At 43.4% G+C, this 143,601-nt stretch overlaps 4 protein-coding genes and 1 non-coding gene across 10 annotated transcripts; 3 read left to right on the top strand and 2 right to left on the bottom strand.

Moving 5' to 3' along the window:
• Positions 1–40,950: 40,950 nt before the first annotated feature.
• Fbxo45 (F-box protein 45) lies at positions 40,951–57,392 on the bottom strand. The gene is made up of 3 exons (XM_085685435.2): positions 56,852–57,392; positions 49,595–49,951; positions 40,951–44,060 (listed from the first exon to the last, which is right to left on the bottom strand). Exons 1-3 carry the CDS (start codon positions 57,149–57,151, stop codon positions 43,875–43,877), a joined length of 843 nt encoding a protein of 280 aa, XP_085541561.1. The 5' UTR covers positions 57,152–57,392; the 3' UTR covers positions 40,951–43,874.
• On the bottom strand, positions 52,949–53,091 carry LOC125413259 (small nucleolar RNA SNORA79). The gene has a single exon (XR_007235917.1). It is a non-coding gene; the product is annotated as a small nucleolar RNA SNORA79 (small nucleolar RNA).
• Positions 57,393–57,450: 58 nt separating the features above from the next.
• Positions 57,451–66,733, top strand: Wdr53 (WD repeat domain 53). Of its 5 annotated transcripts, XM_085685434.2 has the most exons (6): positions 57,541–57,607; positions 57,784–57,854; positions 59,451–59,556; positions 60,161–60,223; positions 61,840–62,330; positions 66,103–66,733. In XM_085685434.2, exons 4-6 carry the CDS (start codon positions 60,169–60,171, stop codon positions 66,697–66,699), a joined length of 1,143 nt encoding a protein of 380 aa, XP_085541560.2. In that variant the 5' UTR covers positions 57,541–57,607; positions 57,784–57,854; positions 59,451–59,556; positions 60,161–60,168; the 3' UTR covers positions 66,700–66,733. The 5 variants fall into 5 exon arrangements, with proteins under 5 accessions (XP_048309969.3, XP_048309972.3, XP_085541560.2 ...); XM_048454015.3 differs by lacking the exons at positions 59,451–59,556; positions 60,161–60,223 and having other exon boundaries at positions 57,529–57,607; XM_048454016.3 differs by lacking the exon at positions 60,161–60,223 and having other exon boundaries at positions 57,577–57,854.
• A 22,305-nt stretch (positions 66,734–89,038) lies between these two features.
• On the top strand, positions 89,039–93,991 carry Smco1 (single-pass membrane protein with coiled-coil domains 1). The gene is made up of 3 exons (XM_085685437.2): positions 89,039–89,180; positions 92,691–92,840; positions 93,243–93,991. Exons 1-3 carry the CDS (start codon positions 89,131–89,133, stop codon positions 93,685–93,687), a joined length of 645 nt encoding a protein of 214 aa, XP_085541563.1. The 5' UTR covers positions 89,039–89,130; the 3' UTR covers positions 93,688–93,991.
• Positions 93,992–97,823: 3,832 nt separating this feature from the next.
• On the top strand, positions 97,824–121,297 carry Rnf168 (ring finger protein 168). Of its 2 annotated transcripts, none has more exons than XM_048454019.3 (6): positions 97,824–98,694; positions 105,031–105,107; positions 108,810–108,989; positions 112,194–112,315; positions 116,115–116,184; positions 118,971–121,297. In XM_048454019.3, the coding sequence occupies exons 1-6, from the start codon at positions 98,388–98,390 to the stop codon at positions 119,823–119,825; spliced, it is 1,611 nt and encodes a 536-aa protein (XP_048309976.3). In that variant the 5' UTR covers positions 97,824–98,387; the 3' UTR covers positions 119,826–121,297. The 2 variants fall into 2 exon arrangements, with proteins under 2 accessions (XP_048309976.3, XP_085541564.2); XM_085685438.2 differs by having other exon boundaries at positions 97,825–98,694; positions 118,887–121,297.
• The last annotated feature ends 22,304 nt before the right edge of the window (positions 121,298–143,601 follow it).

Here is a 143,601-nt window from a genome sequence, read left to right as displayed (position 1 = left end):
AGATCACCCTCTAAAATTATAAGCAATCCCCCAATTAAATGCTTTCTTTTCTAAAAGTTTCCTTGATCTTAGGTCTTAGTGTCTTTTTCACAGCAATCGAACAGCAACTAAGACGTAACCTGAGCACACCTCATGGCTCACCAACTGGGGCTTTGATGGTATCCACACTCCGGTTTGTCGTGGGCTCCCTTTCTGGGGTGAGTAGATGTGTGTGTTACATCTTCCCAGGAAGAGTCTTGCGTAATACTTGGTCCCCAGTCGGTGGTTGTGTGTGAAGGTTTAGGAGGCATGGCTTTGCTGGAGGAAGTGTGTTACTAGACGCAGACTTTGAGGCTTCCACCATCTCAAGCCATCCTCTGAGGTGTTTCTGCCATCATGGCTCTGCTCTGCCATCATAGACTCTAACCCTCTGAAACCATACCCCCGATTAAATGCCTTGGCCATGGTGTTTCCTCACAGTAGTAGAAAAATAACAAAACAAGTACCCTTTCTGTGTTTCTTTCTTTTTGTTTTGTTTCTGTTTCTGGTTTTGGTTTTTTTGTTTGTTTTGTTTTATTTTTTGTTTGTTTTGTTTTGTGTTTGTTTTTTCCAGACAGTGTTTCTCTCTGTGTAGCCCTGGCTATCCTGAAACTCACTCTATAGTAGTCCAGGCTGACCTCAAACTCAGAGATCTGCCTATCTTTGCCTCCATAGTGTTGGGATTAAAGGCATGTGCCACCATTGCCCAAATTTTTTCCTTTATGTATTTATTTTTTTTTAAAAAAAAATTCTATCTTGAAATTCACTCTGTAGACCAGGCTGGCCTCAAACTCAATAAGATCCACCTGCCTCTGTCTCTCAAATGCTGGGATTAAAAGTGTATGCCACCTTTAATCTATTTCTATTTCTTTTTTTTAAAAAAGAAGATTTATTATTTTATATATATAGTATTCTGCCAGCTCAGAGATGCCTCTGAGGCATCTCTCTAGCTCATATTTCTATTTCTTAAATTAAGCTTCCTAATAGCTTGTCACTTGTGGGCCACTCAGGGCCAGGAGATGCCTACAGTGGAGACTGAGAGGCTACAGACATCTAGATAGAAGCAAGTGGGACAAAGCGGGCCAGCTTCCTCCTCCTGCAGAGGGATCCGTGGGAAAGAGGAGTCAGCATGTACACCCAGCCATGGAGTGGCAAGAATTAGGCCTGGAAGGTCACCTTGGGCCCAGAGATTGTCCGTTTGCTTTACCTCTGGTATTTCCACCTGCCTTGGGTTCTCATCCCCTCATCACAGACAGGGCGACCTTCCTATCCTGGCCTTTCGGCTTGTCATCTGGCCTGGCCATGACATGCCTGGGGCATGCTCTACTTCTCCGGGCCCCCCCCCCCCCACATGACAGGGAGGGGATTTCCTTTGAGGCCTTAACTGGGAATTGTCCTCCTGCCCCACATCAGCTGGTTACTGCAGGAGACTCTTCGCTAGTTTCATTTCCCTCATTAGGAATGAAGTTTTTTTAAGAACCAAAAATCCAAACCACTGCCCACATTGGTACTTCATGGTACCAACCCTGGGAAAGCTGGAGGTTAGCGTAAAGACCCTTGAGCTTTAGAGGGTGAGGGCCACCAGTTACTACTGGGTCCTTCCCAGAATGTTGCTCCTCTTCAGTCACCTGGAGGATGAGGTTGGGCTCATCTCCTCGGCCACTAACTGCAGCATGCCACCTCTTCCTGTTTAAGGACATGCTGACAATATCAACAAATAACCAGACATCGAATGTTGTACAACGATAACAAGATGTGCTTGGAAGTCCCCTGTGAAGGCCAGAGCTTGGTGGGAAAGGGGGCAGCAAGGTGGGGCCTCACAGCTGACCACCATGATGGACAAGAATTGGGTGCTGGGGGCTTTGAGGGAGAAAGAAAGCATAAGTGTGGAAGACTGCAAACTAGCCCTTCTGGAATTTGGGTTAGACTGACAAGATTAAGAAAGCTTCAAATAAGGCCAAGGCCAAAAGGAGCAAAATATGGGAAAGAAGAGGCCTCTCTGTGTCTGTGTTCAGTGCTGGATTGGAATCGTTGTCATCTGCTAAGGTTCCACACATCCCTGGAGACCTTGAGCTCTGAAATGCTGGAGCTATGATTGGGTCGTGTTTATGTGCTTCCTTAGCCTAAGCACCTTGTAGGGCTGTGCAAATGTTTCCTAGCCAAATGAGAGTTCCTGTCATTTCCTCTGCAGTGTTCGGAGAGTTGAGGACTTGGGAAGTCATCCATTGGTAACTCAAGAGCACTTTTCCGTTTTAAAATATTTTGTACTTTTGTTTATTTTATGTGTATGAGTGTTTTGCCTACATGTAGCCCTGGCTGTCCTGGAGCTCACTCTGCAGACCAGGCTGGAGTCGAACTCACAGAGATCCACCTGTTTCTGCTTTCCAAGTGCTAGAATTAAAGGCGTGTGCCACCACCGCCCAGTTAAAATAAACATTTTTTAAAGAATTCTGCCTTGCGGTTTTCACCTTTTTTTCTTCCTAGGTTTAGAATGTTCTCGGGCCCCTGTGAGCTGTGGAATAATCTTTGTACACTATAAATATGTATATTTCTCATTGGTTAAGAGATGACTGGTCTATAGCTTGGCAGGAAGAGATTGGGTTGGAGAGCCACACTAGGAGGACTCTGGGAAGAAGAAGGGTAGAGTCTCAGGAGTCACCAGCCAGATGCAGAGGAAGCAGGACATGTGTAAAATGAGGTAACGAGCAATGAGCCTCCAGGAAGCAAGTGAAGGAATAGAAATGGGTTAGTTTACAATGTAATGTCTAGTTAGTAACAAGCCTAAGCATTTATAATTAATAATAAGTCTCTGTATGGCTATTTGGGATCTGGCTGGAGGGACAGAAAAGTCAGCCTACACCTGTGACCATACACCTGAACAGCTCACATCTTAAATGCCTCTTGGGTGTCATATCTCCATAGAGGGAATCTCTGATCACACCCCTTAAATACCCCAACCCTCTGTCACTGTCTTTCCCCCAACCTTGCCTTCCTTTCCTTCACCATATCTTTCCTTACGTCACTGCACAATACTTTATTATCTATATTTGCTTACTCATTATATTTTGCTAACTAATTTCTCTCAGTCACCTCCTAGATGCTGTGCCGCTAAGGAAAACAGCACCTGTAAGCCGACTGCTCTACCCCAAGGCTGACGACAGAGCCTGGCACATGCCAGGGGCTCGTGAGTTCCTGTGGGCGGGTAATCATCCACGGAAGTTTCCAGAGAGCCAGAAGTCGGGAGCCAAGCTACAGTTGAACATGCTGCTCAATTCGGAAAGTGGCGTGTTGGGGTGAAAACAGGGAAGGACAATCGCTCTTTAAAGGACCTGAGTTTGGTTCCCAGCATCCATATCAGGTGGCTCAAAACTGCCTTTAACTCCAGCTCCAGGAGATCCAGTGCCCTCTTCTGGCCTCTGCAGCAAATATACTCACATAATTCATGTATGTGCACGCGCGCATGTGCGCACGCACACCCACCCACCCACCACATTTACTTAGAAATAATAAAATAGATCTTTTGTTTTGTTTTCTGAGACAGGGTTTCTCTGTGTATCTTTGGCTGTCCTGGAACTCAATCTGTAGACCAGGCTGTCCTTGAACTCACAGAGATTTGTCTGCCTCTGCTTCCTGAGTGCTGGGATTAAAGGTGTGCACCACCACATCTAGTTTAATAAAAATAAATCTTTAAAAGTGAGATATTATTACATAAATATATACAAATATATATATAAATGTCATATATAAATTACCCCACCATGCACTCATTTCCCTGGCAAAACAGATCAGTGGAAGATGAACAGAAATGGGACCTAGTGTCCAAAAAAAAAAAAGGGGGGGTTTAGTTTTGACAAAATGAAAACTCATCTGCATATGGTGATATAATCAGGCAGGGAAGAGAAACCTCAAAGTCCTGCTGAGCATCGAGAAAGACACACCCGGAAAAACACAGGTGCAGGCTGGGGGCGACAGCTCGGCTGCTAGAGATGCACGTGGCCAAGCTGACAATCTGAGTTTGACCCTGAGAATCCACGTGGTGGAGAACCAACTCCCACGAGTTAGCCTCCAACTCTCACCCGAGCGTCCCACTCATTCACACTGAACAAACGAAGGTGGCGAGAGAGACAGGTGTCCCGTGGGGTCTCTCAGTCTGGACTGGTTTATGGCAACATTAGGAACCCAGACCAACTAGATTTTTAGTAATATTGACTGTGGTTTTTTTATTAAAAGTTTGGTGGGGCTGGAGCAATGACGTGGTGGTTAAGAGCACTTACTGCTCTCGCAGATTTCGTTAGTTCAGGTCTCAGCACCCTCGTGGCTGCTCATAACTGTTCATAACTCCAGTTTCAGGGGATTTGACACCTCCTTCTGACCTCCATGGGCAACAGGCACACATGTGGTGCACATACATATATACATGCAGACAGAACATTCATACACATGAAAAGCAAAATTGTAAAAATTATTTTCTGAGCCTGGCAGCGGTGGGCACATGTCTTTAATCACAGCACTTGGGAGGCAGAGCCAGGTAGATCTTTGAGTTTGAGGCCAGTCTGGTCTACAGCCAAGACTACACAGAGAAAGTGTCTTGAAACCCAAAATACATATAGATTTTTTTTATCTGACTGCTAAAGAAAGGCAAAAATAAGCTACTGTTATCATTACATAAAGCTTGCCTTTCAAGCTTTCCCTATGTGTTATTATATAAAATTATATATAGTAATATCATATATGTATCATTTATATCATTCTGGATGCTCCTTGTAAATTTGCATTGTCCATAACGGCCCAGTCCTTTGTGTGACACTTTAGCACAGGTCCAACCCCTCCTTCTAAGACTGCCTAAGGTCACAGTTTCTTATCATTTAGACCTGTGACACCATTGATTACAAACTTTCTCCATCTAGGACCACGATGCCAAATCAATCCAGTGATATTTTTGTCAGCAAAGTGTGAAGTTCCCAACGTCTGGGTTATTAGACAAAGTGAACAAAAAGCTTTCTGCACCTTCAGGCTATGAAACCAAAACGACCTTTGGTTTTCAGAGCTTGAAGAGTTCAGAATCCGACCCAACATGGTGACCCAGAGAAGGGAATACTCACGAGGCTGAGGGAACAAAAAGGGAGGTGAATTCCTAGAACCGAGAGGGATGCGGGCCTGGGGGTGGGTGGTGGGTCAGCTGTAGCTTCCGGAGCTGTGAGGAAATGCACAGGCTAAGAGGAAGTTCTTGGCAGCCCAGAAGAGCCCTGGCAGTGGGGCAAGGTGCAACTGCCACAGAGGCCCCCCAGCTCAAGTTCACATCTCAGCCTGCTCTCACCAGAAGCCATACACTCCTGGACAGGACCCCACAGAAGAGCCCCTGCGGAGCTCCCTGAGGAGGAAAGCCTGGCACTGCTGCCTGGTGATGGTGGCCCTGGGCAGCACAGTGAGCAGGCTCTTCCTGCTCAAGTGTGGTTTACTGTGGAGTGCTAGCAGATTCTCCCTCAGCCGGGGGAGGTGGAGGCAGAGGCCCAGAGAGAGCACATTGCCCTGTGGTGAACCAGGGGTGATTGACTAAAGCCCCTTTCAGCTGAAGTGCAGGGTGAATGGAAGGAACTGAGACTTCTGAGTGATGCAAGGCATGCTGGGAAATGTGGGTTTTAATTGGCAGTTGGGCAGTTTAGCCACAAGCGGGGAGCTGGGTGGGGTCGGTAGAGGAGAGGGGCCACTGGGGCGGAAACGGGGAAGCTTTTTTCTTTCTCACACCAACAAACCAGAGAAAGATGAACCCCAGAAACATTTACCAGCTTAGCTCTGAGCTCAGAAGCTAAATTCAGACCCCTCAACCACTTTTCCACTCCACACTTCACACAGTGTTTATAAAAGCATGCTGATCAGAGAGATACGATTCCCACTGCCGTCCTGAAGACGGGTGCTCAGATGCCTCTGCCTGCTCCCCGAGGCTCCCCACTCCACCCCACCCGTCCTCCAGATCCTCTCTCCTTCCCAAGCTCCCCTGTTGCTCTCCTGGCCATAGTCTTTTCTGTCAGCCCTTCCCATTGCTTCCTTGAGGATTCCACAAAGGCCTCCTCCCCATACTTGCCCCAAGTGTAGTGACTGTTTCAACTCTACTTGCATAAAACGTCCCCGAATTCTCCCAGAACTCAGATTTCTGACAACCGCAGTTGCCTAAATTCTAGCAGAGAATTCTCAAAACGAGATGCCTCGTGTTTGGGAGAAGCTGAGTGGTCCTTCCCACGTTCAGCTTCTCTAAAGCTGTGGTTCTCAATCTCTGGGTCTTGACCCCTTTGCGAGTTGCATGACTCACAGGAGTCACATATCAGATATCTTGTGTATCAGATATTTATATAACAATCCATAACAGTAGCAAAATACAGTTATGAAGTGGCAACGGAACAATTTTATGGTTCCACAGCATGAGAAACTGTGTTAAAGGGTCATAGCATTAGGAAGGCTGAGAATCACTGCCCTAGAGCCATAACGTCTATTTAGAATTGTGGGGACAAGGGTCAGTAGCAGAGAAAAAGGACAGGCAGAAATGTGATGATGTCGTCTTCTATCTGCTTTTATTATTTTTAATTGTGTACGGGGAGGGATTCTGTGCATTCGATTGCAATGCCTACAGAAGCTGGAAGCATTGGGTCCCAGCTTCTAGGAGGTTGTGGGCTGTTGGACACGGGTACTGGAGTCAGCGCTGACCTTCTGGAAGAATGGGACAGACTCTTTAACCATCGAGCAGTCTCTGCAGCCCATCAGCCTGCTTTCTCGTTCCTGATAGCATCACGTCCCAAAGTCAGTTCTCCCCGAGGGCCTTTGCATCACGATGAACTTCAAGAGATACTCCTCAAAAGACAGTTCCTCAGAAAAGGCAAACAAAAAATTGGAAGACATCAACAAATCTCTTAAAGAAAACCAAGAAAAAACAATCAAACATAGGAAAGAAACTATTCAAGACTTGAAAACTGAAATAGAGACAATAAAGAAAACACAAGCCAAGGGAATTATAGAAATAGAAATCACAAGAAAACGATCAGGAACCACAAATGCAAGCATAAACAGCAGAATACAAGAGATGGAAGAAAGAATCTTAAAAAAAATAATAAAAGACAGTTCCTCTAGATACAACATCATCACCCACATAGGGAATTCCTCGACTGGAGGTCTAGCTCGGTGATTGCCTACCATGTGCACCAGAACCAGACTTCAGTGTTCACAGACAATGGGAAGGAGGGAGGGACAGAGGGACGGAGGGACGAAGGGAGGGAGGGAAGGAAGGAGGTAGGAAGAGAGGGAGGGAGGGAGAGAAAGAGAGGAGAGCAATCATGGGCAAAGGTCTGAACACATATTTTCTCAGAGATCTACCAATGGCCAATACATACGGAAAAGATGTTCACATCCACCAGAGAAACACAAATCAAGGCACGTCTTGATATCTACTGAGGTGGGTAGAATGGAAAACTCACAATATCGACAAGACATGGAGAGATCGGGTCCTGACGCTGCTGGTGGGAATGTGTGAAGGCACAGAAGCTTTAGGAAACAGCCTAAGACTTACCAGTGCTTGCTGATTCCGTTCCTGGGCGACCAAAATATATGCACGTTCACTGCGACATTCATGAAAATGGAAACAAGTGGCCATCGCTGATCAGTGATGGAATATGAGACAATCAGAGGATTGACTCCAAGGCGTCAGCATCCCTGGCAGCTCTGCTTCCTTATATAAAATGGTGCTGCAGTGGGTAGCATAGTAGAAGGAAAGAACTGACTCACACAAGCTGCCCTCTGACCTCTGTACATCCATCATGGCAAGCAGACCCACACAACTCACATAGACAACAAATAAATGTAATTTTGAAATTTTAAATGGTGTCATATTTGCAAATAACCTATGAACATTCTCTCATCTACTTGGGTTTTTTAAATTACATTTATTATTTATGTGTGTATACACATGTGTTTGTGCGTGTTTGTAGGTTGGAAGACAACTTGCAAAGTCAGTTATCTCCTACTGTTTGGGTCCTGGGGATCAGGCTCAGGTTATGTGGCTTGATAGCAAACACCTTTACCCACTGAGCCAACTCACCAACCCCTCCCATGCACTTAAATCATTCCCCTAATACTTCTACCTTACCTAAAATACCGTGAGTGTTTAAATGGTTGTTATACATATGTTACTTATGGATATGATAAGAAAGAATCTAACCTTCCTCAGTAGATCTTTAGTTTATATTTTATTTATTTTTAGGTCAGTATGCAACATGACAGGCATCATAATGGCATTTTCATGCATATGTACCATTATACTTTGTCAGGCATGATTTCTTTCTTATTTTGCTTTGTTTTAGATACTGTGGCCCAGGCTGGCCTCACATGCGTGCAACTGAGCATGACCTCGAGGTTCTTGTCCTTTCACCTGCACCTCCCACGTGCCAGGATGATGGGCATGTGCCCGTGCTGATAAAGACACAGGGAAAGAGGAACATTTACACACGGCTGGTCGGAGTGTAAACTGGTGCAGCCACCATGGAAGTCAGTGTGGAGGTTCCTCAAAAAAGCTAAAAATAGAACTACCAGCCTTCCCACTCCCCAGATGTGCCACTTCTGGGTATACACCCGAAGGAATCTGAGTCTGCATACCCCATCCGTGTTTCCTACTGCTAGTAACATTAGCTAAGATCTCGGATCAGCTCGAGATGAGAAGAGTCTGTAAGTGACATACGCACAATGGAAGTCAGTTGAGCAACAAAGAAAGAAATTATAACATTTACAAGAAATGGATGGAAGGGAAGATCATTATGTTAAGCGAAATAATTCCTACTCAGAAAGACAAATATCACATGTTCACTCATGTGTGGACTCTTTATTTAAGTGTGTGTGTGTGCATGTGTGTCCATGTGTGTGTGTGTGCATGTGTAGCTTAAAATCATAAAAGGGACTTTGGTGGGGGATGAACTCTAAAGGAGGGGCGGGGACAAGAAAGTGCGATAGAAAAAGTGATGTGAAAGCAGAAGGGACATTGGGGAGGAGGACAGAGACTTGCAGGAGGGGGTGAATAAGAACAAAGTACAATTACACACACACACATGTCATAGTGACACCCGTTACTTTGTATAGTATCTAAAATTTTTAATCAGTTTTTTTGGCTGTGTGTTTGTGCTTTTATTTTATTTGTGTGTGTGTGTGTGTGTGTGTGTGTGTGTGTGAGAGAGAGAGAGAGAGAGAGAGAGAGAGAGAGAGAAAGAGAGAGAGAGAGAGATAGTATGTATGCCGTAGTGTGAGTGTGGAGGTCAGAGGACTACTATGTGACATTTGTTCTCTCCTTCCAAGTTTACATGGGTTCCAGGGATCAAACTCAGGTCATCAGGATTGTACAGTCACTGTTTTGGCCCAGTGAGCCATCTCCTTGGCTTTGTAACTGTTTGTAAAAACAATAAAAATAGTATTTTCTATCCATGAGTGGTTGAAACAGTGGATGTGGACTCTAAACACACAGGGCCAATTGTGTGTCCATTTAATGGGATAACAGCTTACCATTAAAAGGATACAGTGAAAGTTGATGAGGTGGTTCAGTGGGTAAGAATGCTTGCTATGCGGGCATGAGGTATCCCTGGCACCCAGGTAAAAGCCGGGCACTATGAAGCACAGCAGTCATTCCAATGCTAGAGGGGTGGATATAGAAGGTGCCTGGCTCACTGGCCCGTCTGGCTAAATTGGTGAGCTCCAGGTTTAAGGAGAGACCATTTGGTCATCTCAGAACATAAAGTGGAGAGCCTCTGAGGAAGACACTAACCCTCAACTCCCACCCTCTACACACATGCACGTGCGCCATGCACACAAACACATAGAAGGCGTGCCATGCTGGCTACACACTGCAAATGGGCAAATTTAAACCCTTTAGGAAAAGGAGGCAATGACAAAGGATTGCTTATTTTCTCATTCCGTTTTGTGTATGAAAAGTCCAGACGCAGTGAACAGAAACAGAAAGCTCTGTGCGCAACTAGATTTAGCTTGGCGAACACAGGAGTAACTGCTGCTGGTCACGGGGTTTCCTCGTGGGTTGGTGGAAATGCTCTCGAGTAGTGATGGTTTCACCACTCAGTGATTATGCTAAGAAGAACGTTGCCTCAGATGTCTTAAATCTGACTTCTGTTATATGTGAGTTACAGTTCATTAAAACATTAAAAGTCACCAAACATATCTAAGCAGGAATCAAGAAGAGAATCCCCACCTACCCCGTCTTGATTATAAGACATGTAAAAAAAATTTTTGTCTAAAGATTTTAAAGATTATTTATTTTTATTTCACGTATGTTTGTGTTTTACCTGCATGGATGTCTGTGTAAAAGTGTCAGGTCCGCTGGAACTAGAATTGCAGACATTTGTTAGTGGCCATGTGGATGCTGAGAATTGAACCCAGGTTTTTTTGAAAGAGTATTAGTGATGAGGGCTTCCAACCAGCTGCTCCGTGGGCGGGATGACTAGGTTGTGCTCAGAGCTGCCCGCCTCTTCCTGAAGCTGCCTGTTTCCTCATCTGCATCCCTAGCCTTCGCCCCGGTGTCTACCATGGTCCTTCCAATAAACTCTGGTCCCGCTGTTGTTGCCGATCGTCTTCCACTGCTTGGGATGAGGAGCCCTGACTCGTAGGGAACAGCTAAATTCACATCCAAAGATGGTTGGTTCAGAAGAGAGATGGGAAAAAGGCAATAGTGGGATCTGGAAGTCAAAATAAACTTCCTCCTCAAGTAACCAGGAGGTAGTGATAGCTACTGGTCTCCCAGGAGCAAACTCCTTTGCCCGTGGTTCTGCAGGTGCCCTGGGACCCCTGAGGAAACCAGGCTGTAGTCTAGTTAGTTTGTCCATGGCTCTGCGGGTGCCCTGGGACCCCTGAGGAAACCAGGCTGTAGTCCATTTAGCAAACATTGAAAATGACAGTCAGCTTGCTCCAGAGGAAACCAAGTCGCTTGAGAGGATGGGAGTGTTCCCCTCTCTTCTGCTATGCTGAGGTGTTTCCTGGGGGATACGTTAGGGCAAGTAAGGCCTGGAAACACCTAGAAGTTCAGTGTTACCCCAGACTGAATAATAGAGGAAGAACTGACATATTCAAAGCATGCCCAACATGTAAGCAGAAATTTCAGTAGACAATCAACGCATTTACAAGGGATGTGGTCTCAGCGCAGACTCAAAAATAATGAACAGAATCAATCCGTAATGGATTATGAGACAGGCGCATTTGTAGTCTGGGTTACAATTACCACTGAAGCCATTTTGAAATTACAATTCTGTATCATTGTAACTCTGAACATGATCATTGGAGTTATTAATAAGAAAACAGTATTGAGTTTATGATGGTTTGCTGATTCAATTTGATAACAGTAAATTTCAGACTACTTTAGTAAATTTTTTTTAACCTAAATGCATCAATTACATGGAGCATTTGGAGATAATTCATGGAAATTTTGTTGGGGGGACCAACAGTTTGCATAGACTGGATGGCTCCCTGCAGAACCGCCTGGCTCTGTCCCTCTGTGTGCCTCTCTGTGCTTCAGTCCACATTTATAAAGCGTTTGATAGTAGAACATACTTCACAGCACTGTTAAGAAAATGAAATGTTGCCCCTGTCAAACCTCATAACTCAGTGGCCATTAGCTGTTTGTATCGTGACGACTGGGGTTTTGGTTGCTTGGCCTGAAGTTCAGTGTACTCTTGAATTGCAACAGAAGCAGAAGCTCACATGTGCACACGAGTGCACGCACGTGCACACACACAAACATAATTTAAAAATAAAGACATTGATGGGTAGTGGAGGCACATGCATTTAATCCCAGCACTCAGGAGGCAAAGGCAGGTGGATCTCTGAGTTCTAGGCTAGCCTGGTCTACAGGGTGAGTTTCAGGACAGCTAGGATACACAAAGAAACAACCTGTCTCTGAAAACCAAAACCAAAAAAACAAAGAAATGTAATGGAGTGGCATTGCACAAACACCTCCATTTGTGGAGGAAAATACTCCACCTTTTAGAGGAGGAGCCACAAGCACAGGCCATTTTCTTTGGAACTCACCACTAATTTAGTCCCCAGAGGTATGTGGAGTATGGGGACCTCCCACGGGGGCCGGGAGGAACTTGGTGTGAACTGTCACGATGAGGATTTCTGGAGGTTGACTGCGGAACTCCTGTGAGAAGCAGTGCGGAGCCCGGGTCACAAGAATTGAAAGCCAAGGGCGCTGAGGAATGGTGATACAGGCCTGTGGTGTCCGCTCTTGGGAGGCAGAGGGACGATTCTGCACTGAAGCTGGGCCACAGTTCTCTGAGCCCAAAACTGGAGCAGTGCAGGCAGTCTGCCCACCACCACGGCAGAGCATCTGTTTGCTGCTCAAGGCTGCCGGCTGCCGGAGCCTTCCTTTCCAGTAGAGAAACTGGCTGGCACGTGAGGGCGCATGGCTCCCGGGTGTTTACAGAGAGAGTATGTTGATTATTTTTTGAGTTATTGTTTAAAAGTTAATTAAAAGCAGTTTCTAAACAACCACACACACACACACAAAAGCTTTGACACTTTGTAAAAGACAAGAAATGTTGGGTCAAAATGAAGCTTGATAAAAGGGAGGAGGAAGAGAAGGAGGAGGATGAAGAAGGGAGAAGAAGAAGGATGATGAGGAAGAAAGAAAGCCAAGAATGGGAGGAGAAATACCAGAAAGGAGGTATCAGAGCTTCCGGGAGGATTAATAGAAACCCCTCCACCTCCCATAGCAAAAGTAGCCAAGGCAGAGAAGTGCCTACGGCTGGCCTTGGCACATTCAAGCTGCTGCGAGTCTACTGTGGAGGCCGCCAGGGCTGTGCTCACAGATAAGCACTAGGGAGACGAGGGATGTTCAACACGCAGGGCTGTCTCTTCGAAGGCGGAGATGTATACTTTCTTCCCAGAAGGCTGGGAACCGATGTAGTCAGTCGCCTGTGCTGTCTGTAGGGCCAGGCCACACCTGACTTCCTCCTCAGATCTTTGAGCACTGTTTCTCAGTCATCAGAACCCATCTGCATGGAAGATGCCACACGGGCTTTGAAAAGAGTTTCAATCCAATGCCATCTTCAGCTTTGTTGTACACATGCGACTGAGTTAATTAAAATCTTTTTCCAAACCGTGCTGTACTACTAAGTAAACTGCCTGGGGTCAGCCTCTGGAAGTCTGAACCAACACCAACTTTTGAGTCGTGTTGAGCCGTATTTCCTTCTTGCCTTGTGAGGATGACACTCTACTGTACCTGGTGTCTGCAGAGAACCTCCTCTCCCCCTCCCCCGATGCCCATAGTCTATCCAGACTCTAACAGGTACTCAACACAGGAGCCTGGGTTTGGTCTCTGGAGTCAGAGCTCCACCGTTCGCCATGGATGAACTAGAGCAAGGTGCTTGGCTTCCGGTTGCCCACACATCCTGTGGGAAAGGATTAATGCTGACTGACAACTTCATCTTCCAGAGAGCCAGAGGAAGTATTAAGGGGAACTGGCACTCTGAACCTAATTTTGGCCAGAAGCAGGAATTGGGCGGCAGAGTGGAAGCGCTGGGGAGCCCTGGGAGAGAGCAGAAAGGGTGTGACAGATGCCTTTGCTTTGACAAAGCAGGCAGAGAAGACCGAAAGTTCAAGCTATCTTTGGCTACATGGTGTGCCCGAACTGCGGTATGAGCTTCTGCCTCAGAAAACAGAGACCATTAAATTAGGAGACAGAGAGAAGACTTAACAGTTGAGAGCATTTTCTGTTCTCGCAGAGAACCTGGGTTCAGTTCCCAGCACCCACATGGTAGCTCACAACATCTGTACCGTCGGGAAATCCATCGCTCTGTTCTGTGTCTGCAGGTACCTGCATGCATGGGGTCCACACATGTGGACTTTGGCACACACAGACACACATAAAATAAATAAATCTCTTTACAAATTAAAGGGATAGAGTACTGCTTGAGAAAACACCACAGTAGGAGAGAGCTGAAGCTTTTCCTAACTTTGCTGGGGTGGGGTGGAGGCAGGTGCCAGACTACTAGCGACCCAACCCAGGGCCCTGCACAGCCTAAGCAGTGGCCCACCGCTGAGCTATACCCGGTCCCTGTGATGGCTAAAGAGAATTCCTGCAACCTGTGAGAGTTCAAGTGCAGTCTCCGTTTCTCTGACTGTGGGAGAAAGTGAAGCCAAGTTGGACAAGGGAGAGCAACCACAGAGGAAGGGGAGGGGAGGGGGCGAACTAGTCCCCTGGGAAAGTGAAAGTCACACAGGAAAGAGGCCTGCGAGGGGCTTTGTCAGGCAAGAAAGGGACCGGCTGCTTGTGGTCGGTGCTGTCCTGTTGGCGCTGACAGAAAGCAGAACTCCGCAAGACGCGTGTTTTGCTTCCATTTTCTCTGTCAAAGGGAAGGAATGTTCTGAGGACTGAGTTTCCCAGAGGAAGACCCAACCCAGGTTTGAAAAAAGAGGCTGTAACACATCGCTGTGGGGTCACTGTATGGAGTCCAGAGAACTGACCAAGAAAATCACTGTTTGGGGTGGGAGGCAGGGGTATGTGATCCTCGGGCATTGTCGAAGGAGCAGACAGGGGTCTGGAGGCAGACACTGTAATTTTCAAAACTGGAGGAAACTCAATTCCAGGAACCATAAGCCTTGTGTTTATGCAGCCCAGAACTAAATGGAAAAATTAATGAAGCCATATCACTGCTTGTCTGACACAGCCTCCTCCTGGTCAGCGGAGGGGACTGGACATTTCGATTCCTGTCACTCTGCCCTCCCTCAAGAAGGGTCTTGATCCCTCTCTGTCTTGGAGACAGAGCCTTGTTGCGTAGCCCAGGCTACCCTTGAGCTCAATCAACATATTACAGCTCCTACCTCCCAAGTACTGTGAGGACAGGCCCCAGTATCACTGACATTTCGGATGAATTATGCCAGCATTAATTATTTATATCAGAACCGTATTTCCTGGAACAAGCTCCCTTTTAAGAAAATTTAATCTCTCATTGTCTTTCAATAACACTCGAGATCTTTCTTTCTTACTTGCTTGCTTTCACAGGGTCTCACTATGTAGCCCTGGCTAGCCTGGAACTTACTATGTAGCTAGATGGAGCTAGCCCCAGCTCACCTCCAGGTGCTGGGGTTAAAGGTCTGCCATCCACCTCCGGCCATTATTCACATCCTCACTCATCTTTTTGTTTTTAGTCCAGTGAAATCTTTTCCATCGGAAACAATTGTTCCTCCCCGACACGGTGGCTCACAGCCATGCGTACCTCCAGTTCCAAGAGATCTGAGGCCCTCTTCTGACCTCCTGGGGCACCAGGCATGCATGTGGCACACATACATACATGCAGGCAAAACACCCGTACAAATAAAATAAATAAAGCTCAAAGTCAGCTTTTTTAGTCTCTACACTGGGCATGGTGATGGTCTACAACTTCTGTGTGGGTGTTCAGGAAGTAAAGCAGAAGGCAGGAACTCAAAATCAGCTGGGGCACCATAGCGAGTTCGAAGCCAACCTGAGCTATATAATGAGGTTTTGTCTTAAAAAGCCAAGGGCCAGAGATGGAGCTTGTCTAGCATGTGCAAAGGCCTGAGATTCACCCGTGAGCACCACTAAAAAAAAATCCAGTGCGTGTCCAGATTCAAGGTGTGATCTCCAGACTAATAGTCTCTCCTGTGGTCAGGTGTGAACGTTATCCTTCTGACGAGGCCTGCGCAGACCCCATGTGTGTCAGGTGTGAACGTTATCCATCTACAAAGCCTGCTCAGGCACATGTGTGTCAGGTGTGAACGTTATCCATCTGAAGAGGCTGCTCAGGCCCCATGTGTGTCAGGTGTGAACGTTATCTATCTGATGAAGGCTGCTCAGGCACCCGTGTCCCACATGACTCTTCCTCCTCAGCCCCCATGTCTCCATCACTTTGTTCTCCTCAGACACTACCTGACGTGCCTATAGTTTTCCTGCAGCTCAGCAACCGCAATCCCCCGCAACTTTCCAATGTGGACACAGAATACGTACTATGGCATATTCTGTTGTTGCATTATAGAGCGCAGTACAGGAAACTGGGCAATCTAAGGGGGGGGGGGTCCTGAAGAAAACTTTGTATCGGTTTCCAAAAGGAACCGATACAAAGATGTCATAGGGGGCTGGAGAGATGGCTCAGTGGTCAAGAGCATTGCCTGCTCTTCCAGAGGTCCTGAGTTCAATTCCCGGCAACCACATGGTGGCTCACAACCATCTGTAATGAGGTCTGGTGCCCCCTTCTGGCCTGCAGGCATACACACAGACAGAATATTGTATACATAATAATTAAATAAATAAATATATTTTTTTTAAAAAAAAAGATGTCATAGGAATTCAGGGAGCCGGGATGAGCCTGAAAGAACTGGCCACGTCCTTAGGTATGAAGGAACACAGTTCTGACTAGAACACAGAAGGCGAGAATCTACAGGTGACTCACAGCTCCTCCAGGTGTCCTGCCAAGTGCTGGTCTAGAGCCTCAGCCACCCTGAGGTGACCTCACGGAAGAAGCCGGGGCAGCAGGTCCTCACCTCTCATCTCTTGCCAGGGCTCCCTGTTCGGGGTCTCAGCAGAAAACCAAAGAACACAGATAATCAAGCAGGTCAGAGAAGCTGCGAGGGGCTTGGTAAGGCAAGAAAGGACCGGCTGCTTGTGGTCAGTACAGGGTGGGTACAGAGGAAAAGCCAGGGGCACGCTGCAGATGTGGCCCCGGCCGCAGGGGTGAGTCACATTCTCTGCTTCATCTCTGCCCTGCTTCCCTGAACTCCGCCTACAATGTCATGGCAACAGTAACATCTTCCTACAGTATATTCTTCTTTATTCCAATTTTTCTGAGTTTGGATGTTTTTCCTGATTGCATGTCTGTGCCTGGTGCCCAAGGAGGCCAGATGTTCTGGATCTGCTGGAACTGGAAATACAGATGGTTGTAAACTACCAAGTGCGTGCTGGGAACTGAACCCAGGTCCTCTGGAAGAACAGCTGTGCTCTTAACTGCCGAGCCATCTCTCCAGCCCCTATACAAAAGATTCTTTTACTCTTTATTTACTTTTTTTTTTTTTCGAGACTGGGTTTCTCTGCATAACCACCTTGGCTTGGCTGTCCTGGAACTCACTCTGTAGACTAGACTGGCCTCAAACTTACAGCTGAGAGCCACCGTGTGGGCACTGGCCCTGAACCTGGGTCCTCTGGGAAAAGATCCAGTGCTCTTAACTGCTGAGTCAGCTCTTGAGTCCACACATGCTGTGTATCTTTTCCCACAATTTAAAAGCAGTTCAAAGCTGAAAGGAACTTGAAGGATCTTTTTGTTCAAATCTGTTTTACTAAGAAAAAAGCTCCGTCCATGAGTGTTACTCCATTCCTAATCCTGAGTAGAGGAGAGACCAGGAGTAGAGGGGGAGCCTCCGTCTCGTCCAGCACTGTTATGATAACTGAGTATGTCACTCTGAAGTGGGCCACGGTGCCAGGTGTGTGGTCAGGCACTATTCTGGATATTTTTGTGAAATGTATATGCATGCGATTAACATTTAAACCTGTGGACTCTGAGCAAAGTGGATTGATATTCACCCCAGGCCTGCACAGGACAGGACTGGCCTCCTAGTAGCGAGAGGAAATGAGCCCCCCCCACTCCTTAACATCCCACACGGAAGACATTCCACACGGAAGACATCCCACATGGGAGACATCCCACACGGAATATATTCCACGCCAGAGACATTCCACATGGGAGACATCCCACACGGAAGACAGATATTCCATACAGAGACAGACATCGTACACGGAAGACATCCTACACAGAAGAGCCCTTAAATGCTAGATCACACTCTGACTTTGGACAAAACAGTAGCAGAGAAGATTTTGAGGACAGCTGTAGACGTTTGAGTATAGATAAAGCATCAGTGATAGAAAATTATCATTAATCTTGTACTTACACTTTTATGTTCGCGTGATACGACAACCCTATGCTTTACACGCATATGCTGGGATATTTAAGAGAGGATTGGTTTATCGCCACGCCTTTACATGGACTTAGAGTTTCAACATAAAGAAAGAAAATGAACGCAGCGTGGTGGCACACACCAGTTACTCCCAGCACTCTGGAGGCTGAGATGGGAGGATCTGATTGGGAGTTCCAGCCCACCTGGGCTACATGGTCGATTCCGGGTCAGCCTGAGCCACACCAGGAGCCGATCATAAACCCACGGCATCAAGGTGAGAGTGAACTTGTTTGTCTCATAGGATGCCTGGCACATGTGAACTCACACGGGCAAGTGGCAGGGCAGTTAGGGTTGTGCCAAGGTTAAACTGCCACTCAGGCCCCGAGGAGGAAGGCCATCACCGCTTTGTTCCCGTTTCCTTCCTGCTTAGCCCCCCTTTCTGACTCCCTTTTGGGTTTGTAAGTTTCTGAGAAACTCCTGCCTTCTAGGGGTGTCCCCAGGGGTGAGCTAGAAACAAAGGTCCCCAGGGCTGTCCACCCATACCGCTAGAGGCAGACTGCCTGGCAGCAGAAGGTCAAATATCGTTGATCTTCTGGGGAAGTGGCAAAATCCCGCCTCTGGGAATGCCAGCTGCAGTGAAGTGTGGTCAGGAGGGAACTGGAGCTAGGAGTAGGTCTTGGATCCCTGGACGCAAAAAGGAAGAGGGCCACTGACCCAGCTGGGCCCAGGGCTAATTCTGTGCTTTCTGGTTTCCCTGAGGGGCCCTGGCTTCTTGACCGGTTTCCTTCAGTGTTTGATTTCACTTGATAAGGATGTGGGGGCAGGGAGGAAGCCCCCACCAGGCACCGCAGGGAACAGCAATGGCCCTGATACAGAAGCAGGTGCTCCATGTTAATGCTTCCTCTCCCTGCCCACGCCACTGACAGCAGGGAGATTTAACAGGAGAGAAATTACAAGCCTAATTAAAGCAAGGGTTGTTTTGGACTCTGCACATGCTGCCTGTAAATCGGACAAAGAACCCTGGCCAGCATATTTCCGAGTTCCAGAGAGGAAAGAACAATGCAGTCAGGTCAACAAATGGGACCCTAGGGCCACTTGGTGCCAGACAGGATATAAAGATGAATAGCCTTTCTTCTTACCCTCACAACACTCCCAGGCATCAATTGCATCAGAAAGCTAAACATCAAATAATAAAGAACAGCTCACTAAAATGTGCTTCATCCTGCGCTGCCAGGGACAACGTGGAATTTACCTGGCAAGTGCAAGCAGAGAGACTCTATCCCATATCCGTCTTAGCCACCATGGGTGTTTTAGATGCAGCCTCAGAAATTCTCTAAAGCCTATGTCCCTTTTGGTCCAGTCAAGCCAGATCCAGTTTTAAAGGTAGGTCTCCCTATTAGTCTGCCGTGGCCCCAATAAAACAAAGAGCTAGAAGTGGATAAATCCCTACAAACAATCCTACCCTGTCTGCCCCGTCTTGTCTTTTAGTAGGACCCTCCAACAAGCAAGGATCCAATTTTCCTAACATCTCATTTCATGGCTTAGTTCAGTGTACCTGTGAATCAAGAGCCAGGGTGCTCTTAAAGAGACCCAGAGTAAAGGAGTATTTTAAAGATCCAGAGAGACGACTCTGTGCTTAAAAGCACTTGGTTGGAAATCATAAGGATGGGAGTTCAGACTTCATAAGGATGGGAGTTCAGACCTCAGGACCCACGTCACACACCTGGTGACCATCTCCCAAATGCCTGTGACTCTGGCTCCTAGGGCCCAACACACTCTCTGGCGTTTGTACCTCACATACATGCAGGGACTCTAGCTGGTCCGAGCATGGGAAACATGGCTGTGTCATGCCTTGCCCTTCTCCCTCATTCCCTCTTCCTTGCTAAAAACCATTAGATTACATTCCTATAGTTGGCCACCAAGGGCTATTCTCTTATTTGGCCATTTCTGCCTCCTGAGGCTGACTATCGTGGTCCAGCTACCAGAGTATTGAAGTCCAGCAATCAAAAGCCCCCCTTTGACTGCTCTAATTAACATGCCCAGTTAAAATCAAACACCTCATCCTAACACAGGGTTTCCCCACATATCATATAAAGCGTCATTTTCCAGCTGGGTGGTGGTGGCACATGACTTTAATCCCAGCGCTCAGGAAGCAGAGGCAGGTGGATCTCTGAGTTCAAGGTCAGCCTGGTCTACAGGACAGGCTCCAAAGCTACAGAGAAACCCTGTCTCAGGAAAAAAAAAAATGCCATTTTCCTATTGTCCATGTCTACATCTGTCTCCTTTCTATCCAGAAGTAGTTCTTTATCGCTGCCTGTCCCCACCCCCACACCCTCCACCCTGAGATAAATACTCCTTCCCCTCTCCTTTGTTCCCTTCTCTTCTCCCTCATCCTCCATCTCCTGTCCCTGCCCTCTGTCCCTCTGGGACAGATAAATCTCCTTTGTGCTGAGAACTTGGTCTTGGAGTGTCCAGCTCTGATACCATTCCCTTTCAATATGCATGTGTACATACATTCATGAAGACACGCACAATATGTGACCCTTTTAGAAAATGCTTTGAGGCCCTCCATTATATGGGACACCTTCTCCCATCACTGCCTTCCTCTAGCACGTCAATCAGGTGGTTGTGGAATGTGTCATTACCACCCAGTCACAGACCAGACAGTGGAGCTTCAGAAAGGACAAGCGACCTGCCTGAAGTCCTGCGGGTAAAGTCAGGCGTGTGACTGATGACTTAGGCAGGCGAGAGACAATGCTCTCCACGCTGCCTCCACTGTGCCGTCGCGGTGGAGAGGTTATTTAGGTTGTGCCAGCGGGTTTTGGAGAAAGACAGAAGGGCCTGGGCTCAGATTGTCTGGGAATCTTCTCAGAACTCTTCATGATCACTATATTTTGATCCCCAGACATGTATGTCCTGATCCCAGGCACCTTCCTTGTGGCATCCATGTGTGTGCAAAGGTGCAGGCCTGACTGCAGGCAGAGCCCAGGCCCTGCCCTGTCAACAGAAGAGCCAGCAAATGAGGAAGGAGCACAGACTTGAGAAACTGAGGAGCCCTTGCCTTCCGGGTGATCGTAATCTTGGAGGTGAATGCAATGGGTCAGGGCAATCAGTCTTCTAGTTTCATGCTGTGTCCCTGAGTTCCACAGGTACTGGAAGGTCACACGGATGAACCCACAGTCCTGACAGTGAGAGGAAAATGGGGGAAATGTCAGGAACGCAAGATGTCATGGTTAGTCTTGTCAACTTGACAGAACCTAGAATTCTCCTGGGAAATGGGCCTCTGGGCATGACTCTGAGGAACTGTCTTGATTGAGTTCATGGAAATAGGAGTCCTGCCCCCCTCCCCCCACCCCGGGGGGCAGCATCATTCCCCAGAAAGGGAATCCTGGGCTGTATCTATTGGAGAAAGAGAGTGGTGGATCCCCAGCAAGTGCGCCATCCCTGTTTCTTCCTCCTGACTGTGGATAGAAGTGACCACTGCTTCCTGACTCTTGAGGGTTGGAAATCTGTGCTGTGAACCCCTCTCCCTGAAGAGGCTTTGCCAGGTCATCTTATCTCAGGAGGAAAAGAAACTACTAGAGAAGGGAAGAGGAGCAGCCAGGGAGAAACTAGAACTTTTCCTGCTGAAGCAGATGATGATGTATTAGGTAAAAACCAAGGAACAAAAAGCCGGGTCTTAAAAGGTTTGATCCAGGGCTCCTCCTTCCAGAAGACTCCTCAGCTTTGCAGAAAGCATGTGGGCAGGACCCGCCACAGGGTGTGGGTTTGACTGGGAAGTGGAATTGAGGAACATTTGCCTCCAGCAAGCTCCTCCCTGCGGGTTAGCCCCGGCACCCCAACCTACCCCATCGCCAGGTGTGTTGCTGCTGCCCCCTGCTGGATGAACCCTGTCGGACCCCCTTTGGGGGGCTGCCGCCTTCCACATTCAGGCAGGAACTGTGGGAGGCAGGCAGTAAAATAGTCTTTAAATGTAGCCAGAGACCAACGTTAATCTGTACTGGCAAAGTCTAGAACCTCTGGCTAGTAGTCAAGATACAAGCTTATGAAGGGGACAGTAAATGAGAATTGGAGGCAGGGAGCAACCTGAGGTGGAAGGCTTAAGGCTTAAAGGCCTCAACTGCCTGCCTGTCTCTTGCCTTGGGTACGTCGTCGCAAGGATACTCCGCTCCCCAAATGCAGTGTTATGCTTCGCCAGGAAGGTTTGCAAAGACTACATGGCTAAGAAAATGGCGTCCAGGTCCTTCAGCAATGCTTTCTTTTCTCCTATTCTAGAGACTCCAGACAGTCCCCACCTCCTGTGCTAGCCTTGCTTCCCACGCTTCCTCCTGGCGCAGGCTGTGCTCCTTAATGGAACTCTTTGCAGTGCCCATGCGCTCCCTCCTCTCTTCCCACTGTCGCTCTAGTGACTGTGTTCTCTCCCATCCACACCCCAACACTTGCATTAACAGCATTATGTCTGTATGTATGTAGTATGTCTGTATGTATGTAGTATGTATATGAAACAAAACTAAACAAAAATGAAAAAAGAACAGAAAAATATATAGCAAGATATATGCATTGAGACAGTTTCACTGTGTAGCTCTGGCTGTCCTGGAACTCACTCTAGACCAGACTGGCCTTGAAGTCACAGAGATCCCCCTGCCTCTGCCTCCTGAGTGCGAGGATTAAAAAAGCACACACCACTATTCCTGGTCAGAACAGGTAAATTTTTTGTTGTTTTGTTTGTTTTCATTTTGGAGCGTGTTTGCGTGTTCTTGGATTGGTTGGTTTGGTTTTTCGAGACAGGGTTTCTCTATAGACAGACTGGCCTCCAACTCACAGAGATCCACCTGCTTCTGCCTCCCAAGTGCTGGGTTTAAAGGTGTGCCCCTTCTACCTGGCTTGGTTTTTGTTTGTTTGTTTGTTTTATTATTCTCATGATGGTAATAATTTTTTCCTAGCTAGTTTTTTTCTTTTTCTTTTTTTTATATATTATATCCTGATGTCAGTTTCCCCTTCCTTCCCTCCCCTAGTCTCTCCTCCCAAACTCTCACCCTAGATCCATCCCCCTCTACCTCCCCCAAGAAAGAGCAGGCCTCCCAGGGACATCAGCCAAACATGGTATAACAAACTGCAATAAGACCAGGCACATACCATGGCATTAAGGTTGGACAAGGCAACCCAGTAGGAGGAAAGTGCCCCACAAGCAAACAAGAGTCAGCGACAGCCCCTGCTCACACTGTTAGGAATCCCATAAGAACACCCAGCTACATAACCATAACATATATACAGAGGACCTAGGTCAGACCCATACAGACTCCCTGATCTCTGCAAGCCCTCATGAATTCTGGTCAATTGATTCTGAGCTGTGTTATAATGTTATCGTGGTGTCCCTAACCCCTCTGGTTCCTGCATCCTTTCTTCTCCCGCTCCTCCACAGGGCAAGCTCTGCCTAATGTTTGGCTGTGGGACTCTGCATCTGCTCCCAGCAGTTGCTGGATGGAGTCTCTCTGGTCTCTTTGAGAATGATTCGGCTAGGCTCCGGTCCCAGGACATTCTGCAGGCAGGACAAGCGGTAGGTGGGAGGTTTTGTGGCTGGATGGTGTCCAATCCCTCCACTGGAGGCCTTGCCTGGTTACAGAGATGTTCAGGTTCTGTGCCCCCACCCAATATTAGGAGTCTTTGCTAGGGGTACTCTCGCAGATTCCATAGAGTTTCCATTGCACTGTTTCCACCTCACCCCCGAATTGTCCCCCAATTCCAGTTGTTTCTCACAGTGCTCCCCCCATCTGATCCCTCCTGTTCCAACCCCATCTGCCCCCAGAGTCCCTTCCCAGGGAGATCTGGCACCCTCCCATGAGCCCTCCTTGTTACCTAGTCTCTCTGGGTCTGTGGACTGTAGCATAGTTACCCTTTATTTTACAGCTAATATTCACTTATAAGTAAGTATATTCACTTATAAGTAAGTATGTTTGTCTTTCTGGGTCTGGGTTACCTCACTCAAAAAAAAAGTGGGTTTTTCTGTTACATCCATTTGCATGCAAATTTCACGATATCATTGTTTTAATAATTAAGTAATACCCCATTGTGTAAATGCACATTTTCTTGATCCATTCTTTGGTTGAGGGACATCTAGATTGTTTCCAGGTTCTGGCTATTACGAATAAGGCTGCTATGAACATAGTGGAGCAAGTGTCCTTGTGGTATGGTAGAGCATCCTTTGAGTATATGCCCAAGAGTGGTATAGCTGGGTCTTGAAGTAGATTGATTCCCAATTTTCTGAGAAACCGCCGTATGGATTTCCATAGTGGCTGTACAAGTTTGTCCTCCCACCAGCAGTGGAGGAGTGTTCCCCTTGCTCTACATCCTTGCCAGCAGGAGCTGTCTGTCACTTGTGTTTGTTATCTTAGCCACTGGCAGAATCTCAAAGTCATTTTGATTTGCATTTCCCTGATGACTAAGGATGTTGAACCATTAAATGTCTCTCAGCCATTTTTAATTCTTCTGTTGAGAATTCTCTATTTAGATCTGTACCCCATTTTTTATTGGATTATTTAGTGTGTCGATGTCTAGTTTCTTGAGTTCTTTATATATTTTGGATATTGATCCTCTGTCAGATGTGGAATTGGTGAAAATCTTTTCCCATCTGTACACCGCCACTTGTGTCCTATTGACCGTATCCTTTGCCTTGCTGAAGTTTTTCGATTTCATGAGGTCCCATTTACTAATTGTTGATCTTAGTGCCTGCGCTATGGGTGTTCTGTTCACTTTTCTCCCTTGCCAAAGTGTTCTATGCTAGTTCCCTACTTTCTCATCTAACAGGTTCTGTGTATCTGGTTTTATGTTGAGATCTTTGATCCACTTGAAATTGAGTTTTGTGCAGGGTAATAGATATGGATCTATTTGCATTTTTCTACATGAAGACATCCAGTTAGGCCAGCACCATTTGTTGAAGATGCTTTCTTTTTTCCGTTGTGTATTTCTGGCATCTTTACCAATAATCAGGTATCATAGGTGTGTGGATTTATGTCTGGGCCTTCCGTTTGATTCCATTGGTCAATGTGTCTGCTTTTATCCCAATACTATATGACTTTTATTACTACAGCTCTGCAGCAGAGCTTGAAGTCAGAGCTTTGAAGTCAAAGAAGCTCCAGAAGTTCTTTGATTATGCAGGATTATTTTGACTATCCTGGGGGTTTTGTTTTTTAATATGAAGTCGAGTATTGGTCTTTCTTTAAAGAATTGCTCATGAATACATAGGATCAACATAATAAAAATGACCATTTTACTGAAAACAATCTACAGATTAAACACAATCACCATCAAAATTCCAACACAATTCTTTTTTGTTTGTTTGTTTGTTTTTTGTTTTTAGGTTTTTTCAAGACAGGGTTTCTCTGTAGCTTTGGAGTCTGTCCTGGAACTAGTTCTTTTTTGTTTTTTGTTTGTTTGTTTGTTTTGAGGCTTTGGAGCCCTGTCCTGGAACTACTAACTCTTGTAGACCAGGCTGGCCTCGAACTCACAGAGATCCACCTGCCTCTTCCTCCCAAATGCTGGGATTAAAGGCATGCACCACCACCGTCCAACCCTCCCTGATTTCTTTCTCAGCCTGTTTGTCATTTGTATATAGGAGGGCTACTAATTTTTTTTTTCAGTTAATCTTGTATCCAGCCACTTTGCTGAAGGTGTTTATCAGATATAGAAGTTCCCTGGTAGAACTTTTGTTTCCTACCGTAACATCTGCAAACGTCAATACTTAGACGTCTTCCTTTCCAATTTGTATCCCCTTTATCTCCTTTAGTTGTCTTATTGCTCTAGCTAGAACTATATTGAATAGATTATGGAGAGAATGGACAGCCTTGTCTTATTCCTGATTTTAGCAGAATTGCTTTCTCTCCATTTAATTTGATTTTGGCTACAGGCTTGCTGTAACTTGCCTTTGTTATGTTTAGGTATGTCCCTTGTATCCCTGCTCTCTCCAGGACCTTTATCATGACGGGGTATTAGATTTTGTCAAAAGTTTTTTCAGCATTTAATGAGATGATCACGTGGAGTTATTTTTTCCTTCAGTTTGTTTACATGGTGGATTACATTGACAGATTTCCATAGGTTGAACCATCCCTGCATCTCTGGGATGAAGCCTACTTGATGATGGTGGATGATATTTTTGATGTGTTCTTGGATTTGGTTTGCCAGTATTTTCAGAGTATTTTTGAATCAATGTTCATGAGGGAAATCGGTTTGTAAATCTTTGTCAAATCTTTGTGTGGTTTGGATATCAGGGTGACTGTGACCTCATAATATGAATGTGGCAACGTTCCTTCTGTTTCTTTTTTGTAGAATAATTTGAGGAGTATTGGTATTAGGTCTTCTTTGACAGTCTGGTAGAATTCTACACGAAAACCAAGTTGCCCTAAACTTTTTTTGGTTGGGAGACTTTTAATGACTGCTTCTGTTTGATTATCTGATCTTGATTTAACTTTGGTAAGTGGTATCTGCTGAGAAAATTGTTCATTTCTTTTGGACTTTCCAATTCTGTGGAGTACAGGTTTTTGAAATATTACCTAATGATTCTTTGGATTTCCTTGGTGTCTGTTATGTCCCCTTTTCCATTTCTGATTTTGTTAAGTTGGATATTCTCTCTTTTGGCTGGTTTGAATATGGGTTTGTCTAGCTTGTTGATTTTCTCCAGTTCTTTGTTTCATTGATTCTTTGTATTGTTCTCTTTGTCTATTTTATTTATTTCATCCCTCAGTTTGATTATTTCCTGCCGACTTCTCTTGGGTGTCTTTACTTTGTTCTAGAGCTTTCAGGTGAGCTAAGTTGCTACTATAAGATCTCTCGAGTTTCTTTATGAAGGCACTTAGTGTTTATGAACTTTCCTCTTAGCACTTTTTTTGTTTTGTTTGTTTGTTTTTCGAGACAGGATTTCTCTCTGTAGCTTGAAGCCTGTCCTGGAACTTACTCAGTAGAGCAGGCTAGCCTCAAACTCACAGCGATCTGCTGCCTCTGCCTCCCAAGTATTGGGGTTAAAGGCCTTCACCACTACTACTGGGCTTTTCTTTTTTTTTTTTTTCTTTTTGGTTTTTGTTTGTTTGTTTGTTTTTGGAGGAACCACTTTCATTGTGCCCCATCAAGTTTAAGTATGTTGTGCATTCATTTTCATTGAGTTCTAGGATGGCTGACTTTTGGTTTTTGAAGATAGGGTTTCTCTATGTATGGCTGTCCTAAAACTTAACTCTGTAGACCAGGCTGGCCTGGAACTTGGTGATCCGTCTGCCTCTACCTCCCAGCTTGGAGGTAAATATTTTTAAACCAATAATTTCTTTATTATATTTTGTGTGTTTTAAATCTTGAACCATGTAGCCAGAACTCAAATCCAAAAATAAAATTGTTTTTGTTTGGTTTTTTGAGACAGGGTCTCAGATTTGCTACGTAGCCAATGATAACTAACCTCGAACTCCTGATATCCTGCCTCCACTTCCCCAGTGCTGGAATTACAGGTATCCATCTCCATGCCCAGTTTTATGCAGTACTGGGAGCAAACACAAGGCCTCCTGCACACCAGGCAAGCACCCTTGCAGCTGAAGCACATCTCCAGCCCTTATTGGTTTACCTTTCATCAGAAGCAGATGAGAAATCTTAGAAACATAATACACAGAATAATTTAAAATAATTAATGTACAGAATAAACTCCAGATTAAACATAATTGTGGATTAAAACATCACAAGGTGGGGGGGCTGGAGAGAGGACTCAGCAGTTACAAGCACTTACTGGCTGCTCTTCCAGAGAACGCAGGTTCAATTCTCAGCACTACATGGCAGTTCACACCTATTTGTTACTTCAAGATCTGACACCCTCTCACAGACATACATGCAGGCAAAACACTAATGCGCATAAAATAACAATAAGTAAATTATTTTAAAAAGAACATGACAAAGGAGCTGAGTGGGGTGTCACATACCTTCAGCCCTATCATTTGAAAAGCAGAGGCATCCGGAGCTCCCAGAACTCAGGGCTAACCTGGTCAACATAGGGCATTCAAGGACAGAGAGAGCTACATAGAGACTTTTTCTCAAAAAACAACAAAAAAAAAGTTAGTAAAGTTAGCCACCCTGAGCTACACAGCAAGTCCTGGATACAAACTTGCAAGTGGTGAGAGAGGGATTGCCCATCAAGGGAGCAGGACCTAGTCTATAAATCTGGTTGGGTTAGGGTAGTGGTTTGGCCGAAGCTATCCCCCTACACCGCCACGAGGTTCCTGTATCACCATCTGGTGCTGCTGACTGGGAAGGTTAGGGAACCTTCAGGGCTCCGATCCTGGCTGGGGGTGACCTGGGCTTTGAGAGTTTGTAGCAGAGGTGGTTTAAAAGAGAACCCCGCCCCCAACTGACTCAGCTGTTAGAGTACTTGGTCCCCAGTTGGTGGCACTGTTTGTATTTGTATAGGGCTCAGGTGTGGCCTTACTGGAAGTACTTCTCTGGTGTTTGTGGTTCAAAATGTGAGCTCTCTGCATCCAGTTCCTGACACCACGCCTGCTGTTTGCTACCACAGTTCTTTGCCATGACCGACTCCTCTCCCTTAGGAACAACTGAAAAAGCACACAAACCCTTCCTTTTATAAGGTGGCTTGGTCATAGTATTTTTTTTTTTTACAATAGAAAAACAAAGTAGGCCAAGCGTGGGGGTGCACGCCTTTAACCCCAGCACTCCGGCAGCAGAGGCAGGTGGATCTCTGTGAGTTCAGGGCCAGCCTGGTCTAGAGTGTGTTCCAGGACAGCCAGGGCTACACAGAAAAACTCTGTTTCAAAAAAAACAAAAAAAAGAAAAAAGAAAGAGAGAGAGAGAGAGAGAGAGAGAGAGAGAGAGAGAGAGAGAGAGAGAGAAAGAAAGAAAATTCCAGGTGGTGTGGCACACGTGTTTAATCCCAGCACTTGGGAAACAGAGAGAGGCGGATCTCTGTGAGTTCGCGGCCAACCTGGTCTACAGAGCGAGTTCCAGGACAGAATCCAAAGCCACACAGAGAAACCCTGTCTTGCTCTGGCTTCCTGATATCATGCCTTCCTCACCACTATGGATGCTCACTCTGGAAACTGAAGCAAAAATGAACCTTTTCTCCTGTAAATTGCTTTGGGTCCTGGTGTTTCCATCATAGCAACAAAAAGCAACTAAGAGAGGTAGCAAATTAGAAACCTATATATAAATGTTTAAACACTGTTTCCCCCTTTATTTTATACTTAAGGAAAAGAAAGCCAAGTGTCTTTGACATATTTGGTGACCTGTGGGGTCAATGTGTCACAGTGCTGTCAGCTGAAAACACGCCCAGGGCTTTAAGGTTATTTAATACATGTCCAGGGCCAGAGGTGTGATGCAGACATGTAAACCCGTGTCAGCTGGGTGATGTTTGAGAAAGTCTCTTAGGCAACCCGGCGTCGGGGTGTGGGGAGGGCCTGGCGTGTGTGTGTGTGTGTGTGTGTGTGTGTGTGTGTGTGTGTCTCATACCTGGCTGCAAAATTTCAATATACATAATGCCCTTTGGATCACTGGGCTGTTTCTCAGTTCAGAAAGACAGAATTTTTAGTCACAAAGCCAGATCCCTTCAAACTCCTCTATAAATGTACCAAGTAACAGAACCGAGCTCCCTCTCCCGTACAGAGCAAGGAGCTGGGCTAGCTGTGCCCAGCCCTTGTCTGGATCCTCTTGTGCCTCCAGCCTCCGGTGCATGCCTGTACTGCTGCATTGTCTGTGCTCACGGGGGAGGGGAACTGCTCCAAGGACTCTGATGAACAACCTTATTTTTATTATTTGTGTGTGTGTGAGAGAGAGAGAGAAAGAGAGAGAGAGAGAGAGAGAGACAGAGAGAGAGACAGAGAGAGAGAGACAGAGAGAGAGAGAGAGAGAATGCCATGTGTATGTGGGTTCCCCCTTGGATACCAGAAGAGGGTACTGGAAGCCCTGGAGCTGGAGTTACAGGTCAGTGTGAGCCACCAGACTCAGATGCTGGGAATTTAACTTGGGTGGGTCCTCTGTAACAGCAGCAAGTGTGTGTATCTGCTGAGCCATCTCTCCAGCCATTCCCCCAGTTTTGTTTATAACAGTGGTTCTCAGCCTGTGGGTCAAGACCCTTTTGGGGGTTCAAACAACTCTTTTACAGGGGTCTCCTAAGACCATCAGAAAACACAGATATTCATCGGGCGGTGGTGGCGCATGCCTTTAATCCCAGCACTCGGGAGGCAGAGGCAGGCGGATCTCTATGAGCTTGAGGCCAGCCTGGTCTACAAGAGCTAGTTCCAAGATAGGCTCTAAAGCTACAGAGAAACTCTGTCTCAAAAAAAAACAAAAGAAAAAAAACACAGATATTTACATTATGACTCATAATAGTAGCAAAATTACAATTATGAAGTAGCAACAAAAATAATTTTGTGGCTGGGGGGTCACCACAATATAAGGAACTATATTAAAGGGTTGCAGCGTTAGGAAGGTTGAGAACCACTGGTCTATAATAACAAAAACTTGAAACAACCTAAATGGTGATCAGGGGAGAGACAGATAGATGATCGTGTATTTGTATGATGGGGAAAATGATTTAACAGCCCTATTTGTTCTCTGAAGAAGTCCCAAGGCTGTGTATGTTACAGAATGGCATCAGCAGTATCATGGCACATGCACACACACAGTCATGTCACTGATGGGGACATGCTGAGAAACACATCATTAACTGATTTCACTGTGAGGCTATTGTAAGGTGTAATGGTACAAACCTCAATGGGATCACCTACTACATACCATAGCAATACGTTATAGCCCATTGCTCCTAAGCTACCAACTTGTTCAGCCTGTCACAGTATGGCACTTACCACTGAAGCACAATGGTAAACATTCGTCTATCTAAACACAGTACAGTAAAAATTCTAGTGAAAGGAGTGTCTCAACTGTCCTGTAATCATCGGGGCCACCATTACGTATGTGGTCATTTTGTGGCTCATGGCCTTGTACACGCATGGTGGTTTGGCACAAAACTCTTTCCCTGTGTGGAAAAAGCATAAACCAGACACAACAATGACATGTGTCGCACTCTGGGGGGGAGAGGGAGGACTGGAATTGCAAGTGCAGGGGTAGTGCAGGCTGCAGCTGTATCAGCGATGCTTTGCTTCTGAGCTATCGAAGCTGAGCAGAGAGCAAATGGGCGGTTCCGCCTCTGCCTGTTCCCACTGTCGGGGATTTAGAAGGGCTGGGAAAGCGCTCGCCTGGCTCATGCGTGCCCCTGGATTCAGTCCCAGCAACATACATGCTTAATTCCTTATCTGAATTGCGTGTGTGTGAGAGTGTATGTGTACGTGTGTGTGTGTGTGCATGTGTGCATCTGTGCAGGTGCATGGGTGCCATAACACATGCCTGGAGGTCAGAGGGCAGCTCTCATGAGTCACTCCTACTCCCCTGTGGGATCCAGGGATGAGTGGAGGTTACGAGACCTGAATGCAAGTTCCTCTATCCACTCAGCCATCTTGCAAGCCCCTATCTACTTAAAAGAACAGTCAAAGACTTAAGCATCACACACACACACACACACACACACACACACACACACACATACATCAAGCAAATATTTGCAGTGTGTGTTGTGGGGTGGGGTCCCTGTGGAAACTAAGCCAGGAAGTGGTGGAGGAACCCCAAGGAGGCAACAGAATGGGTTGAAACTTGCCTAGAAGACAGAAAACAACCTGGTGGTATTTTGAACATTTGGGATATAAACATCACCTGCAGTTAGAAAAATAAATGCCAGAGCTGGAGAGACAGACGGCTCAGTACTTAAGAACACTGTTCTTCGGCTTTTCAACACACTTCTGAACTATATTTAATCTCCCGGTTAGCATAGTTATTCTATTATAATGGGTAATGGTATGAGTATTGTATGACCTGATTTTCCTAGTCCTGGATGTTTTTAGAGTCAATTTGTTATACTAAAAGGGATGCTTTAAAAACTCCTAAAAAGTCAATTGTTTACATTAAGAGCTATAAAAGTATAAATCTGTTGAAAAAGAAAGAACAGTGTTCTTGAAGAGACCCCGGGTTTGATTCTGAGCTCACAGCTGCTTCCAGGGGATATTATTCCCTTATCTGAGCTCCCAGGAACGCACACAGTGCACAACATACATGCAGGCAAAACATCCACACATAATACACACACACATATAAATATATACAACACCTATATATGTACAACTCTATATATACATTTCTATATATTTGTATGTAGATATATATTTGGAAGCATGGGTGAGAAAAAATTACTATAAATTCAATATGTTAGGAAGAATAAAACTTCAGTGAGCGAAATTGGTCACTTGCTGTTAAGAAATTCCATTTCCAAATTTACTCTGCATGTTAACACATGTTTAAATGCCATTATCCCTTTGAGGTTTTGCTCAAATGACACCTCCTCCATTGGGTTACTTGGACTCAATCCCTGTCACACAGCATTCCTGGAGTCCCCTGGCCCCTCATTTTCTCTCTTCCCTGTGTTACAACTGCTTAGATAGGCCTTGGCTTACTCAGGGGAAAGTCAGATCCTGCAGTCCCTGGCTCCTTTGCCTGAAGGTGTGGGGCTCGTGGTTCTTGGTAAGGCATGGAAGGAGAGACCACATTGAGGGAACAGATAAATGGAAGCGAATGCCTGCTCCAGCCTGCAGAGTACAGGGCGTTTGTACTAAGCCGTGGTTCCACTGCGCTGCACGTTAATGTGAACACTGCAAACAAAAGCCTCTCTGGGCAGAAAGGGTTTATTTCAGCTTTCAGGTCAAGTCCATCACTGACGGACGTCAGGACAAGGAGCTCGAGGAGGCAGGAACCTGGAGGCAGAAACTGAAGCAGGGACCTGCGGAGTGCTGCTAGCGAGCACTCTTTCCAGATTTCTCAGCCTGACTTCTTATACAGTCGAGAACCACTGGTACAGGGGTGGCCTCGCCCGAAGTGAGCTGGTCCTTCCTGCATCAATGAGCAGTGAAGGAAGTGCTCTAAAGAAGGGCACACAGGCCCATCTCATGGAGGCAATGCTTCACCAGGGTCCCTCTTCCCAGGTCTGTCAAGTTGATAACTGAGGCTAATTCAGACAGCCATGTGCTTTGTCTGGGTGGGCTGTGCAAGGGTGCCGTCTCAGATTCGCCCCTCTCGAGTCACGTGCTCTGTCAGCTTCAGCCGCCAGGCTCAGCCACAGCCCCAAGATGCTGATGCAGTTCCAAGGAGAGGCTTTCCTTTCGGAAACGTGAGAAAACTGCTCAGCAGCTGGATTCATGCTCAGCTCTAGGACCGAAGCATACGGTTGGGTTGCCAAGGGTTGGTCAGGACCAGTAGGAGGTCCGGCTGGAATGTAAGGTTGCTACATCAGCGAGTAAAATCAAATGAGAAGGAAATGCCGTCTCACCTCACCTTCATCAGTGTGGCTGTCACAAACCAAACAATCTAACAGAAAACAGCAAGTGCCCTCCAGGGCGCAGAGAAATTCGACTCCTTTGAGCACTGCCCAGAAGTGTCGAGTTCTACAGTCACTGTAGAAGACAGCATGGCAGTTCTTCAGAAGGTTAAATATAGAATTCCATATAATGCAGCCGCTTCAGTTCTGGGAAACGTTAAGAGTCCAAAGCAGAGTCTTGGAGGGGTGGCTGCACCTCCAGCACAGCAGCCTTGTCCGCAGTAGGCAAAAGGAGGAAGCACCTCCCGTTCAACGGGGTGAATGGGGACGAAATTGTGACGTATGTATAATAGAGTACTACTCGGTCTTAAACAGGAGAAGGGGCTGGGGTGCCTGTCAGTAAAGTGTGAAGGTCTGGGCCTGGCCTCCAGAGCACAGAGATGCATGCCAAGCACTCATGCCTGTGTGGTCCTCAGACCTACACACACGCACACACGCACACACACATTTTTACAGAGAAGGAGACTCTAACACATCCCACAAGAAGATGATAAACCTTGGGGACTTTATGCTATATGAAATAAGCCAGCCAACAAAGGACAGAGGCTTTATGATTCCATTTATATAAAGCATTTTAGAAGAATCAAAAATCATAACGAAAGTAAAATGCCAGGGATCATAGGATGGGGGAGTGAAGAGTTTTCTTTAATTTCTTTAATTTTTCTTTGGTTGATTTTTCTTTCAATTCTGCAAGATGGCAGAGTTCAGGAGATGGAGGGTACTGGTAACTACCATACCTTATCACTGACCTGTATGGCCAAAAGTAATTAAGACACTAAATTGTATGTTTCTTGTATTTTATCACAATGGGGAAAATGGGGAAAAAAAATACAGGATGAGGCTAAAGAGATGGTTCACTCCTTAGGAGCACTGGCTTCTCTTTCTTAGGACCTGTGTTTGATTCCAACCAAGACATGGCAGTTCACCTGTAATTCCAGTTCAGGGGATCCTACGCCCTCTTCTGGTCTTTGAGGGTACCGCACACATTTGGTACACAGACACATGGAGACAAAAATACCAATATACATTTTTAAAAGTAATAAATCATTTTGGTTTTTTGAGACAGGTTTTATATAATATATAATATTTTATTATAAGATATGTAAAATATATTTTAATACATACCATATATGTATATATATGTATATATATATATATATATATATATATATATATATATATATATAGTGCATTGATGTTTTGCCTGCGTGTCTGTGTGAGGGTGTCAGATCTTGGAGTTACAGTTGTGAGCTGCCATGTGGGTGCTGGGAACTGAATCACAATTACTCTCAGGGTAACTGCTACCCCAGTGGTACTATACGTTCCTGGTAGCTTTCCATTGCTTTGTTCAAGCTCATAAGAAGCCCAAAGGCATTCCTGGCATTGGTCTTTGTTTAAGACGTGTCCTAGGCTGGCCTCAAACTTGCTCTATAGCTGAGGACGACTCTGAACTCATGATCCTGCTGCCGCACACCACGTTTTGGGGGGTTTGGGATCGAGCCCGGAATTTCATGAATGATATACAAACATTCTACCCACTGAGCTACGTTCCTACCTTCCATGCCTCAAACTTATCGTGTATTTTTTTCTCAGTTTGCTTCATGGGGTGATAGAATTGCAAGAAAGCCGATTAAAATTAGACCCAGTGCAGTCACAGATGAACACTGGCCTTGGGCAGCATCATGTTAGCCTCTCTGGGGCCCAGCTTCTTCTCCTCTGACGCAGTGGTTTGAGCTCTGACTTCTATGGTCCTTATGGGTAAAACTTTATGACTTTCCTGTTCTATCTCTGTAATGAGCTCCATTTGTTTCCAATACTTCACATTCAGTTGTTTATTAAAAATATTTTTAAAGCCAGGCCAGTGGTGGTAGTAGTGCACACCTTTAATGCCAGCACTTGGGAGGTAGAGGCAGGTGGATCTCTGAGTTCAAGGCCAGCTTGGTCTACTGAGCTGGTTAGTTCCCAGGTTACCCAAGGCTACAGAGAAACCTTGACTTGAAAAAACAAAACAAAAAATACAAAAAGAAACAAAATAAAAATACAACACCACCAATACAAATTCCTATTCTTAATTTTAGAAACAGATAAGTTGCATTTTATATTAAAAAGCAACTACAATCTTTTCACTTCACTCTCATGGGTGCTTCCAGTATTGACTACTTAGAATAGCTCAGAAATAATACAGAGGAGTTCAATAAATGCTCTCTCCACTTCTGACACTATCCTAAAGCCATCAGTGTACATTAACTCGAACATCACCTTTTAAAGTGCTTAGCCAGAGCCAGCCTGATGGCTCAACTGGGAATCATTTGCCACCAAGCCTGATGACCTGAGTTTGATCCCCAGAGCCCACATAGAAGAAAAGTCACAACTGACTCCTAAAAGTTGTCCTCTGATCTCCACGTGTGTGGCACTTGCATGCACTCACACACAACAAACAAACAAACAAATAAATAAATAAATAAAACACCAGCATTACCTCCCACCTCATTGTGGACATCAGGGGAACAGGCACAGAGCCATCAAATATCCTGTCCAAGTGTAACTAGTTTGCACTGGGGTTTGGATACTAATAATAATAGCTTCATTTCAGAGCCCACATCCTTAACCACCATACCCTGTATTTTTCAAACACTGGGCTACAAATACAACCCAGCAAGAGACCTCCCACCGACCCTACATCCCCCCCGAAAACTATCGGTGGCCTTTGTTTTAGTAAATTTCCAGATCTGGCATCAAAGTTCCCTCCAGAGAGAAAATGAAAAGTTGGTTAAAAATCTTACCACTGGGCTGTCACAGCAGTGCCACAGACTGGATGGCAACAATGTCACTACCTCACTATTCTGAAAGCTATCATCCCAGATCCCAGTGCCAGCTGGGTTGGCACCTGCTGAGGGCTAGGAAAAGGAGCCTGCCAGGCTCTCCCCTAGTTCCTGGGGGTGTCTTGGTTTCTGTCAGATCACCCAGCCCACGTCCTCATCTCTGTAAGGCATCCATCAAAGTTAGTGTTTTGCCTAAGAGTCTCCATTTCAAAGGATATTAGCTGTAAGCCCCTAAGGACCTCCAACTGCCGGTTCCATTCACAGAGCACTAAGTGCCCTAACGGCTGGGCCCCGCCCCCACCCTACAGAGTTAAAAGCACACGCTCTGGACTTGAAATCCCACCAATTCCCCACTCGGGAAGCTTCACCCTGAAAAGGTCTACCCCACCCCCAAGAAACTCTGTATAAACTCTGCCTTCTGCTCAGTTCCAAGCTGTTTCTCGCCCAAGCAAGGGCAACCACCTACCTGATTTTTTCACTCCCAATAAATCTCTTGTGTGAGGTTTATTGAGCAGTGTGACTTTGTGGTATTCCTCGGCTCCAGACTACCAGGATACCTTTTCATTTGAGTTCTAACACATTAGTCATAGTAGATTAGGGACCTCTTCTACCCCAGTATGGCCTCATCTAAATCAGTTGCATCAGAAATGATACTATTTTCAAAAGGGTACATTCTGAAGTACTTGAGGGTAAAGAATTTAACACATAGTCTTTGAGTTCGAGGCCAGCCTGGTCTACAGAGTGAATTCCAGGACAGTCAGAGCTACACAGAGAAAATCTGTCTCGCAAAATAAAGAACAAAAGAATATATCATATATCATACATACTGGAGAGACAGCTCAGCAGTTGAGATCACTGGCTGCCCTTGCAGAGGCTTCCCTAGTACCACATAGCAATTCACAAACACCAGTGATAACAGTCCCAGGGCATGCTGCTCTCTTCTGAGCTGTGTGGGCTCCTGCACATGCGGGACACTGACAGACAGATGCACGCACACAAAGGAAGTATTTTAAAATTCTAACACATGACACAATCCAATTTATATTAGGCTTCTTTCTTTCCTTTAGTGATTTTCAATAATTAAATCCTCTTTTTGTCAAACAAGTGGAAGCTTGCTCCTCAGACATGACCAACAACAGCTGTAGTGTCTTAGCTTTGGTTTAGCACCCAAATTTTACTGCCACCTGCTTCAAGAAGGGACCTACTACAAGGTCTCTGGGGGAAAAAAATCCAGGTAAGAATACTGACATCTAGGTTAGTCGAGACGGTGCACGCCACTAATCCCAGCAGTTTGGAAGCAGAGGCAGGCAGAGCTCTGAGTCCCAGGACTATGGAGACTATGGAGTCCGGGCTATGGAGAGAACGTACTGACATCTAAATGATGGCAGAATCCACGAGCTGCTATGGCTGTTCGGGTGGACACATAGTGTCCACTAACCTTCCCATTCCTTTTTTAAGGGGAGGCAGGTGTAGAGGTAGATGTTCAAGTGTGCATACATGTATGTTCAAGTGTGCATACACGTATGTTGTCTTGGCTAGATTTTGTCAACTTGGCATAAGCTAGTCGTTTGGGGAAAGGGACTCATGGTTGAGAAAATGCCTGCATAAAACTGGCCTATAGGTGCCTGTAGTGCATTTTGTTGACTAATGATTGATGTGGGTGGTGCCATCCCTGGACAGATGGTCCTGGAGGATATAAGCAAGCTGGCTGAGCAGCCTACAATGGAGCACGGCAGCCAGCAGATTTCCTCCAAGTCCTCTGCTTCAGTTCTGGCCCCCAAGCTGCTGCCTGGGCTTCTCCTCATGCCAGGACTATATACAGTCAGTGGAAACAAACCTTTTCCTCTCAGCAATAGAAACAGCGAGACAGCAGTGTAAGCCAGAAGTAGATGCTGGCTGTTCTCCACCTTTTCTGAGACAGGAACTTTCACTGAACCTGGACCCCACTGATTCAGCTAAACTGGCTGGCCAGCACAAGGGATTACCCCCTTCCCCGCAGCACTGGGGATAAAGTGCCACCAAGTCCAGCTTGGGGTGCTCAGGACTGCTTCCACAGCAAACACTACCAACTGAGCCGTCTCCCCATCCCCTCAGAATATCACAATACACCTCTCCATATTCTTAGCTGTCTTGGGTAGGTCTCTGCCATTCCCTGACCTGACTGCCTGTTACGTTTTGCAGGTGGAGTACTCAGGATTCTAGCATGGGTCACACAGTGACCCTGCTGCAAACCTTTGAAGGGCTTCCCCATGAGACGGGCTAAACCCAAAGCTCTTGGTCTGACAGCTATGTGGCCTCAGTATGCTGGACCTGTGTTCTCAGCACTTATCCAGCATGTAGTCTCCAGATACTGCTAACCGTCACACTGCAGCAGCCGGCCGTCTGCCTAGAACAGTGATCTCTACTCTCACGTCCTGAGACTCTGTTTAGACGTCATTCCAGGTTTAGAGCATTCATTCTCCTCCGCCACACGGACCTCACGCTTAAGTCCATTAAAGCAATGACTCCTTTGGTATGGTGGCCATCTTCACATCTGCTCAGGAGCAACCACAGAACAGTGTTGCTTCTAGTTTGGTTCTCATCTTTACGTTGATATTCATAGCAGCTAGCAAGAGCCCAGCATGTGGTGGGTGCTACAAAATATTCAATCAATTCCACATTGACTTTTCGATTTTTTTTCTTCCTTCTTTCTAAATCTGAGTAGGTGGCTGACAGCAGGGTGATTGGGAAGACCTTTCATGATGTCAGAAGCTGCAGCTCAACTACAGTCACGTAAAACACGGAAGTGCGGCCGGGGAAGCACCAGCACTTCCATGTGAAGACTGCACAGCGCCTACGCTCACTAGAGTCCGTGCTTCAAAGGGTGGGCAGCACTCAGCTGCTCCTCAACACCTCGCGCAGCCAGCCTGCCACCTTTTGGGGGTGATCACCATCTGGGAACCTCGGCGAGAAATGACTACCACCCTCTGGCTTCTGAAGAGGACTGTCACTAACAATTTTCATTCCAATCCTTCTTTGTTTGTGCTTCTGAGACAGGGCTTCTCTGTGAAGCAGCTTTGGCAGCTCTGGCTGTCCTGAAATTCACTCTGTAAACAGGACGGCCTCTGCCTCCCAAGGCATGCACCGCCACCACCGGGCTTTCACTCCAATCTTAAACCTTTCCTCCCAGAGTGAAGATGCACCACCAAGGGCGGCTCACATCTGCAACCCCAGTCCTCTGGGGGTACAGGGAGAATGACTGATACAATTTCAAGATCAGCGGCTCCACGCCCTCGTGAGACCCTATCTCAAAACACAAAACGGTGACTCAGACAAATGCTGCATTTCCATCATACGCAGAGTCTAGACTTAAACACAAACACACATGACATCAAAGTGGATGGGTTGGAGGACAGAGGGCGTGACCAAAGTGCATGATATACAGATGAAAACAGCATAACCAACACATCATTCTTACGACAAATACATGACAAGAAAGAAGCACGGGAAACAGAATCTCTTTAAATACAGATTGGGAAAGGAAGCGAGTCCACCATGTTAAAATGAAGATGTCTAGCCTACTCTCATAATATGCTCATATTAAACCGGACATTAGCATTCTGTTACTTATTGTACTAGGGACTGAACCCAGGGCCTTGTGTATGCTAGACAAGCACTCTACTATTGCGCTATATCCATAGGCAAACACTAGCTTTTAAAAAAAATATTTTTTACAATTTATTTTGTCTTCACACATACATGCACTTGTATGCCACAGCCTGCATGTGAAGGGTAACTTTTGAGAGTCGGCTCTTTCTTTCCAATTATGTGGGTCCCTGAGATCAATCACAGGCCTTGACCTGCTAAGGCATCTTGACAGGCCTAGTTTTAACTTTTCATTAGGAAGCTAAGGCAAAACAGTCATCCCTGCACCCCAAATTAAAACATGAGATTCTATTTCGTATTCTAAGCAAATATGAAATCTACACTAAGAACTAGAAAGCCATTTTATTGGTATTCTGAATAAAGGAGTGTCCAAAAAACATTGGCAAAAACTGCCTCACTTAGATTTACATCCTGTGCCTTCCTGCTGTACCTGGATTATGACACAGAATTTCTCTCATCTGTTTTTGCTTATACTTTGGTCTGTATATTTACAAGTGTTTTGATCTTTCTTCCCAAATTCTTCTTCTTCTCACAGAAAATACATGAGCTCCTGCTTACTAGGCTTAGAGACTGGGTACACAGGCAATGAGTCCATCTGAGACAGTATCCGTGTGGGGGAGCTAGACACAGCAAATAACCAACCCTGTGAGCAAGCTGCAAAGTCAGGCAGCCCGAGTCAACATGTATTAAAAAATAAAACTAGGCAAACTGCAAGGAAGGAGAGACTCCATTGGAGGGGAGCAAGAAAGATGTTACACTGATGCTTTAAACACCCTGATTTCTGTCTCATCAAACCGTTCATTCCTTAAAATGATTAAAAGATACAAAAGCGATGAACTTAACTGCAATTTCTGTGATTTTTTCAAGCTTCCCAGTCAAATCAGACCCAGGAGGCAGGAGGTACTTTAGCACAGAGCCATTTGAGATGCTCGGCTGGACCAAGCAAACTTGCTTCAGATACTTTGTCAAATCTGTATTTAAGCTTATTTGAGTAAAACTGAGGGGTGAAAGCAATGACTTGACATTCAAAAGTCAACAATGAACAATGGCAATTATGAAATGACATCTACTACCACAGAATTCCTTGTATGAATTTTTAATGAATTATGAGCCAATGAACATTACAGAATTAAGCCTTAATACTTCTTCTTTCCTATGAACAACAAGGTAACTATAACAGCCTATCTCAAGTAGGACAGAAGACCATAGTGAATGCAAGTAATAGTAATTAACTTTCGCTCCACCCGTGCATGCTTCCTCAGAGAACACAAGGGCTCCCGACGGCAACAACAAATTCAATTATCTATGTTTTCCTGATCACAGCTGCAGCTGAGATATAGCAGATGCTCGCCTTTCAGCAGCCTTTCCACCCACAACACAGCCTCGGTGTTTTCTCTTCTACCCTCTGTATCCTTGGAGGTAGTGAGGGGAGCAAGGATCTCCTACTTTGTAGATGAGAACACTCTAGGCGAAATCTTGCACAATTGCTCTCAACCGTTGGCAGCACTGTCAAACCAGCAGGGCATTTTTAAATCCTTACGGTCAGAACATATCCCACCAACACCAGAATCAGAATTACAGGGCCCAAGCTTAGATAGTTTTTAGCCCCTCCAAACGCTAGCCAAGCTGGGGCAGCACTGATTTAGGTGATACACCCTGTCTTCAGATACAACTGTTGTCTTCTCTGTGCTTTCTGAGACCAGTGAAAACATGGCCGCCTTCAATGCTGAGCAATCTACCTTAATGGTCTGACAGCTATACTGGTCTCTAGTAACAAACAGATCCAGCTATAAATGAAGGCTCTCTGTCCTCCGGTGTTCATCCTAACTAGAACAGTCAATTCTATGAGCTAAGAATGGCTTGTTGTTCTGGGAATGGTGGCATACACCTGTATTCTCAGTACTGGGGAGGCTGAGTGAGTTCAAGGATAGCTTGAGCTACAAAGCGAGAACCAGTCTTTAAAAATCAAAAACAAAACACAGAAAGAATGGCTTGGTGTTAAATACAGGAATCACCTGACTTTAGGTTCAATAAGGAATGAATAACCATGTGATTTTGTTTTCCAGTCAGCACCTTCAAAACTTTGTTACAAATGAACATTTATGACAAGACAGAAAGTTACAAGCCAAACTCATGAGAAGCTCCGGAATTGCTCCTGAAGATGCAGCCAGTACATCTACCACATTTTACTATTCAGCCTTCATTCTTAACCAGGTCTTCAATCAAATTTTATACACTACCAAATGGAGTTGTTTGAGACAAGAAAAACAAAAAACAAAACATTTCCTGGGCCAGCTATCTTCCCTAGTGAGTTTAACACATAATTCCACTTTGTACAAGGTTTCTTCTTGATACAAATTATAAAAAAGAATCTTTAACAAATCTCTCTTTTTCAAGCAAATACAAATACCTGTAACCTTTTCAGGAGGCAACTAAAGACCTGTTCTATGGCTGAAGCCGCCTGCTTCAGAGAAGTATTGACAAATTTAACTCTCAAGGACTCCAAAAACCCCAGCAAGCTGCTCACTGTCCCTAATTTTATTAGATTTAAAACAAAATATACATACAGCAATCATGTAAAAAGTACAAAGATTTTACTTGCCTTCATCAATTCTTATGTGTCTGAGCCATATTAACTATACTTTCATACAGAAAGATGTTTCTGTTGTAACAAAAGAAAAAAACAAAACCCTCAGCTCAAGTGTTGAATTATAAATTCCAGAGAGTATTAGTGAGAAGGTTTATGGGTCAAAATAGGAAATAATGTCCAGCTCTTTCCAATGAAACTTTCCAATTGTTACCAACCTAGGTTTTCAGCGTTAAGCCCATGGGGCAATACCTAGGTGATTAAGAACGCTCTTCACCAGGGTTCAGGCTGGCGCTGTTTCAGATGGGTGAGTAAACATTTTGTTGACAGCCCCAGTGGAGACTTTGAGGCTTCTGATTGTTGTATAATGTAAACAATATGAAATTAAAAATTCTTCATAACATCTACAGCATTACAAAGTTAGGAAATAAAAGAACCGTTGACCATGTGTTCTGGGGTTTATACTAACAGCGCTCATACCGAGTGCTCTAAGAGCAGCTGGGACTGCTGTGTGGAGACCAGTTTTCTCAGAAGGCCAAAAACTACAGCCAGATGCCAAGAGACGCACATTCCTATTACGTCTGAACCAGCCTTGCTGGCATATGCATAATTATAAGTAGATCTATTTCCCCAGTCCTTAGCCAACTGAGGAACCTTTACCATAATTCTGTTACAGCCATGGACTATAAGCCCAAAACACAAATGAGCTAGTACATGTCTCCTCTTCTTCTTAGTATTACCCTACTGTCCCCAAATGTCACTCTAATTTTGTACCATGTAGTGATTTTTAAGAAACTGAATTAGAACAAAGCAATCCCTTTGTCCTTTTTCTTTCTTTCTTTCTTTCTTTTTTTTTTTTTTTTACAGTTTTTACACACATTATATATACAACTTTTAAAATAGCTGCACAATTTTATTTCTCATTGCTGGAGAAGTGCAGTCCAGGCAGACCATGCTTCTCGATATATTAAAAATATTAAATAAACCCAGCCAGTTTCACACGTTCTAAGTCAAGCTGGCTAGAAGTAAAGGGACTGGAGGAAGAACAGGCAGTTGTAAGATGGGACTGACCTTCATTCGTACACACTACATAAATCCTGCGGTTTCCTTCTGCAGCGCCTCTACACCTCACCTTTAAGCCGGAAGTAACACACTGCTAACGTAGAGAAGAATCTGTGGCAACATGCATATGTCAACTGCCCACTCAACCAACTGCAACCCTGAGGATTTTTCTGGCCCAGTGGAAAGAGGAAAACACTAAGATCGCCTCTGCTGTCCAGCTGCTGCTTCTCCAGTTCTCAACTCCATGTATTCTCAGGATGTTTCTTGGGCATGCACACGTGATACTATCACTTCGTGGTTCTACTCTCCACAAGTAGATCTCTTCTCCACTGTCCTTCTTCCCCGAAAGCCACTGTCATCCATCCAGAGGTTTTCCAAGATAAACCAAAGTCACTTCTGTGTTGCCATATACAGCAGACACGGCTGGGTACAAGCAGACCTTTGGGAGTCCTCGAAAGGCAACCCCCAGGAACTCATACCCACGCTCAAAGGCTAAAGTCTTATCTTCCATGTCCAAGATGACTCGGATTCTCTCTCCTATCTGTAAACAGACATCACAAGGTTAGCAGGGTATCCACCGAAGGCATGGGTAGGAAAATGATGGTACAAATTAAAAAAAGGAAAAAGTACAAAGGATCTATATGGTCTAAGTTATCTCTGTGAATGAGAGGGGATTTTCTATGGCGGGGAAGGACTCAGAAGAAGGAATACACATCATTCTCAATACAGTGCTTCTTTAGATCATTTTTAAAGATGAGTCACATGGGATCTACATTTAATTACTTTACATTATTCTTTGCTCAAAACCTTTTCTTAATTAACACTACCACCTATAACTTGGTATGTTTTACCAAAAGGATCTTTCTAAATAACCCATTCATGTTGCTGTTATATATATAAATAAAATATTAAATCACCAGAAAAAGAAATAATTTTTGTTTGTCTGTTTTTTCTCTACGTAGCCCTGGTCATCCTGGAACTCACTCTGTAGACCAGGCAAGTCTTGAATTCAGAGAGATCCGCCTGCCTCTGCCTCCTAAATGCTGGGATTAAAGGTATGCACCACCACTGCCTGGGAAGAAATGAATTTTTGATATATGCTAAAGATTAAATGAAGCATGAAAACACAACATTAAATAAAACAAGCCCACCAGAGAAAGATACATTTATAATCCCAGCAAGTATCTAGAACGGTCACACAGAGACAGGCAGAGTGGACGCTAACAAGGCGGGGGGGGGGGGCAGGGAGCGGAACTACTGCTGAGTGACAACAGCTTACACTCAGGATGAAGAAAAACTTCTGGGGCTACAGAAATGGCTCAGCCATTTAGAGTACATGCTGCTCTTGCAAAAATCCCAGATTCGGTTCGCAGTACCCACAAGGTAGCTTACTACCATCTGTTACTGCAGTTCAGGGATCTGACACCCTCCTCTGAACTCTGCAGCATCAGTTACACACATGACGCACATACATATATGCAGGAAAACATACACACATAAAATAAAATTTTAAAAATCTACCCCATGCTCCAGACAGGGCTCCTCTATGTAACCCTGGCTGTCTGGAACCTGGTCTGTAAATCAGACTGGCCTTGAACTGAGAGATCCACCTGCTTCTCCCTCTGGAGTGCTGGGGTTAAGGCATGGGCCTGTGCAACCACGCCTGCTTTGAAAAAGGAACAGCAGCACAGTCTAGCTAAGCTTCCAACTCAATATACTCAGCTGTTCACCCAGTGTCGTCTCTCTAGTCTGCATCCATACAGGAAGGCTGCATTCGGATGCCGAAAGTGGAAAGGAGGACCGGCCTCTGAAGACTGCTTGCCTCGCACACATGAAGGTCTGGGTCCAATCCCCAGCACCACACAACTGCCAGTACTTGGGAGGTGGAAGAAGGAAGACGGGAGTTCAGGGTCATCACTGGCTACACAGTGAGACCAGGGACAGCCTAGGCTACATGAGCTCCTGTCTCTAAACGGGGGTAAAAGATGTAGAAAAGCCTAAGATTTATAACTGAGATTTAATACTTCCTGATTATGGTAACTCTTGCTGTTGTCATTAACTTTGGATCATTTCCTTCCTGTCACAATGACTGCCGATATCTGCTATTATCCACCTGCCCAATTGGACCACGGACATCCCCCATCTTGCAGTCCTCTAAGTCATCTTTACCACGCCTCCCAACCACATACAAGCAGAACAACACTCCTGTCTGCCGAGCAGCACTGCCTGTCGTCCTAGGAGTCCTCTCATCAGTCTCAGGAATTAACCCTATCTTGCAGCAGATTAAGAAAACACAATTAATTCTGCTGAAATTCACAAGTTTGCTTCACCTTGAAACATGCCACATATATGTTTACAGTAAAGGGATTGAAAAGCACAAGACTGACTAGTGTAGGTGGCTACCAGTGGGTGAAATGTGGGTGGCAGGCCGTGTGGTACTGACGCACACCTTTGATCTCAGCACTTGGTAGGCAGAGGCAGGTGGATCTTTGAATTCAAAGGCATTCTGGTCTACAGAGAGAGTTCTAGTACAGCCAGGCTACACAGCACTACACTGTCTCTAAACAAACAAAAATGTGGATGGCAGAACAACTAGACACCAGAAAGGAGCAAAGGACGAGAGCATCCAAATCTGCACATGAGCTCCAGCCACATCCACGTGAGACACAGATGACATGACATGACATGCGCATGAAGAGCTCCCAGGGAAGTGGACTGAGAAGCAGACAGGCCGAGAAGACCAGCGCTGAAACCTGCTGCTGCATACCATAAGGGCATGAAGTCTGCAGTCTTGAGTTCCAGCAAGTTAACTGTCTACCATTACAATAAAACCTGCGCACACAAAAGAATAAAGCAGTTTCTAGAAAAAGAAGACATCCCAGAATTACAAGTACATCTTACCCACACATGCAATTTTCAATTTAAAAAAAAAAAAAATCACTAAGATAAAATAGGAAAAGTATGACTCTCGAAGTGGTGGGAAATCAATAGAAGCCAATCTGCGGGGCAGTGGTGGTGCATGCCTTTAATCCCAGCCCTCATGAGGCAGAGGCAGGCAGATCTCTGAGTTCAAGGCCAGCTTGGTCTAAAAAGTGAGTTTCAGGTCAGCCAGGGCTACACAGAGAAACCCTGTCTTGAAAACAAACAAAAAAAATGACTCTTACCTGGACATAGGTTTTCTAATCTGACAAAGAATTTAAAGTATTTATAGTTATTATGTGTACATATATATTCTGTAAAATGCAGTTAAATAATATATATGCACTAATATATTACAGCCATTCTAAATATGTCCAAAGAATGAAAGAAACATGAAATCTCAACAGACAAATGGATACAGAAAAAAGAAACCAAATGAAATCTAAATCTAAAGCACACAATAACTAGAACTCATTAGCCTGGTTCAACAAGTTGAGATGGTAGAATAAACTGGTAGTAGACATGAAGCTAGGGCCACAGAAATTACACAATCAAAGAAGACAATGAGTGCCAAGAATGGTGACACATGCCTTTAATTGCAGCACCAAGAAGGAGAGGCAGGTGGCTGCCTATCTGTGAGTTTCAGGCCAGATAAGGATATATAGTGAAACATTGTCTCAAAAGCAAATAAAGAGAAGGCTTGTGGATGAAGAATAAAAAAATTATAAATTAAGGGACACAAAGATACTAATAAGTAGTTCAACAGTTATAATGTATGTAAATGGACTAAACTCTTAAAAGACAGGTTGTAAAATGCTTTTAAATAAGAAAGGTTCAACCACATACTATTTAGGGGTTCCAACTTAATAACAAAGTGAATCAAAAGCAAAAGGCTGGAGGGATGCTTTATAATAGTATTCCATAAAAAGTTGGAGCGGCTACATTAAGGTCAGACAATAGACTCAAACAGGAATTTTGAGAGTCAAAGGTCATTTGCAATGATGAACAGGGAACTCTAAAATTAGAGCCCTTAAGTCTATGAAGCAAAAACTGACAGTTCCAAAAGAAAAATAGACAAGTTAGGGAGCACAGTTAGAGACTACTGAGAATACTTTTCTCAGTAAAAGAACAAGTAAAAAGAAAAATCAGGGCTGGAGAGATGGTTTAGCAGTTAAGAGCACTGGCTGTTCTTCCAGAGGTCCTGAGTTCAATTCCCAGCAACCACATGGTGGCTCATAGCCACTTATTAGATCTGGTGCTCTCTTCTGGCCTGCAGGCAAACATGCAAACAGAACACTGTATACATAACAAATAAATTTTTAAAAAAAGAAAGAAAAATCAGTAATAATATAGATAACTTAAATCCTATCAATCCATCTGACCTATGATTTTCAGAATACTCCATCTAAGAACTGGGTTAACCAGTATAAATATATTTCTAAAAAAATGGAAATAAGCCAGGTAGTGGTGGTGCACACCTTTAATCCTAGCACTCAGGAGGCAGAGACAGGTGGAATCTCTGACTTCAAGGTCAGCCTTGTCTACAGAGTGGGTTCCAGGACAGTCAGGACAACACAGAGAAACCCTATTTCAAAAGTAAAACAAGCAAATGAAAACAAATAAACAAAAACAGAAGAAAACACAGAACAATCTCCGAAAGCAAGGCTGTCAGAATTTCCACTGCACCTGAAGTAGTGACAAGACTTCATGTTCAGTGATAAAACTGCACCCTCCTCTCTACAGGACATATATAGAGCCTAAAGAGACAATGAGACATGATTTTACGAAGGAAAATCCTTTCAGCTTTTGCACCTCAAGAAATGTATATACGGCCGGGCGTTGGTGGCGCACACCTTTAACCCCAGCACTAGGAAGGCAGAGGCAGGCGGATCTCTGTGAGTTTGAGGCCAGCCTGGTCTACAAGAGCTAGTTCCAGGACAGGCTCCAAAAAACTGTCTTGAAATGCCTAAATAAATAAATACATACATACATACATACATAAATAAAAATTTAAAAAAACAAATGTGTGTGTGTGTATATATATATATATCCTTTTATATTAGTGTGCCAGAACTGATAATTTTATTGCCATATTTTTATGTATATGGGTCTTTTGCCTGGATGTCTGGGCATCACTTCCCTGGGAACTGGAGACAGTTGTGAGCTGCCATGGATGCTGGGAACTGGACTTGGGTCCTCTGGAAGAGCCAGTGCTCTTAACCGATGAAGCATCTTGCCAGCCCCTCAATGCATTGTTGAAGATAAAGATTTCAAACTACCTGTGGTTCCAAAATGAGAAATCTACAGTCCCTCAAGACTTCTGCTTTGGGAATTTCTTTTTAAAAGCTATTTTTAAACATTGTGTATTTATGTGTGTGTGCAAATGTTTGCAGGTGCTTTTAGAGGTCAGATAAGAGAGTTGAGGCCCCTGGAGCTGGAGTCAAAAGTAGTTGTGAGCTGTCCAAGGTAGGTGATGGGAACCGAACTCTGGAAAAACAGCAAATACTCTTAACTGCTGAGCCAACTCTCCAGCCTACTTCTTGGAATCTAGAATTTAATCTAAATTTAGAACAAATTTAAGATACAGAAAATAAATGTAGCAGTCTGCCTGAATTTGTTTATCGCTACAGAAAACATTAATACCGCCAAGCCAAGGGCTTTGAATCCACACATTAGTAAGAAACAGAAGGTAAATATGCATGTATATGCACATGCATTTGTTGTGATGATGAGGTGACCAGAAAAGGGGATGTTTCATAACACATGGGAGATGACAATCTTGGACGTGAGCCACACTGGCCCTGTCTTCTGAATGAGGTCTTCTGAAGCACAGCCACGTTTCTTTATTCACATTACATGCAGGCGATGGGATGCTAGACCAACTGAGCACAAAGCGTTTTGAGACAACATGGACAGCAAAGCCTAAAATATTTACTCTTTGGCCCTGTACGGAAAGTTTGGCAACCTCTGACCCAGGACAAAGATTGATTACTCAAATATGTATTAAGAAATACTGGCATATAACCTTCAACTATTTATTTTAAAAATTACCAAAACAAAGACAAAAATCTATAGTGGCTATATAAAAATGTTTCTGTTTTAAACAAATTAAGATGTGATTTGAAATGGTCCACACAAGAAAATATAATTTCTCACCTGATATTTCGGTGCGTTGTTGCACTGTGGAAAACTGCCATTGACTTCTCCATTATGTAGCAGATTATTGTCCACCAGATTCCAGCCCCAGCTCTGGTCGTCACTCCCCAGCAAGGCCACGTAACCTTGGCACTGCATAGGGGCCCGTTTCGTAGCAATTCCTATCACTGCCACAGTGCCCAAAGGGCCCTCCCACCATACTTCCCAGGCGTGGCGGCCCTCACTGAAACCAATCTTGGTCCTTGCACCATCGGTGCTCTGAGCGATGGGGTTCCGATGTAATGTAAAGCCATTCTTCTTGATATAGACATTCCTGGAGCAGTCATTTGTGCTGAAGGCATGTTGGAAAGCACGTACCTAAAAACATGAGAAACAGACCAAAAGAATAAACTCGACTTTTTTTTTTCTTAAATACTAAAATGTAGCAAACTAAATGTAGTGGCTCACACCTGTGGTCTTGGCCCTCTGGGAGGCTGAAGCAGAAGTGAAAGTTCAAGGCCAACCTGGGCTACTAAGCGAATTCCATCTCTCTCCCCTGTTCCCAAACCAAAAAACTTGAGGCTTTGTGTTTATAAATAATAAAATTATAAACTTTTAAATAGCACACTATTTCCAAATAATGAATAAAGCTCTGGCTGTGAAACTAACATTAAATATTGTATTCCATTAAAAATAACTTCCAGCTAGAGCTAGGCATAATAATACATGCCGATATTTTTCAAATAAAAAAAACAGAAGAGAATTAAGTCCTCATGATAATGTTAAATTAATATTTTCTCACAGAGTATTCCACAATTTTTTAAAGATTTATTTATTATGTATACAGTGTTCTGCCTCCATGTATGCCTGCAGGCCAGAAGAGGGCACCAGATCTCATTACAGATGGTTGTGAGTTACCATGTGGTTGCTGGGAATTGAACTCAGGACCTCTGGAAGAACAGCCAATGCTCTTAACCTCTGTGCCATCTCTCCAGTCCCCTAGTACACAATTCTTACAAATTCTAGTTAGTTTTCTTCTAATTTTTCCCTCTGTCACAGTGACAGCCTCTTGCTCAACCTCTGATCACAGCTTCCCATTTTGTTGAACTGATTCTACTGCATTCACTTTGAGTGACTCCCTCTCTGCCCCACAGAAGCCTACAAAAGCAGTCCTTAACCTCAAATTCCTTCCAGAGCTATCTTTTTGAAACAGTATGTCCACAGACTCTCAGGTCAGCTAACAACTTTTGACAGCTCCACACAGAGCACCACGTACACTCCAAGGTCCTCCTGGCTCCAAAGCCTCTCAGAGCAGGCTGATGCACTTCCTACCCCACCTGCCTCGCTGGGCTCCTAGTGCCCCATCTGCTGCCCTCTTCCCACGAGTTCTCTAACACCACCTCTGTGAAGGTGTTCTTAGCCAGGGCCACCCAATCCCCATCATTCTCCTTCCTGAATCCCCATTCACTATTGGCTGTACCACGTAAGGCTTAATTATAAGTATCTTGTTTTCTAATGTGCTTCTAAGCACATGATTCTAGTAAACAGTATTTTGCAAAAACAAAAACAACAACAAAAACTAATGTAATCTAAATTGGTCAGTGTAGAACCTGCAAGAAATGGGAAAGACAAAAGAGCACATTAAGCAACACCATAGGAATGAAAATCAGAAACCTAGGATGGTAACAAAAGAATAACAGAGGAGGAGGTGGGAATGGAATCAATCTGCAGTCTAAGATAGCCTAAAAAGACTTAGCAACTCCTTATCATGAGAATGTATACAGATACTGATTAAATAAACTATAATATTCCATGTTTATGAGGCAACACTGCAATTTTCTATTAAGAAATTACTGTCAGTTTCCTTCCTTCCTTCCTTCCTTCCTTCCTTCCTTCCTTCCTTCCTTCCTTCCTTCCTTCCTTCCTTCCATTCATTTTGTTTTCCAAGACAGGGTTTCTCTGTGTAGCTTTGGAGCCTGTCCTGGACTAGTTCTGTAGATCAGACTGGTCTTGAACTCACAGAGATCCACCTGCCTCTGCCTCCTGAGTGCTGGGACTAAAGGCGTGCACCACCATCACCTGGCTTGCCAGTTTCTCTTTAGAGATGACACTAGTATCATAGTATGTATCTTTGTTTTTAGAATACTGAAAAATTCAAATGAAATTAAAAAAATGCCCAATTAATGTTTAAAGTTGAATGTGCCTTTAGTCCCAGCACTTGGGATGCAGACACAGGCGGATCTCTGAGTAGAGGTCAGCCTGGTCTACAGAGTGAGTTCCAGGATGCACAGGGCTACAGAGAAACAAATACTACCTTGAAAAACAAAATTAAAGTCAAGTAGTCTCAGTTTCTGAACAACCTAGATTTCCTATTTCAACATCATCAGTACAGTACAGCTTCGGGCTTTTGAGTAGTTTCCCCTCAGCTCACCAGCCCACCTTCCTTCTCCAATGTACTCTCCACTTCTCAACAAGCTGTCTCTAATTCTGTTCCTACAAATGAAAACAAAGACCTAGCTTAGGATGTAAGTCTGGATATAATTTAGAGACGTACAGACAGACACAAGCATTTGGGATAACCAGTGCTACCTGGAGACATGTAAAACAAGCATTTGGGATAACCAGTGCTACCTAGAGACATGTAAAACATGAGTTATAAAAGTTTCCGGAAATAGGGGTGTAACTCAGCGGGACAGTAAAGGCTGAACACGCATGGGATCCTGGGTTTGAGACATAGCAAAACAGGTAGGGGAAGGGAAGGAGGAAGAAAAAGATGAACCAACCGCACACTTCCTAGTGTCATGCTATCCCCACCGCAGTCCTGCTGCCGGCTCCTTGGGAGTTCTATTTGACCCACCCTCCCTAATCTCACCGCCCTGTCAGCCCTGTCAGCTGCTGCCCGCCCATGTGGAGTTCTCTGCGGCAGTTTTCCCAGTCGTGTTCTCCTCTCCTCTATGTGCTCTCTGTGTCTCATGGCCTGGTCTCATTAAAACACAGCTTTTACTTCATCCTTCATCTGTTCAAACTTGTATGGTTTTTCCATTGCAGAATAAAGCCCAAACAATGTGTCAAAACTTGTGGTTCAAAAGGCCTTCATATATTTAATGCCAGGTTACCTTTATAATCACATTTCCCTTCATTCAACTAAAATTACTTTCTATCTTTAGCCTAGAACTTTCCTGAGCCTTAACTACCAAGTGTTGCCTGACATCTGTTGAATGTCTCAACTCCGTGCATTCTGCTCTTCCACAGATGAACTCTAGCTCAAGCGACACATTATGTACCTCAAATACCTAGGAGTCATTCCCTGCTCTTCCTTCTTCTTCATTTCTATTTCAAAACTACTGCCAAATTCTGTAGATTCTTTAAGGAAAAGATTGTTTGATCCCGCAAATTTCAGAGAAAACATAGATAATCCCAATATCTTAATTTTCTCTGAGTGAAAAAAATCAATTTTAATGTATGATGACCTAAAATCCTAGTGCCATACCTAAAGACAATAGGAGGAACGGTCATCAAATCCTGTAGATTCTATTTCCTAACTGTTCATTTCTCTCCATCTCCTTCACTACCTACTTTCTAATAGATCTAAAGGATTTCTAAAGTCTTCCAACCTCTTCTCCTTACTGAAGGAAAAATAACCTCTTTAAAATACAAACTAGTCCAACCACCAGTCCCCACGTCTGCTTCTCTTGCCCACCTAGAAATGGCTTCACTACCTTGTCCCACTGCTTTCCATCCTATTCACACCAGCAGCGTCTGTGCTAAGGACAATCGCTGACATTCCTGTTGCTCACACCAGCGGATCCCCTTAAGAGGCTCTTCTTGCTCCTGTTGGCCTGTTTATCCTTATCCCTGGGGTCTCACTGAGCCTATGCACCACGTCTGACCTCCCTACCCAGTTAAAGCCCCATTACTGACACTTGGAACACCGCGTAACTCTATTCACTCACAATACTCACCCAGTGCAGTTTACTACTGCAATGACCAGATTAACATTTATTTCCCATGCTGGGGGATGTAGCTAGCATGTATCCAACCCCAGTACTGGAAAAGAGAAACACAGGCAGGCTTGCACACACACACATGTGCAGCCTTCTATAGACTGTAATCCCCATAAGACACATGTTGGTAAGACTTTGCATTTTTGCTTTCCCTTTACTCCTTTTCAGATTCTTCATAAAATATTCAAATCTACCTCATCTTAAAGGTCAGCTTAGTATAATCTTAATATAAAACTTTTTCTAATTCACTCAACTCCTAAGTTTTCTCTTCCAGTGAACTTCTAGCATTCCTACACTACACTGAGGAGCAATGTGTGCCATGTGTTACATACATTTCCCTCCTCTAAGAACTTCTAGACTCCCTGAGTCCTACCTCCAATTACATTAACCCTCCATCTTCAAAAATATTCACCTAAAAGCCAGGATAAGTAAAAGTCCACCTTGTAGCTGCAATACACACAGCAGAAAGTTAAAATATTAGAAACTTAAGAAAACTGTCTGGAAAGATACAAAACTAGAATCAGTTTAGGTTGCTTCCAAGGATGAGAACTGGGTAGCAGTAGGACAGCAGCTAAAGGAAGACATGTTACTTCTACCGATGCTCAAATGGATACATTATCTACTGCATGCTAGGTGAACCTTTTGTGTCTGTGTATGGTGTGTGAGTGTGTGTACAGAGTACTTACCTATGTGCATAAGCCAGATGCAAACACGGATGACTTCCTCTTTTGCTCATCACCTTATTTTTTGAAACAAAGCCTCTCACTAAGCATGAAGCTTGCAATTTTGGCTAATCCAGCTGGCCAGTGACAGCCCGAAATCCACTTGGCTCAGGCCCCGCGTGCTGGGTTGCGATACACGCCAGCCTGGCTTTTCCAGCCGGCCTGGGAATCTGAGGTACTCATGCTCACCCAGCAAGCAACTCACCTACTAAGCTGTTTGTCCCGTCCTTTTACCTCAATCTTGTCTCATGTAAATGTAAATATCAAAAGTAAATACAAAAATGTATTCGTTTATTTTGTTTATTAAAACAAGGTTTCACTTTGTAGTTCAGGCTAGCCTGGAACTCACCAAGCTGGCTTCAAATTCATTTTGATCCTCCTGCTTCAGTCTCCCAAAGCACCACCATACCAAGCTTAGAAGCCTTAAGCTAGACAAAAATAATAAATCTTAAAGGACAATTTTTAATTTTTTTTTCTTGAGAAGGGGTCTTACTGTGTAGCTTTGACTAGCCTTGAACAGAGACCCACAGAGGCCAAATTTTTAAAATTAAAAATACTGACTATAAAGCACAGTAGGACAATATTGAAATCTTCTGCATTCTCCTATAAATTATCATAGAATTAATGCCCACTGACTATCTACGCTACACAAATACAATCCTGGTAAATGATGTTCTTTTACCTAACAAGAAAAACAAGGTCTTAAGAATGCTCTCTAGATAGGTGGTGGTGGCGCACGCCTTTAATCCCAGCACTCAGGAAGCAGAGGCAGGTTGATCTCTGTGAATTTGAAGTCAGCCTGGTCTGCAAACAAGGTTCCAGGACAGCCAGGGCTGTTACCCAGAGAAACTGTATTGAAAAAAAAAAAAGGAAAAGAAAAAAAAAAACCTCAAAACAACAACAAAACAAACAAAAACCTCCCTGATCTTCCAGAGTACCAAAGCTCAGTTACCAGTGCAAGTGAGCGAGCGTGCGTGTTTGGGGGAGCTCGCATCTGTCTGTAACTCCAGCTCCAGGAGATGACACTCTCTTCTAGACTCAGCGGGTACTGGTATTCACATATTTGTGAATTCACATACTCGCATCAAAATATTTTGCCAAGAATGGTCACACCTGCATCTCAGGCATTGGAAGGTAGAGTCAGGTGGGTTTCTGTTAAGGTCTAGGCCAGCCTGGGTTGCTAATGAGAGACCCTGTCTCAGAAACAAAAGAAAGACTATCTGATAATTGACATATTCAACAGCAGTGTTCCTTCTCTTATCACACTAAAACTTGTTTTAATGTAAAATAAACCAGTAGCAGTGATCCATACCATAATTCTAGCACTCTCAAAGAGACAGAAAAGTGGCCAGTTGGAGCTGCCCTGAACTATATAGTGAGACCCTGCCTCCAAAATAGACATAATACATGTGTGTATACATATTTAAAATACACATATATTAAAAGAAACAGTGTATCTATTTCACATGAAAAATTACTTTGACACTCACTAGCAATATAGCATTAAAAAGGGATATGCTTGCCATATTCTATATATGACTTTATCATCTCTCATATATGCTCCTTGTTTTGTTTTGGGACAGAGTCTCTTATTTTGTGTAGCTCTGTCTGTCCTGGAACTCGACATGCAGACCAGGCTAGCCTCAAACTCATAGAGATGCTACCTTTGGCCCTGGAGTGCTGGGATTAAAGGTGTGCAGCACCACACCCGACTTCACATATGTTCTTGATGACTGCTATTCTAAAGAGGTACTATCTGTCTAAATGAATGTGAACCCGAGGACCATTATCTGGGCTGGAGAATCCTTGGTCCTGCCACAATCTGTTACTTAGCATTCTAATTTTGTTATGAAGACACAGGAATGGAAGAAAAAAAATGCCAAAACAAAACCCAGCAAAATAGCAATCAATGTTTAGATGATAAATACAACAGAAGAAACATCAACTGGGTAGAACTATGAAAAAGACATCAAGGAAGTAATCAATAATAGTAGCATGAGGCAGCTTTAGGAGTTATATGGCACCAATGGAAGGATGTTCTATTAACATCTCTTCCTTGCAAATTAGTTAGCAAGATGCTTAACCCCAAACTCACTTGGAAGCGTTAAATATTGCCGCTGTATGAGAACGTCGGCACAAAGAATGAAAATGTGCTTATTAATCAGAGCTTGGAAAAGGTGAGGTGAACGCAAAGATCCCGGCAACTAAACCCATTTTAAAGCAACCAAAATGAACTAATGTCATAAGTCAATCTGGAGGCCGGGAAAACAGAAAATCAAGGATACTGGCTGGTGGTCTGCCTGTAAGACACTCGAAAGTAGAACGAGTGGTGAAGATAAGGGATGGAAAGCCACCCGATATTTTAAAAAGTGAGGTGGGTCACGAAGCAGAACTTCAATGCAAAGAAAAGACCTTTACGGAGAGGAGGGGTAAGGACGGTACTGACTGGCTGAAGCCCTGGAAAGGCGGGATGATGAGGTGAGACACCTGACTCAAGCTTAGAAGGTACACCCCGAGAACGGCGGGCAGGATAGGAGCCGGGCTTCCCTCACCTTGGCCTTGTAGCTGGGCAGGTTGCAGAGGATGTCCGTGCGCAGAGCCTCTTCTGCCAGGCTGCGGGCGCATAGGCTCCGCCACACCTCGCTGTTCTCGTCGCCGTGGAGGCAGCGGTACCAGTGCTTGCACACCAGGGCGCAGCTCCGCAGCTCGGACAGCTCCAGGTAGGAAAACACCAACTCCAGCACCCGGCTGGGCAGTCGGCCGCCGGCCCCGGAGGACCCCGAGCCCGCGCCCGCGCCCCCGCAGCCAGCGCCACCCGAAGCTGCTCCAGCCCCCGGGCCCGGCGCCGCCATCGCCTCACCAGCCGGCCCGAGGGCCGCCGCTGCCGCCGCTTCGCCCCGTCTCGGCACCGGAGGCCAAGCCTCGCCTAGAGATCGGAGCAGCGCGCTCCACCACCCCTTTCAGCTCGGGCCAGCGGCGCCTCCACGGCTCCCGCCCCTGCCCGGGGGCGTCCGCCGCGTGCCCCGCCTCACTGAGGGCAGACGCGCGGGCCACTCGGGTCCCCGCCCCTCGTAGCCGCTCAGCACGGGCGCCGGAACCACCCTCCTCGCCCGGCCTCCCCGCGACGCACCCCAGGATCCGCCATGCGGGTTGAGGGCAAGAAGCAAGGGCGCACGCCCAGCTCGCTCGCCGAGCCTCTCAGTCCGGAAGTGACTGCTCCGCGAAGGCGCCTCGCTCCCTAAGCTTGATGGGATTGGAAGCCGCGTGTGAGGTCATCACTAGGCGCCGACCGGGAACGGGAAGCCCAGGTATGAGGCTGTTGCCAGTGGGTTCGATCTACTCTCTAGTGTTTTTTTCTCTTTTTCGACTAATGGCCTTGAGCCGGCTCTCGTTGGCCTCTCTTCCTACGACGGAGTTCCCTGTTTCATTTGCTTCCTGCTCATTCTCCAATTTGTGCTTGACACTTCCCTTTTTTGCTCGCCAGTTAGTTCGTGCACTTCTATTGGACCCATTTTCTTCGCCTTTGGGCAGTTGAGAACCTCTTGTCTTGGACAGGTTAGATAACATTTTACTTATTTACTTTATTTTTTTTTTGGTGTTTCGATACAAGGTTTCTATGTGTAGCTTTGACTGTTTTGAACGAGCTCTGTAGACCATCCTGGCCTTTAACTCAGAGATCTGCCTGCCTCTGCCTCCCGAGTGCTAGGATTAGGATTAAGGGCGTGCGACACCACAGCCCGACTCCAGTCTTTTGGGGGACAGGACCGTAGAGACTCCCCAGAACATCTGTACCAGTACTCCATTCTAAAAGTAAGGTGACAAAATTTGCTTCGTAAATACGCAGCGAAAAACAAGCTTAGGTAATCCCTAAGTGTCATTTAAATAGTAAATGTCACAATCTTTTTGGACAAAATATAGTGCGCTCAGATCCATCTCTTAGTAAAAAGATTCAGGAAATGTGTTTTGTGTTCTGTTTTAATTTGTTAAACAGTCCCAAGAGGGAGAATAAAGGGGAGGCATAATGATGGTTTTCAGGGAGGAAAAGAAATCCTGCATTATCTAGTTATACTACGTTTCCAAAATTTAAAGAGGACTTAGAAAAAGAATAATAGAGGGTTGAGTGATGGCTAAACAGTCAAGAGCACTTGTTGCCCTTGGAGAGGACCAGGGTTCATTCCCAGAACCCAGGTGGAGGCTCAGGACCACCTGTAACTGCAGTTTGAGGTGAGCCAAGCCCTCTTCTGACTTCGTACATGCCTGGAATATACATGCCATGCACAGAAAGTAAAATAAAAGAACTATAGGGTGAGCATGCATTGTAAGAGGGCGTTTAATCTGGCTTTATAATTCTCAAGACAGCTCTATTAAGTGACTATTATAATAATAGGGCTCACAGGCTCAGTAGTCAACTTCAGTGTCATGCAATCCTTATGTAGTAAGAAGTCTTGTCTGAGGTCCACCTATGTGTAATTCACTTCCTGTTTTTTAGTAAAAAATAAATGGGCAGCAACTACTTCCCTACTCTGGTATAATTACATGCTTATTACTTGCCAATCCCTTCCTCAGAATGTCTTTCACCTAATTAAGTAGCCCAAATTCTTGTCTATTTTGTCAGTGCCAATGCCACAGTCTCCTAGTTTTAGTTTTTTCCAGTCTGTCCACACCAGGACTAGCTTTAGGAAACCCAAATCTTTGAGAAAGTGTTGACCGTCATAGTAATGACCATCTCTCCATAGTTCCTGCATGGTGAGCCAGATTTTGTCTGAATGGCAGTTACATTTCCTTTAACTGGTAGATCTGAAAAGAAGGGAAAGAGCTACACAGAATGATGAGATAGAAAGGCATGGACAAGGCACTGTGGTACAAAGAGTCTATAGCTCTGGCTATAGATTGGGAACCTCAGGTGAGAGACCACACGACCCAGGAATTTGGGACCAAACTGGGTAAAACAGAATCAGTCAGTTTCTGTTTCTTCCTCTCTCTGAGGCTTATACACTTAAATAACAGAAATCCATAAATAAAGGTGTGACTGAAGAAAAGCATTAATAGTAGAGATCATTCATTTATCACATATTGTTATCTTGTCTCCCTTAAGGTAAGTCTTGGAAGGATCTAATGATATCATTCTGTTCTCCATCCCTCAACCCCCAGACAGACTTTGTGTAGCCCTCGCTGTGCTGGAACTCACTCTGTAGACCATGTTAGCCTCTAACTCAGAGATGTACCTGTATCTGCCTCCCGAGTGCTGGGATTAAAGGTATGTGCCACCTTTGCCTGGCTGTTGTCCTTTACCCGTTATTCAGGTGACTTAGTGGCATATTATCTCCCAACTAACATCAGGGTACTCTCAAAGCAGAAAAAGGTTGCCTTTCTCACTCGCTCTCTTGTTTTCTTGTTACCAGTCTTTTCACCTACTGTTTATGAACCACACCTTGTTCCCTTCCCCATGGCATTATGCATTCAACCTGCTCAGAGCTGCCCCTGTGGCATCCCACCCTTTAATAAAATGCTCTTGGCATACCTCACTTTGTTCTTATGCACTCCATGATCTCATCGGGAGTTAGAGGAAGTGACCTATTATCTAATTAAAGTAATCTATAATTGGCTATGAGTAAATTCTGTGCTTTACTGTTTTAAGCAACTGCATAGGACAAGGCCAATGTACTGATGTGGTAAGTGAGTGAGAGAATATTGACCTTAACCTATTGCTACTAGTTGTCCAGTCCAAGTGTAGAAAACCAGGAACAGTGGATTGCAGACAACTCATGTCTAGATTGTTTTGACTTAACTTTTAAGAACATTTTTTCCATAGCCATTTTGCCACAGCATTCTGAGTGTTTGACCCTTTTTTCCCCTCACAGATCTCAATATGTATTCCAGGGCGGCCCAGAACTCAAAATCTTCCAGCCTCAGCCAGATTACAGGTGTTGTGCCACAGTTCTGGCTTGTTTAACCCTTTTGATAATGGTCTTTGGATATGTTTTACAGACCAAGTAAACAAATGATTTTGGAGGGCTGGAGAGATGACTCAGAGGTTAAGAGCACTGACTGCTCTTCCAGAAGTTCTGAGTTTAATTCCCAGCAACCACATGATGGCTCACAACCATCTGTAGCGAGATTGGATGCCCTCTTCTTATGTGGAGGTGTACATGCTGATAGAGCACTTGTATACATAAAATAAATAAATCTTAAAAAAACAATCAAACAAAAAACCGAATGATTTTGAAGGCTCTAGTTGGATCACTGACAAATACGCATGATAATTATTGACTGGCTAGAGTAAAAAGGCTCACTGGGTATTATTCTAACAATTTTTTTTATTTATTTAATATGTATGAGTATGTATTCATGTGTACCGTGTGCATTTCTGGTACTCTCAGAGGTTCAAAGAAAGCACTGAATCCCCTGGGATTAGAGTTACTCTGGTTGTGAGTGGGGTGTTGGTATCCAAAGCCAGTCCTCTGCAAAAGCAACAAATTCTCGGGTTCTCTTAACCACTGGACCACCTCTGTGGCCCCAGATAAATATATACATTTTTGAGGTTTTTCTAACTTTTTTAAGATTTATTTATTATTTATTATGTGTATAGTATTCTGCCTATATGTCTGCTGCAAGCCAGAAAAGGGCACCAGATCTCATTATGGATGGTTGTGAACCACCATGTGGTTGCTAGAAATTGAACTCAGAACCTCTGGAAGATCAGCCAGTGCTCTTAACTGCTGAGCCATCGCTCCAGCCCTGGCTTTCCTAACTTTTTAAACAATCCCATTAATAGTTCTTTATTATTTTTCTGATTATATAAGTGATCAGTGAATACCCATGCAATTTAGAGTCTGGAAATTTAGTGTCCTTGTGTGCCCTCCCCAACCCCCAAGTGCTTAGAGTTGTACTGTTCTTGGGTCTTTAATTAAGGATTAGTTTCATTATGGAGAAAATGATCAGAACTATATTGTTGTCCGTAATAGCCCTTTTAAACATAAAATCTATTCATTGACTAACTTCTGATGCTTTGGGGTAGAAATTAGCGAAAAAGTACCTTTAAAATTGAGTTAATTGGAACTGGAGAGATGACTCAGCAGTTAAGAGCACTGACTGTACTTCCAGATTACCCAGGTTCAGTTCCCAGCATCCATATGGCAGCTCACAACTGTCTGTAACTCAAGTTTGAGGGAATCTGACGCCCTCACACCAGTGCACATAAAATTAAATAAATTATTTTGAAAAATAAATAATATTGAGTTAATGTCTTCCAAAAAATAAAAACGAACAAGAAAGGATAAAATTAGTAAGATTAGGAAACCTGCAAAAGCTTACACCTGCTAGTCAGCATGTATTTGGGTCTCCTGTGGATAGCTTAAGAAATGGCTTATGTTTACCCAGAGTTTTGCAGGTCTGGTCTTCAAATGTCTTTTGAGAGGAGAGGACAAGGGGATAAGTGAGCTTTTAAACTTTCTTTAAAAACTGTTGAAGTGTTTGTTGTATTTGTCTCATCGCTTCAGGTTCTTGTATAAAATCTGATACAGGTTTTCTCCCTCTTCAGAGTTCTGCATCATGGCAGTCAAGTGGACCAGTGGACACTCATCTTCTGTCCTCTGCCTAAATGCAAGTAAAGATGGGCTGGTGGCTTCAGGAGCAGAGGGTGGAGAGCTTGTGGCTTGGGGTGAAGATGGGACTCCATTAGGACACGTACAGTTGGAAGGGGCTGATGATGTTACCAGCATCCTGTTTTCTCCCTCCTGCCCCACCAAGCTCTATGCCTCCCATGGAGAAAGCATCAGTGTACTAGATGTCAGGTCTCTTAAAGGGACCCTGGACCATTTTCATGTGAATGATGAAGAAATCAATTGTCTTTCACTAAATGAAACGGAAAGTTTGCTGGCTTCTGCTGATGACTCTGGAGCAATCAAAATCCTGGACTTGGAAAAGAAGAAAGTCACCAGGTCCCTGAAGAGACATTCTAACATCTGTTCCTCTGTGGCTTTCCGACCTCAGCGGCCTCAGAGCCTGGTGTCATGCGGCCTGGATATGCAGGTGATGTTTTTGCAAAGAGCATTTGGGTAATTTCTGAGCGGGATTTGCTAACAAAATCAAGTATGTATTTGCTTGGTTTCCTTGGCAGTTCTGAGAATTGAACTGAGGGCTATACATGATTAACGTGTACTCTTCCACTGAGCTGTATCCCCAGCCCCTAGGATCAAATTGTTGAACAAGCATTTTCTATTCTATCCTAACATTTCTTACCCATTTATGAACTATAGCCTTAGTTCTACCATGAGTGCTATCCTGACAGAGCCTACTCTATTTTATTCATTAATGCTTTGTCTTCCTTTGTCCATCGTTAGACATTCTAAGACCTTAGGATTCAAATACCTGATTGTAAAAATTGCTTTAAACAAAGAAGGAGTAGTGTTAAGTCAGCAAAACAGACAAAAAAGGGGGATACTGAATGTAGAGTTGATCCACACATGCTCTAGAAACTCTTTTTTGTCAATGTTTTTCAAGACAGTTTCTCTGTGTAACACCCCTGGCTGTCCCGGAACTCTCTGTAGACCAGGCTGGTCTCGAACTCACAGAGACCCACCTGCCTTGGCCTCCTGAGTGCTGGGATTAAAGGTGTGTGCTACCACGCCCAGCTTCTAGAAACTCTTAAATGGTTTGAGTGTGTGTGAGGATAAGAGATGGGGCAGAAAAACTTGAAAACACGTTACTTGAAATGTGTATAAGTGACCAGAAGCAGAGCACTGTGTGCAGTGCTGGACTTCGGAAGCAACATCACAAATTAGCCAGAGTTCAGAGGAGACCGCTAGGAAAGAGATGGAAGTATGAAGCATGTTGTATAGGGAAAGCTGGTGGGGTTCAATTTTTTGTTCTCACAGGAGCAAATATGATTTGCTCTTGGATGAATATGAGAGTTTTTAGATAGCTTGGACTTTCCCAAAGCAACTGTCCTTCCTCCTGCAAGAGAAAGATCTCATCACTGGGGCTGAGTGCTTAGGACTTTTAAGTGCTTTGCACTTTGCAAATACTAGTCTTCATTCTAGTCACGCCCTCCTAATTCTTGTTCCTTCTCAGAATTTCATTTTATGTGTACAGATGTTTTGCCTGCATGTATGTATGTGCACTGCCTTTGGGCCTGGTATCTGTGCAGGTCAGAATTGAGCATTGGGTACTCTGGAGCTACAGTTACAGACAGTTGTGAGCTGTCACATGGATGCTGAAATTTAAACGAGAGTCCTCTTGAAGAGCAGTTTGCTTAACTGCTAAGCCTTATCTCTAGCTACCTGTTGTTCCTTTTTAAAATTATTAGATGAACCACCTGCCTAGAAGCAGCCTTAATTCTCTGCCCTCCAAATTCAATGCTTTTTCTCTATTATAAGAGTTACTTAAAGTATCATTTATGCTTGAAGTAGTGATGTACACCTTTAATCTCAGCTCCTCCCCTGGGAGACAGAAGCAGGCAGATCTCTGTGAATTGGAGGCCAGATAGAGCTACATCATAGCAAGTTTCAGGACAGCCAGAGCTATGTAATAGAGAAACCCTGTCTCAGAAACAACAACAGCAGCAGCAGCAGTTTTGCCAGGTGGTGATGGTGCACATCTTTAATCCCAGCACTCTCGGGAGACAGAGGCTGGTGGGTCTCGGAGTTTGAAGCCAGCCTAGTCTACAGAGCAAGTTTTAGGACAGTCAAGACTACACAGAAAAATCCTGTCTTAAAAAAACCGAAGGAGGGAGAAGTCAGTATCTGTCATAGCGTTGGAGGGCCTGGCAGTGGAATTAGTAGATGTCCTATGTGTGGGGCCACATCCCAAATAGTAAAGAAACCCTGGAAAATATTTGCAGTGCCTCTGTAGAAATTCTATACAGAATCATTCGATATAGAATTATTCTGGGTGTTTTTGTTTTTCAAGACAGGGTTTCTTTGTGCTGCCCTAGATGTCCTGGAACTAGCTTTGTAGACCAGGCTGGCCTCCAACTTAAGAGATCCGCTTGCTTCGCCTCCAACTACTGGGGTTAAAGGTGTGTGTCACCACCAGGATCCATCTGTATTTATAGGACACAGTTTCCCTACAACCTACATCTAGATCTTGACCAAACCCTTCCTAAATCTGCATTCTCTACCCTCAGGTTGGATCTTCCGATTTTTAAGAAGCATCTGTGTAGCCAGGTGACTTGGTTATAAATATTCAGATGTAGTGTGTTTGACTAATCTTTCATCCTTCGGCTATACCAAATTTCCTCACTGACTCACTAGTCATCAGGTGTGGCAGTGAGATATGCAGAAGTGACCTGTAATAGATTGGAAGTAGGCTGAAGAGAGGCTCACTGATAAGAGTTCACTCTACTCTTGCAGAGGACCTGAGTTGGCTTCCCGGCACCCATGTTAGATGGCTTACAACTGCCTGTAACTTCAGCTGCAGAGGATCTAATGGCCTCTTCTGGACACTTGAGGCACTAATATTCACACACACTCACACATGCATACACAGAATAGTAAAATAAATATTTCTGGGGTGGACATGGTTGTACATGCCTTCTCAGCATTTGGAGGCAGAGGCAGACAGATCTCTACGAGTTCAAGATCAGCTTGGTCTATGTAAGTGAGACCTTGCCTCCGAAACAACAACAGAAACCCAACTTTTTTTAAAAAATGGACATCAAGAATTTGGCATTTTGTCTCCAATTCTATGTGAGACATTTTAGGGGCTTGAGAACATTCTTAAATATGCTATAAAAGGCAGGGCTAGATAATTGCTGTTTTGATTTACCTGGTAAAGTTTCTTTGTATAGTAGAGGACGACCTTGAATCCCTACCTTTACCTTCCAAATGCTTGGTTTGCTGGCTTGTACAACAATACGTATCCCAAAATAAGATTTTTCACTCAATTAAAAAAAAGTCTGAGCTAGACATGGTGATACATGCTTGTGATCCTGGCACTGGGCAAACAGGCAAAAGGGTCATCGTGAGGTCACAGCCAGCTGTTCTACATAGTAACGCCTACTTTGAAACAAACCAAGAATTTGGCAAATCAAATAGGAAATATACAAAAAGGGGGTTTTGTTGTTTTTTTTTAAGATTTATTTATTTATTGTGTACAGTGTTCACCCTCCATGTATGCCTGCAGGCCAGAAGAGGTCACCAGATCTCATTACAGATGGTTATAAGCCACCATGTGGGTGCTGGGAATTGAACTCAGGACCTCTGGAAGAACAATCAGTACTCTTAACCACTGAGCCATCTCTCCAGCCCTGTTATTTTGTTTTTTGAGACAAGGTCTCACTGGATGCATTGGCTGGTCTATAACTGGCTCTGTAGACGAGGCTGCCTTGGACTCATAGAAACCCACCTACCTCTGCCTCCTGAGTACTAGGGTTAAAGGCATGTGCCACCATGCTGACTGGCTTGTTTGTTTTCCTCTTTCTTTTTTTTCTTCCTTCTTTCCTTTTTTTCTTCCTTTTTTTCTTTAAATTTGGTGAGTGATGCTGGGGCTTGTGTCCAGGGTTTTGCAGGTGGCAAATAAATGCTTCTGCCACTAAGCTATATCCTCAGCCCAACAAGTATACTTTCATGGAGTCTTTCCAGTAACAGATTTTAGTATCTGGCTTTGTAAATCCTACCTCTGCCTCTGTATTCTCATTTCAGTCTAGTGTCAAGTAGCATTACCCCGGTATGTTTGTAGCAGCTTCTGATCATTTAAAATGGTACAGGAACTTCGTGATATTTTATTAGGAGCTCAGTAAGCACTGTAGTTGACCAACATGGCTAGATCACTGTGTGACTGTGTAACTTTCCCTTGTTTAAAGGTGATGCTGTGGAGTCTTCAAAAAGCCCGACCCGTCTGGATTACAAATTTACAGGAGGATGAAACAGAGGAAACAGAAGGCCCCCAGTCCCCTGGTCGGCTCCTAAACCCCGCTTTAGCCCACTCTGTCTCTGTGGCATCGTGTGGCAATGTTTTCAGCTGTGGTGCAGAGGATGGTAAGGTGCGCATCTTCAGGGTGATGGGAGTCAAGTGTGAGCAAGAATTGGGATTTAAGGGTCATACTTTGGGGGTATCCCAAGTCTGCTTTCTGCCTGCGTCCCATCTGCTGCTTACTGGAGGGAACGATGGAAAGATACGGTTGTGGGATGTGGGCAGTGAAATGGAGAAGAAGCAAAAGAGTCCTGCAAAACACACCCACAGGAAGAAAGCAAAAAGAGCGGCTTGCCCCAAGCAGGGTGGGAACTCCAGTGCCACGGGAGCAGATGAGGAGAAGCATGCAAAGATTCTGCCAAAGCTCGACATTGAACATGGAGAAAAAGTGAACTGGCTCTTGAGTACAAAAATAAAAGGACAGCAAAGTATATTAGTGGCCGATCAGACGAGTTGTATATCCATGTATCCCTTAAGTGAACTTTAGGGCCAATAAAAAACTCTGTAAGAACTCTGATAAAGCCTTTTTGGTTTTTTTGTTTGTTACCTTCTTACTTATTAAGACATCCTCACATTTGTAGCCCAGGCTAGTCTGGAACTCACTACATAGCACAGGCTGGACTCAAACTTGTAGCAATCCTCTTGTCTCAGCCTCTAAATTCTGAGATTACAAGCATGAACCACCTTTCTGCTCTGCTGATAACCTTATTTTTTAGGTTAAAAAAAAATCTTGCTTTAAACTATTTGTCATATGTAGAATCATATTAGTTTGAACAAAAGAAGATCATTGAATAATATTTCATATAGTAAGTGGCATTAGCGTTTGGGTAAAGAGATTGAGTATTAACTATTTACCAACTGTTCACTGACTTAATTGTGCCAGATATTTTACACAAAATTTCATTTTTCCCCATATAAAGTTTGGGGCTTTTACTGTGTTCTTGTCTTGCTTTGATTTATATTCTGATATGCAGGCACACATGTAGACAGAACACTGTATACATAATAAACAAATACATCTTTAAAAAAAAATCTTAGAAGTAATCAAATATCCAGGTAGATGGTGCATGCTTGTAATCCCAGCATTCAGGAATTTGAGCCAGTGACTGCTTTGAACTACTTAGTGAGACCCTGTCACAGAAAGAGAAGTTAAAAAGGAGAGGAGGAAAGGAAGGAGAGATGGAGACAGATAGGAGAGGGAAGGAAAAGAAGGGTTTCTGGTTTGTTCTTTTGAGGCAGGGTCTTTCTGGATGTCTTTTTGCTCACAGAGATCCTCCTGCCTCTGCCCTTCCCCAACCCTCATGTTGGGATTGAAGGGGTTCTCCTCCACACCCAGCCAGAGATATTTTTCTAATGTTTAATAAAATGTAGACTGTTGATGAAGATCCAGTTATTAACAGGCCAATTGCCTGAATGAGGCAGGCCTAGGATTTTTTTAGCAGTCATACATTCAAAAACTACTTTGGTTGTTTGGTAGACATAAGGCACAGACCCCAGAATTAATCATCACTTTACAAAAGAGTAAGTACTCTCCCACTTTGAAAGTCCATCATCTATCTAGTCTTCACTCAGCAGGAGCAATAGAAGTAGCAAGAAATAATGAGAAAGGGGGTTTTTTGTTTGTTTTTGAGACAGGGTTTCTCTGTGTTATAGTCCTGGCTGTCCTGGAACTCACTTTGTAGACCAGGCTGGCCTCAAACTCACTGAGCTCTACCTGCCTCTGCCTCCCAAGTGCTAGGATTAAAGGCATACACCACCACCACGCATAATGAGAAAACTTTTATCTTTCATGCCAAAGTATCTTTCATTTGAAAAAAAATGTAAAATGTTTCGTTTTAATAGCAGATAGAGGCTAAGCAATATTGGTGCATATAAAAGGAGACTGCGCGTTGGTTTCCTGGTCTTCCAGACCCGAATAATCACACAAAAACTATAGTAGTTACAACTAATGGCAAATCAATCCCACACCAGTTAGGTTTTAAAGGGGTATTTATTTTGGGGGGGTAGAACTTACATACACACAAACCGTCAGGAAAGGAGCCTAGTCGCTGAAGCAGGAGCCAGAACCAAGAGAGGCCGAGCCGAGACTTGCAGCTCTTTTTAAGAGAGAAATATACCACGCCCCAGTGGGCTGGTATTTCAGCGACTATTGGCTGAAGGAGCGGAAGGCGCTCCCGCAGCATCTCCCCCTTTTGTTTAAGTAAGAGAGTTCTAAGCCTACTACAAAATTATATACAGTAAGTACAAACCTACAAAATTATATACAATAAGTACAAATATCCTATTCTAACTAGCTTAAGTCTTGTATAATAAATAACTTGGTCAAGTCATGAGAGGAAAGTAGCTACATTTATCTAGTCTTCAACCCCATAGAAGATCCGAGAAGGGAAATAATGTTACCTGAGTAACTAGGAAGTGCAATCAAAGAACTTCCAAAACATGCAACAAATCACAGAGACAACTGGCTACCTGGGCAATTACCAAAGACCTGTTTGCAGCTTTGGAGCAACCAACTTTGACTAAGGCCTAGAATAACTGACAGATTATTTTTAACAGGCAAGAGATTTTTCAAAACCATCTTACCCTGTCTTGGCAAGATTTAACAGTTCTGTCTATCCATTTCCGGATTTTATCCATTTCCAGATTTTAACAGGCAAGAGATTTTTCAAAACCGTCATACCCTGTCTTGGTAAGATTGGACAGTTCTACTTATCCATTTCTGGATACCATGTATTTGTCAGTAGTTGAGGTATGGGCAGTTCCTTTCCTAGAGGCCGGTTTTGTCAAGAAGACAAGCTCCAAGTGGAGTGTCTTTGGTGCTCAACAATCTCTCAGGAATAGGTCGGTGTTGCCAGGAGTGATTGTGTCTCACTACACAGAACTCTAAGATTAAATTAAATGCCATTTTCTACAGCTCTTCGAAGAGGTTGAAGACTATTTATACAGAATATAATCTCTATGTATCTAAAGAACCTGATTAGTCTAACCATAAATATGACAGACATAGATGACTATTGATCTACAATTCTTAAAACATATCTAACATAAAGACTAAGAGAATAAACAACTGTGCAATAAGTGAGGACAATGACTTCCAAGTGTAAACAATAAATATCAATACATAAACAATATGTAAGTATCTTAATCAGAGGTAGAAATGTACACTGCAATATGGTATACATACATCAATACAATATATATCAATACATAAAAAATGTTTTAAACAGGTAGAAACATGCATACATACAATATTCAATATAATTTAACTTTGTATCCATATAAAAAAATCTATGCCGATGTAATTATCTATAAACAATAACTCACAAATACCATTATTATCTATCCAATTATCTCCCTTTTTTTTTTCAAAAAGATCCCTGAGCTTATAAAATTTCTTTCCTAACTCTCAACTGTAAACTAATTATAATCAATCCCTAAATATTGTTCCTAAACCTGAGGACAAACTTTGCTGAGAGAGGGGATATTGTCCTCTAGAATTACTTCCAGCTGTCATGGGGGTGAGGTTCTTTCTGGAGGATCCTGTAAAAGTAAAATGATGGTTAAATTTCAAGATCAATGTCTTTTAAAATTGCCAACGGTCTCTGAGTATTTTGTGGAGATCTGGCCAGAATGTTGTACAAGATGTGCACCATTTCAGCTAACCAAGTTGGAATCATCTGTGCAGCTGATACCCGAAACAGGACTTGTAGCACTATCAGTACCATGACATCATATCAATCGAGTGGAGTTGTTGTTATGGGGGGGGTCCCATCTTCTTCCTGGAAACTTCAAATGTCAGTGCAGGAAAAACTCATTGTTCATTGTGGAAAAATTAAACATTAATTATATAGACATATACAAACATATTCAATGAAAGGTATGATAGACATATTCAATGAAAAGTATGATAGATATGAAGAAAAGCAAAGATGTTTTCTAAACTCGTATTTCTTTCTGTCTCATATCGTGGCTCTTGACATAAGACAGAAACTCCAGAAACTCTGGGTTTTTCTCTTAACAACAGGCTTGGAATTAGAGAGGGACTGAGCCAAAAGTCCAACTCCAAAACGAGCTCTATAAATTCAGAAATATGATTTAGTATATTCTAGAGCTTCGTACTCACAGAACCTATTCAGTTTTCTTGTTAATCCATATTGGGTAGTTATTTTTCCATCTGTCAGTATTCAAACATCCAGGGTCCTTTGAATTTTTCAAAGACAAGTGTTTTCCTGTGGAGACAAGAACAGAACCCTGCCCCCATTCTATGTTTTTCTTACCACCTGTATGGTTATCATCATTGTAGATGCTGTCATTTCTCCTTTCCAAGAGGTTTCTTCTCTTCAAATCTAACCTTTATTAATTTTGATGGTATCCACAATTTTTCTTCTCCTGTGGAAACAAGAGCAAAACCCCTTCCCCAACGTAGCACATCTCCTGGCTTCCATTGAGAGGTCAGCACATCCTTGATATAAACCGGTTGATTTAGTTCAGCAGACTTTTCCATTATCCAATGTCTTTCTGCCACTGTTGTTCCCTTGTCATTAGCATTAAGAAAATTCAAGGTTAATAAGGCATTATGTAATCTATTTCTGGGGGCATTTTCCACCCCTTTCTGTTTATTTAACATATCCTTTATAGTTCGATTTGATCTTTCTATGACTGCTTGACCTGTAGGATTGTATGGTATACCTGTAACATGCTTAATATTATAATAAGCCAAAAAAAAAAGTTTCATTTTCCTAGAGACATAAGCTGGACCATTATCTGTTTTTATTTGTGCAGGTATACCCATAATGGCCATAACTTCTAATAAATGTGTGATTACTGAGTCAGCCTTTTCTGAGTTTAAAGCAGTTGCCCACTGAAAGCCTGAATAAGTGTCAATGGTGTGATGTACATATTTTAATTTGCCAAATTCTGGAAAGTGGAACACATCCATCTGCCAAATTTCATTCCTTTTAATACCCTTTGGATTAGTCCCCTGCAGGCAATGGTGTTTGGTTATAAAAAGAGCAAGTAGACCATTTCTTTACAATCTCCTTAGCTTGTTGCCATGTAATAGAAAACTCTTTTTTCAAGCCTTTGCTATTGACATGATATTTTTTATGAAATTCAGATGTCTGCAGCACACTACCAATCAATAATTGGTCAATATCTGCATTACCTTGTGCTAGAGGACCTGGCAGACCTGTATGGGATCGGATGTGTGTTATATACATAGGGCAAAGCCTGTTCCTGATCATGTCTTGTACCTGGATAAACAATGAGGTCAGTTCTGTATCATCAGGTATAAATTCAGCAGTTTCAATATGCAAGATAACTCTTTCTGCATATTGTGAGCCAGTAATTATATTAAGAGGTTCTTTAAAATCCCTAAGCACCATAAAAGTGGCATATAATTCTGCCTTCTGGACACAATCATAAGGACTTTGTTCCACTTTACTCAATTCTTCTGATTTGTAACCTGCTTTCCCTGAATTATTAGCATCAGTATAAAATGTACGGGCTCCGGTTATTGGAGCATCACGGACAATTCGAGGAAGGATCCAAGAAGTTCTCTTTATAAAGTTAAGTCTCTTGCTTTTTGGGTACTTGTTATTGATTTCTCCCAAAAAATTAACACAAGCTCTTTGCCATGGTTCATTGTCTTCCCACAACTTTTTTATCTCATCAACAGTGAAAGGCACTATAATTTCTGCTGGGTGTATACCTGCTAATTGACGAAGTCTCAATTTTCCTTTTATAATCAATTCAGAGACTTTTTACACATAAGTTTTTAATTTTTTACTTGGTTTGTGTGGTAAAACGATCCATTCCAAGATAATATCATCTCTTTGCATCAAGATTCCTGTAGGAGAAATTCTGGAAGGCAATATGACGAGAATACAACTAAGCTTTGGATTTACCCTGTCCACATGAGCCTCCTGTAATTTTTCTTCAACCATTGTCAGTTTTTTTTCTGCTTCGGCTGTTAATTCTCTGGGACTGTTTAAGTCTTTATCACCATCCGAGGTCTTGTTTAAATGAATTATTAGATCAGGTGTTATCCCAACAGCCGGTCGTAGGCTGGAGATGTCTCCTAATAATCTTTGAAACTCATTAAGAGTTCGTAACTGGTCTCTCCTGATTTGTGCCTTTTGAGTCTTAATTCTTTGTAAGCCTATTTTATAACCTAAATAATCAACAGAATCTCCTCTCTGAATTTTTTCAGGAGCAATTTGCAATCCCTATTTAGGTAATACTATTTTTACTTCTTCAAACAGCCTTTCTAAGGTATCTTTGTTTTGATCAGATATCAGGATATCATCCATATAGTGGTATATTATGGACTTAGGAAATTGTTTGCATATAATTTTCAATGGTTGGCTTACAAAATATTGGCACAGGGTGGGAGAGTTTATCATTCCCTGTGGGAGGACGGTCCACTGGTACCTCCTTGCAGGCTGAGAGTTATTATAAGTAGGCACTGTGAAGGCAAACTTTTCTCTATCTTTTTCTTGTAATGGTATAGTGAAGAAACAATTTTTTAGATCAATAGCTATAAGAGGCCATCCCTTTGGTAACAGGGAGGGCAGAGGAACTCCAGATTGCAGAGGGCCCATAGGTTGAATAACCTTGTTGATAGCTCTAAGATCTGTGACCATTCTCCATTTACCAGATTTTTTCTTAACAACAAATACAGGAGAATTCCAAGGACTGGTAGATTCTTCTATATGTCCAGCATCTAATTGCTCTTGTACCAACTGTTCTAAAGCCTGTAACTTTTCCTCAGCTAAAGGCCATTGTTTAGTCCATATTGGTTTCTCAGTCAACCATTGTAGAGGCATGGCTGTTGGTACCTCTGAAGGGCCATCAATTGTGTTGTGTTCTTGTATAGCTCTAATGGCCAGTTTCCTCCATCTGTAATATCTTGTAATATTGTCCTCAGAAATATAGGCTCTGGAAGCAGCAGGAATGTTAATTTGGGTATTCCATTGCTGCAATAGGTCACGGCCCCATAAATTCACTGCAATATTGGCTACATATGGCCTTAGTTTTCCTATTTGTCCGTCTGGACCTATACAATTGACCCATCTCGTGCCTTGTCTTACTCGAGATAGGGTTCCAATTCCTAGGAACTGAATATCTACCTCCTGAAAGGGCCAATGTGGATGCCAAGATTCTGGAGTAATGATACTTACATTTGCACCTGTGTCCAGTAAGCCAGTAATAAATTTGCCATTTACACATACTCTTAGCTTTGGTCTTTGTACATTTATAGAAGTCTGCCAGAATATATGTTTACTTTGTCCTCTTAAATTTCTTGAGTCATTCACCACATTTAACTTATCCTTCAGGCCGTTATTGCTTTTAACAGCAGGCATGGGGCATCCTAATTTCCCTGAAGAGGCATGTTCTCTGCAGTGACCAGAAATGACTGGACCACATTCACCATGGGGGCCTGCGAGAGGCCCCTCATTGGGTTTCCCGATGGCAACGGGTTGCCCTGTTTATCTCTTGTTGACCTACACTCATTCGTCCAATGCCTGTCCTTATAAAATAGCCGAACACCAGAAAAGCGACAGATCCCAGAAATAACCAAGAGAAATATCAGAGACATTCTTCAGAATATCCTCCATAGCGCAATTTAAAAAGTCATTGAACTTTTGGATAGTAATATTTTCTGACATTTTCAATCAACAGAAATCGTACATATATACATATATATATGTGTGTGTGTGTGTGTGTGTGTGTGTGTGTGTGTGTATGTATGTATGTATGTATGTATTTGCAAAAGAAAAGAAAAATCTTACCTGTAATGACCATTGCCTGCCAGTAGGTGGCGGGGGCGCACCTGAATCCACGTGGCAATGGGGTCAATCCAGGAAGTAAACTCTAAAATATATACACTCAAATCCAGAGGTTAAATTCACAGATCGTGTGCTCCGGCGCAGGTCGAGCCCTGGACTCAGCCGGGCGGCGGGGAAGACAGTGCCCGATAGGGGTAGCAGAAGCCAAAAAGTCCCCTCCCCGATCTGCCCGAGGTCGGGGTCAATCGGGAGCCAGTAGCAGTGTGTGACTCTGGTTGCTTGGCCCACGCCACGAGGGGGGAAAAACCCACAAGTTCGGGTGCCAGATAATGGTGAATCAATCCCACACCAGTTAGGTTTTAAAGGGGTATTTACTTTTGGGGGGTAAAACTTACATACACACAAACCATCAGGAAAGGAGCCTAGTCGCTGGAGCAGGAGCCTGAACCAAGCGCCGGAACCAAGAGAGGCCAAGCCGAGACTTGTGGCTCTTTTTAAGAGAGAAATATACCATGCCCCAGTGAGCTGGTATTTCAGCAGCTATTGGCTGACGGAGCGGAAGGCGCTCCCACAGCACCATGGGCTCATACTTCAGCGACTATTGGCTGAAGGAGTGGAAGGCACTCCTGCAGCATTGTGGGCTCATACTTCAGCGACTATTGGCTGAAGGAGCGGAAGGTACACCCACAGCATGCAACACTGGTCAATGGTTTAGGCGTATTCCTAGCTAGCTTTTATATCTTAAATAAACCCATTTCTATTAATCTATGTATCACCATCAGCCTTTGGCCTACCAGTAAGGTTCTGGCGTCTTTCTCCTTCAGCAGCTACATAGCATCTCCTGGGTCCATCTTCTTCCTCCCTGCATTCAGTTTTGTTTTTCCATCTACCTGTATTTTGCCCTGCCATAAGTAAAAGCAGCTTCTTCATTTATTAACCAATGCTAATAAAACATATTCATAGCATACAGAGGGCAATCCCATAACAGGTACATGCATTTAATTCTGGCACTTGGGGGGCAGAGGCAGGTGGATCTATGTGAGTTTGAGGCCAGCCTGGAATACAGAACAAATTCCAGGACATTAAGGGCTACCCAGAGAAACCCTGTTTGGAAGCCCCTGCCCTCCCCCCCAAAAAAAGGTATTCAGGGCCTTTAAAAAAAACGTAGCCAGGTGGTGGTAGTGCGCAACTTTAATCTCAGCACTTGGGAGGCAGAGACAGGTGGAATCTCTGAGTTCAAGGTCAGCCTTGTCTACAGGGTATTTTGAGACAGGGTTTCTCTGTGACTTTGGAGCCTGTCCTGGAACTAGCTCTTGTAGACCAGGCTGGCCTCAAACTCACAGAGATCCACATGCTTCTGCCTCCTGAGTGCGGGAATTAAAGGCATGTGCCACCACCGCCCAGCTCATTTTTATTCAATTATAGAAAGTCTTTAATTTATTTGTTAATTTCTCTTTTGACCCATTTTTTATTCAGTAGTGAGTTGTTCAGTCTCCATGAGTTTGCAAGTTTTCTGTTGTTCTGTTGTTGTTGAATAAGTGGTAGTCAAATTAAGTTGCAGGAAATTATTTTTTATTGATATTTATTGAGCTCTACATTTTTCTCTGCTCCCCTCCCTGCCTCTCCTGTCCCTGTTTCAATCCTCCTTGAAGGTCCCCATGCTCCCAAGATACTCAGGAGATCTTATCTTTTTCTACTTTCTACTTCCCATGTAGATTAGATCTATGTAAGTCTCTCTTAGTGTCTGCACTGTTGTCTAAGTTCTCTGGGATTGTGGTTTGTAGGCTGGCTTTCTTTGCTTTATGTTTAAACACCACCTATGAGTGAGTACATGTGATAATTGTCTTTCTGTGTCTGGGTTACCTCACTCAAAATAATGTTTTCTAGTTCCATCCATTTTCCTGCAAAATTCAAGCTGTCGTTATTTTTTTTCTGCTGTGTAGTACTCCATTGTGTTTATGTACCACATTTTTCTTATCCATTATTTGGTCGAGGGGCATTTAGGTTGTTTCCAGGTTCTGGCTATGACAAACAAAGCTGCTAAGGACATAGGTGAGCACATGTCCCTGTGGCACAATTGAGCATCCGTTGGATATATACCCAAAAGTGGTATTATTAGGTCTTGAGGAAGGTTGTTTCCTAATTTTCTGAGAAATCGCCACACTGACATCCAAAGGGGTTGTACCAGCTTGCATTCCCACCAGCAATGCAAGAGTGTTCCCTTTTCTCCACAACCTCTCCAACATAAGTTGTCTTCAGTGCTTTAGATCTTGGCCATTCTTACAGGTGTAAAATGGAACCTCAGAGTTGTTTTGATTTGCATTTCTCTGATGATTAAGGATGTTGAACATTTCCTTAAGTGTCTTTCAGCCATTTTAGATTCTTCTGTTGAGAGTTCTCTGTTTAGGTCTGTACTCCATTTTTTTTTTCGATTATGTGATCTTTTGATGTCCAATTTCTTGAGTTCTTTGTATATTTTGGAGATCAGACCTCTGTCTGATGTGGGATTAGTGAAAATCTTTTCCCATTCTGTAGGCTGTTGTTTAGTCTTGTTGACCGTGTCTTTTGCTTTACAGAAGCTTTTCAGTTTCAGGAGGTCCCATTTATTAATTGTTTCTCCCAGTGTCTGTGCTGCTGGGGTTCTATTAGGAAGTGGTCTCTTGTGCCAGTGCATTCAAGTGTACTTCCCACTTTCTCTTCTATAAGGTTCAATGTGGCTGGCTTTATGCTTAGGTCTTTGATCCATTTGGACTTGAGTTTTGTGCTTGGTGATAGATATGGGTCTATTTTCATTTTTCTACATGTTGATATCCAGTTATACCAGCACCACTTATTAAATATGCTTTCTTTTTTCCATTTGACATTTTTTGCTTCTTTAGCAAACATCAGGTATTCGAATATGTGTGGATTGATATCCGGGTCTTCTATTCAGTTCCATTGGTCCTCCTGTCTGTTCTTTTTTTAAAAAAATATTTATTTATTTATTTATTATGTATACAATATTCTGTCTGTGTATATACCTGCAGGCCAGAAGAGGGCACCAGACCACATTACAGATGGTTGTGAGCCACCATGTGGTTGCTGGGATTTGAACTCAGGACCTTTGGAAGAGCAGGCAATGCTCTTAACCTCTGAGCCATCTCTCCAGCCCCTCCTGTCTGTTCTGATGCCAATACCAGGCTGTTTTCAGTACTGCGGCTCTGTAGTAGAATTTGAAGTCAGGGATTGTGATGCCTCCAGAAGTTCTTTTATTGTACAGGATTGTTTTGGCTATTCTGGGTTTTTTGCTTTTCCAGATGAAGTTGAGTACCGTTTTCTCGAGGTCTTTTAAGAATTTTGCTGGGATTTTGATGGGTATTGCGTTGAATCTGTAGATTGCTTTTGATAAGATTGCCATTTTTACTATGTTAATTCTGCCTACCCAAGAGCATGAGAGGTCTTTTTACTTTCTGGTGTCTTCTTCAATTTCTTTCTTCAAATATTTAAAGTTCTTGTCATACAAGTCTTCCACTTGTTTGGTTAGAGTTACTCCGAGATATTTTATGCTATTTGTGGCTATTGTGAAGGATGTTGATTCTCTGATTTCTTTCCCAGCCCTTTTATCATCTGTGTACAGGAGGGCTACTGATTTTTTTTTTTAGTTAATCTTGTATCCTGCTACATTGCTGAAAGTGTTTATAAGTTGTAGAAATTCCTTGGTAGAATTTTTGGGATCACTTATGTAAACTATCATATCATCAGCAAACAGTGAGAGTTTGACTTCTTCTTTTCCAATTTGTATCCCCTTGAAGTCCCTTTGGTGTCTTATTGCTCTAGCTAGGACCTCAAGAACTATATTGAATAGATATGGAGAGAGTGGACAACCTTGTCTTGTTCCTGATTTCAGTGGAATCGCTGGGAGTTTCTCTCCATTTAGTTTGATGTTGGCTGTTGGCTTGCTGTATATGGCCTTTTTTATGTTTAGGTATGTTCCTTGTATCCCTGCTCTCTCCAAGACCTTTATCATGAAGGGATGTTGTATTTTGTCAAATGCTTTTTCGGCATCTAATGAGATGATCATGTGATTTTTTATTTTTCAGCTTGTTTATATGGTGGATTACATTGACAGAATTTCGTATGTTGAATCATCCTGCAGAAAATTATTTCAATTTGCTTGTGTATATTGAGGCTTGCTTTGAGTCTAAGCAAGTGGTTAGTTTTAAAGAGAGTTCCGTGAGCTGCTGAGAAGGTCTGTTCCTTTGGGTGAAATATTCTGTAAATAGCTGTTAGCTTTATGATGTCAGTTAGCTCCAGCATTTCTCTGTTTAGTTTTTATGTAGATGACCTGTCAATTGGTGAGAGTATGGTATTTGAATTCTCCCACTATAAATGTAAAGATCAATATGTGATTTAAGTCTTAGTAGTATTTCTTTTTTTATCATTTTTTTTATGGTTGCTGGGAATTGAACTCAGGACCTTTGGAAGAGCAGGCAATGCTCTTAACCTCTGAGCCATCTCTCCAGCCCCAGTAGTATTTCTTTTATGAACGTGAGTGCCTTTGTGTTTGGTGCATAGATGTTAAGAATTGCAATATCCTCTTGGATTTTTCCTTTTGTCTATATGTAGTGTCCTTCCCCATCTCTTCTGATTAGCTTTGGTTTGAATTATATTTTTTCAGATATTAAAGTGACTACACCAGCTTGTTTCTTAAGTCCTGTGTTAATCACTGTTTTGTTGCTGTGAAGAGACAGTGTGACTAAGGCAACTCTTCTCAAAGAAAACATTTAGTTGGGGGTTTGCTTACAGTATCAGAGGTTTAGTTTGTTACCACTGTGGTGGGAAGAATAGCAGCAGGCATGGCAGGCGTGGTGCTGGAGAAGTAGTTGTGAACTACATCCTGATAGACAGGTAGAGAGACATTAGACTTGGCATGGGCTTTTGAAACCTCAGAGCCCACCCCAGAGATATAATTCCTTAACAAGACCACAACTCCTAACCCTTGCAAATAGTGCCATTCCCTGTGACCAAGTATTCAAATACATGAACCTATGGGGGCCATTCTTATTCAGACCCTCACAGGTTCATTTGCTTTGGAATATCTTTTGCCATCCTTTTACCCTGAGGTGATGATGTCCATCCTTGATGTTAAGGTGTGATTCTTGGATACAACAGGACAGATTCTGTTTTCACAATCACTCTGTTAGTCTGTGTATTTTTATTGGAAAATTGAGATCATTGATGTTGAGAGATATCAATGAGCAGTGTTTGTTGATTCCAGTTATTTTGTTGCTGTTGGTGGTGGTGGTGGGTGAGTGGGTGTGTTTCCCCTCTTTTGATTTGCTGGTCTGGGATTATTCATTCCTTGTGTTTTCTTCAGTGTAGTTAATCTGTTTATGTTGGAGTTTTCTGCTAGTGCCTTCTGTAAAGTGGGTTTATACGTTGATATTGCTTAAATTTGGTTTCTGTCATGGAATGTCTTATTTTCTTCATCCATTATGATGGAAAGTTTTGCTAATTTGAGCCACAAGTATTATAATGTGAATGTACAGCTGACATATTCATAGACAAACCCACAAGTGTACAATTTATGGGGAACCCAACTTACAGGGCTTCAGGAACACCTATCTTTAGAATAGTTGCTGTCAATTCTGTAGAAATCTTGACATTTTCTCCCTTCCATAATGGGATTTATCCCAAATTATCCCAGCAGTTTATAAATCATTCTTTCAACCTGACTTTTCCTATACTGACTGGGGAATCCCTGGTATGAACATATTCACCATATTCACTCAGTCAAACCTTTGTTCTCATAGTCAACTCAACATAAAGCTAGCCCCCCACAATTATCCTTATTGATAGGACTCATTGACAAGAAAGGAGCCCTGAGCAGGAGAGACAGTATGTCTGCTCCTACTGATAAACAGGTCTAGGTGTTCTGAATTCTCTAGTAATAGACTCAATAGCATATAACCTACTGGCCTTTTCTCTACCCTAACAAACTATTAATGTTCTGTACTTATCTTCACCTTTCATTTGATACAAGGTCCTAGTCTAGGAAATTAACTCTTTGTACCTTTACTCCTAAAATATACAGGACAAAAAGCTTGGGTTGCTAACCCAGCCCCAGAGAAAGAAATCCCTTCTCACCTTGAAGCTAATGGATACAGCACTGTGATGCTTAGCCCAGAGGACCAAGCTCCATCCTAATCCTCCCAGTATCTGCCAGGGATCTTCACAGCCATGTCCCTTCTGAGACATAAGGTGCCTACCTTGTCAGTCTTTGATCCATCCTGTTAGCCATAAGAAATGCATACTTGGTATCATTGTTATTTACCAAAAAATTGTTAACTATGTGGGTATATGAACTGGAAACCTTGTGGGAAGGGAAGAAGAGCGAAGAACATCCAAAGAAAGACATCAAGAGAGCATTGGAGAGAGTGTGGGAAGAATAAATGGGACTTGATAGAATGATTTATATGAACTAATTTATTTTATTTACCCTCAGATAGCTTTAGCCAGTTTTTACCTGCTCTAGCAGTCCGTCTGAAAACTGAGAGGTTTAAGGCTATTAACTCCCTAACATAAACCTCAATATTTTTCTAGGTATAGTAGTCTGGGCTGGCATCTGTGGTCTCTTAGTCTGTAGAATATCTGTCCATTACCTTCTGATTTTTAGAGTCTCCATTGAGAAATCAGGAGTTACTTGAATAGATTCTGCCTTTTTATGTTACTTGGTCCTTCCCCCTTGCAGCTTTTAATATTCTTTCTTTGTTTTGTTTACCTAGTGTTTTGATTATTATGTGCCAAGGGGAATTTCTTTTCGGGTCCAGTCTATTTGGTGTTTTTTTTAATTAATTAATCTTTTTGGTTTTTCAAGACAGGATTTCTCTGTGTAACAGCCCTAGCTGACCTGGAACTCAATTTGTAGATTAGGCTGGCCTTGAACTCACAGAGATCCACCTGCCTTTGCCTCTCTAGTGCTGGGGCTAAAGGTGTGCACCACCAACGTCTGGTTTATTTGGTGTTTTGTATGCTTTTTTTTTTCTTTTTGGTTTATTGAGACAGGGTTTCACTTTGTAGCCCTCGCTGTCCTAGAACTCTCTCTGTAGACATGACTGGCCTCAAACTCAGAAATATGCCTGCCTTTGGCCTCCCGAGTGCTGGGGTTAATGGTGTGCACCACCATGCCTGGTCTTTAGTCAGCAAAATTTTCTTCTATGATTTTGTTGAAATTCTTTTCTGTGCCTTCGAACTGAGTTTCTTCTCCTTCCTCTATTTTTCCCCCAAGATTTATTATGTATACAGTGTTCTGTCTGCATGCTAGCCTGCACACCAGAAGAGGGCATCTGATCTCATTATAGATGGCTGTGAACCACCATGTGGTTGCTGGGAATTGAACTCAGGACCTCTGGAAAAGTAGTTAATACTCTTAACCTCTGAGCCATCTCTCCAGTCCCATCCTTCCGCTATTCATAGATTATTAGATTTGGTCTTCTTATAGTGTCCCAGATTTTTTGGATGTTTGTGCCAGAAGTTTTTAGGCTTACCACTGTCCTTGGCCCATGTGTCCGTTTCTCCATGTCTTCAGTGTCTGAGATTCCCTTTCGCATCTCTTGCGTTCTGTTCGTGAGGCTTGCCTCTGACATTGCTGTCCAAGTCTCTAACTTTTTTAGTGTCCGATTTCCCTCTGATTGGTTTTCCTCTTTCAATGATTTATTTTTATGAACACTTGTGTTTCACTAGCATGTATGTCTGTGTGAGGGCGTCAGATCCTCTAGGACTAGAGTTATAGACAGTTGTGAGCTGCCCAGATGTGGGTGCTGGGAATTGAACCTGGGTCCTCTGAATGAGCATCCAGTGCTCATAACCACTGAGCCATCTCTCCAGCCCCTATTTGGGTTTTCTTTATTGATTCTGTTTCCACTTTCAGGTCTTGAACTATTTTATTCACTTCATTCCGCTGGGTTTGCTTTTTCCCATTAAGGGTGTCTCTCATATTTATAAAGGATATTATAAGGTCTGTGTCTTCTGCTTCAGCTCTGTCGCGGTACCCAGAGTCTGCTGAGACAGGGCTTGTGCTCTAGTGGAGACACATTGTCTGGCTGTCATTGATTATGTTTTTATGCTGGCATCTATGTGTCTGCATTTGGAAAGGTTGTAATTCTAGGTGCTGATTTCTGGTCTTGTCTTTGTGGGTATTTTGTTCCTTGGTTTCTGTTTCCCTCTCCGGTTCTTGTGGCGACTGTGTGTTGCCCATAGGGAAATCTGGGATCCGGATGGGTATGAGCACTGTGGGCTCCAGGTAAAATGTGTTTCTAGGTGTTGGGAGCTGACACTTAGGAATTGGGGTGCACTAGGAGGAGAGCAGCCTGAGGGAGTCCACAGCAGGGAGGAAAGCAGGCGGTTCCTCCAGGATCCACTAGGCCCCTGGGAATGGGAATGAGAGTGAAGAGAGCCACAACTGTCTGCCACAGAGCTCATGGCGTTGGGACACTGGATGTGGAGAAGGTAGGGAGTTTTATACTTTAAAATCCATGCGTCCCAGGAGAGCAGCTTGCGATCCACCTGTCCGAGACTGGCTGTGGGTCCCTGCAAGATCCCAGCAAGAGGGCCATGTGGCAGCAGGCAGACACATGGCAGGCAGGCAGGAGACAGAGATGTGGACAGACACAACATGTAGAGTGAGATTGAAATATTTATTCAGGGGGGTATGGAGGGGAAGGGAGAAGGGGACAGGGAGGGGGGGGGGGAGATGCACGCAACCCCAAGAAGACAGGACAGTAAAAGTGTGTTCCAAGTTGGCGGGGAGAGGTCAGGGATCACCAGGAGTGGGCGTGGCTTTCCCCTTAAAGGGCCAAAAGCATAACATTCCCAGGTCTTCCTTATAATAAAAAACAGGAGATTAGACACCACAGTTTGAAGGAATTGGGGTGGCAAATTCTCAAGACTGCTTCCGGCTTATTTGTGGGCGTCATCTTTGCGGGGTGGGGGGGGACCTGAGAGAAGGCTGGCTTCTGGCCACATCCTGGCATAGCTGGTCTCTTTGCTTCTGACTGGTGTCTATGGCATGGAAATGTCTGGTGTCTCTTATCCTGTTTAAGGTTTTGGCAGAACAAAGAACAAAGTTAAATTAAGGGAAAAAAATTTTAGGACCAGGGAATTGAGGGGAATGTATCTGACCTGTTTAAGGTGGGTTCTTTAATTTGGCTCCCTGGAACTCACAAGAACTCCTTGGGTTTGTAAAAACAGAGGTTTTAGACATATAATGATTGTGGCATATTTTTGTACAATGAAAAGTATTTATTTGGTGAGGTAACCTGGCAAAACCTCTCAGCTATCAGATTGTCAGAGATCTTTGAGAAGGATAAGATTTTACTTGAGTTACTGATTAAAAAATGACAGAGAACTTACTTGGTCAGCACCCAGAGCTACTCTTTTTTGGGTCCTCCATGGTCGCTGAAGGTTGCACTTGACCTTTGCTGTTTAGTGCAGGGCCTGTCAGGCTTCAGAAGACCCTGTGGGCTAAGAAATCTGTAGGAAGACAAGCGTACCTTGATCTGAGCAGCTAGGCTGTTGATTCCAGCAATTCTGTCCACGTCTGGAGGTCTTCAGTTTACGTGAAAGGCAGTTTTGCCCAATGGTCATCACTTGGTAGTCAAAGCGAACTGCAGATGGACATTGCTCTGTGACTGCAGATGGACGTTATTCTGTGCCCATTTGTCTTCTGTCTTCTTGGAGGAAACAGAGTGCTGCTGCTAGGAGCCAACCTGTCTCTTTTTGTTATGAAAAGTTTTTTAGTAATTAAATATTTAAATATCACATTTCCCAGATCTCTGAGCAGTTGAGGGCTGTTTATTAGGTACAGCTGCAGTATAGAATCTGTCTGGAAGGTTAGGTCTGAGCTTGACTGTACTGGCTCTTAACGGGTAAGATTTACATTTGTAAAAAGGCAGATGGAAGGAAAAAAACTGTTTGTAATATAAGGTCGATGACAGAACTGACAATAGTTATTAAGCTGTTCTCTACTATTGTCAGTTCTGTCATTTTTGTAAGAGACTTAAAAGTACATACCAGTTTAAAATATGAGAGTTATGATTTTGTAGTCTGAAATGAGATGTAATGAACAATTATTATACATAGAAAGAGTAAACAGGAATTGGGCAATGTTCATGATTTTGATGGACCCTATCAAAAGCATGCCATTGCATAAAAACCAGTAACAGAGTTAACAAGAGGATTTTAGTGAAAACCGGGAGACAAGGCAGGGTATACTTAACACTGAGGAATCCAACAGGTAATACCTCAGTAAAGATGGCAGAATCTGGTCACCTGACCTGGCCCTCAGTAAAGATGGCGATAAAGTCACCTGACCCCAGTCAAAATGGTGGCAGCCACATGTTGTATGAAAAGGTTATAATTTTTGAGCTGTAAGGATTTTAAGCTTAATGAGAGGGACCTAAAGGCATGATCTGCCCTGTTGCTGAGCCGCCATGCCATACCATAAGCCACAGAGGGGAGCAAAAGGCTGGAACCGAAAAAACTGCACCATGCCATGGCTGGAATTGAAAAGCTGGCTGGAATTTTTAAAAGCTGGGAGCCACCCACCATGGGCGGTTGCTATCCAGAGCCAGAATTGTGAAAACCCGCAGAACAGCAGCATCCAAGGCCTATATCGGAACGTCTTCCGGAGAAATATAAGCGAGATGCAAATTGGCCTCTCCGAGCGACATTTACGATGATGGGAGAAGAGTAAAAAGAAAGAGAAGATATGAAAAAAAGATAAAGAAACTGAGGACCCCAGGTTCCCAGTCGAATGCACTGCACGTGGAGTGTGCAGTGCTAATACGCGGGAGGACTGACCCCCGGGACCAGTCCAAACACGATTCTGGTAAAGGAAGGCAACCATAGTCGAACAGGGAGACTCACCAATTGAAGCCTGATTGAAGCCAGTGATGGGAGTGGAAAAAGAACCCGGTTTAGGATCCTGACCCTGGGATGAATTTTGGGCAGGAGCACCTATCCAAGTCACAGCAACAATTTTATACTTTAAAAAATAAAATCTGTGCATCCCGGAAGAGTGGCTTGCGATCCACCCGTCCGAGACTGGCTGTGGGTCCCTGCAAGATCCCAGCAAGAGGGCCATGTGGCGGCAGGCAGACACATGGCAGGCGGGCAGGAGACAGAGACGTGGACAGACACAACATGTAGAGTGAGATTGAAATATTTATTCAGGGGGTTATGGAGGGGAAGGGGAAAGGGGGAGCAGAGACAGGGGGAGAGAGAGAGAGAGAGAAAGAGAGAGAGAGAGAGAGAGAGAGAGAGAGAGAGAGAGAGAGAGAGAGAGAAACGGGGAGATGCGCGCAACCTCAAGAAGACAGGACAGTAAGAGTGTGTTCCAAGATGGCGGGGAGAGGTCAGGTGTCGCGCCGTCTTATCAGCAATGAGGACGCAACACCGGACTCTTCTCACTGTGTTTTTTATTCAGGACCTTAGAATAATCTTCTCACCATCTCACTACTTCTTGCAACCTCTCGCCCCGGGGAAAAGCCAGTCTACAGCTCAAATAACCTCTGGGTAGCCAACCCCAGCAAGCCACGTGGGAGAAGCAGATAGGTCCAGAAAAGCGGAAGCAAGCCAGATCTTTAGCGTTAGCCATATATGGAGTTGTTCACACCTGAGAGCACTCACCGTTGGAAAGGTGGAGGGTGGGAATCAGCGCCACCTGTAAGGCATGGCATCACACGGCTCTCTACAGTCAGGGATGACCAGGAGTGGGCGTGGCTTGCCCCTTAAAGGGCCAAAAGCATAATAGGGAGAAGACATGAAGCTCTTAGCTAACCTACTATGCTGGCCTACTTGTTTCTCTGGCTGGCTTGGCTGGCGGGTTCCCAGGGAATGCCTGCTGACATTGGGGGCTGGGATAAAGCAAAGATCTGTTATAAAGGCATGGACCTTCCTATCTCAAGGATCCAGAGTAGAAGTGAATCAGCCTACTTCAAATTAAGCAAAACTTTATCACAGGTGTGTCCTCCCTTTTTGGATTTCAGTTAATTCCAGATGTAGTCAGGTTGACAAGAATAGCCATCACATTGTCCTTCAGTTTCAAAACCTCAGGTAGGTTTATTGCCCTTTTACAATTGTGCCCTTTGGGGCTCAGCAGTGAAGAGCACTGGCTGCTCTTCCAGGAGACTCTGGTTTGGTTCCCATCCCCCAAGTGGCTGCTAACAGCCATCTGTAACTCCAGTTTCAGGGCATTAGGCACTGCATGCACATGGTACACAGACACACATGTCAAAACACATGAATACATAAAAAATAAACCTCAAATTTTTCAAATAAAATTATGTTGTTAGTAGTAGTAGCAGTTTACTGCTGAGGGTTTGGAGATTTGTGTAATGTGTGGTTTGTGGTTATATCCTTCTGTTTGTGGGCTGTCTCTTCACTCTGTTGACTGTTTGCTTTGCTTTCCCGCAGCAGTTTAGCTTTGTTATTGTAATGACTGTTCTGTCTCTTTAAGAGGCAAGCCACGCCCACTCCCTCCCCCATCTGCTGAGGCAGGCAGGTCTTCCTTCCTGCTTGTAGCCTTAGCCATGTCTTCCCCTCCCTCACTGTGTTCTTCTTCCCTTCTCCCTTCCCTTCCAGAACCACTAAACAAATATCCAACTTCACTCTGCATGGCCTGTCTATCCATCTGTCTCTCACCCGCTACCAACACATGGCTCACCGCCAGGAACCACTCACCTTCAGAGACCAGAGACCTGCCTTGCGGTCTTGTGCACAGTCCCTACCTGGGACTGGCACCAGCTGCCTGCCACCAGCCTGTAGCATCTCTGCTGCCTGACTCAGCCAGGGATCCTCAGCAATTTTTAATAATCCATTACAGTTATCCCTTTGCCTCTCTGATACCATATTTCCTGGAGAGGAGGCTTTTTGCCTTCTCATTATTCTTAGGTGTTATCCATTTAATTAACATTTATGACGTTCAATAAGTATTGATGGGAATAAATTCTTCAGTGAGTGAACAAACACAGCTTAGTTCTTATGAGCATAAATGTTTTCTTGAGCTCACATAAATCTGTTAGGAAAAATCTTAAGAGGGCCTCTCAGCCAAAACAAAAATAACTCCAATTAGACCAAATTAGACCAAATCAAAGATGCCCATGTTTAATGAATGCAGCGCTCCCGGGTGGTTGGGAGCAAGGCAGGGGGAAGACAGAGAGGGAGAGACATGCAAAACCCACAACCATGTGTTCCTTTGCAAGCCTAAATAGCCTGTGTGAGTGGTCCTGACCTTCCCTGGGGAGGGGTCAACCCTTGGTGGGCTCTCCTGGAGGTGGAGTTCAGTCCAAGGCAACTCCCAGGGGGAGGAGCCCAAGATGGAGCTTTCTACTATGTTGGCGCCACAGGGATGAATGCCAGGGGCTGGGGTGATGCCCCCAACTTAATATTACATCCCAGACTCTAGATATAGGGGTGTTAGAGGGCTTTCAATCAAACAGAATCTTTTGATCAAAACATACCTTCTTGAGCTGGGCCTGATACACACCTGTAGCCATAGCACTTGGGAGGCTAGGGCAAAGAGGATTGTGAGGTAGAGTTTGGCTATATAGTTACAGCAAGTTCCTGTCTCAAAAAAGAAACAAACATCTACTCATAGTCCCCTGAACTAAGCAGTTACTTTGCCATCTCTGTGACTTTGCTCATACAAATTGTGCAGTCTATAGAATACTTCACACTTTTCCCCCTTGATCATCCAGGAATAACGCTTTCCTTTAAGGATAAGACCCACCTCCAGTCTGAGCATTCTCCTAATGACCCAGCACATCAGTGACCCACTGTCACCCTCTGTGACTTTTAGAGTCTCTACCTAAGCATGTACCCAAAACATGTTTACTGCATGTTTTAATAATAACAGCAAATACTTAGTTTTTGTTTTGAGAAAGGGTTCTGAGATGTGGCCCAGTTTGGCCTTGAGTTCATAGGCTGGGAAGATCTTCCTGTTTCCTCCTGTGCTGGTCTCCTGATAGGGGGACTACAGACTCAAGCCACTGTATTACAGACATATGTATCTGTTTCATGTGTATTTTTCTATCAATTCCTCATTTTATACTACTAGAAGCTCTCAATTTCTACCATTGGTTAGATTTTTAACTTTAAAACCACCATTATTGCCAGGCAGTGGTGGCGCACACTTTAATCCCAGCACTCACTTGGGAGGCAGAGACAGGAGGATCTCTGTGAGTTCGAAGCCAGCCTGGTCTAGTTCCAGGACAGGCTCCAAAGCTACTGTCTCGAAAAACCAAAAACCAAACAAACAAACAATCCCCCCCCACATAATTATCATCATAAAAAATGTAAAGCATTCTTTAAAAACTTGTATTGATTGTAATTTAGTAAAAAGCTATTAAAATATGAAACCTGGGCCTGAAGAGATGGCTCACAGTTAATTAAGCTCTTGTTAGCTAGGCATAGTGGCACACATCCTTATCTCTGCACTTGGGAGCTGAATTAGGCAGATCTCTGTGAGTTCCAGGATAGCCTGGTCTACACAGAAAGTTCCAGTATAGCCAGGACTACATAGAGAGACCCTGTCAGAAAAAAAGAAAAAACAAACAAAAAAACAAAAAAAAAAGCTATAGGACCTCGGTTGGATCCCCAGCAGCTACGTGAGAGCTCACAACTGTCGATAACTCATTCCAGGGGGCCTGTCGCCCTCTTCTGGCACATGGTGCACAGATTCATGTATACACAAAATACTCATGCACAGCAAATAAACATTTTTTTAAATGAAAGTAGTATCTCCATCAAATTTAATGGTAGAGTAATGTTTGTATGTCCCTATATAAGTTTCCCAGTATAAACAAAGTTGGGTTTGCCTATGGCTGCTTGCTGTTCTACCATGGCTCGCTCTGTTTTCAAAGGCAAACGTCATAGTGCACTCCAGGACACCTGTGTTCACACCATTGGCTCTTTGAAACTATATTTGGATGTTCAAGCTATTAAAAGCTTCATGTACTTAGTGACCTTTCAGGCAGAATTTAGATTGGACATTCCCATTGCTGCTGCCTGTTGCTGAGTGGGAAACAGCGGAAAATCCAGCATCTCAGCCTCTCTAGGGTTTTCATCTTGCTTCCCTTACTTTAAAGAAGATGAACCCTGAAACCACAGCCCTGATATCCTTGAAGGAGGCAATGAAAAGGTGGCTCCGGGTTCCAGGGAGGGACTAAGCCAGGGTCTGCTGTTGTCAGACGGGAGTGAAGAATGGAGGTAGAGATAAGCAAAGAACACAGACACGCTGATTAGAACTGTGTCTGCCAAAGTGCTTCAGAGCAGATTCAAAAATATCTAACTAATAATAAAGAAAACTCTGGGGAGGGGGTTGAGTTTAGCCTGGTAGTAGAATGTTTGTGTGGTTGAAAGATCCTGGTTTTTAAATCCTCTGCATGTGCATTTGTACACACGCACACACGCGCACGTGCACCCCCCCACACACACATCAAGAAAAAATTCTTTAATATGCTAAAACTCCATTCAATTGATGCTAGATTTACAGAAATTAGTAAAATGTGGCTGTTACCCTCAAGGAGCTCATAGCCTATAGGAATAGTAGAATTGTTTTTTTAAAAAAAATACAGTTTCATACACGTGACCTTATACTGGTGATGTTCCAAAAAGACTAAAGAAGGGATCAATCTATTTTGCCTAAGAAAGTGGCTCTTCCCAAAGGGTACTTTAGCTGGGTCAAGGCATCTGAGTGAGTTATGAGGAAATAAATAGTGGAGGGATTTTACAGTGAGGAAACTACATTTTGGCCTCATGACAGGTTGGAATTACAGATTAGCAACTAGGACGTGTGAGGCATTATGCTTGTGGCTGAGGAGATCCATTTGTCCCTAAAGTCAGGTGGTAGAAAAGATACATTTTTAACTGAGTTAGTTACCACAATAGGGTGGAGAGATGGCTCAGCGGTTAACTGAGCCAGCAACTCTGGCTGCTCTTCCCAGCAACAACATGGTGGCTCACATCCATCTTTAGTAGGATCTAATGCCCTCTTCTGGCATGAAGGTATATATGCAGATAGAGCACTTATATACAGAAATAAATCTAAATCACAACAGGGTTTTAGAGAAGTGTGTGAAGGATGAATTGGAGACTGGAGCAAGGACCCAGTAAGATTTCCTGTAGTCCTAGGACCTGTGAAAGGTGATGGACTGGCTTACTGGGGATAACAAACATGAGATGGGTTACATAGACAGCAGTTGTCTGGGGAAGGGCTGAGAATCATTTTTAGATTTCTAATTCAAACAGCTGAGTAAACTGCGGGGCTGTTAGCTGGGCTAGGGAATTGTCATAGGAAAGATTACACTCGGATTTACTTTTTTTTTTTTTTATTTTTCGAGACAAGGTTTCTCTGTAGTTTTGGTGCCTGTCCTGGAACTAGCTCTTGTAGACCAGGCTGGCCTCGAACTCACAGAGATCTGCCTGCCTTTGCCTCCCGAGTGCTGGGATTAAAGGAGTGCGCCACCACTGCCCGGCTTACATTTTTTAATTTAAAAATTGTTTTCAGATTTATTTATTTTGTGTGTACCCATATGTGCCTGGTGCCCTCAGAAGTCAGAAAAGGGTATTGGATCCCTACAACTGGAGGTATTGACAGCTATGAGCTGTCCACCAGGTGGGGGCTGGGAGTTGGAACCCAGGTCTTCTAGAATAAGCACAAGTATTCACTAAGCCATTTCTCCAACACTTTGTTTTTGTTTTTAAACAGGGTTTTGTTTGTTTGTTTGTTTGTTTTTGTGTAGTCGTAACTGTTCTGGAACTAGTTCTGTAGACCAGGCTGGCCTCAAACTCACAGAGATCTACTTGCCTCTGCTTCCCAAGTGTTGGTATTAAAGGCATGCCCCACTACCACCCAACTCTAATATATAATAAATATATTTTTTATGTGATAGGGTGGGGTTGTACATGTCACAGGCATCCATGTGGAAGTCAGCAAGACTTGAAGGAGTTGATTCTCTTCTTCCACCATGTGGGGCTAAGGGATTAAAGTTAGGTCACCAGGCCAGCAGCAAGCAACTTTACCTGCTCAGACGTCTGTACATTCTCTTTAGACATTTATCAGAGTGGTCTGCGTGTCTTTTGGCAGGATATTCCAAAGGATTTCTGCAATTTTAAACTGTTATTGACAAGCTAGAGTTCATCTCTAGAGTTCAAGCCAGAAATGCTCTACAGCATTATAGTTTAAAGTCTAAAAGTTAAAGGCAGTCAAGTGGCATAGTTGACTTGAAAGCAGAGGTTGCTGCATAGAAGCCGCACTGGCTGCATGCTCCTATAAAACACACATTCCATGCCAACTTTTATCTAGGTGTACATTGGAACCAAAACTGAGAGAAAGTTCCTCCATCGTAATTTCTGAAGATGGAGGGGAGAGTTCATAAAGTTAAGCTCAGGACAGTTGGGTATGATGCTCCTGTCGAGGGAGGAAATGCACATAACAGACGAAAGTGTACATCTGAGAGAAACTCGGTCACTGTTGGGAGAAACTGAGGACCAAGGGAAGATGCTCAAGGACATAATCTGGGGCAGCCACAGAGTGTTGAGGTCACTGGAGAGGTAACTGCCTCCTATCCCTTTCTTCATCAGAGACGATGTGGTGCTTTCAGGCCAGCGGGTTGTCACTCCAGCCCTTCCTGGTTCATCTAGGTAGAGTCGCAGTGCTCCAGGGCCCCTGGTGATCATCGCTGCTCCGAGCTGCTACAGTCCCCATGTGATGATGGCTCAACAGCTCCTGCTCATCACAGGGGCCAGGTGTATGAGCCTCCTCTGGTAGGCCTCTGCTAGCTATGAGGGGACAGAAATGATATCTCTAAGAAATGACCATGGATCTCTGTATAGAATTTATACTTTATGCAATGTAAACTAAAACAAATGTTGGGCGATACAGGGAAGGATTGCCCAGAGAGTGGATTTAAGAAGACAGTGGAGGGCTGGACATAGGTCAGTGGTAGAACTCTTGCCTAGAAGGTACAAGGCCTTAAGCTCAATCCCCAGCACTATCAACACACACACACACACACGACAGAATTTGAGCTGATCCTTGAGGTAGAAATGGTTCTGCAAAGTCAACAGGGCCAGCTACTTTATTAATGTTTATCGGTTCTAGCACGATTCATTTAAGTGATAGTCTTTTCCAAACTCAATTTATCTATAAAGTGGAAGAACCAGGACTTGTACAGCTCTAACCAAAAAAGTGAAAATGGGGCTGGTGACATGGTTGAGCTGGTAAAGGCACTTGCTACCCAGGTCTTACTGGCTGAGTTCAAACCCCAAGACCCGCATAGTTGAAGGAGAAAATAACTCCTACAGGTTATCCTCTGGCTTGCACCCATGCACTCCAACCCCTCCCTCCACACAGAAAATAAATCCATCTTTAAAAAGCAACAACCGAAGCTTCACTTACAGTCATGAGAAATAATGCTTGTTGATACTCTGTGAACCACAAAGTATTGCATAAGACATGGAAACAGCTAACTAGATGATCCAGAAGTCGGACAATATGAAGAGCAAGATCAGAGGAGGCCTGGCCAATGGGAACCCTGTTCACATTTAACTCTAAGTCCCCATCTACATTTGGTAGGGCTGTAAGTAATCTATTACAGTCTTAGGTTTACCCTGGCCTGGACTTAACTTTGATTCTTTAATCCTGTAGAGTAGACAACAAGCTCCAAGCTCTAGATGCACAGTTCAAAGAACTAGACATTGCCAAGGACAATCTGATACAGCAATTTGAACACCATAGCCAGACTTTGGCAAGCCAAGCTGACCAGGATGAGATATGGACAGCAGTTCTGGCCCTCAGGTGAGCAATAATTGAATCCTGGCTTTTGTGGCTTTGTGAGAGCTTTCAGCGGCCATTCCAAACTGAATTTAGTATGTCCCAAAGGTATTACTCATGCTTGGGCTCCTTCATTCACAAAAGGTTGATCTGAGCACTGTTTTTATGCCCAGCACCACAGTGCCCACCTTGTGAATCTGTTACCTGCCGGTTTTATTGGCAGGAATGAGTAACAGAATTCCCTCACCATGGGAGGCTCGTTCAATGGGTGGCCTGAGAGCTCAGCTCTGCAGTTTGGTGCGGGCTGTATTTCTGAAATGGATAGCTGGTTTCCTAGTGGGTTTACATTGAGCCAACCTAACCAAATGTAACTTACATTTATACACTAAATATTCAATTTAAGGAGCTTTCCACATTTTTTCATAGGTTCACCTCAATGGAACTGAATATTTTATACAGCTATGTCATTGAAGTCCTTATTTGCTTGCACACTCGAGTGCTTCAGAAGCTTCCAGACCTGGTGAGAAGTCTTCCGACCTTAGCCTCTGTCCTTAGAAGAAAAGTCAAGAACAAGCATGTTAGAACTGTGTGGGAGTCAGTTCTGGAGGAGTATGGGCTGCAAGAGAGAGACGTCACAGCGCTCTGTACCTTCTTCCTTGCGCATGGCGACAAAGCAGAACATTATGCAGCTAATGTACGACAGATGTACATCAAAGATGTTACGTTCATGATCACCAACATGGTAAAGAACCAGGCTCTGCAGGATGGTTTGCTGCGGGCTGTTCAGGTCATTGAGAAGGGGAAAGCAGTGAGGACCCCTGAAAACCAAAGAGCATCCCTAAAAGAGTTGATACCATCAGCCAAGGATTAACCTGTTACCCTATGGCCCAGCAATTTCACTTTCAGTCGTTTGTATCGCAAAAACAAAAACATGAATAATTTAGTGTAAGCTTATTTTATAGCAAAAGTGGGGGGTGCACTAAAGAAATTATGACAAGTTGATACAGTGAATATTTTGTGTGTAGCCATATTAAAAAATAAGCAAACTTTTTATAGTAAAATAGAGTCTGGGGCAACAATGCGGACACTAAGAGAGACTTACATAGATATAATCTACATGGGAAGTAGAAAGTATAAAAAGACAAGATCTCCTGAGTAGATTGGGAGCATGGGGACCTTGGGGAAGGATTGAAGGGGGAGGGGAAAGGCAGGGAGGGGAGCAGAAAAAAATGTAGAGCTCAATAAATATCAATAAAAAATATTTAATAAAAAAAAGAAAAGAGGGGCTGGAGAGATGACTCAGAGGCTAAGAGCACTGGCTGCACTTCAAAAGGTCCTGAGTTCAATTCCCAGCAACCACATGGTGGCTCACAACCATCTGTAATGAGATATGGTGCCCTCTTCTGGCCTGCAGGGACATATACAGGCAGATCACTGTATACTTAATAAATAAATAAATCTTTAAAAAGAAAAGAAAAGAAATAGAATCTGGGGATGTAGCCCAGAGGATATGCTTCGTATATAGAGGTCCTGGGCTCAATCCCTGATACTGCAAACATAAATATGAAAGAAATTTATATGAAATCATCTCTCAGATTTGGTGGTGTTTTGTTTAAATATTTAATGTTAAGTATAAAGGGGGCAAAACCAACTATATATACGTATATATTACCTATGATATTTTTTAAAGATACTGTATATTAGTTTAAATTTACACTTCTGCAGTAATACTTCAGTTATTTTTTTTTTTTTTGCGGTGGTGTGGGGACTAAAAGGCCAAAAGCCAAAGGGAATAAATACTTTTCACTGGATAGTGGAACCTGTCCTCCAGATACAGCATGGCATCACTGTCGTGAATCAGACATTGTGATCAGCCCTAGGACATGTCCATGAGATCAGGCCTATTGCCAGTTCCTCATGGAAGGGAAAGGGCAATGTTACTTTCCCTGAGATTCCAGCCCCAGCCACAAGCCGTACACAATCTTGCTCTGCCTGGTCTTAGGGATGCTGGAGTATACAGGAGGTGGACAGTTGACTGTTGTCCTCTGTTTTTATTCTTTGCTCTTACTCTTCGCTCTTTTCTTTCTGTCTTTGGCTCTTTTTTTTTACTCTTTTGGGGAGCCTGCCATTCAGCTCCCAAATAAATCACACACAGAGGTTTATTATTACTTATAAATGCCTGGTCTTAGCTTGGCTGGTTGCTAGCCAGCTTTCCTTAAATTATTTCATTCACCTTTCCCTTTGGGCCTTTTCCTTTTCTTACTTCTGTAATCTTACTCGGTGACTGACTGGGTGGCTGGTTCCTAGCATCCTCTTCTCCTGGTTCTTTTGTTCCTTCTTTTCCATATTTCTCCTTCTTTTTATCCTCTCTTTGCCTGCCAACCCCACCTATCCTTTCTCCTGCCTCGCTATTGGCCATTCAGCTCTTTATAAGACCACCAGGTGTTTTAGACAGGCAGAGAATCCCAGCTTCACAGAGTTAGACAAACGCAGCATAAACAAAAGCAACCCATCTTTACATCATTGAACAAATGTTCCGGAGCATAAACAAATGTAACACGCCTTAAAATAATATTCCCCAACAGCGAACCATGGTTGGGAGTCTAGAAATGAAGCTGTTGTGGGTCATCCCGTGCTGAGGTGGGAGCTGTAGATGGTATGGCTCGCCTTTGAATCAACCATGCTACAGTAAGAAATCCCACACTCACGTTCCTGTAAGACTAGAGAACTCACAGGTTCAGCAAACAGAACTTGAACGCAGTCTCTTCTTTGGTTTGTCTTTGGTGTCTGGAAGAGGTAGATATGTTTCTCTAGCAGGAGTCAGACTGTTCATTTTGAACATTTTAAATTTTGAATACCCATTAAAATGCAATTAGTCAATCATAAAAATAACATAGAGGAGTGGCTAAGAGTTCCATTCCCAGCACCTGTATCAGGTGTCTCACAGCCACAGCTCCAGGACAGACTATAACAAGTATTTCTTTGGACTAGCAGCTCCTAAATAATAACATGGAGATTTTTTTAATTAATTATGAAAGCTTGGCCTTAGCTTACTCTTGTTTCCAATGGACTCTTAAAATTTAAATGAGCTCATTTATATTAATCTTTTACACTAAATTAACCACATGGTTTGTTACCTTTCCTCAGTACCAGACGTCCTACTTCCTCCAGTTCTCACTGGAGAATCTCCCACACCTCAGATCTTTCCCAGAGTTCCTATCTCTCCCTGGAAATCCCACCTAGCCTCTCCTGCCTGGTCACTCAGCTCTGTGTTAAACCAATGAGAAGGTGCCTTAGGCAGGCAAAGAAGGGCAGAGACACATCTCCACACAGTGTACAAAAAGTCTTTAGAAAGGAAGGCTGCAGACATCAGGGGTCTGTGCCTTAGAAGGACGTGTATATGTCAACTTGTCACAGGGCTAAGGATTCTCTGGCCCAAATGTTCAACTTTCTGGTGAGCTGCCTTCTTACAGATTCACAGGGGAGTTGAACCAGAGTCTGGTAGACCTGGAACTCTCTATGTTACCCAAATTGGACTCCAACTCTAGATTCCCTTGCTTCTGTCTCTGCCTTTACTACCTAAATGCTGGGATTGCATGACATGTGTGACCATGCCTATCGCAGAATACTTTTTTTTTTTTTGAAAAAGGATCTCGCTGGGGCGGTGGTGGTGTACGCCTTTAATCCCAGCACTCAGGAGGCAGAGGCAAGTGGATCTTTGTGAGTTCAAGGCTAACCTGATCTATAAGAACTAGTTCCAGGAGAGGCTCCCAAACTGTTTCAAAAAGCCAAAACAAAATAAAACAAAAAGAAGAAAAAGAAAGAAAGAAAGAAAGAAAGAAAGAAAGAAAGAAAAAGGGTCTCTTTGGGTAGTACTGGAACCCACTGTGTAGACCAGGTTGGCACCTCACTAAAAGAGATCCTCCTGCCTCTGCCTCTAAAATGTTGGGTTCAAAAGTGTACACCACTATGTACTTTTCTAATATTATAAATATAGATATAAATACTTTTATTTATAATAAAATACTTTTCTTATACTTTTCTAATATTAGAAAATATTACTTTTCTAATATTAAATAAAATGTAGGCTATTGATAAGAATCCAGTTATTGACTGACTGACTGACTGAGGTAGGGTCTTGCTCATATAGCCCAGACTGGCTTGGAACCAGGTATGTAGCAAAAGCTAGTTTATAATAATCCTTTTGTGACTAATTTCCAAGGACTGAGATTATAGGCAAGTGTCTCTTTTGCTGAGCTCTTCAGATCCCGACAGCGAACTTAATAGGCATTTACTCATGCTGAAGTTCCAGAGTATAGGGCCCAAACTCAGCATGCAAAAAATCAGGAGTGAGAGATCATTAATAGCCAAATCTCCAAATTGTTGAGTTTTAGTCAGTACCATAACGATACACCCCCCACTTCAATCTTTACAGGAATACTTTGAAACCATCAACTTTTTGTTACTGCTTTCCTTAAACATCTATCTCTTGTCTGTAATGCCAATATTTGCTCGTCGTCCTAAAGCACATTCTATAAAATGTTAGTGTTGCAAATAAAACTCAACAAAAGTCTTTAGTTGAATTTGTTGCAATTTTTTCTTTTGGAACTAAAAACTTTGAAAAGCTTGGTTAGGAGAAACAAAAAGTAGTTTTACGGTGGTGGTGCATGCCTTTAATCACAGCACTCCCTAGGGAGGCAGAGGCAGGAGTCTCTGAGTTCGAGGCCAGTCTAGTCTACAGTGTGAGTTTCATGACAGCCAGGGCTACAAAGAGAAACCCTGTTTCGGGGGGGGGGGGAAGAGTACTAAGAGGATAATTAATTAAAAAAAAAAATACTGCTTGGAGCTTGTTTAGAGTTCACTTTTCAGCCTTGAACCACCAAAGCCTGGAGGAGCAGCAACTGGCAGATAGGACGCTACGGCGCGCGCAGCTCCCGGAAGTTCCGCCTTGGGCAATTGCTATTTTGGCGGGCAGCAGTGACATATGTTGGTCGCGTGTCCCTGCTCCTACCGCCAGTAAACAGTTTGGCTGGCAGGCCCGCGGCTGTGAGCGGCTGCGTCTCGGGACCGTGGGGAACCGCGTGGCGGCCAGAAGCTGGAGCGCGGGCCCTGGAGGGCTGCCTCCACCGCAACGGCGAGACGGAAGTCCAGCGGCGGCCCGCGCCCGGCTTCCGGGCTGTCCCGGGTGCTCCTGGAGCGGCGGTCTCCCGGCTTCCGGCCCTGGCGGGCCCGGCGGCCTCGCGAAAAGCGTCCTCACCTGGTGAGAAGGGGCGCTGGAGCCTACCGGCGGCGGCGCGGGGAGCCGGAACCGCGCTCTGGCCCGAGGCCGCCGCGCTCCCGAAGGAACGTTCGTTCATTCCTTTGCTGCACGCAGGGCATAACTGTTCGCCTGACATCACAGCGCCTGTTTGCCTCGGGCCCGGGGAAGTTCAGCCCGTCTGGGTTCCAGCACGCTGCTGTGTGTCAGGTTAAACCACCAAACCGCTCGCTGACTTTCTCCATCCGGTGGTGAGCTGAAAGACGCCTCTGATTTCTTTCCAGGTGTTGACGTTGAGTAGGCCTCGTTAGCATATGAAGATGACTGCATCCAAAGATGCCATCCCTTCCTTAGCTGAATGTCAATGCGGAATCTGTATGGAAATCCTACTGGAGCCGGTAACCCTTCCTTGCAACCACACGCTCTGTAACCCGTGCTTTCAATTGACTGTTGAAAAGGCCAACCTGTGCTGTCCCTTCTGTCGCCGCCGAGTCTCTTCGTGGACTCGATATCATACCCGAAGAAATTCTCTTGTCAATAAAGACCTGTGGGAGATTATCCAAAAACACTATGCAAAGGAATGCAAGCTTAGAGTCTCTGGGCAAGAATCAAAGGAAATCGGTGAGTAAGGTCAACAAGGTTATTTGGTTTCTTTTCTTTTCTTTTTTCTTATTTAATCCCAAAATCGTTTAGTGAGGAAACCGTCATTTCTCTGTTTTAAGAAAAGAAGGGAAAGTAGGGCGGTGGTGGCGCATGCCTTTAATCCCAGTACTTGGGAGGCAGAGACAGGTGGATCTCTGTGAGTTCGAGGCGAGCCTGATTTACAAGAGCTAGTTCCAGGACAGCTAGGGCTGTGACATAAAGAAACCCTATCTCGGAAAAGAAAAGAGAGGACTATTTAGTTCAGTCATTTTTCGTTGACCTCTTCCATTCTGGGGGTACAAAGGGCTACAAACTGGTCCCTAGTCTTTAGCACTTTGCCTGTGTTACAAAGCCATTTCTATTTGCTTCTGGGCCTTGGATATGGTCTGTGGTGTACTCGTCTATTTGTGTTTTAAAAAATTAATTACAAAACGTGGCCGAGCATGGTGCACGCCTATAATCCCAGCACTGGAGAGGCAGGGGCAGGCGGATCTCTGAGTCCAAAGCTAGCCTCGTTTCCACAGAGAATTCCAGGACAGTGAGGGTTACACAGAGAAACTGTGTCTCAACAACAGCAAAACAAAATTTGCCTTGGTAACCATTTTAAGCAATAAATCTTAAAACATAACAAATGAGAAAACCCATTTCGTAGCATATGCTAATAAGTCACCCATTTAAAGTACTTCTTAAAACAGAGTGTGGTCCTGCATTTTTTTAATCCCTTGCAGTTGTGGGGAGGCAGAGGCTGGACGTCACCTCTGATTTCAAGGTTAGCCTGCTGTGCTTTGTGAGCTCTGGGGCTACGCAACAGCTTTCCACCTTGTCTTAAAGGAAACAGCGGGTGATGGTGCACACCTTTAATCCCAACACTTAGGAGGCAGAGGCAGGCGGAGCTCTGTGAGTTTGAGGTCAGCCTGGTCTACAAGAGCTAGTTCCAGAACAGGCACCAAAGCTACAGAGATATCTTGTCTCAACCCCTCCGCCCCCACAAAACCCCAGAATATTCTTCTGTAGCCTAGAGCCTAGGCTTCCCTTGAATAGGCTGTGCAGCTGGGGATGACCTTAATCCGCCAGTTTGGGATTACAGATGTTTCTTGAGTTAAAAATACTAACCACTTGTTAATGTCTTTGAAAGCCTGTTGGAAATTTGATTGGACTGCATTTAAATTTAGCGGCTTGGGAACGTTGGGATTTTACCAATTATTATAAAGTCCTTGTATCCATGAAACTTATCTTTCCATTTATTTAGATCTTCAGTTTCTTTTGTGGAGACAATCTTAGTCAGTAAAACTTTGAGATAAAGGTCTTAGGGAGTTCCAGGCCAGCCAGAACTACATAGAAATATCCTCTCTCTAAACAACAAAGGCAAAAATAAAAGTATACAGTAGAGAAACTATAAAAGCTGGTATTATACCGTGAGCTGAGATGAAGTATGCTAAGCTCTCATTTCTTGTAGTCACTGAGAGGATCCATTTGAGATGTTATAGTGGGATATACAGGAGAGAAGTAGTCACCTTCAAAGATGGGAGAGGGTAGGATATATATATTTTGATACTTTGGTCACACACACACACACACACACACGATTGCTCGAGGGGAACAGCAGTACGCATTCTTTACTGAGTCATCCCTCCAACTCTCAGAAATCGCTTCTTATTCTTAAAAAAAAGTTCACTTGATAAATAAATAGCCAAGATATCAAGAGAACAAACGACACCCACAAAATAGAAGACTGTATCTGCAAATCATGGATGGCAAGAAAATAATACCTAAATAAAGCAAGAGGGTCACTGTAAATTCTTAGCCACATCGACCTATGTTGGAGACGCTGTTAAAAAATACCTCATCCGGAAAATAAAGAACCCACTTGGAAAAGAAACTCATCAATCAGGGATCAGCAGCAGCTGTCCCAGTGTAGCCAGGACTAGTGAGATCTGTCTCAAAAAGCTTAAAGAATCCAATGAAAAGTGGGCAAAGTAGTCGGGTAAGGTGGCTCATTTCTTTAATCCTCTCACTAAAGAGGCTCAATTCAAGGTCAGCCTGAGCTACATAGTAGTACGTTCCAGGACAGCCTAAGTTATAGTGAGATTGTCTCAAAGAAAAGAAAGGAGGTGGGCAAAGAATTTAGATATTACTCCATTAATGATATTCATGTTACCAGCTCACTAGTAAGACACCTGAATATTGTTAATAGAGTAATTAATGTTTCATAGCATTAGTCATTAGGGAAGTACAAATGAAAACCACAAGAGATAAAGGTGATACTACAATTTCATACTCATTTGGATGACTTGTGGAAAAGAAATCATAGAGGGTCAGCAAGAATCCCTAGACAAAAGAATGTCTGAAGGGAAGGAGACCTTGCCTATCCTGGAGAACCCAAAGGAAGAAAACAGTCCAGGGAAGGGAAGCAAGATCATGGGGTAAGGTGAAAAAAGCAAGAGATGGAAGAACTGAATCAAAACATAAGAGGATGTTGCCAGAGACAGCTAACTTATTAAACTGCAGCGTTTTTATTGTAGTTAAATTTTAGGATGCCTTTTTTTTTTCTTTTGGTTTTTCAAGACAATTTCTCTGTGTAGCCCTGGCTGTCGTGGAACTTACTCTGTAGTCTAGGCTGGCCTCGAACTCAGAGATTCTGCCTGCTTCTGCCTTCCAAGTGCTGAATTTATCCTTTTGTTATCCAAATGAAAGTTTTTTTAATAGAAAGTTTTCAGATATTTTCAAATTTCAGATGGTTTCAAATATGGAAAGGAAGGTTCATCTTAATTGTCTTTGTAATATGAGAACATGTTAGTACAAACTTGTAAAACATATAGCATATAAAAATTAGAAAAAAGTAGAAGTGCCCAAGTGTCATCAAGGGCTGTATAAACTAAATGTGTGTGTGTGTGTGTACAACAGAATATACATACTGTTCACACGTTAGAAGGAATTGTTAAAGTTTTAACGTGTTATGAAGACTGTTCCCAACTGTCTTTACTGAGGTGATTGTATCAAGAGAGCACTAACTTCATCAATAGGCCAGTCCACTGATAAATTCATACCAAATGGGAGGAGGTGAAGCCTGTCTGGAGGAAATACACTGTTCCCCGGGGAGTGCCTTTGAAAGGTGTATGTTGTTCCTGGTTCCTTCTGTTTTCTTTGCTTCTTGGCAGCTGTTGCGGTAAGCAGCTCTCCCTTACCAAGCCTTTTCACCATGTTTCTACCTTTTACAGGGCATAAAACCATGGGTGCAAACCTCTGTATGAGCCAAGATCAATCTTCCTCTCTCAGATTGTTTATGAGACATTTTGTCATAGCAGTAGTGGCTACAGGAACAAAATTGGTGGGTTTTAGAGACGTGGTTTTTTCCTTTTTTTTTTTCTGCACACTATATCAGTAAGTACATGATGCTAGCTTGTCTCATATATCATATTCTGACTCCCTAATAGTGGCGGATTTCTCAACTGTATCTCTTGAAATTAATGTAACTATGAAATGATAACTTGACTGATTCGCCAACAAAATTTCAAAGCAAGCAAAGGATTCCTATTTATCACTCTCTGTGTAGCATGAATTCTAATCGTTCGTCATAAAAAAAAAAACCCGGAGTGAGATATAGAGGTTAATGTTGACGATCAGAGAAACAGAGCAGCCAACCACTAGAGAGTTTTTACCTCTACCAATGATTAGATCAAAGGGACTATCCTGTCTCTACGAATCTTCAGACTGACTACTGTCTCTGTGAACTCTCAGACTGCTTCTTCCCTAGTGCTGTTCTTAAAGTGTGAGCCATCACCACTTGACTGTTTCTTTTAGACTGATTCACTCTAATAACTCAGGATGGCCTTGAACTCACAGAGATCCCCCTGCCTCTGCCACCTGGGTGCTGAGATTAAAAGTGTGTATCATTACCACCCAGCCTGGCTCGTTTTTAAAATCTCATTGTGTGAACCTGTGTGCATGTTTGACTCCAAGGCACTCAGCCACTAACTACATCCCAGGCCTAACCTTGGAAATTTGATGATTTTAAAGTTCAGCAATAAGGGTTAGCTGTGAGGAAAGCCAAGAAAATAGTTAAAATAGTTTAAAGAGTCGTGAGGTTAGCTGGGTGGTGGTGGCACACACCTTTAATCCCAACACTCAGGAGGCAGAGGCAGGTGGATCTCTGTGAGTTCAAGGCCAGACTGGTCTACAAGAACTAGTTCCAGGACAGGCTCCAAAAGCTACAGAGAAATCCTGTCTTGAAAAACCAAAAATAAAAATTAAAAAAAAAAAAAAGAGTCGTGAAATGGAGCCAGGCAATGTAGCACACGTCTCTAGAAGCAGAAGCAGGCAGGAGGTTTTTTTGTTTTTTGTTTTTTGTTTTTTTTAGTTCAGGCCAGCCTGGTCTGCATAGTAGGTTCCAGGATAGCCTGGTCTACATAGTGAGACCATGTCTTTGGGGGGGAAATCCAGACACATTGAAACCAGTAAGGTTCTCCTAGGTCTGACAAGTGAGTATGACCCAAGGGAACCCGACAAGGTAGAAAGAGGGCCACCTTCTGAAGGTTGTCCTCTGGCCTCCACTCAAACTCCATGGTGCATTTCCCCCCCACCCCAGAGTTAATCAATGTAATAAAAATAATAAAAATTGGAACCAGACAGCAAGCATTTGTAGCCCTATGGAACCACATGGAAGTCTGGGGCAAGAGGACTGCTGCAGGTTTGAGACCAGCCTAGGCTGTGTAGCAAGATCATCTGAGAAAAGCAAAATGGGTTAAGAGATGTCTTCTTCCAGAGGATCTGGGTTCAGATTCCAGCATTCTCACCAGGCACCTATAACTCTATAACTCCAGCTGCTGAGGACTGAGGTCCTGCCCTCTTCTGCATGGACGTACTGCACATAAAATCACAGGCATATGCATGTATGGATAAAAATAAATATTCTTTTCAAGGAAAGAAAGCAAGTGTGGGGGTGGTTCGTGGGGTGGCACCTGCTTCTAATCCCAGTGCTTGGAAAGCAGAGGCAGGTGGATCTCTGAGTTTGAGGTCAGCCAGGGCTACAATGAAACCCTGTCTTGGAAAAAAAAAAAGAAAGAAAGAAGACCCTGATATTTATATATTAGTTTCCTAAAGCCAGAATGACAAAGTGCCACAAGCTAGATGACTTTTAAAAATGAAAAATTTCGGGGCTGGAGAAATGGCTCAGTGGTTAAGAGCACTGACTGCTCTTCCAGAGGACCCGGGCTCAATTCCCAGCACCCACATGGCAGCTCACAACTGTCTGAAGATCCAGTTCCAGGGAATCTGACACCTTCACACCAGTGCACATAAAATAAAGATAAATAAATCATAAAAAATTTTTTAAAAAAATGAAAAATTTCCCAAGAGTTTTAGAGGCTAGACATCAAGATGTAACCAGGGTCTTTGCCTTTTGAAATTGTACACAGAACTCTTCCTCACCTCTTTGTGGTCTTTTGAGCTTTGTATTGGTGCTTTGCCGCCATGTATGTATTGTACCATGTGCATGCCTAGTGCCTGCAGACACCAGAAGAGAATGTTGACTCTTGAAGCTGGAGTTATAGTTGGTTGTGAGCTTCCATGTGGGTTCTGAGAATCAAACCCAGATCCTCTACAAGAGCAACAAGTGCTCTTAACCATTGAGCCATCTCTCCAGGCCCCCTCTCTGCATGTCTTGATACCATCTCCCGTCTGTGCATATTTGTCTTTGTGTTCAAGTTTGCCCCGTATTTACAAGGTTAATAGTCATAATTAAGATTCATGCCAGTGACCATATCTTAACTGAGGCACGAGGATCACAAGTTGGAAGCTTGAAATTGTCTCAATTTTTAAAAATTATTTTTTCCTCTCGTGATCCTCGTGCCTCAGATTCCTGTTTTAATTAGAAGCGTGAGCCACAAACCACCATGCCCAGCTGAGCCTTTTCTGAGAGGAGGAATTGGATACTGTGTTGAGCTATATTCCAATTCTAAACTCCAGTGCTTCAGGATAGAGTTTTATTTGGAAATAGAATCATTTTAGAGGCAATAAAGTTGCAGGTGTTTTTGGTTTGGTTTCAAGACAGGATTTCTTTGTGTACCAGCTCTGGCTGTCCTGGAACTCACTTTGTAGACCAGGCTGGCCTTGAACTCAGAAATCTGCCTGCCTCTGCCTCCCCTGAGTGCTGGAATTAAAGGCGTACACCCCTCCCTCCCCCTGGCTTTTTATTTTTATGGAGTGTGTGTGTGAACGTGTGCGCTCACCCTTGCATGTGTGTGCATGCACACGCCTCACAAAGTTGATCATAAAGTTCTGTTGCCCTAATACTGTTTTCCTCCCCATGTGAAACAGTTGATGACTACCAGCCAATTCGTCTGTTAAGTAAACCTGGGGAGCTGAGACGAGAGTATGAAGAGGAGATAAGCAAGGTGAGTATGAAATAGCTTAGTTTTTGATTTTTTTATTTTGTTGAAAATGTCTTTGTTATGCTTTCAATCTCAGAAATCTCAGATTTATATATAGTATGTTTACATAACTATCATGTACTAAAATGCTAGTAATTTTTAAATGTACTTCATAGCCCTCCCTGCCCCTATTAAGATAATATCATGGAACTCTTTGGTGACCCAGGATGACCTTGAACTTATGATTCTCCTGCCTTCATCTCAGTGGTGGGGTCATTTGAATGGTGACATCACACCTGGTTTTAAAAGTGGTTTTGTTGTTTAAAGGCATGGTTTCACAGAGATCCTGCTTCTGCTTCTCGATTACTGGATTAAAAGCATACACCAAAGTGCACCTTGAGGTTCCTTTTTTTGTTTATTTTTATTTAATGTATATGGGTGTCTTGCCTGCTTATGTGTCTGTGCATCACTCGTGTGCCTAATGTCATTAGAGGCCAGAAGAGGGCATACATAAGATTCTCTGGACTACAGTTAGTAAACTGTCATGTCGGTGCTGGGAAGCAAACCCAAGTCCTCTGGAAGAGCAGCCAGTGCTCTTAACCAGTGTGCCATCTGTCTGGCTCAAGATTCCTTTTTAATTTATTCAACAACAATAATAAACTAGCCTCTATTACTTATATGTAATAGGGGTGCTTTTTGTTTTTTGATAGAATCTTGCTGTGTAGATATTAGGTACTTACTATCTGTAGTTAGTGATGCCTAAGCATTTAAGTATAAAAATTTCCTTGATTTCCTTGGAGTTTTTAACCTTTAAAGAATGGTGAAGAAGTGGTAGATTGTGGGTTTAGTGAGGGGCGTTTAAGTATAGAGGGGTGACTGAAGCACACGGTGGGTAAAGGTTCAACTTCCAGTGCAGCATTTGAGCTTCGCTAGTGTGATACTAGGAGGACCCTTATGTTTTTGAGACAGGGTCTTGCTCTGTATCTCAGTCTGTCCTACAGACTGTCTGTCTCTGTGTAACCTAGGCTGCCCTCTAACTGGTGATCCTCTTGCCGTAAGCCTCCTCAGTGCTGATAGTATAGGTGACTAGCTACATTTGCGTTAATAATTGGCTTTTCTCCACAAAGAAAATAAGTGATCCCTGTGTCCTGGTAGTTCCTTTAGGAGCCTGAATTATTACTAACTCAGAAATAAGACTCGATAGGCCAAGTGCTAGAAATAAAATACACCAGTTCAAATTTGTACTTGTGGGACGGCCTGCTGTTGTGGAAGCAAGCCCAGTGCTTCTTTTCGTTAAAGGCCAATTTCCTGATTTTCAAGATAGAGTATCACTGAGGGCTGCTTTTCTAACCCAAAATCTGTGTTGGTGACATACAGACAATTTCATAAATACGAAATTGGGTTGTGTGTTTAGCTCAGCACCAGTATACTACAGAGGAGCACACTGTGTGTGCGCATCCTAAAAGGGGTCTCTCTCTCTCTCTCTTTTTTGGCCAGTGATGGGGAGGGAATAAAACTTCAGAAGCAAACAAGCTCTAATATGGTATTAGTTTTATTATGAAATAAGGCTGATCTAACAAATAAAAGAGCTGTTGACTTACAGGAAGCTCAGTTCTATGCAGATGACAAGTTTGTTATTCATGGAGGGATCATCTAAGACATGAATGAATGGGAAGAGGATTCACAATGAGCTTAGGGTCAAAAGCTGCCAAAGAACAAAGCACAGAGCTGAGGAGTAAATTCTAGAGGAAGAGAACTAGGCCTTACCGACTGCACACTAGCTGTTGTGGTGAGCATTCATTTTGAACTAGCTGCAGCAGCTGCTTCTAAACATTAATAGAATTGGAACATTTTACTCACCCAATATGACTTCCAGAAAGACTCCAGAAGGAGTTGGAGATGGGATCTCATGATCTAACCCAGCTGGCCTTGAATTTGCAGCAGTTCACCTGCCTCAGCCTCTCAAGTGCTAAGATTATAGGTGTGTATTGCCACACCCAGCTAAAGTCAGATGTTTGGATTTTCTTTTTCTTTTTTTTTTTTTTGTTTTTTGTTTTTTGAGACAGGGTTTCTTGGTGTAACATTCCTGACCATTCAGGAACTCACTTTGTAGACTAGGCTGACCTTGAACTCACTGAGATCCACATTCTGCCTCCCAGTGCTAGAACCAAAGGCGTGCACTGCCACCACCTGGCTAGTCTTGACTTTTTTATTATACATCTGTGCCCATGCATGTAGAGTCCAGAAATTGACTTCTGGTATCTTTTCTGACCGTTCTCAACTTAGTTTTTTGAACTGCGATCTCACGTGGAACCTGGAGCCTATCTGGCTAACCTATGAATGAACACCTGGGATTCAGATGGATGCTGACACATTCGCCTTTTGTGTGCTGCTGGGAATCCAAACTCAGTTCTTTATGCTTGAATAGCGTGTACTTTAGCACACTGAGCCAGCCATCTCCGCAGCCACCTAAAGTCAAGGTTTTGTTAGTTAGAAAGGCAGTGGGTGTGCACAGAGGGAGTTGGATGTCCTCTGTCATTTCTCTGCCCACTCCTTTTAGACAAAATGTATCCTGAACCTGAGATTTGCCTTCCTGCACCTCTCCCCCCGCCAGCTTGTTTGGAAGCCAACAAGCCCCACTGATCCTCCTGTTTCCACACACAAATAATATTGATAAATAAATAATAAACAAATGCCAAACATGGTAGTGAATGCCTTTAGTCCATGCCTCAGGAGGAGGCAGAGGCAAGCGGATCTCTGTGAGTTTGAAGCCAGCCTGGTCTACAGAGTGAGTTCCAGGACAGCAAGGGCTACACAGAAAAACCCTATATTTAAAAAACAAAAAAGCATTTATCCCTACTGGCTTTTGGAAACCTATTCTTTTTGGATGGAAACCTTGCTCAGCCTAGATGTAGTAGGAAGGGCCTTGGACCATCCTCAAAGCAATGTGCCTTATCCTCTCTGAGGATTGGATGGGGGTGGGGTGGAAGGGAACGGGAGAAGGGGAGGGAGTGGGAACTTGGATTGGTATGTATAATGAAAAAGATAGTTTGCTTTCTTTTTTTAAAAAAGAATAAAAAACAAAAAAAAAAAGCAACAGCAGCTAGGTCGAGGGTATTCCTCTCTTGGCTCTCCTTCTGTTCAGAAGTTTTCTCTCTTTAGTAAATCTGTCTGCTGTGCTAAAGAGAGCAGCAGCAGAGGCAGTTAGGTCTGCCTTAGCGTGTGACTTTCCATGAGCTGAGGAAATATTGAGTGTCTGTGTGGTACTGTGGTGGGAATTGTTGTAAGAACTGAGAGCAAGAGATTTGAGTCTTTGACCAAACCTTTGTTGGACTGGCTGGGGTGGGCTTCCTGAGGTAGGACCTTTGAACTGCTGTTTGCCTGTGGAGATTTGAAATTTTTGCTTCCATTTTTTTACATTTGTTGTGAAATGAGTGTGTTAAAAATTTTCAGAAAGAATGTCTTTTATTATATTATTTTTAATCTTTTATTTTTATTTTATGCATATGGGTGTTTTGTCTGCATGTATGTCTCTGCAGGGTGTATATGCAGTACCTGTGGAGATCAGAAGGGGGTATCGGATCCCTCTGGGACTGGAGTTACAGCCAGTTTTGAGCTGTTGTGTGGTGCTGGGGATTGAACTCAGATCCTTTGGAAATGCAGCCAGTGCTCTTAACCACTGAGCCATCTCTCCAGTGCTCAAGAATGTCCTTTATTATTTTTAAGGTGGAGGCTGAACGACAAGCCAGCAAGGAAGAAGAAAACAAAGCCAGTGAGGAATACATACAGAAGTTGTTGGCGGAAGAAGAAGAGGAAGAAAAAAGACAGACGGAAAGAAGGAGAAGTGAGATGGAAGAACAGCTGAAGGGGGATGAAGAACTGGCAAGGAGGCTCAGCATCAGTATTGTAAGTTTTGACAGATTCCCCCATCACTTTCGCTTTGGTTTTCCTGAAGAAGCTTCACAACAATTAAAGGGTTTTGTTTTGTTTTGATATCTTTGTTCTACTTAAGGAGAAAAAAAAGTATTTTATTTTTAAAGATTTGGGGGGAGTATATGTCACATGTGTTTGGATGTCCCCAGAGGCCAGAAGAGGACATCAGCTCCTCTAGAGCTGGGGATTCTGGGCCATGGGTGCTAGGAAGTGACCGGGTCCTCTAGAAGAGCAGTGAGCGGCTTTAACTTCTGAGTCAGCTCTCTAACCACAAGACAAAACAAAAAAATTAATAGCAAACAAACTTTTATGACTAATACATTTTTGTGTATTGTTACTTGATACTTCAGTTGGGGAAATATTTATAATTGGTACAGATTAAATCCCATACCTTGGGTATGCTAAACAAGTAAGCTATACCCTCAGCCTGATTTTATTTTGACATTTAATTTATTTAATGTGTGGGCACTATGTGAGTGGCAGTCAAAGGACAACTTACAAGAGTTAGTCCTTCTTCTGTGTGGGTTCTGGGGATCAATCTCAGGTATCCAGACATGGTAGCAAGTACATTTAATTTTGAGTCATCTCACTGGTCCTCCTAGCCTAATTCTTAAATAATATATTGAACCTGGATTTCCTTATCTTACTGTTATTGTTTATAAAGAACAATGAAAGACAAGATGGCAAAACATACATACACTAAAATCTAAGGGTTCCTGAACCTACTGGCTCAAAAGAGCCTGGTAGATTGAAGCCAAAGCCTTAGCACAGGCTATGGCACTGAGCTATATATACCTTGAGCCCTCCTAGGCTTCTTTTAAAATACAAACTCTTGGGGGCTAGACTGACGTTTCAGCATTAACAGTACTGGCTGCTCTTTCAGAGGACTTTGGTTTGATCCCCAGCACCTTACATACATGTTGCACACAGACAAAACACCATACATAGGGCTGGAGAGATTGCTCAGAGGTTAAGAGCATTGCCTGCTCTTCCAAAGGTCCTGAGTTCAATTCCCAGCAACCACATGGTGGCTCACAACCGTCTGTAATGGAGTCTGGTGCCCTCTTTTGGCCTGCAGGCAAACACACAGACAGAATATTGTATACATAATAAATATTTTTTAAAAACACCATACATGAAGAAATCAATAAATAATTTTAAATATTTTACAAATAAGGTACAAGTTCTCATACCTACTCTAAACCAAACTGACTTGGATTCTCTGGGAATGAGCCATAGTGAGTACTGTCTCCAATGAGACCTAGGGTATCTGAAATACTGAGGTTACAGAGCCCCTGAGTTAACTCCCCTACTCTTGAAAAATGTCTGAGAATATATTTCACCAAAATGAGGTATATCTAGAATTTTTCTTTTTTTAATGCATCTTACCATTAAGGATATACTCTTAAGCTCTGTGATATCCTTTTTATTGTATCCTTTCTCAGTTTGAGTAGCAATTTAGGAAGATACACAATCAGGAATTTTTAAAAAATTAACCAGCTGAGGGTTAATCCTTGCACTTTGGGAGACCGAGGCAAGGCCAGCCTGAGCTACATACTTGAAGCCCTGTCTATAAACAAACCATAGAGAGATGGGAGGAAAGAGACTGCCCAGTATATTAAGTGGATAATGAGCAGAATCAAGATGGAAACATTTGAAGAGAGGAATTTGACTTTCAGTCTAATTCTAGTTTCACGAGGGCTGAGTAGATTTATTGAACTTTTAGGGTAATTTTTTGTTTAATGTAAATTTTAGAGATGGTGAGCAATTATGGCTTATTTCTGCATAACTTTTGCTCTAGATATATCCTTGGATCTTTAAGTCCACTAGAATAAGGTAGCTACAATTACATGAAACTGTTGGGTTGGCGAGATTGCTCAGTGGTTAAGCATACTTTCAATACTTACAGAGAACCCAGGTTTGATTCTCAGCACCTACATGACAGCTTACAACCATCTGTTCCAGGGTGTCCAGTACCCTCTTCTGAACTCCTAGGGCACCAGGAATGCATGTGGTGCACAGACTTATGTGCTGGTAAAATAAATAAATCTTTATTAACAACCAAAACAATGAGATTATCAGCTAGATTAATTAGTATCATCATTTCTTTGAGGGACAGTGTATTTGTGTGTGTCATGCACATATATATATATATATATATATATATATATATATATATATATATATATATAGTATTATTTTGTGTATATAATAGCAAATGTATTTAATTTAGGCAAACTTGAATTACTTAATTTTGTTTATATAGGCATCCCTCAGTATATAAATTAGTTTTGGGATCTTCCTTGTATATAAAAATCTAAAGGTAGAGGGTGGAAAGATGGCTCAATGGTTAAGAGTACTGACTGCTCTACCAGAGGACCCGAGTTCAATTCCCAGCACCCACATGGCAGTTCACAGCTATCTGTAACTCCAGTGACAGGGGATCCAACACCCTCACCTGACAAACATGCTAGCAAACCACCAATGCGTATTAAAAAAAAAAATCTAGGACTGGAGAGATGGCTCAGTGGTTAAGAGCACTGGCTGCTCTTCCAGAGGTCCTGAGTTCAATTCCCAGCACCCACATGGTGGCTCACAACCATCTATAATGAGATCTTGTGACCTCTTCTGGAATGCAGGCATACATGGAGGCAGAATGTTGTATATATAATAAATAAATAATATTTTAAAAAAATCTAAAGGTGGTCAGATATTACATAAAATGGCACAGCTTTGTGTATAACCCAAATGTATCCTCCTGTGTATTTATGTTTATTACATTTATGTATTTGATGAGTGAGTGTGTGTGTGTGTGTGTGTGTACACATATGTACCACAGCATCTTTTGGTTCTGTTTCTGTCCTATGGGTCCCGAGATGGAACTCAGGTTGTCAGGCTTAGCGTGAACACCTTAGCCACTGAACCATATTGCCTCCTTCCATGGACTTTAAATCATGTCTTATCATCTGGAATATGATGTAAATGCTATGCGAATGCCTATTGCAAAATAAAGTCTAGGTAAGGAGAATGAAGTTTGTACATGCTCAGTATTCTTCAAAGAACTTAAAAAATTCAGTGTTTGAAAAATGTTAAGAATTTTGAGTTTATAGAATTGAAAGCTTTTTTTCATAAAGTTCTCGTTAATAATGGCTTTGTATTGTTTTCTTGTGACTGAAGAACAATAACTACGAGAAAAATGTCTTGACTTCTCCTTCGAGTTCCAGAAAATCAGATGCAGTCACAAACAAGTCACAAAAGAAAAATACAAACAAACAAAAAAATTTTGGAGATATTCAGAAGTAAGTGAGTATGATTGCCATTTATCCATTGATAGCTACTGTATGCCTTTGGGTTTTGTTCATACTGATCACCAATTCATCAAGTTTTGTTAATGAACTTTTGTTTTTTAAAGATTTTTTTTATGTGTTTGAGTGTTTTGTCTGTATGTGTGTAAGTGCACTAAATGTGTACCTGGTGTCCTAGGGTGCATTGTATGTAAGTGCACTAAATATGTACCTGGTGTCCTAGGATGCATTGTATGTAAGTGCACTAAATGTGTACCTGGTGTCCTAGAGGGCATTAGATCCCAGGATCTGGAACTGGACTTGTGGATGGGTATGAGCCACAGTTAAAGGCCAAACTGGGAGCTGATCTAAGATTGTAGGTGGAGTTTTCCTGTCCCCACAGCCATTGGAGACTTAATATTAATTATAAATGTTTGGCTAGTAGCTCAGGCTTATTACTAACTAGCTCTTACAATTTAAGTATTTCTATTAATCTATGTGCCGCCCTGAAACTCGTGGTTTTATCTGTCCTCTAAGCATGTCTTGCTCCCTCTCCGTCTCTTGTGACTCATCTGACTCCAGTATTTTCTCTGCCTAACTGTCAGTCAATCAGCTCTTTAATCAGTAATGAAAGCAACACATTTTCACAATGTACAGAAGGATTATTCCACAGCACTGGGTCTCCAAACAAGGTATGTAGTGAGTTCAAGGTCAGCCTGGTCTACAAAGCTAGTTTCAGGACAGCTAGGGCTGTTAACACAGAGAAACCCTGTCTTGATGTCCATTGTGCGCCACGAGGAAGGAGAGACTTATGAGTTCAAAAGTCTTTAATAAATTACCACATAAGCGGGACATGGATGGATCAGGGCTGCAAGACAAGGATTTGGCCTTGTTTCTCCTGGCAACCCCAAGCAGAAGCGGTGGTGGGGTCCATAAGTGCAAAACCATAAAACACACCTGTGCCAAGTTACAGATAGTTTTACTGGTCAGGAGTCAAAGATTGGGATCTGTCCTTGTATGTTCCATCACTGGCAACCAACACAGAATATAAGCCTTTCCTTTGTTCTTTCTGTTGTTAAGAACAGCCATAATATCATGCCACAAGGACATGTGCTCAACTATGTTCATAGCAGCTTTGTTTGTCACAGTCAGAACCTGGAAACAACCTAAATGCCCCTCGACCAAAGAATGGATAAGGAAATGTGGTACATTTACACAATGGAGTACTACACAGCAGGAAAAAAGGACATCTTGAATTTTTAGGAAAATGGGTGGAGCTAGAAAATATCATTTTGAATGAGGTAACCCAGACCCAGAAAGATAATTATCATATGTACTCACTCATAAGTAGTTTTTAAACATAAAGCAATGAAAGCCAGCCTACAAATCACAATCCCAGAGAACCTAGACAACAATGAGGACCCTAAGAGAGATATGCAAGGATCTAATCTACATGGGAAGTAGAAAAAGACAAGATCTCCTGAGTAAATTGGGAGCATGGGGACCTTAGGGAAGAGGAGCAGAGAAAAATGTAGAGCTCAGTAAAAATCAATAAAAAGACAAAACAAAAAAAGAGAGAAAAAATGTCTTAGAGAAATTAGGGGCATAGCAGATTGTTCCTCTTCCCTTCAATGATATTTTCTTTCTTTTTTTTTTTTCTTTTTTCTTTTTTTTGAGACAGGATTTCTTGCTGTAGCTCTGGCTGATCTGGAACTCACTCTGTAGACCAGGCTGGGCTCAGATTGAGAGATCTGCCTGCCTCTGCCTCCTGAGTGCTGAGATTAAAGCTGTGTGCTACCTCACCTGGCAAGAAATCTTTTAATGTAAAAGATGAGGACTGGCAAGATAGTTCAATAGATAAAAGTACTTGGCGTACGAACCTGGCAATCTGTGTTAGAGCCCTAGAACCCATGTAAAGGTGGAGAGAGAACTGACTCCACAAAGTAGTCCTTGGTGTATACACACATAATAATAAGTAATAAGAGATGAGAAACTGAAATCTAGTTTAAGGAGAGATGAAGAAGAGGCTCCATAGGGAGGGAACTTTATAAAACCAGACACCCCCCCCCCAACACCATAGAACCATGCAGTATGTATATATGTGTTAAGCTTTTTTGAAGGAATTTTTTTATTCCTTCAATAAAAAAGGAATTTTTTATTCCCCCCCCCTTTTTTTTCTTTCTTTTTTGAGACAAGTTCCTCTTGTATAGCTCTGGAACTTGCTCTGTCAGGCTCAGGCTAGCCTTGAACTCACAGAGGTCTGCCTTTCTCTGCTTCCCAAGTTTTGGGATTGAAGACCTGTACCGCCATGCTCGGCACATGTATACTTTAAATTGCACCAATCTTTAGTATTTCCTATGGAATTTCTGCATGTCAGAATAACCCTCTGGATTACGATATAAAATATTTACACAAATTCCAGGCATGTTGGCACATGCCCTTATTCCTCACATTTTTAAGACAGAGACAGTTGGGGTTCTGAATTCAAGGCTGGTTTATATAAGGATCTCCAGGTTAACCAAGGCTGTGTATGTATATTATGTGACCTAGTCTCAACAATAAAAAAGAAAACCTCCCTCCAAACATTCTCATGTACTTCTCCATGCTTCCTTTGAAATTCATGGCCTCTTTTTTCATTAATTGTATTAATTAAATGTTTCATTGATGTGCATTTATTTATATACATATATATTCCTAAATCCAACCTGCTCAGTCTGTATATTACTTGAATGCATCTTTTCAGGGTTGACCATTTGGTACTAGGTAACCAATTATTGGTCTCTTCCCTGGTAAAGACTATTTTTCCCATTCTTGGCAGTCCTTGATTGCGCGCGCGCGCGTGTGTGTGTGTGTGTGTGTGTGTGTGTGTGTGTGTGTGTGTTCTTTGTTTAGGATTGGGGCCTTGTGGGCTTTCCCCCACCTACTTTGGCATGTCAAAATTAAGTAATTATAACCTCAAAAATAAAAGAAAAAATATTGTACATACACACAGAAAAAAATTGTATGTGATTCACCTTAGTCCTTTCTAGTGATATTCCTTTCCTGTTACTGATTCATATGGTTCTTACATGTGTATGTTATTATTCGTCCATAAACTCCCCCCTACTCCTAGAAAGGGTTTCTCTGTGTAGCCCTGGCTATCTCTAGAACAGACTGCCCTTGAACTCAGAGGTCTGCCTGCTGCTTCCCGAACACTGGGATTAAAAGAATGCACCACCACTGCCCAGCTGTAAACTGTTTGTTTTTTTGTTTGTTTTTGTTTTTAGAGATAGGGTTTCTCTGTGGCTTTGGAGCCTGTCCTGGAACTCTCTTTATAGGTGAGGCTGGCCTTGAACTCACTGAGATCTTCCCGTCTCTGCCTCCCAAGTGCTGGCATTAAAAGCATGCATCACCACTCCCAGCCTAAAATGATACTTTCATTAATTTTGAGAAACTTTGTGGTCTCTATTATTTGATCCTATCAGCCTTTTAAATCCTATCCAAGAATTATGAGATATTAATATGACCTTTTCTTCCTATTCTATTTTTACACCAAAATACTGTACTGAAACCACCACTACCCCCATTTTACCCTCTGCATTGCTAGGCAGGAAGCAGGAATCTCCAGTTGCTCACCAGGCACTCTGACTGTCCTGGAGTACTCACGGTTTCAGGTTTCAGTTGACCTGAGGCCTGGAGATGTAATCTGCTCCAGTAAGTTAAATAGCCAGCAAACATGCAACCTTTAGACATAAGTGGTTCAATCTACCTTTAGCATTGAATTTTTTCAAAGCTTTCAAGTTTTAGTAAACTTTTAACTTTTTTTTTTTAAAAGATATTTGTCACCTAAATTGAAGTCTGGGTCTGCAGCCGTACGTGAAGAAGACAGAAGCTGCATATCTAAGGTATGCTGGTTACAAGGAAGCTCATCAGTGGATGCCTTCAAGACAGGGTTTCTTTGTGTGCTGGCTGTCCTGGAACGTGATCTGTAGGTCAGGCTGGCCTCAAACTCATAAGGGATATGCCTGCCTCTGCCTCCTGAGAGCTGGGATTAAATGTATACACCACCGTACCAACGCTAATGATTTATTTATTTATTTTTATTTTATGTGCATTGTGTTTCGCCTGCATGTATATCTGTGTGAGGGTATAGGATCTCCTGGAACTGGAGTTAAAAAAAAAGACAATTGTGAGCTGCCATGTGGGGACTGGAAATTGAACCCAGGTCCTCTGAAAAATAATTCAGTGCTCTTAATTACTAAGCCTCATATAAATGTTTTGCTTGTATGTGTGTGTGTACAACATGTGAATGTCTAGTGCCCAAGAAGGTCATAAGAGAGCATTGCCCTGGAACTGGAGTTACAGGTGGTTGAAAGCTGCCACGTAGGTGCTAGGAATCAAATCTGAGTCCTCTGCAAGAGCAACAGGTGCTCTGAGCCAGCCCTCCAGCTCAGCTCTGTTTCTAAATATAGGCAGCAGGCTGGAATTGGCTCTGGGCCAGGGTTTCTAATCTCTGCTAACGTGACAGCATTTCCACAGCTGAGTAGACACCGCTGCACCAGTTTAGCTAGAAGACTTTAAGGTGGACAGCAGTACACTTTAGAAGGGCGATGTTAAAGGAGATCCTAAGCACTGGTCTAAAAAGTAACACCAAACAAGAATGTGGCATGCAAACCCCATGTCAGAGTGCCTTGTGGGCAGGTTGGTGTGGATCTATAATCCTATCACATAGGATGCTGGAGGCTGTGGCCAAATGACTGCATATTTAACTATATAGCAAGTTTCATGCCACTCTGGACTACATAGTAAGACTCTGTTTCCAGAAAAGTCAGTTATTTCTGGGAACATCACTAGTGTACAGCTCCCAGGGGTCTTGGAAGGAACAAACCTAGTCAGAGTTATATAAGTCACTTACTTCAGGCTTTGGCCTTTTTTTTTTTTTTTTAATGTGTGTATTTTGTCGGGTGGTGGTGGTGCACACCTTTAATCCCTGCACTCGGGGAGGCAGAGGCAGGTGAATCTCTGGGTTTGAGGCCAGCCTGGTCTACAGGGCAAGTTCCAGGACAGCCAGGGATACACAGAGTAAAAAAACTCAGCCTCAAAAAACCAAAATAAATAATTTTTAAAGGGATTGATGGTGTGTTTTGCCTCCAAGTATGTCTGTGTCCATGGTGCCTGGGGAGGCCAGAAGAGGGCGACGGATCCCCCTGAAACTGGAGTTAGAGATGGCTGTGAATTCTTATGTGGATATTGGAAGTTGAATTTGTCCTCTGGCTGTGCAGCCAGTGTTCTTAACCACTGACTCATCTCTCCAGCCTTGCAAATTAAGTTCTTTACCTAAGGGCTAAGTAAAAAGAAAGTGTATATTGTTAATCTCAAATTTAGTGTGTCTTTTCATGTCTAATGTAGACAACAAACCTCAGTGCTAGTAATAGTACTTACCTTGAACTACTGATCTTTTGGCTTGCACCTCCTATGTGTTGGAGGTTTGAGTGTATACCACCATCTTGGTGTTATGTGGTGCTTGGGTTTGAATCCAGGATTTCTAGGTAAGCATTTTGCCAATTGAACTATACCCCCAACTCTTACACTTTTTTTTTTACTTAGCTACACAGATTATTAGAAATGGGTTAGATCAATATGTAAGAGTTAGCCAATAAGAGTCTACAGATAATGGGCCAGGCAGTGTTTAAATGAATACAGTTTCCGTGTAATTATTTTTGGTAAAGCTAGCCGGGCGGTGAGCAGGAATGCGGCCTGCCACTCCTTCTACACAGTTCCCCTTGTAAGGCCATGTACCTCACGTTTTGCATTTAAAAGTACTTTTTTGCCAGGTGGTGGTGGCACATGTCTTTAATCCCAGTACTTGGGATACAGAAGCAGGTGGGTCTCTTTGAGTTTGAGGGCAGCCTGGTCTACATAGTGAGTTCTAGGACAGCCAGAGCTGTTACACAGAGAAATACCCAAGAAGGGCTGGAGAGATGACTCAGTTAAGATTCCTCATTGTTTTTCCAGAGGACCCAAATTTGGTTCCTAACATTTACATTAACTGACTGTAACTCCAACTCCAGGGGATTCAGTGCCTCCTCTGGACAATTGCACTCATGTTCATATATCTCCTGACACATGCACGCTTAACAATAAAATCTTTAAAATGCCAGAAAAGATCTATAAAGATAAAAAGAAAGATGAAAGAGGCCAAGTCCTTATGCCAGCTATTGGTCATATGTTGAGTATAGTTGTGGAGCTTATTGTAGGTTTTCATGGGAGTGAAATTAATTGTTCTAGCTGGGCGATGGTGGTACACCCCTTTAATCCCAGCACTCAGGAAGCAGAGGCAGGCAGATCTCTGCGTGTTTGAGGCCAGTCTGGTCTGCAGAGTAAGGTCTAGGACAGGCTGCAAAGCTACATATTGAAACTCTGTCTTGAAAAACCAAAAAAAGGAATGAAAAGAAAAAGAGAAGAAGGGGGGAAGGTGGGGGGAGGAAGCAAAGGTGACAAGAACGTACCTTATTAGTAATGTGATAGTGTTCACCTATGGTGTCAATGTAGAAGGTTTATATAGTACGGTTTCCCTTTATGTAATCAGTAATTTTATTTTCTGCAGGAAATTGACAGTAGTGACATGAAGAGCCCTGTGTATCAAGACACAGAAATTGAAAAAGATGATATGCCAACACTTTCTCCACAGGTTTACCTAGAAACTCAAGAACAAGGTTCGGAGTCTTTAGTGGAGTCACCTGTGCCATGGATATGTGCCAGGGGCGTCGAACAGTGCCTTGAAGGAGCAGCTGAAACACTGTCAACCAATCCTGATGATGTATGTCTTGTAAATCATGAGGACTCTAGAGCCAAAGTTTACTCCTCTAACGAAGCTACAGTTAAGCCTTCTGGTAAAGTAGAAAATGAAGAGTGCTCTCTGTCCACTATGACCCCGTTAGCTGATGGTAACAGAGTTCCAGAAAGTAGAGGGTATCATCTAGTAGTTGGAAAAGAGATTTCCGAAAGAGAAAACCAGGAATCTGTGTTTGAAGCAGTCATGGATCCATGCTTTTCTGCAAAAAGAAGGAAAATATTCCTCAAATCCTCAGATCAAGAAGAAACAGAAGTGAATTTTACACAAAAACTGATAGATTTGGAGCGTATGCTTTTTGAGAGACATAAGCAAGAAGAACAGGACCGATTGTTAGCATTACAGCTTCAGAAGGAGGTGGATAAAGAGCAAGTGATGCTCAACCGGCAGAAAGGCTCCCCGAATCAGTACCAGCTGCGCACATCTTCACCCCCAGACAGGCTGCTGCACAGACAGAGGAAGAACTCCAAAGATAGGAACTCCGTAAAGCAGACTGATGCAGAGCATTCCAAATCTCAGAGGGGCACAGAAGATGAGTATAGGCAGCCCTTCAAAAGCACATGGAAGGGGTCAGTCAATGGAAGAAAGATGCCACATTCAGCTAAAGATGATTGTAGTAATGTATCTAAACGCACTTATTCCCAACAGCCTAGTAATTCACAGAAAAGTATTCTTCAGATGTTTCAGAGATAAACCAAACAAAGCACGGGTAAAGAGTATTCTGTAATCTAGTAAAGCTGTATTGTAAAACTCGCACTTTTCCATCATAAGATCTTGAGATGTGTCGTCAATTTCTGCTCAGCAAGCACACTTACTCTTGTTTTAAGGGGTGGTTACAAGGAAGAATTTACAAATACATTTCTGCAAAAATCAGTGATAAGGAAAGGTCCTTAAGAATTGTTTCTGTTATCAATAACTGCTATGCTCTAACTGCGACAGTCTTTACAGGTATAAGAATGCCTAGGCCAGGACATCTTCAGGTGTCATTCCCTTTCCAAAAGTCTTTCGGCCTGCCTTTTGTTATGAAGGGGTGAGGAACCTAACCATTCCCATACCTGCTTTAATCTGAGCGTTCTAGCGTTTCCTGTGATTTAGGGTGGATCAGGATCTATACTGACTAGTTGACAAAAAGGCTGCTCGGTTGCTAACACAAAAGGGTTGAAGAGTGGGATGGGGCTGAGTGGTGGGTCAGCAGTTAGGGTCACCGGAACTATAGCAGAACCTGGGTCCAGACAGGCAGCGGGTTCCCTGTGACAGAAATGCTTGGGTCTACAGCTTTTCACACCATGGTATCTTGGCAAATATTGGGATATTTTTACTGATCTAGAGAAAGGAATTTACTGCAGGAAAAGTGTCCCATAGGCTTCTGTTGGACATCCTGCCCCTCAACGCTTACTGGCCCAGACTTTGTGTTTGTGTGCAGAGATTGGAAATGGTATGTGGGGTTTGTCCAGGCTTGCCCTGAAAGGTAAATCCAAAGGGACCTGACTTTATCTTGTGAAATTTGAACTTCTACTGTTACCTTTCCCTTTGTTAAGACAAATAGCTTTCAGCAGACCATATCCGCTAGCATTTCTTCTGGGTCCTGGCGTCCACTTGCTGTTAACACAGTGAACTCGCTGTCCTGCTGCAGTGTTTGACTTGATCCACATTTTTGTCATTTGAGTTTTTCTTCCAAGTTTTAAGATTGTTTTTATGTTTATCTTGGTATAGTTTTTTAACTTTAAGTGTTGGAACTCCAAATTTAAAGTTATCACATTGAATCTTTGTGGAATAGTTCATGACCAAAGGAACGAAGAAAAACAGTGCTATGGTTAGAATTTATACACTTACCCACCTGCTACTCCGTGGGGAAGTTGTCCTGACTGAAGTTGGTTTTGAGATTTGTAGTTTCTCCTTTAACCTTTCTGTTGTTCCTGTTTATGCCTTTGTGTTAGAAAGTATTATATTTTTATTGGTCATTAGTGAACTGTTTTTTCCTCATGTGGAAAACATTCAGTTTTATCAGAGTATTAACACTGTGCAGATGTTAAATCAAAAAATTAAAAAGAGGGCAGGCATGGTGGTACATGCCTAACTAATCCCAGTACTTGGGAGGCAGAGGCAGGGGTATCTCTGAGTTCTAAAAATAAATATAATTAATTAAAAGAATGATTAATGAAAAATTGACTCATGCTTATTTTACTATACTGTAGTAAAAAAAAAAATGGCGACAAACGAGGTGGTACATGCCAGACCTATTGAGGCTAAGGCATGAGGATTTTTATTTGGTGGCTAAGCTGGGCTGCATATAAGACCCTGTTTGTGGTGCTAGAGGGGAAACCCACAGCCTCATACATGCTAGGTAAGCATTCTTTCACTGAGCTACATTCCCAGCCCACGTGAAACTCTGTCTCAAAAGCCAAAACAAAAATTGGCTACATAAAAATTAGAAGTTACTCATTATAACAAAACTACCATAAAATTTAAGAACATAGTTGCTGGACATCGTGGTGCATGCCTTTAATCTGAGCACTTGAGACAGGCAGGCAGATCTCAGTTTGAGGCCAACCTGGTCTACATAGTTCCAGGACAACCAGAGCTACATAGCTACATAAAAAAAAAATTACATTTATTTATTGTGCAGATAGGAAGCTGTGTGTTGCAGCATGTGGAAGTAGTTCTTAACACTGGACTGCCAAACCGTCTTGTCCTACAAGGCATTTTTTAGTAAAGATTATGAGAATTAAGAGAAAAGGCACAAGCTGGGAGGTGGCAGTGCACACCTTTAATCCTGGCACTCGGGAGGCAGAGGCAGGCAGATCTCTTGAGTTCAAGGCCAGCCTGGTCTACAAGAGCTAGTTCCAGGAAAGGTAGGACTGTAACAGAAACCCTGTCTCAAAAAAAAAAAAAAAAAAAACCAAAAGAGGAAAGGCACAGCAGAGAGTTTCTCAAAAATGCTTCTTTTGAATACTTTGGAATTCTGAATCATGTTGAAAATAACTAGTCAAAGTAATGTTAAATGTTTTAAAAATACTCCATATTGTTTAGAAAGCTCAGCTTGTACTCCATCTGGCTGCTTTTTGCCATGTTTAGCTTTTTAATTTTTTATTAGAACATGCATAATGGGTATAAATTATATGCCATTCTCATACATGAATGGAGTGTACATTGATCTTGTTCATAGACCCTGCTACCCTCTTAACTGTGAGGAATAATCTGGCCTTCCTTGAACTTTTGGGATCCTTGTATTTTCTGCCTTTTTAGCATTTGTGTAGCGGCACAGACGACTACAACTAGCTAGTTAAAAGAATTTTAAATTAGGAATTATTTTCAGCAAAGAAAAATGGAACATTGAAATTTTTGAATTATTTTTATTTTGATATATCTTTAAATCACTTGAAACAAAGTTTAGACTTTCCAGATAGGATAGTGGCAGACCTACAGCCCTGTTGTGAACAAAAAACTGGATCAAAGAAGGTGCGCACACCTTTAATTCCAGTACTCAGGAGGCAGAGGCGGGCAGATCTCTGAGTTCAAAACCAGCCTGATCTACAGCATGAATTTCAGAACAACTGGGGTACACACAGAAACCCTGTTTCATCCCCCCAAAAAAGAGGTGGAGATAGAACTCACTGGTTGAGTACTTGCCTGACAGCCCCAAGGTCTTAGGTTTAACACTTGGTAACATGGTGGGGTGGAGAGAGTGTATTTGAGACTATTATTCCACTAGTTGGAATGGGCAGAAGAATCAGGATCCATCAGGTACACAGGAATTAGAAGCCAACCTGAGATTTACAGCTTCTCTGCCCTGGGGTTCTAAAGACCCTGCCTCAGAAATACAAAGTGAACAACCCCACCAAGGTTATATAAACAGTAGCAGTCACTGACGGAGAGAACATTCTTTGGTGGATCAGCCTGCAGGTTGGACCCGGAGTGCCTTGGATGCAGCTTTGGTGAGTGGTACCCACTCTGGAGAGGGCTTTCAGTGATTGAGCAGCTTCTTTGAGTCACCACGGGCCTGTAAGCAATCCCTCACCCATGCTGTAGGTAGCCTCAAAAACCTCACTGATTCACAAAACAAAACAACCTGCAATAGAGGTCTACAGGAAAAAAACATTTTGGTAAAGTTAATGTACTAGCTCATGCAGGTAGTTCTCCAGGTCAGCCAAGGCTGGAGACAGTGTTACAAAATAAGACCTTGTTTCAAAAAGCAAATAAAAACTAAATAAAGCGGGCTGGCTGGCCGATTGGTGGTGGCGCACACCTTTAATCCCGGCACTGTAGAGGCAGAGGCAGGTGAATCCCTGTAAGTTTGAGGCCTGTCTGGTTTACAAGAGCTAGTTCCAGGACAGCTAGGACTGTTACACAGGGAAACCCTGTCTCGAAAAACAAAAAACAAACAAACAAAAAGCCGGGGCTGGAGATATGGCTGCTCTTCCAGAGGACCCAGGTTCAATTCCCAGTACCCACATGTTGGCATACAGACATCTGTAATTCTGGCTTTCTTGGGCACCAGCCACATGTGATGCACAGAGACACATGCAGGCAAAATACATATGCAAAAGAGGTAAAAGAAAGTGAACCCACAAGGACTGTTTCAACAGTGGGTTTTCAATATGGAGACTGGCTGGCTGGGTAATCTTGGAGTGACAGTGTTACAGCTCTTAGGGGAAAGGTATCTTGACAGTCTGGAGCCAAGGACTATCACAAAGTCACACTGCACAACTGAAGGAATGTCCCCCTCCACTCCCCCTCCACCCCCCGCAGGGCAGAGGTTCCCTCCCGTGCCCCCCCCCCAAGCAGGCACAAACCACAAACACCTGTTTTCACAGAGAGACGCTTTATTAAGCAGGGGAAAAAAATTAAAGTGGTTGCTTTCTGATTCAGAAAACAACAAATGACCTTACAGGTCTAAATTTTAAGAAAGAAAAGGGGGAGGTCTGTGTTAGAATGGGCTAAAACGCTGCGGTATATTTTGATTGGGGATGTTAATTAGGGGAACGAAAGGGGGCTTTTCGATAGCTGGACCTCAGGAGGAGGAAGTGGCCAAATAAGGGACTAGACCTTGATGGCTGGCTTTAGAAATAATTAATGGTTTTTAACAATGCGGAGGAAATGGGGGGGGGGGGGCAAGAAAGGCCTGCTAGAGCCACATGCTCAAGTGGGCCGGTGTCCCTTCAATAACAAACCTTCCGCAAGAGATCTATTGGGAGACACACAAGAGGGTGGCTGCCTCTGCTGAGGCGAGGAGCTGCAGGAGACTGAGCAGGAGACAGGCTTAGATAGAGTTTTGGGGGGTGGGGTTTTCGGTGTTCTGGGGCTTGGGTAAGGATTGATGTGATCTCAAGTCCTGAGCTTGGAGCGAGCCCAGGGATTGGTGAGTTTGAGGGGTTGATGGATTTTTTTTTTTTTTTAGTTCAGGAATTGGTGGGGTTTCAAACCCTGGAAGTGAGCTCAGACTTTTCACCTTACAGGAGAACACTGAAGCAATCCAAGCAGAGGAGCCCAGGGTGTGGGAGAGAATGCACCCTGCAGATTCCTGAGAAGGAAACGCGTCCCAACAGTTGCTTGTATCTTCGAAATAGTTCCATTAGTTTACTCCTGGAAGAGCTGGAGGGCCTGGGAGGCTGCAGTCAGGCTGGCGCTACGGTGACAATGAGAGAGCAAACAAACCGCTAGGAGCTGGAGCCGGCTCTGCTCTTCCACAGCTGTGACTCCAACGCTAGTTCTCGGGGATCCACCGCCCTCTCCTGGTCTCCACAGACACTGCATACATAGTGCGCATCCAGGCAAAGCACCCATACACATAAACATTAATAAAATATAACACCCTTTTCTTTGGGTGGGAGGCAAAACAGGGTCTCGTCTAGTCTAGGCTGGCTCGGAACTTGTTATGTAGCTGAAGATGACCTTAAACTAATTTTCCTCAATGTCTAAAAATCTGTGATTACAGATGTGTGTGCCACCACACCTGGATTCTGTTTTTTGTTTGTTTGGTTTTTGGGGTTTTTTTGTTGTTGTTGGTGGTGGTGGTGGTTGTTTTTTTGTTTTGTTTTGTTTTGTTTTGTTTTGTTTTTACTCTTTTGGCTTTTTGAGGGGGACCACCACTCAGCTCCCAGATAAATCTCACATGGAGTCTTATTCTTTCTTAAGAGTTCTGCCTTAGCTTGGCTTGTTGCTAGGCTAGGCAGCTTCTCTTAAATTATTCTACCTCTTGTTTCTGGGCTTTTTCCTTTTCTTACTTTTGTATTTCTTACTTTCACTCTTACTCCGTGACTTGCTGTGTAGCCAGGTGGCTGTGTGGCTGGGTGGCTGGGTGGCTGGATGGCTGGGTGGCTGGGTGGCTGGGTGGCTGGGTGGCTGGGTGACTGGGTGGCTGGATGGCTGGGTGGCTGGCTGACTGGGTGGCTGGCCTCTAATGTCCTCCCCTCCTTGTTCTCTTGTTCCTCCTCATCATCCCAGATTTCATCTTTTTATTCTCTTTGCCTGCCAGCCCCGCCTATCCTTTCTCTTGCCTCACTATTGGCTGTTCAGCTCTTTATTAGACCATTAGGTGTATTTTAGAGGCTAAGAATCACAGCTTCACAGAGTTAAACAAATGCAACTTAAAAGAATGTGACACATCTTTACATCATTAAAACAAATGTTCCGCAACATAAAGATATGTAACACATCTTAAAATAATATTCTACAACAGGACCCAACCCCTCCCTATTTCTTAGTATTTTGAATTTTAATTCCAGTAATTATTTACTCCTATCGATAGACAATTTTCCCTATTTTTATTTATTTTGCTTTTTCAAGACAGGATTTCTCTGTGTAGCGCAGGCTGTTCTGATACTTGCTTGCTCTCTCTATAGATCAGGATGATCTCAAATTCAGGATTCATCTGTTTCTGCCTCTCTGGTGCTGGGATTAAAGGCATGTGCTACCACCTCCAATTCATAACCTTTTTTTAAATAGGAAGTTAAAGGAGCCTGGGAATTGTTTTAAATCATAGCAGGTTAGATTGGCACCTTGGAGAAAAGGAGGCAGGGAAGCAACTCACAGGCGTTTCCCTCTAACAGATAAGACGAAGATGACCAGAAACCTCGTTTATTATTTCTACTTTTTTATTTTTTATTTTATTTTATTTTATTTTGGAATTTTGAGACAGGGTTTCTCTGTAGCTTTGGAGCCTATCCTGGAACTCACTTTGTGGGCCACGCTGGCCTTGAACTCACAGAGATCCGCCTGCCTCTGTCTCCTGAGTGCTGGGATTAAAGGTGTGCGTCACCACCACCTGGCTATTATTTTTACTTATAAGCAGAGTTCCTTGCATCCCTGGCTGCCCTTGAACTCTCTAGGTAGTTTAGGATGCTCTTCCTGCATCCCAGGCTGCCCTTGAACTCTCTAGGTAGTTTAGGATGCTCTTCCTGCATCCCAGGCTGCCCTTGAACTCTCTAGGTAGTTTAGGATGTTCTTCCTGCATCCCGGGCTGCCCTTGAACTCTCTAGATAGTTTAGGATGCTCTTCCTGCATCCCGGGCTGCCCTTGAACTCTCTAGGTAGCTTAGGATGCTCTTCCTGCATCCCGGGCTGCCCTTGAACTCTCTGGGTAGTTTAGGATGCTCTTCTAATTCTCCTGCTTCCACTGCAAAAGTACTGGGATTCCAGGTGTGTGCCACCACACCTGGTTTAGTCTATGGTTTGAATGCAGGGCTTCATGCACATGCAAGTACCCTACAGTGAGCAACATTGTCAACCCAGATGCCTAGAAATATCTAAACCCAATATGGCACACACCTTTAATCCCAGCACTTGGGAGGCAGAGGCAGGTGGATCTCTTAGTCTACACAGTGTCAGGTACCCCCAAGAAATTCCTTTTCCCAAAGACTGGCAGTTAAACAAAAGTCAGCATTCCTCCCAGCAGCTTGAAGATAGCCTCGACATGCTAAAAGGAGGCGTTCCCCTGGCAAGAGAGACTTGTGGCTCTCCTATGAACATATGACTATGGGGCCTATTAGCTTGTCAAGGTTGATGTCAGCCTGTATCCTCCCTCAGTCCCTACTCACAAGTCCCACCCAAGCTCACAGGTTCCCTTCCTCCCAGGAGATTCCCACCCCACCTGTTTCTCTTCTGCTTTCCCGAGAGACAGCCTTGATAACGTGGAATAAACTTTTCCCTGTTTTGCCCATGGGGAAACTAATTTGGTTTCTTTACTGCATCCATTTCCTTCAGTCTGGCTTTTGAGACAGGGTCTCTCTGTGCGACCCTGGCAGTCCCAGAACTTGCTATATGAATGAAAATGAGGAATTGACTGATCACTTCAAGGTATGATTAAGAAGAAGGGTTTTTATTGCAGATATGGTAGAGAAAACATCCAGAGGCATCTGGAAGGATCCAGACTGAAAAAGGCCAGCAGAGTTGATCAGACCATGAGACAGGAGAGAAAGGGGGCAAGTGAGAGAGGAAGGGAGAAGAGAGGGGCCAAGAGGACCAAGAAAGTGAACAGGAACCAAGAGGACTAGTAGCCAAAATAGACGAGTTATACAGGAATCTGAGGCTGGAGGGAAGGAATCAAAGCCGGGCTGGAAAGGTTTAGGGCCAGGGGTGGGTGATGAACAAGCCTGCCTCCATCTTTGGCTTGAAAGCCATCTTATAGTAAAGACAAACTAGGTTTGTTCCTGCTTATGACTAAACTTCTCAAAGATTGGACTATCCCACCCGTAACCATAACTACAAATTGTTTTGTATGTTCTGTTCCAGGAATAGCAATCATGTCTTTGTTTCAAAAAGTTGTTATGTCCAGGCGGTGGTGGTGCACGCCTTTCATCCCAGCACTGGGGAGGCAGAGGCAGGCAGATCTCTGTGAGTTCAAGGCCGGCATGTCCCACTAAGTGAGTTCCAAGACAGCCAGAGCTACACAGAGAAACCCTGTCTCAAAAAACCAGAAGGAAAAAGGTTGTCATGATTGTTAATAGATTTTCTGCTCCCTGATAAGTCCTCTGCCAACGCAGTGAGCCAGAAAGAGCTGAACCGAGAAAGACTTAACAACATGTGTTCCACCGAGCTTGTTATGCACACGAGGAAGGAGAGAGACACTATGGTTCCCAAGACTTTCGTAAATCACCACGTAAGAGGTCACTGATAGATCAGGTCCGCAGGACAAGGTCTCGGGAGCCTTGTTTCTCCTGACAACCCGGGCAGGAGCAGAAGTGGTGTTTTTAAGCACAAAAGTCACAAACATTCGTTCCAAGTTACAGTCACAGTTTTCACCAATCTGAATTTAGAGAGTAGAGGCTTCCTCAGATGATCCATTATTGTCAACTGTCATACAATACAAGCTTTTCAGTCCAACCAATCAGACTCATTTGTTCCTATTGCTGTTAGGAACAGCTATGATGTTTCTAGAGAACTAAAGATTCACAACTACTCTTTGTATGGTTTAAAGAGGAGGTGAGTCAGCTACTGGAAGGTTCCCAGCTCCCCTAGGGCTTGGGACCTGAGCCTTTATTTCACCCTGCAGGTATTGGAGTCTAAACCAAAATGACAGTAGTTAGGCCAAGGTGCTTTTGCCTGCTCCTTTTACAGATTTATTTGATCAAAGCAACTCCTGGGTGAGTTCTCCAGTCTCAGAGATTGAAGCTGGAGATGCCACACTCCTGAACTAAAAAGCAAGGAGACTTTATAGGTTGTAGGTGAGGGGTGATGATAGGTTTGCCACAAGGTGGGCTTGTGTCCAAGTGTGGTCAAAAGCTGAGTGCTTAGGCAGGGACTTGGATGGCTGGCAATTTCAGGGGGGGAACTGCCATACCCACCAAGAATGGGGAGCTGGGCTTTTTGGTGCCTTTCCTTTGTTGGAAGACGGAGTGGGCAGGGTTCGGAGAGAGAGACAGGAATGGGCTTTTCAGATTGCGAAGCCAATCTGAAGGCTTTGACCAAACAATTGCTTTACAATCCTATCTTTGTTTCAAAAGGTTATTATAACCAGCTGCTGTTTATGACTATCTTGCTATGATCACCTTATTATGTTCTGCTTATATAACCCCGCCGATTTGCTTACCATATCCCCCATTTGGAAACTCCCTACCCCTGAGCTATAAAAACCCCTATCTTCTCCATGTTCCATGCTGATCTCTTGAACCCCAATTTTAGGGAAAGCCCATGTACATGGATTTAAAAGGCTTGTTTTAATTAATTGCTTGCTGGAATTACTTTGACTGTGATGATTTGGGTTGGTGGTCTTCAGAATTAACACTGGGTGAGAAGTGCTGGAGAAGTCAGGGTACTGACTTGTCCCTGGTTCCTGTGGGACCTGACACAAACAAGCAAACAAACATCTGTAAGCTCCCATCCTGACAAGATGGAGCAATGTGTGTCGGGAAGTGAGACTCACCTACACTCTTCCACGAGGGAAAACTTCAATAAGGATCAATTCAGAACAGTACACGCCTTTAATCCCAGCACTTGGGAGACGGGGCAGGTGGGTCTCTGTGAGTTCAAGGACAGACTGACCTATAGATGGAGTTTCAAGACACCCAAGGCTACACAGAGAAAACCTATCTCCAAAAACTAAAAACCAAACCCACCCCCAAGAAAGAGTACTTGTTCCTGCAAAACGACCTAGGTTCAGTTCACAGTGCCCAGAGGGAGGTTCACAGCCACGGGAAATCCTCCGTGAAGTCAGGCACTCATGAGAAACACACACATGACAAGGCAAAATAATAATACATAAAATAAAAAAGTCTTTTTTAGAAAAAAAAGTTAAACAACAACAAGCACACACACAAAAGATCAATTGGAGAAAAGAGAACCTGGAAGGATCCACAAAAGGCCTGAGCGTTCGGGTTGACCATGACAGGCGCTGCTGATTCTAAAGAGTAAGGGGTGTGCCCCACTCCACACACAGGCTGTTACCTAAGCCTATCACTGACAATTTAACTTAGTCCTTACAAGTCCCTCAAGCCTGTGCAATTCCTCCCTCACGAGGGTGCCAAGAATTCCTCTTTGAAATTGCCTCCTTATAAAATTAAGCCCTTAGACATAATCATTACATTCCCGTGCTGCTAGCAGGGTACACCCTAGAAATAACAGAGTCGGGGCTCTTGGCTAAAATCAGATTTATCTCTTGAAAGGAGAGCACATGAGCAGTTGGAAATGAGGCATAATGAAGGAACTCTCCAGAGTAAACCTGAGTTACCAAAAAAAAAAAAAAAAGGCTAAATGAGGAGTAACCATTAGCAAGAGGCACTGGCATCAGTTCAACCAGACAGCTTAGAAGCAGACAGCTTGCTTCCCACCATCGGTGAGTGCTTAGCAGACTTTGTCTTTATACATCTAAAAATTACAGGACCTAGAGCCAGGTGTGGTGGAACATAGAGCCAGGTGTGCAGGTGACTAGAGCCAGATGTGCAGTGACTAGAGCCAGGTGTGCTGGTGACTAGAGTCAGGTGTGCTGGTGCATAGAGCCAGATGTGCTGGTGCATAGAGCCAGGTGTGTTCTGGTACATAGAGCCAGGTGTGTTCTGGTACATTGAGCCAGGTGTGTGCTGGTGCATAGAGTCGGGTGTACTGATGCATAGAGCCAGGTGTGCTGGTGCATAGAGCCAGGTGTGTTCTGGTACATAGAGCCAGGTGTGTGCTGGTGCATAGAGTCGGGTGTGCTGGTGCATAGAGCCAGGTGTGTGTTGGTGCATAGAACCAGGTGTGTGCTGGTGCATAGAGCCAGGTGTGCTGATGCATGCCTATAGTCCAGCTACCCAGGAGACTGAGGATGATCCCGTGGGTTCAAGGTCAGCCTAGCTAAGAGGGAAATCCCAGCTCAAAAAGACAAAGGAAAAACATTCATTTGATTGATTTTTTTTTTTAAAAAAAAGAACTTAACTTTTAAACCTGTTTGGAGATAGGGAATGGGGAGATGTTAATATAGAGTCGTATTGAAATATCAAATAGCTGGACAGTGGTGGCGCACACCTTTAATCCCAGCACTTGGGAGGCAGAGACAGGAGAATCTCTGTGAGTTTGAGGACAGTCTGGTCTACAGAGTGAGATCCAAGACTGCCAGGGCTACACAAAGAAACCCTGTCTTTTAAAAAAAAAAAAAGAAAAGAAATATCAATATGAGTTAATTGAATATTATAAAACTTGTGTTTAGGACAAGGAATTCAAATCTTTTTTTCTTTTGCAAAACTTTTATACACAAATCTCCACACACACATTAATTATTTATTACATAATTAATAATTCTTACATACATATATATTCCTAAATACAACTCTCACACACACACACGTTCTATATAGTCTATATAGTGTTGCAGGCATGTTTTCAGGGCTGACCATTTGGCATTGGATAACCAATTGCTATGCTCTTCTTTGGGGAGACTCTCTGCTCTCAGCATTCCTCAGTTGCCTGTGGTTCTTTGTGAAGAATTGAGGCCTCCTGGGCATAAATAAAATCTTTTGAAAAATTTTGGTGACCTATGCATTAACTTTCCTTTGATATTGTACCTTAATTTTGTGGCTGTGTTTTGTGCTCTTCTGCAGGACCTTGCACATGGTTGTTAAATAACGAATTTATTACAAAAGAAGTTGAGAGCCTTTGAGATGTCTCAGTGGGTAAAGGTGTTTGCCTGATGACTTGAATTTGATCTCTGGGATCCACAAGATGAAAGGAGAGAATCAACTGAAAGCTGTCCTCTTACCTCCACACTTATGCACAATACACACAAGGCACTGCACAATACATGAGACTCGAGACACTGCTCGTAAACATGAGGCACTGCACAATATACACAAGACACTGCACAATATACACAAGACAGTGCATAATATACACAAGACACTGCACAATGCTCACAAGACACTGCACAATACACATAAGACTCTGCACAATATACACAAGACTCTGCACAATATACACAAGACACTGCACAATATAAACGAGATTCGAGACACTGCTCATAAACATGAGACACTGCAAGTATACATAAGACACTGCACAGTATACACAGGACACTGCACAGTATACATGAGACACTGCACAGTATACACAAGACACTGCACAATATACACAAGACACTGCACAATACTCACAAGACACTGCACAATACACATAAGACTCTGCACAATATACACAAGACACTGCACAATATACACAAGACACTGCACAATATACACGAGATTCGAGACACTGCTCATAGACATGAGACACTGCAAGTATACACAAGACACTGCACAGTATACACAGGACACTGCACAGTATACATGAGACACTGTATAATGCACATGAGACACTGCACAATATACATGAGACACTGTATAATGCACACGAGACACTGTACAGTATACACGAGACACTGCACAATATACATGAGACACTGTATAATGCACACGAGACACTGCACAGTATATTTGAGACACTGTATAATGCACACGAGACACTGCACAGTATACATGAGACGCTGCACAGTATACATGAGACACTGTATAATGCACACGAGACACTGCACAGTATACACGAGACACTGTACAGTATACACGAGACACTGCACAGTATACATGAGACACTGCACAAGGTCAATTAATTTCTAAACCACAAAGAGGTTGAGGTGAATCTGTGTTGGTGCTGGGGATAAAGCCAGGACCTTATTCAACTAACACTGAGCTACCTACACTCCAGAATAAAGTTAGTTTTTCTTTCAATGTTATGTACCATTTGTATTTATTTTCTGTTTGAGTTCTTTCTTTTGAGATATCGGTCCTTTTTTTTCTCAATTTCCAGAGAATTCTTTATACACTTGGAAAATTGACTTTTTCCTCTGTAGTGAGTTACAAAAAATTTCCCCAGGAGAATAAGACTCCCCACGCTCCTAGGAAAACATTGATTTTTCAATCTATATCCATGGTAACAAGTAACACCAGAACAGCTTATAAACCTAGCTAATCAATCAGTGACAGCTTGGTTCATTGAATACACCTCTGAAAACTGAATGAAAATGAGGACATGACCGCTCCGAGGTGCGGCTGAAGAGAAAGATTGTACTGTAGATCTGAGGAGAGTACAGCCGGAGGCATCTGGAAGAGTGTGGACTTAACAGCGCCCTGAGAGGAGGGGAGGGGAAGAGGAGACAGAGAGAGAAGGAGGGCGAAGAGGGAAGCAAGAGAGCACATGGCTGAAATAGCAGGTTTATGAAGGAATGAAAAGCTGGGGGGAGGGGAGGAACGCCCCTGGGCTGGAGAGCTGGGGGTGGGGTAGAAGTGCTGGGAGAAGCCACTGGTACCGAGTGAGCCTAGAAGCCAAGCATGCACTTTGGTCTGCTAACACACTGCAGCTAACCCTTTGTCCTGGGTTTCTTTGGGACCTGACAAAAACCCATCCCTAACAGGCTCTTTTGTTTGTTTGTTTGTTTGTTTGTTTAGTTTGTTGTTGTTGCTATTGTTGTTGTTTTGAGACAGGGTTTCCCTGTGTAACTCTGGTTGTCCTGGAACTTGCTGTAGACCAGGCTGTTCTGGAACTCAGAGAGATCCACCTGCCTCTGCCTCCCGAGTGGTAGGATCAAAGACATGTGCTGCTGCCTCCATCACCCTAACAGACTCTTGCTTTGAAAGTCAGCTCACCTGTGGTGGTCCACCCCGGAAAAAGCCTTCTGAAGCTGACTGCAACCTACTCCTGCTTCATAGTCAAACAGACAAGACCATGCTATGCAGCCTGACACCCTGAGTCCTAACTACATGTCTACCACCAGCTTGCTTTGTGTCTAACCACCGTTCTATCTCTCTTTTGCATAAATGTAAATTCAGATTTAGGGTCTTAATTCCCCCCCCTTTTTTTTCCTCTTTAGGGTTTCTCTGTAGCTTTGGAGCCTGTCCTAGAACTAGCTCTTGCAGACCAGGCTGGCCTCGAACTCACAGAGATCCACCTGCCACTGCCTCCCAAATGCTGGGATTAAAGGCATGAGCCACCACTGCCCGGCTAAATAATTTATTTTTATTTTATGTGCATTGGTTGTATGTCTGAGGGTGTCGGGTCCCTTGAAACTGGAATTACAGACAGTTGCAAACTGCCGTGTGGGTGCTGGGAACAGAACCTGGGTCCTCTGGAATAGCTGACAGTGCTCTTAACTGCTGAACCATCTCTCCAGCCACCCAAAGACTTTAAGTTTTTATTATTTTGGGTTTTTTGGGGCGCAGGGAGCAACTGAGACCAGCCTGGTAGCATAGAGTTCTAGGTGGGTCTACTGGTAGTACAGGTTCGAACTGGTTACACCTTTGCAGTCTGCTAGGAAAAAGTGGTGACTGTTGTCCTGGTTGTTGTTTGTATAGTTTTGTTTTGTTGTTTACCAACTTGACGCAAGTTAGAGTTAGCTAGAGAGGGCTACCACAGCTGAGAAAATGCTTCTACTAGATTGGCTCGTGGGCCATTTTCTTAGTTATTGATGTGGGAGGGGCCAGCCCTTTGTGGATAATGCTACCCCTGGGCAGGTGGTACAAGAAAGCAGGCTGAAGAACCCATGAGGACCAAGCCATTAAGTGGTTCTTCCATGGCTTCTGCTTCAGTTCCTGCCTCCAGATTCCTGCCTGGGCTTCCCTAGGTAATGGACTACAAACAGTGAGATGAAATAACCTCTTTCCTCCCCAAGTTGCATGCTATGGCACACATACACCTGCTTCTACACATAAATAAATACATGTCAAAAAATTAAATGTAAACTTTAAGTAAAGGCAGGTGGATGGATCTCTGTGAGTTCTAGGCTAGCTTGGTCTCCATAGTAAGTTCCAAGACAACTAGAGCTACATAGTGAGAGCCTAACCTGCCCATAAAAATAATCTTTAGGGTAAGGCAGACATATCTCTTACTACCATAGTAGTCTCCACAGCAAGTAGATTACAAGTCACCAGTAGTTGTTTAAAACTACAGATGCCCAATAGTCAACACTATATATACTTTTTCCCTATATATACATACTTATGATTAACTTAATAAATTACGCACAGTAAAAACTTAGCAATAATAATAACATACTACACTTTACTAAAACATGTAAACGTGGTCTCAAAAGTTTACTTTGTTGACTTATTTTAGAAACAGAATTTTTCTTTGTGGCTTGGCTTGGCTTGGCCTGGAACATGCTGGTAGCTCAGACTGTTTTCAAAAAAAGAAAAATTTATCTATTTATTATATATACAGTGTTCTGTATGCAAGTGTGCCTACAGGTCAGAAGAGGGCACCAGATCTTGTTGCAGATGGTTGTGAGCCACCATGTGGTTGCAGGGAGTTGAACTCATGACCTCTGAGCAATCTCTCCAGTCCTCAGATTGAAGGATTTTCCTGCTTCAGACTCCCAGGTGCTGGGATTAGAAGCATGTGCCTCTGTCCTCAGTGCAAACTATCTCTTTGCAGCAGGAATCTCACTCCTTCTTACAATGTACCATGGCTGAGTGATGAGATGAAACAAGAAAAATAACATAGCATTGGGCTACTGCTGACCTCCGGAGAAGGTGTCAGGAGCATCGCCTGCTGAAACTGAGCCGGAATCATCCAAGATGCGATGTATCAGTGGCTGGAGGTCAGACTCCAGCTGGATGTGGGAAACTGAAGGTAAAAAGAGGCTGCCATGAATTCTGGCAAAAAATGAGCCACTCCTAAACAAATCTTAGAGTTAAAAATAATTGTTAGCTGCCATGTGGGTGCTGGGTTTAGAATCCGGGTCCTTTGGGAGAGCAGTCAATGCCCTTAACTGAGCCATCTTTCCAGCCCCACAAGAATACAGTTTAATACTTTCCTTTATAGGAGTTGTCTTTGTCATGGTGACTCTTCACAGCAATAAAGCAGTAACTAAGACAGAGAGCCATGAACCTCGGGACACTAGGGGAGCATAAAAGACTGAGCCCGTTGAGACTGTGAGACAAACAATGGCTCCTGTCAGGCGCTCAGGTACTGTGGTCATAGCATTGTAGAAGTGACTGCTATACTAACCTTTATCCAGGTTTCACCATGACAAGAATGAAGGATTTCTCAAAAATGAGCAACTTTCCTTGTAATTATGTCCTCTGACATAATCATAGTGAATGAGAAAAATGTAGAAATCCAGTGAGAATGCTAAGAATATTTTACCTTGCCCTTTCCCACTTTTCTCTGCCTTAAGTCTTTAAAATCATGGAATAGATGCTTGTTGTGATAGCTGGAGCCACGAAAGCTGTCTTGCAAAAGGGTACAGAAGGCTAAGAGATCAGTTCTTACTTCACCGAACAAGCCCATCTCCCTGAGGGGTGCTGGTTCCTGCGGAGATCCAAGTATGAAAACAACTATCTCATCAAGTGGCTGATAGCAAACCTGATTCCAGCTGGAGTCCACGTGTGCTACGCTCTGCTTGGTACCACGGCCAAAGCTCAAGAAACTTCCTGTTGGGACCCTCAAACAGAAGGCCCGTCCTTCAATGGAAATTCAGACACCAACCGGATCGGATAGTGGTGTCATCAGTACCCACACCTAGAAAAGTAGTGACTTCACTCCTGCCCCACTGAAAGTGAACTTGCTAGAACAAGAAACAGCCATCCCTGACATTAGTGCCTGGGGTCTCATATGTCCCCAGGGTCCCACAAAACCATTCTACCTCCCTCACAACTCATCTCTTCTGTCCTTGGCTTCTGGAGGTGGCAACTGGCTTAGGAAAAGAGGACATTTAATTGTTTACTAAGGGCTTTGCAATAAACACCATATCGCTATCTGTGAGAATAAATACTTTTTTAAAAAAATCATTACAGCTGGGCGGTGATGGTACACACCTTTAATCCCAGCACTTGGGAGGCAGAGGCGTGCGGATCTCTGTGAGTTCAAAGCCAGCCTGGTCTACAAGAGCTAGTTCCAGGATAGGCTCCAAAGCTACGGAGAAACCCTGTCTCGAACCCCCCCTCAAAAAAAAATCATTATATTTTATGGTGATTTTAATGAGAATGGCTTCCACAGGCCCATATATTTGAAAGCTGGTCCACAGTTGGTGTAACTGTTTGGGAAGTATTAGGAGGTATAGCCTTGGAGGAGGGATGTCACCATCCATAGTCTCATAACACCTTCCTGAAAAGGAAGTAATAAAAATTAAATTGAATTATAGAAAAGTAAAGTTATACTTATTAGACTATGACTTCGTAGGTTAAGAGTTATACTTCATTTTACAACTTGAACTCATCTTTCGCCTGTCTTAGTCAGGGTTTCCACTGCTGCAATGAAACACCATGACCAAAAAGCAACTTGGGAATGAAAGAGTTTATTTGGTTTATACTTCCATCATTGCAAGAAGTCAGGAAAAGAACTTAAATAGGGCAGGAACTTGAAGGCAGGAGTTTATATAGAGCTCATGGAGGGATGCTGGCTTGTTCCTCATGGCTCACACAATCTGCTTTCTTATACAACCTAGTACCACCAGCCCAGGATGGAACCACCCCTAATGGGCTGGGTCTTCCCCCGTCAATTACTAATTAAGAGAAGGCCTTACAGCCAGATCTTATGGAGGCATCTTCTCAGTTAAAGTTCTCTTCTTTCAGATAACTCTAGTTTGTGTGGCAAGATGACATAAGACCAGTCAGCACATCACCTTTGCTTCTTCCTGGGTGAGAAGCCCTGAGTTGCTTTTGACTTTGACTTCAGCCCCTATGTCCTTCTTCTGCTGTTTCTTGATTTTCTTCCTTCTCTGGAGCCACTTTCTTCCCTATCCTTCCCTTTTCCCTTCCCTCACCCTTCCCTCGCATCCTATGTCCCTCGGTGAGGTATAGACCAGAGGAGACGCTTGAAGAAGAAGAGGGCTACCAGCATTGGAGCTAATGGAATCTTTAGTGCAGTATCGCCTTACCACAAAGCAGCTGCAGCTTCTGCAAAGCTATTCTGTTGGGAGAGTCATTTGGCTAAAGACCAAAACTCACAATCCTCTTGCAATGGTCTCCATGGGCTAGGATTACAAACATGTCACTATACTCAACACAGACTTTTTTGCGTTTTTGCTTGCTTGCTTTTTTTTTTTTTAAATCTGTTTTTGTTTTTGATTTTTCAAGACAGGGTTTCTCTGTGTACCTTAGTTGTTCTTGGCTGTCCTAGAACTTGCTCTGTAGACTAGGCTGGCCTCGAACTCACAGAGGTCTACTTGCCTCTGCCTCCTACAGAGTGAGACTCAGAACATCCAAGGATACACAGAGAAACCCTGTTTTAAAACCCATCCCCTTCCCTCCCCCCAAAAAAAAACCCAACAAAATTTTATCTTAATGAAGGCTTTTTCCAGGGGTGTGCCTAAGCCTCCGGAGCACCTGGAATCATGACTTGCACCACCATGTCAGCCTAAAAGGTCCTAATTTTGGCAATGTTTTTAGTATTGTAATTACGTTTCATCCCTTGGTTAAGATGAAGACTGCCAATTAGCCTCCCCTAATTGAAGTTTAAAAACCATAAGAAAGTTTTCTGGCTTCTTTAAAATAAATTTGAAGACTTTGTTTGATGTGTTTGACTATTTTGCCTGCATGTTTTTTTGTGTATAACAAGTGTGTCTGGTGCCCTCAGAGGTCAGAAGACAGCATTGGAGCCCCTGGGACTGGAGTTATGGATGGTTGTGCCTACCATGTGGGTATAGGGAAATAAACCAGGTCCTCTGCATGGGCAGCATGTACTCTTAAGTGCTGAGTCATATCTCTGGCTCCGCATTTTCTGGCTTCTTATAAAATCAAACTTAAATTCACTATATAGATCAGGAATTCCACATCTCACTATTTTCCTCCAGAGCAATAAGACTTGTGTTCATACAGACACTTGTATGTGTAGTTTTAATTATAATTCTTGAAAGAATAACATATAATTGGAGATAGAAGAGCATTGCAATGTACAAATATACGCCACAGTAAAGTGCAGGTGTATTCAAAAAGGAAGAGACAAGGAGAATTTATTTTTGAATCAGGGTCTTGGTATATAACTTCAGGTTGATATGGAACTAGTAATCCTCCCCCCTTAGCTTCCTGGGATTTCACTTTTGTGACACCGTGCTTGCAACAAGAGGAACATACAGATGTGAAATGCAAAGGATTGCATGAAATATTCTGAGACTATAATCGCTGGCTACAAGAGTCTATTGCATGATGGCTTCAGTTTGAGATTAAACAGACAGGTGCCGGGCAAAGGTCCTTGCTGGGGAATCAGTTGAAGGTATAATAATGACCTTTGTGTAAGGGTGTGCTTCAGAAGTCTCTGAATAGTTGCTCTCCAGCTATGCGAACAGGATTCCCTCCCTCATAACCTCTCAGTTTTGTTTATTCCTTATGAAGAAAGGCTTGACCAAAGTGACTATATTTTAATATATACATTTATCAGAATATATATATATATATATATATATATATATATAGAGAGAGAGAGAGAGAGAGAGAGAGAGTTTGTTTTGTTTTTGTTTTTTGAGACAGGGTTTCTCCATGTCACAGCCCAGCCCTAGTGGAGAGATGGCTTAGTCTTTAAAGGCTAGGCTCACAACCAAAACCACAATGCCATTTTACTGTTGAATTTTCTTTTACTCTAGCCCCACGTTGGAATGCTGAAACTCTTTTGTCTCTTTTGGGGGCCCACCACCCAGCTCCCAAATAAATCACACATGGAGTTTTATTCTTTCTTATAGATGCCCATCTTGGGCTGGAGAGATGGCTCAGAGGTTAAGAGCACTGGCTGCTCTTCCAGAGGTCCTGAGTTCAATTCCCAGCAACCACATGGTTATTCATAACCATCTATAATAAGATTTGATGCCCTCTTCTGACCTGCAGGGATAAATGCAGACAGAACACTGTATACATAATAAAATACTAAATAAATAAATCTTAAAAAAATAAAAATGCCCAGCTTTAGCTTGGCTTGTTTCTAGCCAATTTTCTTATCTTAAATTATCCCATCTACCTTTTGCCTCTGGGCTTTTTACTTTTCTTACTTCTGTATATTTTACTTTCACTCTTATTCCATCACAGGCTGGGTGGCTGGGTGGCTGGGTGGTTGGGTGGCTGGGTAGTTGGCCCTTTCTTTTTCTAGATCCTTGATCGCTCTTGCTCTTTCTCCCAGATTTCTCTTTCTATTTATTCTCTCTGCCTGCCAGCCCTGCCTACCCTTTCTCCTGTCTAGCTATTGGCTGTTCAGCTCTTTATTAGACCATCAGGTATTTTAGACAGGCAAAGAAACACAGTTTCACAGAGTTAAACAAATACAACATGAAAGAACGCAACACGTCTTTGTGTCATTAAAACAAATATTCTACAGCAGAAACAAATGTAACACGTCTTAAAATAATATTCTACGACACCATTTTAAACATTTTAAACCTTTATTTTTATTTTTTATGAGTATGAGTGTTTTGCCTCTACCTATTTCTGTGTACCACCTGTATTCAGTGCTTGAAGAGGCCAGGTTTTGGATCCCTTGGATTGAATCCCAGTCAGTATTACTGACTGCTGTGAGATTCCACATGGGTGCTGGGAATTGAACCTGGCTTCTAAAAGAGCAACTAGTGCTCTTAACCGCACAATATCAATTTTTAAATTTCATACTGAGAGGTAGGAGTTTCTAGTGGTTGTTTTCCTGTTACTCAGAGGGATTCTAGGTAAAGGGAGACCCGGAAGAAAGGGAAGTGGAGGAGCATTTCATCATGTTCACAGGGAAGTTTTATGAATGGAGAAGAGTCTGTTTGTTGCCTAATTAACATCAATTCCTCCTCCTCCTCTCTCTTTTTCAAGTCCCACATTCTGGTGCTTGAGAGCACCTTCCTCCACAAAGCCATATGCTAGCTATACTAAACCAGCTATGTTTCTCTCCCACCCCGGCAGAGGGGCAGGCTTAGGATGGGAACTGTAACTCAGTTCAAACCAATGGATTTTGAAGGAAAGTCTCCAGAGACTTCCAGAAAATGGTTCCTTTCTTAGCAGGTGAGATGGTGCTTCTTCCTCTGCCTGAGGTGCTTCTGTGTGGAGTCCCTGCCATCAGCCAGGGACAACACTCCCGCAGACACAGGCGGGCGTGCCTGCAGATCTAGAGAGAGGTGGAGCTGAAGTCCAGCAGCACTGATATGAACTCTCCCTCACTTTCCCTGCTGTTGGAGCCCTCTGAGATGGGTTTTCCTGATACTACGCATACCACCCTAAACAGCCGAATTCCTTAACTGAATATTTACTCCACATGAAAGTGCTGGGATCAAATCAAATTCACAAGGGTCTTGTGAATGCTTCTCTTCCACTGAGCCCTAGTATTTGTTTCTGATGGTGGTGACACTGGGCTTAGCTAAAAGTCTGGCCAATGGGACTGAACCCAGGTTAGCAGGCTTGGCCACATGCCTTTATACTGAGCCATCTCCCTGGCCCTGGTAACAGAAATCTTTTTTATTTCTTTCTTTTTGCATTTGCTGTATTCCATCCCCCAATCTTTTTAGCTTATTCCTGTCTGGGTTCGAAGCCCAGTTTTCTTCTCTTTTTCCCTTCTTCTCTGCCTACCTTCCCTATACCTTCTTCCCTTTGAGACAGAGTCTCACTATCTAGCCTGTCTGCCTGCCTTTGCCAGTTTTTAAAGGGATATTTCTCTTTTTTGATTTAGACTTTCTCTCTCTCTCTTCTGAGGCAGGGTTTCTCTGTGTAGCCTTGGCTGGCCTGGCACTCACTCTGTAAAGCAGGTTGTCCTCAAACTCAGAGATTTCTGCATTCTGAGCGCTAGGACTAAAGGCAAAGCCACCACTGCACGGCTTTGATCTGAACTTTTGGATCTATAACTTTAGGACCATCCAATTACATCGTGTACTCCCCCCTCCACCTTTAAAAAATAATTTCTCTTTTTTAATTTTATGTGTATGGGAGTTCTGGCCTGCATGGAATACTTGTGTACATGTGTGCTATGCCCAAGAAGGCTGTCAGGTCTCCTGGCACTGGAGTTACAGACAGTTGTGAGCTGCACTGCAGTTGCTGGGAACTGAATCTAGGTTCTCTGAAAAACAGTAAGTGCTCTTAACAGCTGAGTCATCTTTCCATCCCTCAACTCTTTTTGGGGGGTGGGGGGCTGAGACAGGCTTTCTCGGTGTAGCTCTGGCTGTCCTGAAACTTGCTCAATAGAATAGGTTAACCACCAACTCACAGAGATCTGCCTGCCTCTGTCTCCCAAGTGCTGAATAGAAGATAGTCTAAATAACTGAAATAATAAGTATTTAGAATCATGCAAGTTACATACTATTGCTTCTCTTTCTTTTTTAGTTGCAACCATTATTAATGTTTTCAGGGTCATTCTCCAGTGATGTCTCTCTCTCTCTCTCTGTACCTAGAGACACACACAGAGAGAGTTTGTTTGTTGTTTTGTTGTTTTTGAGTCAGGGTTTCTCTGTTGTTTTGGTACCTGTCCTGGAACTAGCTCTTGTAGACCAGGCTGGCCTCGAACTCACAGATATCCACTTGCCTCCACCTCCCAAATGCTGGGATTAAAGGCGTGCCACCACCGCCTGACTATATTTTATTTATTGTATCTACATACATACCTATTGTAGGGAAAAAGAGCCAGCCAAAGAAACCCACCCTGGCCCTGAAATCAGAGCCAGTGAAAGAAACACACCCTAGCTCAGAGACCCAAGTCAGTGAAAGAAATACTTTAGCCCTGAACCCAGAATCAAAGAAATACACCCTGGCCCTGAAACCAGTGCCAAAGAAACACACTTTGGCCCTAGAATAAGAGTCAGTGAAAGAAATATGTCCTGGCCAGTGAAAGGAACACAGTTTGGCTCTAAAACCACAGCCAAATCTGCCCCTGACCAACTAAGCAGAAAACCAACCAATCCCTGTGCATGCAATCTAGCCAATCTGAGCTCAAGGGACTAAAATCTGACCAATTCCCACCCTGAAAATCTTCTCCCTGGATAAATTCGTCCCCTAAGAAGCCCTATATAAGCCCTGCACCTGTTCAGTTTGCTGCTGTCCTTTTTCCACTCTGGCAGAGGTAGCCACTCTCCTGGATTCTTCCCTCCCTATAAATCTCTTAAAGGAGGTTTGAATGAAGACCTTCTTTCGCTGGAATGGAGCAGAGGAGAGAAATAACTTTTCACGGGATCCGGAGCCGAGCAGGGCTGTAACAGTGTCGCTGGGGAAACCTTCCCGACTAGCAGAGCACAGTTGTTAACAGCTTGGGGGACTATAGCCAAATTGTAACAGCTTCACTGGGGAAGCCCTCTCCTGCCTGAGCAGAACTGTTACATTGGGGAAACCTTTCCCTAGAAACCGCTACACTTACTGTGACCCTGACTGCCAGAATTGGCTTCCATCTGAGCTGCAGCACTTAGCATTCCTTAGCGCCCGTCAGGATCCCTTCCCACCCGAGGTCCAACGCTTACACCTATCTTTGTTAAAGAAAGAAAGGAAAGAAAGAAAACGAGAAAAAGACACCTCATTTATATCTGAAGAAAATGAGACTGACTCTGAGAGGAGACATACTGGGACATTTGCTGAAGAAAAACAGAATAACCATTTATTAAA

The sequence above is a fragment of the Myodes glareolus genome, chromosome 2 (genome assembly GCF_982192425.1).
Source record: "Myodes glareolus chromosome 2, mMyoGla1.1, whole genome shotgun sequence".
Lineage (NCBI taxonomy): Eukaryota > Metazoa > Chordata > Mammalia > Rodentia > Cricetidae > Myodes > Myodes glareolus.
This window is presented reverse-complemented; position numbering and strand designations above follow the sequence as displayed.

Coding starts and splice junctions, on each gene's coding strand:
- Fbxo45 (XM_085685435.2), bottom strand. CDS start 57,151: ATGGCGGCGCCGGGCCCGGGGGCTGGAGCAGCTTCGGGTGGCGCTGGC. Junction 49,952..56,851: donor TGCCCAGCTACAAGGCCAAG/GTGAGGGAAGCC, acceptor TCATGTTTTTAG/GTACGTGCTTTCCAACATGC. Junction 44,061..49,594: donor ACAACGCACCGAAATATCAG/GTGAGAAATTAT, acceptor GTCTGTTTACAG/ATAGGAGAGAGAATCCGAGT.
- Wdr53 (XM_048454012.3), top strand. CDS start 57,547: ATGGGATTGGAAGCCGCGTGTGAGGTCATCACTAGGCGCCGACCGGGA. Junction 57,608..61,839: donor ACCGGGAACGGGAAGCCCAG/GTATGAGGCTGT, acceptor CTCCCTCTTCAG/AGTTCTGCATCATGGCAGTC. Junction 62,331..66,102: donor CATGCGGCCTGGATATGCAG/GTGATGTTTTTG, acceptor CCTTGTTTAAAG/GTGATGCTGTGGAGTCTTCA.
- Smco1 (XM_085685437.2), top strand. CDS start 89,131: ATGAACCCTGAAACCACAGCCCTGATATCCTTGAAGGAGGCAATGAAA. Junction 89,181..92,690: donor TTGAAGGAGGCAATGAAAAG/GTGGCTCCGGGT, acceptor TTAATCCTGTAG/AGTAGACAACAAGCTCCAAG. Junction 92,841..93,242: donor ACAGCAGTTCTGGCCCTCAG/GTGAGCAATAAT, acceptor ATTTTTTCATAG/GTTCACCTCAATGGAACTGA.
- Rnf168 (XM_085685438.2), top strand. CDS start 98,388: ATGAAGATGACTGCATCCAAAGATGCCATCCCTTCCTTAGCTGAATGT. Junction 98,695..105,030: donor GCAAGAATCAAAGGAAATCG/GTGAGTAAGGTC, acceptor CATGTGAAACAG/TTGATGACTACCAGCCAATT. Junction 108,990..112,193: donor GGAGGCTCAGCATCAGTATT/GTAAGTTTTGAC, acceptor TTGTGACTGAAG/AACAATAACTACGAGAAAAA.